General features: G+C 38.8%; 4 protein-coding genes and 3 long non-coding RNA genes across 7 annotated transcripts; 5 read left to right on the top strand and 2 right to left on the bottom strand.

Moving 5' to 3' along the window:
• The first annotated feature begins 3,664 nt into the window (after window positions 1-3,664).
• Window positions 3,665-5,002, top strand: LOC148354353 (uncharacterized). Its single transcript, XR_015852563.1, has 2 exons — window positions 3,665-3,818; window positions 4,536-5,002. It is a non-coding gene; the product is annotated as an uncharacterized LOC148354353 (long non-coding RNA).
• An 83-nt stretch (window positions 5,003-5,085) lies between these two features.
• LOC148354352 (uncharacterized) lies at window positions 5,086-6,238 on the bottom strand. Its single transcript, XR_015852562.1, has 2 exons — window positions 5,858-6,238; window positions 5,086-5,461 (listed from the first exon to the last, which is right to left on the bottom strand). It is a non-coding gene; the product is annotated as an uncharacterized LOC148354352 (long non-coding RNA).
• A 14,981-nt stretch (window positions 6,239-21,219) lies between these two features.
• vax1 (ventral anterior homeobox 1) lies at window positions 21,220-42,584 on the top strand. Its single transcript, XM_088351831.1, has 3 exons — window positions 21,220-22,181; window positions 25,910-26,097; window positions 37,636-42,584. Exons 1-3 carry the CDS (start codon window positions 21,968-21,970, stop codon window positions 38,164-38,166), a joined length of 933 nt encoding a protein of 310 aa, XP_088207957.1. The 5' UTR covers window positions 21,220-21,967; the 3' UTR covers window positions 38,167-42,584.
• Window positions 42,585-51,341: 8,757 nt separating this feature from the next.
• Window positions 51,342-77,777, top strand: atp6v1ba (ATPase, H+ transporting, lysosomal, V1 subunit B, member a). The gene is made up of 14 exons (XM_088351245.1): window positions 51,342-51,576; window positions 58,877-58,932; window positions 59,156-59,254; window positions 60,594-60,687; window positions 61,101-61,178; window positions 62,887-63,026; window positions 66,406-66,507; window positions 67,254-67,351; window positions 68,514-68,637; window positions 70,684-70,834; window positions 73,386-73,468; window positions 73,555-73,659; window positions 74,817-74,946; window positions 76,957-77,777. The coding sequence occupies exons 1-14, from the start codon at window positions 51,471-51,473 to the stop codon at window positions 77,097-77,099; spliced, it is 1,509 nt and encodes a 502-aa protein (XP_088207371.1). The 5' UTR covers window positions 51,342-51,470; the 3' UTR covers window positions 77,100-77,777.
• A 1,443-nt stretch (window positions 77,778-79,220) lies between these two features.
• Window positions 79,221-102,205, top strand: shtn1 (shootin 1). Its single transcript, XM_088351844.1, has 15 exons — window positions 79,221-79,576; window positions 82,690-82,742; window positions 83,802-83,862; window positions 86,993-87,087; window positions 90,334-90,496; window positions 90,677-90,774; window positions 90,983-91,064; window positions 91,743-91,837; window positions 91,935-92,081; window positions 93,488-93,641; window positions 95,892-96,015; window positions 96,378-96,457; window positions 97,541-97,641; window positions 99,196-99,246; window positions 99,424-102,205. The coding sequence occupies exons 1-15, from the start codon at window positions 79,522-79,524 to the stop codon at window positions 99,550-99,552; spliced, it is 1,488 nt and encodes a 495-aa protein (XP_088207970.1). The 5' UTR covers window positions 79,221-79,521; the 3' UTR covers window positions 99,553-102,205.
• A 1,623-nt stretch (window positions 102,206-103,828) lies between these two features.
• On the bottom strand, window positions 103,829-132,652 carry eno4 (enolase 4). Its single transcript, XM_088351719.1, has 15 exons — window positions 132,425-132,652; window positions 129,953-130,081; window positions 129,065-129,252; window positions 128,816-128,949; window positions 126,651-126,817; window positions 125,314-125,358; window positions 124,970-125,098; window positions 123,795-123,863; window positions 123,219-123,383; window positions 123,023-123,148; window positions 115,454-115,628; window positions 111,827-111,888; window positions 105,390-105,507; window positions 104,942-105,015; window positions 103,829-104,870 (listed from the first exon to the last, which is right to left on the bottom strand). The coding sequence occupies exons 1-15, from the start codon at window positions 132,584-132,586 to the stop codon at window positions 104,856-104,858; spliced, it is 1,758 nt and encodes a 585-aa protein (XP_088207845.1). The 5' UTR covers window positions 132,587-132,652; the 3' UTR covers window positions 103,829-104,855.
• Window positions 105,129-131,291, top strand: LOC148354348 (uncharacterized). Its single transcript, XR_015852532.1, has 3 exons — window positions 105,129-105,248; window positions 128,849-129,004; window positions 129,099-131,291. It is a non-coding gene; the product is annotated as an uncharacterized LOC148354348 (long non-coding RNA).
• Window positions 132,653-143,086: the final 10,434 nt, after the last annotated feature.

Genomic DNA, 143,086 nt, shown 5'->3' with positions numbered 1-143,086 from the left:
TAACTCTCTAGCAGACTACTTACATGATGTTGAAAGAATAAGCTTTTTTTTTGTTTGCATGTTTGTTTTTCTTTCCGGGTCATGAAACAATAAGTCAGTCAAAATGGTGTTATTACAGAATATTCTGGGCATAAATGAGATAGAGGCAATGGCTGCAGGATTTCACAAAAGCAAAGACTGCGGTGGGTACAAAATGCCGCAGCGAGGTTTTTAACAAAGTCACGAAAGTTTGAGAAACTTTCCTCTATTTTGGCTAACATGATCTAATGAAATGATCTGCATTTTTTATATGGCGCTTTTCAAGTCAATGAAGACTTCCCGAAGCGCTTTACAATGTGCTTCACATTCCCCAATAGCGGCCGTGCAGCCATGCAAGGCGCTGAACTGTTTATTGGAGGCATTAGGGGTTCAGTGTCTTACCCAAGGACACTTCAACATGTAACACGGAGGAGCCGGGATTCGAACTGCTGCCCCGTGGGCAGTGGCTCAGGAGGTAGAGCGCTCGTCTTGGGATCAAGAGATTGCAGTTCGAATCCCGGCTCCTCCGTGTTACATGTCGAAGTGTCCTTGGGTAAGACACTGAACCCCTAATGCCCCCAATGAGCAGGTTAGCGCCTTACATGGCTGCACGACCGCTATTGGGAAATGTGAAGCACTCTTTAAAGCGCTTTGGGAAGTCTTGACTTGAAAAGCGCTATATAAATGCAGATCATTTCATTTCATAAAATGCATTGGTACCCTGTCAAGTTAGAATGTGATTTTAAGGTTCTGATGGTATTATCAGTGTCTGAAACTCATGACAAAAAGTTAGCCGACACTAGAGCAGACAACTCTGAAAAGTTGCCTGCCCCATTTTTTCAGGACTTAGAACAAAATAAGACGACTAAAAAAAAACATTGTTGCAAAGTATTAAGGATTGATCATCAGAATATATAACAGAACAACACTTTAAAATTAAGTTTATTATAAATCTACATATGACAATTATTGAATGAATATGACATGACTGTTTTCCATCTGCCATCAGTATGTAGCTGTATTGACTCATCTTCATTCATGCAATGTTTGCTACAAGCCACGTGAACTCCTCTTTCCATGATGCTTTTAATGTATGTTTACGTTTTGTATCGTCATAAATTTTGTTAGATTCTTTGGAATATTTCTTCTGGGGCTGAGGTTTTGGCTTGATTCCTAACCACTTATCCATTTTTCTTGTGTTCTCTGTGCGTCTACTTAGGAAAATGATTTGAAAATGCACGATATTATAACGCTCGGGAAAATCCGGAAGCACGAAGTTATTCGATGCAGTCTTCTGATTGGCTGACGAGTATGCAAATTGACAAACGAACCGATATTCCGAAATTTCCAAACCGAACAAAGATTTCGAAATCGGAATAAAGCAAACGTTTGATTTGAAAAAAAATCTTTTCTTTTTTTTCTTTCTTGAAAAAGTTGTTGGCCACCCGGGCGGAGACGTTTTGTAAGTTGTACGCCCGACGTAAAAGATGCACGCCCCGGTCGTCCGGGCAGACGTTGTTTCAGACACTGGTATTACACATGCATGTACTTGCCCCCTCATATCTTTCAGATTTGATTTCCCCCTATGATCCTGCTCGGAGCCATAGCCCGGAAAATGCTGGTCTGCTGGTGATCCCAAAAGCAAAGAAGAGATCCGCTGGTTCCAGAGCGTTTTCCATTTAGGTCCTGGTGCTGTGGAATGCTTTGCAGTCTGAGATTCGATCTGCAACCTCAGTGTAACTTTAAATCTAGGCTTAAAACACACTGGAAGGGGCATTACCTCATGTGCAGTCCCTTCTCAAGGTTTCCTTATTTACCTCATGCGGAGGTGTTAAGTTTTTCCTTGCCCTCATGTAAGTTTTAGATCAGGAGGTGGTGTAATGATACTCTGTAGTCTGCCATAGTCTGTGGTCTCTGCAGCACTTTGAGACTTCTTGCGATTAAGGGCCATACAAATAAACATAACTTGACCTGATTTGACTTCAAAAAGGGCATTCCATTAACTGGTTGTAAATCTATTACAAAGATAAACATTACAGGGGTCACACAGTTGAGTCGAACACTGTTCTGCTGACAAGGCTATCGTCATCCTTGGGGAAATCTTGCTCAAACCACTTTTGCCATTTTCATTTATCTGGAAATTTACGTGTTAGAAATGATAGATTACATATATAGATGAGTGGTTTCACATATCCCGTCTGTCCTGTCCGGTTTCGCGTATGACTGCCCCATTCCCGTAAAATAAAGCTTGTGTGAAAACGTTACGCGTCTGGGTCCTCCGCCTGTTCGCATTCTGACCGTTTTGTTTGATCAAGTTTTCATCTAGTGATTTAATTGTATTTTCAGTTCTTACTCGTTTGGATATATATTTTATAGTTAATTTTTGACTAGAAACCTTAACATCATATCATCAAATCACCCAATTGCGTCGTTAGCCCCACCTCTCTTAGTTTGATTGACAGCATCCAAAACTGGAAAATGCAAATGATAAAACGTCAATCGGAAAAACAAAATTTGCCAAAACAACGTTCGGAAAAGGTCATTAGACAAAATGTCGTCTTGAAATAAAACTTACCTTGTTAAAAAATTATCTAAAAATTAATAATAATAAAGAAATAAAAAGAAAAAAGATCCATGGCAATATTGTAAAATATAATTGTGATAAAATTGTAATTAAAATGTTTTGCGAAAGGTTATTTATTTCACAAGGCCGTTTTAATTACTCAAATTTTCGTTTTAAGGACATTTTTAATTAAATGAATGTTCGTTTAAAGGACGTTTTTATGAATTACATATTTATTTTATGAATTGAATTAGGGCACTCTTTTGGGTTGCCATACTAAAAATACATTCAGTTTTGATGATTTAATTTTGTGTACCTCGTCATGAATATAATATTCCAAAACAATTCTTCCCCTTTGCAAATGGATCGATGAAGACGAGGTACTTTGGCCACACGAGGGCGCTAGAGACTTTTTCATCTTCCTTCAGTCTGCTTCTCTATCCAAGAACCTTGATTGCATTGGAACAGGAATGGTCCTTCAATTCTAATTATATATTAAAAGGGAAATCTTGCTTTTGTGAATAGAAATGTGATTATATTGGAATGCTATAAAACGTGAACATATTACCATGTTGATTACGAGATTTCCTCAACTGTTGTAAATGTCATGTGTTGACTATAAAGCAGAATTTTGGCCACTTTTAAGAGGTGAGTGAGGGGGAAATCAAGCTACGTCTGACATCATTACTGTAAGTAAGTTTAAAGGAAATATTATGTTTGTGTGCAATACAACGTAATCTATGTTTTTTTTGTTGTTGTTTTGTTTTGAAACGAAAAAAAAATGGACCAATTGTGTTCTTGTTTTTAATATATAGCGGAACCCACGTTAGGTGATTTCCTGAATACGGTTTAGAAGCGCCCATTAATCAAAACACATTGCGATTATAATTATATTTTTAGAATATAGACTAAGAAAATCCACTTATTTTCATCCATACCAGGGGGCAGCCATTTTGAGAATGCTGTCACATGAAGATGACACCATAAAGACTAAGGCTGAGTCCCATTCTTCGCACTTTCACTCGCTATGTGCCCTAGTCACTCGGTTTGCGCGTTCACGTGAAAATGGGGTGTGTACCGATACTCTCAAGACCGAGGCAGAAGTGCCCTCAAACCATGTCGTAACCACTTCAAGACCGAGGGGGCTCTCGACCTCACTTGGCAGCGAAGTGACTACCCAGAAGGCTTTGCGAATTCTCAATATCAACAAACATGCCCGGAAAGGAACCGCACAAATGTAAGTAGTTTTCCACAACCGCGCATCTATTTGCAACGAAATGTATTGAGATATCTTAGTTAGACATAAATGCAATAGAAAATCGTATTTTCGCGTTAAAACATGAACATTGCAAAATCGCTACTTTACGAAGTGCACAAGTCTACCGAGGGAGCTGCCCAAAAAAAATCTTCACGCTACAAACTGTAAAGTAGGATAACTGTGCAGAAAACCACGGTTCAGCCCATCCCTGTTTGTATCTTAAACGAGTCGTGCTTTTTACATCTACATGCCCAGTCGCTAAAGGAGCATAGTCACAATTTCGGCTGTCGTGTTTTATTTACAATATGATTATTTCATGTGAGATCAGAATGCATTTGTTTTCATTATGCATTATGAGTAATGTCTCCGAATTTCACGTGGAAATACAGTTGAAACAAATTACTATCACACAGTCCACTGCCTTCTCTGTAAACACATATTAAGTAAACTAATTACCTTCTCAAAATGTTGTCCAAATGTGGAGACAATTCTAAAGCATATGTGATGCTGGCCAATAGAAGGCTCTTACAGCCATAAGAATAACATGTCAATTTTGTGTATCTATTCACTATCAAATAATTATCCAGAACACATCCTATAATTTCTCACATCAACTTGTTGAGCATCCTATACACAGTTGTTTTTGTGCAATACACAAGCATTAAGTAATTCTTGTTTTTTCCACCCAACCTAAAGGCCAATGTAGAACGTCCCGTGGAAGAGCTGGCCACCATCACAGCTACCACGCCATCCACACCAACGGGCACGTCGTTGGCATCTTCTAATCCGGCGCCAAACCCCAAATCACCCAGAAAAAAAAGGAAGCACGATACACTCCTTGACTTTTTGAAAGCGGAGTCTGCCGGAGTGAGGAAAAGGCTCGAGGAAACTGTGGCCAAAACTGAGCGGTTCCCGTCCTTTTTGGGAAGCTCGTGGACAAATTTCCAGAACAGTGACATCCCTGCAATGTTTCCCTTTGTTTTATAAAAGGAAAATATTTTATTTTATTAAGAACTCAATGAACTTCCAGTTTGTGTTTTCCAGCTTTATGGAAGTATTGGTATATTTTTGTTACAATTTGTGACATATTATTTATTTACTATTATGTATTTCGGCCCAATGTGATTTTGTTTTTCTGAAAGTAAACTATTATTTCAACTGGAGTGATTTGTAGTTGTTTTCTGTCCAACAGTCACATAGTTTACACACAGTATCTCACATCATTATGAAATAAACCACCAAGGTGTTACTCAAAATAAAGATGTTTATTGAATAGTAATGCAGAAAAGCACGGAATGCAAATGTGGGTCTGACTTCCAAAGCCTAAAACATGGCTTTTGGGCAATTTATTCCATATTAACTGTGGACAATTCTGTGTATGGTGGACCTGGGAACCCTGAAGACCCGTGACACCACACGGTGGGACAGACCGTGGGCCAGCCAGTACACGTAGATCAGGACCTCCAGCCATGGCCCTGTTCCCTCTTTAGCAGCTCCTGCAGGGCCCACATGACCTTTTTGCTCAACCTTAAGTCCTGAATGAGTTTTGACTTCACATCGAACCATAAGCACAGGATGGGAACATTCCTGTCCAACCTGTCCACGCTTATGGGACAGCCACTCTGGAACACAATAGATAACAAACAATTTAGACATAAATGTGGGCATAGATGATGTAAGCATCATGAAAAAATGTTGAAATTACCTTTTTTATATCCAATGACAACTCTTTTGAATTAAATTCCTTATGAACTAAGGTTTTTGGGTCGTACAGGGAAGTTTGGTGACGATATTATGTCAGCTTAAGGGTCAGGTGGACTGTTCTTGTGTGTGTTTACTTTTCATCATGTCACACACTAAAGACCCCTACTATATGTCATAAAATGGCATTAAGATACTAATAAGTAGATTGCCATTTATGTCTACACAAACATAAGGTATTATGTGAACGTGCATTGTATGTTAACTTTTTACTGTATTTGACCGAACGGGTCATTTTTTTTAATGAGTGTACGTACCTTGTAAAGATGAATCAGCACTACATAGCGCCGAAGCTGTCTTCAGTATAGCACATTTCTCCCCCGTTGATTGGAGACACGGAAAAGATGATGAGCTTTCAGGCAATCGGTAATAACACAGCTGTAGCGGGCATTTTTAACGTTGCACGAACTCTCCAACTGACACACCACAGGTTGAGACTCAAGTTGTTTACATGTGACGTAGACCAATACGTCACTGAGGTCTACAGCCAATTAATATTACCGCCATCTCCTGGACAGGGGTGGAACCTTGCAAGTCTTGTCCAAACCGTCTCCACTTTGCACTCAACTCGCGGAGGGCACTCCTCTATCGAGGGACCTCACTGGAGGGTTCTCAGGGCCGAGTGAGAGAAATGGGATTGGGCCTTTATCTGCGAATAAGGACCAATCACGGTTCGCCTACTTTTTAAAACATAGCCGTGATTGGTCGTTAGCTGAAATTTAAAATTGTGACGTCACACCTCCACAAATACGTCAGCATGGTGTAGCATCCCGCTAGCTTGAGTACGTGGCGGCCATATTGGTCGGGTCATTGTCCTTGTTAAGGCAATGTATGTATATTCAAAATAAACCATAACTTCCCCATTTGACAACTAGTTTTCATGAAGGTAACTTTTTTTATCAACGTCAACACGTGCTTTTCATATGAAAAAATAATTAGAAAGTATAGAAACGGGAAAATGCTTTTAAAAACAAACCAAAGAACGAACAATTTATTAAAACAATAATTTATAGAAAACAATACAAATTACAAACAACGGCAATTAAAATTTGACCCTTTTTATAAAACCTATTGAGAAAATAATTTGCAATTCAAAATCAGTTTTAGGAGGCGATTTTAAGGCAAGACGACTTTGAAGATGTGGTTATAAAGAGGAAGCAGGCAGAATATATTTACATTGGTTGTTTACTTACAGGGCACACAAAACAAAAACAGACTCAGAGATAGTTTCTTCCGCTTCCACAATAAAGCTTGGTATGAAACATTACGCGTTTGGGTCTACCGTCTGTACGGGTTCTGACACAACTGTAATTTGCCTGTATATATATGTAACGAGTGTAATAATAACTTTTGTTTTATTGAAACTCCTGCTAAAATATGTGTATAGTTTTTGGTAAGTGTCCTGCATGATGAGTCCAACAGTGCCACCTGCTGGTATGTGGTAGGGTTTGGTTTTGGCTTCTGACATGTGACCGGGAGGCGGTTTGTTGGCAGTCTACAGAGAGAGCTGCCAACGGTAAGACACATCTTTTGGTTCTCCACAAAAAAAGATAATTTTAAACATTATAACCACAGCTGACAAATCTCTTAACATGCACAGTAATGTGATTGATGTTGTCAAGCTGTTTGGATTTATTTTCGTTTTGTTTCTGTTGTACTAAAATGTTAATTCTCCTTATAGACATCAAAGAGATCAAAGCCAGCAGAGAAGCTAATGTTGTGACTCAAGTAATCTGCAGGTAAATTGTATCAGTTTTTATACTCATTATTGTTCTTATTTCTATTTTCTCATATGTATATATAAAAAGGATGATGTTGGTTAAAATTCAGACTAAAGAAAAATATGTTGAATTCATTGTAAATGTTAAAAAACCACTATACGATCTCTAAAAGTATCTTGTTAAAATGGATGTAAAAATGTATTGTGATATTCTAAAATGTATTTTATGTAAATTGAAAAGAAATCTCTTTGATATGCTTTGGGCAGTCTACAGAGCGAGCTGCCAACGAGATCAAAGAGGTCAAAGCCAGCAGAGAAGCTAATGTTGTGACTCATTTCATCTGCAGAAACTGTAATAAAAACCTCATCATCCAGTCCAGCGTGAATGTGGATCTTTGGTGGGACGGGTACAACGCGGTTACATATACAGTATTCAGCATGTCTTTCTTTTTTTCTTTTTTTTTCATACGCTGTATCTAAAATTTTTGCGGATGTCAGAAACTTAAATTGCAGGAAAGATTTTTCAGCTTAGGCAATTATATTTATATCATCAAAACATCTCCATTAAGAAGCATGACATGAGCTTATAGAAACACGTAAAACCTTTTAAACTGTTATCCTTACACATCAATGAATAGTTGTCAGAAGAAGAATGTGTCAAGAGTTCAGTAATTAAAGGCTCTTAGACCTTATACCTACATTGCTTTATTACATTAGTACTCTTTTCTTCTGTTTCTTTCTTTTTTTGAAAGTCAGATCATAACGGAAGCTCCAAGGACACGTTTCTTACAGAGTCATTTAAAATGATTTTCAAATTAGAAAGAGACGTTGAGATGTTTATGAAATTGAGTACAGATATTGAAGTTTTAGTACTGGCGCTGGGCACACAGACTCTCTGGCCTGATTGAAAAATCCACTTGAGCGTAGTTTAAATACAATTCGTTTTGTCCCAGTGTTTATTGAGTTCACTGTCAGGACCAGAACGGAAACAGAACCCAATTGCATAACATTTACCACAAGTTTTATTGAAAGAAAGAGGAAGGGCTGCGGACGCGGGAAACAAGTCGCTCTCGCACTCGGATTGTGCTCCAAACACGGAAGTGGATCTTCCGTAGCGGTGTCAGGGACGGAAAAACTGGTCGGTAGCCGGGACTGGGAGCACAATGTGTGGTCGGGGTCGGAAACGAGTCGTAAGCCAGGATGGAAGAGTAGACGTAGTAGAGATCAAAAATAGGTCGTAAGCCGAGACGGGAGAGCAGACGTGGTCAGGATCAAAACAGATAGTAACCGGAGACAAACGGGACAGGCGGGAGTCAGGGTCGAAAAAGGCTTTCCTTGTATAAACAGAGGTTCTGACAACAGGAGATTGACAGGACTGCGATGGTGGTGTCGGGGACGGAAAAACTCGTCCGTAGCCGGGATGTGGAGAGCAAAGCGTGGTCGAGGTCGGAAACGAGTCATAAGCCAGTTAAAAGTGTCAATAAAGATTGTTCAAACCACATACACATACATACATACACACATATATATATATATATATATATATATATATATATATATATATATATATATATATATACTGCCTAACCTGCATGACTCCCCATTTCCCGTAAAATCAAATGCTTGCGTAAGAAACGTCACGCATTTGGGTCCTGATCCTGCTCCGTTTCTTGACAAATTAAAAAAGATATATATTTAAAACGTGCAATTTTTTTATTTTGAAGTATAATCTTCAAGAGCTTTATAAAACAAAAAAGTTATTACATATACTGTGCTACCTCATAAAGTGTCACTGCACACTAAGGTCCCCCGGCACACTGGTTGAAAAACGCTGATCTAATATGTATATTTTTATTTTTTAAGAGTAAAAAAATATTGAGAGTAAAACTCTGTTAATTCGAAACCCTACATGTTTTTTTCGTGTTTGTTGTGCTTGCTCTATTTCTTTGTTGTTTACTTCAGATAAGCTTTTAAACTCGAGTAGACGGATAATTACCCTGTAATGCATCATTAGAAGCTTTGGTCCGTGCGCTTAAAATCAGAAAGGAACATAAGAGACAAAAGTAAAGCCGGTCGGATGTTAGAGTAATCTGATAAATAACCCCAAAAATGGAGACGTCAGCTGTGGTTTTAAAAAAAAAATTGCGGGTTGTCAAATGTTGAATAAAGCAAGATAGCAAAGACACAAAAGCTTTATTTACCCAGCTTTTAAAATGTTGCCTTTTGTTGCCGTTGTGCTAGGAAGAATGCTTACCGTAATGTAACTGTTGCAGCGAGAAAAGAAGTGTTCGAATTACACTTGTGACAATGAGTGCCGCGAGGCGCCATCCGTGGGACAAAACAGTGTCACATAAAACTATTCAGTGAGAAATGACTGTTTGGGCTTTTTTTTTTTCTCCAGGCTTTTTGCACTCGACAAAAGCGGATTAGTAGAACAGCATGCAGGTACTTTCAGTGCCCCCACTTACATGTGGTATATCGTAACGGCTTAAGGCTATTCAATGACAAAATTGGTTGGGCCACATTTTTGGATTAAAGAAAGAAAATGTACCTGAGCCACGTTACCATATCTTGGACACCGTAAGGTGTTGGTTGGTTGTTTTGTTGGTTAGTTAGTTTGTTGGTTGGTTGTTTGGTTGGTTGATTGTTTGGTTGGTTGATGGTTGGTTGGTTGGTTGGTAGGTTGGTTGGTTGGTTGGTTGGTTGGTTGGTTGGTTGGCTGGTTGGGTGGTTGGTTGGTTGATGGTTGGTTGGTTGGTTGGTAGGTAGGTGATAGGTTGGTTGGTAGGTAGGTGGTTGGTTGGTTGGTTGGTTGGTTGGTTGGTTGGTTGGTTGGTTGGTTGGTTGAATCTCTTCACAGTAGGGTCGTAGGGACACAATTTCCTGTCTTGTGTTTTGTTGGTTAGTTAGTTAGTTGGTTGGTTGGTTGGTTGGTTGGTAGGTAGGTGATAGGTGGGTTGGCTGGTTGGTTGGTTGGTTGTTTAGTTGGTTGATGGTTGGTTGGTTGGTTGGTTGGTTGGTTGGTTGGTTTGTTGGTTGGTTGGTTGGATCTCTTCACAGTAGGGTCGTAGGGACACAATCTCCAGTCTTGTGTCTTGTTTTGTTGGTTAGTTAGTTAGTTGGTTGGTTGGTTGATTGTTTGGTTGGTTGGTTGATGGCTGGTTGGTTGGTTGGTTGGTTGGTAGGTAGGTAGGTGATAAGTGGGTTGGTTGGTTGGTTGGTTGGTTGGTTGGTTGATGGTTGGTTGGTTGGTTGGTTGGTTGGTTGGTTGGTTGGTTGGTTGGTTGGTTGGTTGGTTGGTTGGTGGTAGGTGATAGGTGGGTTGGTTGGTTGGTTGGTTTGTCGGTTGGTTGGTTGGTTGGTTGGTTGGTTGGTTGGTTGGTTGGTTGGTTGGTTGGTTGGTTGGTTGGTTGGATCTCTTCACACTAGGGTAGTAGGGACACTATTTCCTGTCTTGTGTCTTGGACATGTCATGATTATTGATTTGGATCACCTGTGCCCGCCCATTTGGCGCCAGTCGCTGCGGGCTACCTGATTGGTTCCCTGTCCTTTTTTTAAGCCCAGTCCTGTCACTCTCCGGTTGTCAGTCCGTCAGCGAACTTTTGTTGTGACAAGGCAAGCATTTTGACCCTGTTTCCTGCCTGTTCTGTTTTTGCACCCGTTTTACCACCCGTCTGTTCCTGATCTCCCCGTTTGCCTCGAGCTCCGACCTGTTTTCCCGTCCCAGCTACCGACCTGTTTTTTCCATCCATGACACCGCCATTAGCCAAGGATCTATCTGAAGCTGCGCTCCCTCACGAACTGAGGACAGCACCCATCACAGCGCCCCCGCCGAGGCAGGCAGCAACCCGGACGGACAGCCTGGCCATGCTGCAACCATCAGAACAATAGAGGCGGGGAGGCTGCACCCATGTCGAGCTGTAGGTGACCTTTATTGAAGGATCGACCTAGCATGCAGTGGACATACCATGTTGCAGATGATCTTGAAGGCTGCCGTTGGGATCCTGGCTAATGAAAATCATTATTTCTATTCATTTCTCTATGTCTCTATCCTTCCATCTATCCCTTTAGGTCTCTATCATCTCTTGATGCCTCTATGTCTATATCTCTGTATGTCATATCTATCTCTCAATATCTTTATATACTTTTATGGAGAATGTGTAGAATTTGTTCAAACCTACAAATACCTGGGTGTGCAGCTGGACAATAAACTGGACTGGACTGCCAACACAGAAGCTCTATGTAGGAAAGGACAAAGCCAACTGTACTTCCTCAGAAGGCTGGCGTCCTTCAACATCTGCAAAAAGCTCCTGAAAATATTCTATGAGACTGTTGTGGCAAGCGCCCTCTTCTATGCGGCAGCATGTTGGGGAGACAGCGCTAAGAAGAAGGATGCTTCTCTTCTTAATAAACTGGTGAGGAAGGCGGGCTCTGTTGTGGGCACAGAGCTGGACAGCCTCACAACTGTAGCTGAGAGCACTGAAAAAGCTGCGGTCAATCATGGACAATTCATCACATCCACTGCACGGCATCATCTCCAAACAGAAGAGCAGCTTCAGCGACAGACTGCTGTCACAGTCTTGTTCCACGGACAGACTGAGGAGATCATTTCTTCCTCATGCCATGAGGCTCTTTAACATCACCCAGGGGAGTAAAAGCCCACATTAAACCACACCCCCACATTTGCATATTACCCTATTTTTATTACAGTGTGTATTTTCTGTAGCACTATTTAAATACTCTATAGCAACATGTTATATTGGGTATTTTTGTATTCTATATCTTTTATTTTATTATTTTATTTTTCAACACAAGGATACTGCTGGAAATGTGAATTTCCCTACAATGATGAATAAAGTATCTATCTATCTATCTATCTATCTATCTATCTATCTATCTATCTATCTATCTATCTATCTATCTATCTATCTATCTATCTATCTATCTATCTATCTATCTATCTATCTATCTATCTATCTATCTATCTATCTATCTATCTATCTATCTATCTATCTAGATATCTATCTATCTATCTATCTATCTACAGTATTGATGTCTATATTTTTTGTCTCTATCTGTCTATCATGTATTATTTTTTTAAATCAAAACAGTTTAAAAAATATCTTTTAACCCCCCCTTCATCAAGCAGCAGTATTTGAGCTCAGCTGCCAGCACAGCCTTCTAGCATCGGTGAAAACGGAAAGCTATTTAGAGGGTTCAAGAACAGCTTGCTCTCTTACCGTGGAACACAATCGGCACATTTTTAACCATAAAGAAGGCCGATGAATGTAACCATTCATCTTGAGTTACGGTGTTGTCACTGGGGCATGGGCGCTCTCCAAGGCCTGCACTCTCCACAGAAACCTACCTTGCATTGAAGAACCTAAAAGGGTTTTTCCAACAAAGTACTAAGTAGTTCCCAGTTCTAATAATACAACCAACTTATTCCATTCAAATTGAGAATATTGAAGGTTTAGACTTTTACGTACAGTTCGACGAACGCGAATGGGCTGTGTTGTGAGGTGTTAACGTCCTCTGAGTTCAATAATAAGGCCGTATATGTATTTATACGATTGTACTTAACATCTCTCATCAACCTAAAACATGTCAGCTTTAAAATGATTATTGTTTGTAGTACTCAATATTCAGTCCATTCTAGCAGTCTGTTACGGTTGCCATGGCGCCCAATTGGCCCCGCCTATGTGGCGCCAGCTGCGGCTCATTAACAGATTGGCTTTCCGTCTATGCGCTCTCTCTTACTTTGTCAGCCCGTCAACGAGCCTTTGACCCGCAAGAAGTAGGTTCTGACTCGGTCCTGTTTTTGTGTTAATATTTCCTGTCCTGTATTGTTTCCGGTTATTTTGTCCTGTTTAATATCGATTTCCAGTTTCGTTCCTGTCTATTTTTGTCCTGGTTATTATTCTCTCCAGTTTTCATTCCCGTCTTGTTTGTCCTGTTTATTTTTGATATCCTGTTTCATTATCAATCCTGTCTGTCCGTCCTGTCCGGTAAGGACCCCATCTGTCCGATATCAACTCAGGCAATTGGAATCAATCTCGTCTGTCTCTGGCTTCCTGTCTTTCCACGCCAGACCGCTGCCTAACGTGCATGACTCCCCATTTCCCGTAAAATAAAAGGCTTGTGTGAGAACGTCACGCGTTTGGGTCCTGATCCTGTTCTGGTTCCTGACACAGTAATTTTCTAAACAATGTTGCTTGGTTGGTTGGATCCCTTATCCACTACGGTTATAGGGGCACCATTTCCTGTGGTGTGTCTTGTGCAAGTACATCCTGGTGGCACCCATCCCTCTCCAGGCCAGCAAATGTTTCCACTTGGTCTCGAACCGGCAACCTTTCGCATGTCAGTGCTAACCACTGCATTTTTGTGGGAATATCCAAGCTCGAATCCTAGCTAAATTACGATTAAAATAGCCAGAAGAAATAATCTGTGATGCAGTATGATTAATACATTTGTGAGATCTGCAGCGGTAAGTGTTCGATAAGACGGCTATGACGGCTGCGACCTGGGTTCTGTCAGGACCAGAACGGAAACAGGACCCAATTGCGTGACGTTTCTCAAGTTTTATTGGGAAGAAGGAAAAGGCGTGCACACACGATCCGGTGATCGCTGGTCGCGGGGAGCAGGTCGCTCCGAACGAGGGACTTCCATGGCGAGCGATGGTGGTGTCGGGAACGGAAAAAAACGGGTCAGTAGCCGGGATAGAAGAGCAAAAACGTGGTCGGGATCGGAAACAAGTCGAAAGCCAGGAGAGGAGAGTTTTATTGAAAGAGAGAGGAAGGGCTGTGCCCACGATCCGGTGTTCGCTGGACGCGGGTCGCATGTCGCTCTCGGATTCCGACTGCGATCCGAATATGGAAGTGAATCTTCCATAGTGAGCGATGCCGGTGTCAACGATGGAAAAACAGGGCGGTACCCAGGACTGGGAGAGAAAGGCGTGGTCGGTGTCGGAAATGAGTCGTAAGCCAGAACGGGAGAGTAGACGTAGTCGGGGACAAAGCTGGGACGGGAGAACAGACGTGGTCAGAAGCAAAACAGGTTGTAGCTGGAGACAGACGGGAGCAAAAACGGGACAGGTGGGAGTCAGGGTCGGAAAAGGCTTGCCTAGTTTACACTGAGGTTTGCAGACGGACTGACAACAGGGGACGTACAGGACTGGGTTCAAATAGTGACAGGAAGCCAATCAGAACCCGCGGCGGTTGGTGCCAAATGAGCGGACACAGAAGAGTCACATCAGTAATCATGACAGTATTTACATATTACATTTCGCTGAGATGTCAAAAAGACATCATTAGGCATGCTTTACTTTGTACATATTGCAAAAATGCAAAAAATAAAAAAGGGGGGGGAAAATGGAAATATGTCTATCTTCCTGTTAAGATTCACATTTCACACGCAGAACTTTACTCTGTTGGTTATTTAATGTTTTTTTTATTTTTTTTCTATTGTACAGACATGACAATATAGTGCAATTTCATTGAAAAGCCACCGTGGAAAACGTTTGTCTTAGTAAATGTGAACATTACGCAAACACTTTGTGCAGCCATTTTGTACGCCCATAAAGCATGTAATACAGTGTTAAAAACGGTCATTTCGAATCGTTTGCATTTATAGAAGCTTGTAGGAAGAAAACATTTTTTCCATTCACACTTGCAGTTGCAAAAGTCAAGTCACGTTTATTTTCACCCCGCTTGCTAGTCATACGCCTTTCATCCGAAAGCAAACAGGCAGTTTACGGCGCTCCAATTACATTTCAAGGTTGTTGTTCATTGCGGCCAAAATGTGTTGCCATGAGATACAAGAGCGCCATAAATACCATAATTACTCTTTCAAAGTGTTTTTTTTCATAAATATATTAACGGAATTGTGACTTTACTGCAGCGTTTCTCAAAAAGTGGGGCGCGTTTGACTTCTGGAACATTTTTCCTTTTTACTACGCTAGGATAAACTGCATGGCACTTCCCCTACATCAGTGGTGTCAAACTCATTTTAACTCGGGGGCCACACCACAGAACAAACATTCTCTCAGGGGCCGGACTAATGAGGAAGGAAGAATGAAATGGAGAGATGGACAGAAAGAAAGAAAGAAAGAAAGAGAGAAGGAAATGGAGAAAGAAAAAAAGAAAGAATGAAAGACTAATAGATTGAGGAGAAAGAAAAGAGAGAATGAAATAAGAGAAAAAGAGGGAGAGAAAAAGAGAGAGGGTGGGACAAATAAAAAAGAGAAAGGGAGAAAGAAAGAGAGGGGTAAAAAAGGGAGATAATATGAGAAACAAAAGAGAAAAAAGAAATTGTGAAAGAGGGGGAAAGAAAGAGAGAAAAATAATTCCAAATAGAAAGAGAGAAGGGGAGAAAGAGGGGGATGCAAGAGAGAAAGAAAAAACAGAAAAGGAAATAAAAGGAAAAGAGAGCCAAAGAAAGTAAAAAGACAGAGAAAAAGAGAAGAAGAGGAACAAAGAAAGAAATAGAGAGACAGAGCGAGTGAAAGAGAGAGAGATAGGTGAGAGAAGAACGGAGGATGAGAGAGAGAGTGAAAGAGAGAGAGAAAGAAATACAAGTACAGCGTTTGTAAGAGGCACCTGGCTTTGGCAACATCAAGAGGACATATTTCAACCTACAGCTCGTTTTTCTCTTGCGCTTCCCTCAGCTTTGTCTCGCGGACCTTATCCGGCCCGCGGGCCGGCAGTTTGACACCTGTGCCCTACATTATGTCAGGACCAGAACGGAAACAGGACCCACTCTCGTAACGTTTCTCACAGTTTTATTGGGAAGAAGGAAAAGGAGTGCACACACGATCCGGTGATCGCTGGTCGCGGGGATCAGGTCGCTCTGAACGTGGGACCCCCGTGGCGAGCGATGGCGGTGTCAGGAACGGAAAAAACGCGTCAGAACGGAAATTACACAGCAGAATTTATAAAAAAAAAAAAAAGAAGAATAAAAAAGATTATTTGACAAACAATGCAAATCTTTTTTGTTTACCGCTATTAAATAAAAAAACTGAAGACAAACACCCTTGGTATTCATATATATCAATTTTATATAAAATATATTGTCAAGAGCAAAAACGTGGTCGGGATCGGAAACAAGTCGAAAGCCAGGAGAGGAGAGTAGACGTGGTTGAGATTAAAACAGGTCGTAATTCGGGACGGGAGAGCAGACGTGGTCAAGATCAAAATGGATCGTAGTGGGAGACAAACAGGAGGAAAAAGGTGAAAAAGGGCTTGCCGTGTAAAAACAGAGATTCACAAACGGACCGACAAAAGGGGACTGACAGGACAGAGTTTAAATACTGACAGGGAGTCAACAGGCTGCAGCTGCCACGGGAGGCGCTAATTGGGCGCCATGGCAACCGTGACACACGGGCAGGGCCAATTGGGCGTCGTGACAACCGGGACACATTAGGGGGCGGCAGTGCTCTTACTGACAGAAAGTGCACTTGGTGGTGAAGCATCCGCGCTTTGAAAATATGTAAAGTGAAGAGTGGAAATAAAATGTTGCAAACCCTCGAGTGACCCCATGAAAAACTATTTAACAAGAATGAGAAGAAAGGCGGAGACAGACGGGGATAAAGAGGAAAGTAAAAATCTTCCGAAAGCTAAATCAAGTTTAAAGTTTAACGACGCTTGTAGCAATCAGCTTCACTGCGACCATTTTTAAGTATGAAAATGTTGGCAGCAGACAGCATGAAGCCAAATAAAGTACTGTGTCAATTAGCAAGATTTCAGCAAAATCATGCTGATAAGAAGCTTGAGTGTTTTGGGAGGGAGCGCAAGAGGCGTTCTTCTTCCGGGGGGGGGCGTGACAAAAAAATATTTGTGCAGCACTGTTTTACTGCAAATACCTTTGTGCACAATGGGGTTGGTCTCATATTTACTTGTGTTGAACTTGAAATGTGTATAGCCTACAGTATTATATTGCAGAATTTGTCACAAATTTGAATAATTGCCAAACAATGCACATATTTTTTGTTTACTACTATTAAATAAAATACTACATGCATACTTTTGTTGGAATCTAAACCAATGTGTTTTGATCCATTACTTGTGTTTTGCCCTTAATAGACAGTGTTCCAGGCAAAAGGAAGTCAAATGAAAAATATTTTTTCAAAATAACAAAATTTTCAAAACACCATTTTAACAAGATAACGCAGTTCTTGTGGCCTCATATATTCGCAACTGCCCACAAAAAATCTTATTAGTTACACATCATAATTAGTTAAAACATGTCATGATGACAAACAAGTCATATTTAAGCTCAGTCCTTTCACTCGCCTGTTGTCAGTCCGTCAGCGAACCTCTGTTTTCACAAGGCAAGCATTTTTGACTCTCACTCCTGTCGGTCCTGTTTTTTCACCTGTTTTCCACCCATCCGGTCCTCATTTCCCCGTTTGTCTCCGGCTACGACCCGTTTTTGACCCCGACCACGTTTTGATCTTCCGTCCCGGCTGACGACCTGTTTTTCCGTCTACTACACTATAATCTCCCGCTCTGGAAGATCCACTTCCGCATTCGGAACACGTTCCGATTCTGTGAGCGGCTTGCTTCCCGCGTCCAGCGAGCACCGGATCGCGGGCACTGCCTTTCCTCTATATCTCAATAAACTTGTGATTAACGTTACGCATTTGGGTCCTACTTCCGTTCTGGTCGTGACAAAAACATACATATTACTTCCCAAACATTGCAAATGATTTTTGTTGACTGCTTTTAAATAAAATACTGACACAAATTTGTTTAGCAATTAAAACCAATTTGTTTAAGCTGATTAATAGTTTTCCCCCCTAATACCGTGTAATAGGCAAGAGAAACTCAAAGACAAACATTTTATTAAGAAAATAATCAAAATAGATGTTCTCAAAAAACAACTTTAACAAAAATATACAACAATTGTGCACATTTGGTCTTGGGCTCATATATTTACAAGTGTTCAGAGGGTAAATTACATAGCAGAATTTATTTAACAAAAATAAATAAAAAAAATTTAAATTAAAAAATGAAAAAAAGATTATTTGACAAACAATGCAAATCGTTTTTGTTTACCGCTATTAAATAAATAATTCAAGACAAACACCTTTGGTATTCATATATATCAATTTCATATATAATATATTGTCAAGAACCAGAACAGGATCAGGACCCAAACGCGTGATGTTTCTCACACAAGCCTTTTATTTAACGGGAAATGGGGAGTCATGCATGTTAGGCAGCAGGCTGGCGTGGAATGACAGGAAGCCAGAGGCCGACGGGATCGATACCAATTGTCCGAGCAGATATCGGACGGATGGGGTCGATACCGGACACAAGGGGACAGACAGGATTGATAATGAAACACGATATCGAAATAAAACAGGACAAACCAGAACGAAAACTGGAGAGGATAATGAACAGGACAAAAATAGACGGAAACGAAACTGGAAACCGATATTAAACAGGACAAAAATAAACGGTAACAGTACCGGAAGCAAATGCCAACAGGAAACAGGACCGAGTCAAAACCCACGTCTTGCGGGGCAGAGGTTCGTTGACAGACTGACAAACGAAGAGTATATTTATGTATATATATATATATATATATATATATATATATATATATATATATATATATATATATATATATATATATATATATATACGTATATATATATATATATATACGTATATATATATATATATATATACGTATATATATATATATATATATATATATATATATATATATATATATATATATATATATATTATATATATATATATATATATATATTATATAGGCCTGAGTCATAATAACTGTGCAATGTCCTTTGATAAAAAAGATGAGTGCATCGTAAAAATAGTGCAACGAAAAGAAGTGCAATAATATTGAGCAGCAAAGCAAAACAAAAAAAAAAGCTCACAATGTATATATTTTCACAGTTTCATGCAACAACATACAGCAAAAGAAATAATGAATACATGAGTCACAAGACATGTTTTCACAGTTTTGTGCTCTCATTTAGGCTCTTGATGTCCCTGTCTCTGAGCTTCTTTGTCCTTGTTTTGCGGGACCTGTAGCGCCTGCCAGAGGGCAACAGTTCCAAAAAGCGGTGGCTGGGATGAGAAGTGTTTTTTATATAATGTAGACGGCCCTGGTATCGCATCGAATAGAGTTTAAAAGATTTCATCGAGCAGACCGGGTGTGACATGCATACCTGTCAACCTGTATGTTTTTCCCGTACAAAGTATGTTTATTATGCATTTTAAGACGTGTGCGACGTACAAGAAAATCTGTACGTAAAAACGCAAATTTGTCAATTATGGGTACGGCAAATCAATCAAGTCAGACGAGTTCGAGTTGTGTAGTGAAAGGAAGTCCGTCTCTTTTTAGAGAACCGGCTTTTTCGGCTCAACTCATTAAAGAGAGCTGGCTCTCAAACGGCTCACTTACTTTGATGCATTATATTACGAATTACAGTGGGACCTCGCTATTTCGCGTTTCCACGTTCGCGGGTTCAGAGCTTCGTGGGTCTAAAAAATATTAATAATAAAATAAAATAATAACAATTAAAAAAACAATTTTAAGCATTTTTGAAGGGGCGTCGCTACTTTGCGGATTTTCACTTTTCGCGGGTGGTTTGGGTCCCCTTTAACCGCGATAACCGAGGGATTACTGTATTATGTTGCATAAAGAAGAAAAATGGAAGTATAAAAGGAGAAAATGAAAAAAGACAGGTTTGTGGTTATCCCTTCAATCAGTATATTACCAACAATAATCTAATGAAGAAAATGAATTATAATTTGAATAAGAAAATTCTACTTAATTATATTTGCATGTATTTTTTCCTTCTACAGTGAACGTCCAAGCTACTTAATTTTTGACACATAAATACATTTATTACATAAAATAATAATAATAATAATAATAATAATTTCCTTTGTATTGTCATTCTTTGTAACAATGTACACAGAACGAAATGTCGATACACCTGACCCGTTGTAGCGAGCTGATGCAGCCGCAGCCAACAGAGGGCGCCGTCAATAAACACGTTTGAAAAAAAAATATGGTGTAAGATTATTTTGTAAGGGAAAATCCGACAGTTTGTAAGGGCACGAAGCCCTGGAGCGCGACAGGACATGTCTCTAATCACTCAGTGCACTCACTCAATTCGTGTATATTTGTAATCCCAGTTTCTTTTTGTTCCACGCGGTTAATTAGCGTTCGAATATGTTCACAAGCCGGGCCAAGAGCGTGCGATTTTTCCTTTTACGCCACAGTCGCCGAACACCAGTCTTTAGCCTTCCTCGCTCATTGTGCGTCGTCGAGAGGCCGAGCCGCGACGTCGTCCGTCTATTTCCCAGGCTGCGGCTTTAAGAAGCGGCCTTTTAGCCCCCTTTTCCACCCCGTCCTCCGACAATAGAGCCGAGCAGAAAAAAAAAAACCCCTCCCTCACCCCAAAAATTCAGTGAATAAAAAGTTAGTTCAACACGCAGCCCTTAAAGCCACCCTGAGACTGCTGGCGGGCAGGCACACTCACAGAATTGTCTGTTAATAGTCCAATTAGATAATTGCCATCTTTCACTCCTTTCCCTCTCTGTTTCCCATAAAGGCATGAATGGAAATCGGGGAGGGGGGCAGCCTGAAGGGGGCTTCTGGCCAGCTAAGGTGACAAGAAGGGCCAGAGAATGTTCCTTGCACCAGACCGCCGGATTGAATTGAATCTTTGTAGCCTAATCAATGGTCTTATTGGATTACTGACCACTGCTGTGTTCAGAGATATTGTTGCACCGACAATTAAAATAGCGACCGGTTGGTGTTCGGGTGGGTGGTTAGTGGGCTGGAAGGCGAGCGGTGGAAAAAGGGTAGGGGGGCTGTTCTAGGGCTTTGCATTTGTGAGAGAGTGTAGGAAGCCTAAGCACTAATGACAAGTTTTGTTCCTTGCAAATGTGAGAAGTCGCTTTCTCGGGTTGGGTTATCTTCTTTCAGGAGGACTGGAAAAGAGAGAAAAGTGTCTGAAGTAACATGGATTTTAACCTAAAGCTTTTTCCTGTATCTCGCCTAGTTTTCAAACCCCAATCGCCAGAGGCATTGAACGGCAGCAGAGCCGAAGAAAACCGGACCGAAGTTTCGAAAAGTTGAGATTTCCACGGACGATGTCGGGGCGAGAGTTCGGGAAAACTCGTCGGTGAAGCGAGACCAATCGTCTCTCTCGATTCCCTGGGCTGACGACCGACGGACGGGGGAGCGTCAAGACCTCGGCGATTTCCCCAAACAATTTAGAGTATTCACGAGGTTACGCTAATGCGGAGGCAGCGAAATTACCGCAATCAGTCCAAACTGCTGGCGTTCGTAGTCGCCTCTGATTACTCATCCATCAGCCTGGTGTCTTTGTGACAAGAAAAGGGGGGCTTTGAATTATCATTGAGTTTGGCGGAGACGTCCAAGATCATTGGGCAAGGGAGTTGGTCAGCGATAATAGAGTTTTCCTCGCTCTGGCGACGGACATCTTTCGGCATTAGATAGCCGGCGACGCTTCGACGGAAGGTTCTGAAACTCGATCGGAACTCTTCTGATGATCTGTTACACGGGGTTCTCTTGAATCTTTTGGGAAACGGGACAAAGGGAGAAGGGGAAGAAAAAGCAGGTCCAAAGACGGAGCATGGAGGTCAGGTACAACCAAGAGACGGAAGCAATGATGCTGAAGAATGGTCTGAAGGAGGGCAAAGACACCAAGGGCTCACAGGGTAGTTTGTCCAAGAGCTTTCTCAAGGAGCAACAGGGTACGTATGCGACCTCCGGGACGGGGGAAAACTGCGAGAAAACCAGGGGAAACGCCGCCGACCCGGACTACTGTCGGAGGATACTCGTGCGAGGTAAAACTTGTTACACCGGGATCCGCCATGTATTACTACTATAAAGCTTCACTCTTATTCTTTTCATTTTTTTCCCCGAATCGGAAACTATTGAAAAGGAAGTTGTTTCATTAGGTCCTACAGTAATACTATTAAATCTACTTTCATTTACTAATAAATCACAGTTATTAATAAAAACAAAACAAAAAAACAAGACTTTTACTGTCAAAATAATTTTGAATAACATTACTGTAAATTAGAATATATTTTTTATCTATTTTGTTGATTTTTCTGAATCGGAAACTATTGAAAAGGAAGTTGTTTCATTAGGTCTTATAGTAATAATATTAAATCTACTTTCATTTACTAATAAATCACAGTTATTAATAAAAACAAAAACAAAAAAACAAGACTTCTACTGTCAAAATTATTTTAGATAACATTACTGTAAATTAGAATATATTTTTTTATCTATTTTGTTGCTTTTTCTGAATCGGAAACTATTGAAAAAGAAGTTGTTTCATTAGGTCTTGTAGTAATAATATTAAATCTACTTTCATTTACTAATAATCACAGTTATTAATAAAACAAAAAAAAAACAATCTACTGTTAAAATTATTTTATACAACAGTACTGCAAATTAAAATATTTTTTTAATCTATTTTGTCGGTTTTTGTCCAATTTTATAAGTTGATACTTCTAAGAGAAGAACAATTAAGCACCATTTCATTCATTTCATTCATTTTTTTGCCTCGTCCAATTTTGTTGTCACAATATGTTCAACCCATTTTGTAACAATGATAAAAAAGGTATACTCTATTCTATTCTATTCTATTCTATTTTTGGCAGGAAAATGAGTAATTAAGTCTCCAAATACTGATATTATAAATCACATTTATATGTGTGTATTTAAAATATATTCAATAGAAAAAAGGTACTAAATATGTGAAATGTTTTTACTACTCCAAGTTTATATTTGTACACATGAAACAAAATAGATAAAGATAAATAAATGTAATTACTTTAGTTATATACGCTTTATTTCTAATTAATAATGTCATCAATTGAATTTAGATGTGTGTATTTAATAAAAATACTTTGGTAGAAAAACAATGAGTAGTTAGGTCATAAATATTTTGCTAATTAAGGTTTATAATTGTACACACTAAACAATCATGTTTAGACGATATACATGAATGTGATTATATTAATCAAGTAAGAATTAGTTGTAACTATCAGTGTTATAAATTACATTTTTATATGTGTATTTTGAAAATACTTTTTGGTAGCAAAAAATAACTAGATTTAAAAGCATTGCTAATTCAGGTTAATTTTATATATTGTTATTGCATCATATTGATATATATTATATATTTAAGTAATGTATTATTGTATCGTACCGCTGTTTGTAGGCAAATAATTTATTGTTTCCTTTTGTTAATTGATGCTGTTTTTTTGTTTGTGTCTAGCAAACAAACAGTATTTGTATACATTAAACACTATTATATTTTAAAACAAAATTTATATTTAGACCATAAAAATAAACGTCATACATTATTTATTTTGAATAATCATTTTACTTAATAAAAACAACGATGATTGTTTTATGGTTTGATTTCAGTCGGTTTTATTTCTCGACCTAAGACTTAAATCATTTGGAGTTATTTAACTTCATGATGTTCTTATTTTAAAGACCATTTAATTTGATCGTATCGCTTACATGAATGAATGAATGAAAACTTTATTTCGAACATTATAAAATAAAATTAAAACAGGACAAAAACAATGACTCAATAACAAAATAAAAGGGGTAGTATGAAGCAGACGCTTATTTTCCCTACCCCTTCATCTTCCCTATTAATTACATTCTATAGATAGCTCCTCTTTTGTGTCAAAATACAACACAATCTCAAGGATACACACATTACATAGGTCAGATATCAATTATTATAATAATAACAATAGTCACATATTTTATACACTAATCATCGTAGTACCCATCCCTCAACTAGTCACCAAACATCACTGCGACACCAGTGATAATAACAATAACAATAATATTAATAATAACAGTTATGGTATAATAATAGCAACAATAACAACAAAGTTAACCATAGTTTTAAACGCAGTATTTCCAATCTCCCGTATCACTCATACCCCATTTTCTTCCTCTCTCTATTCCGCCAGTAATGTTTTTTTGTGTTTAAATTTGAACCCGTAAATTGTTGGACATTGTTTGATCTAGGTCTTGTAAATTGTTCCAAAGTTTGACTCCACACACAGACACACACATACTTTTCCTGGTGGTTCTCACCTTTGGGATTTTGAATTTGAATAATTTTTGTTTTTGTTGACCTTAAATAGCAGTTGTGAAGTGAAAAATTTTACATGGAAGTGTGACTAAAAAAACGTTTTATTTTTTCCTCCGGACTAGGTAAAGTAATAACAATTAAAGTTAAAATATAGTCATTGTTTTTTTCCTCCCAGGGTTTTTAAATACACCGTGGCGGGTTGTTTTGACCCGAGGACAACCAAGGAATGAAATTCAAAAAGAGAAAAATAATTTCTTATTGTCACTTATTGAGAAAAATCAGTCCTTCTGTGAATGATTGAGGGATTAAATGAAGTTAGTTTTATTTAAACACTCATGTTCTTTTAATATTCCCAAATGTAATCCATTATAATTATTAAGCACCTTCATTTATTTCCCTACTGTGAACATAATGTGCTGCTTAGCAATTCAATACACTAGGATTTATGTGTTTATTGATTATTAATAGTTTTTAATATGAAATCGTTTCAATTAAGTTATTAAAATTCAGCAGAAGATATTTTAGTACATTTTGGGGAAAAATAATCTCACATTTGGACAGTTTTTGCATTTTCAGATGATCAAGATAATTTCCTGCCTAGCCATTCATTGCACTAGGATTTTTGTACTTATCGGTTCGTACGAGGTTAAATAGGAAATCATTTCCAGTGAGTTATTTAAATTCGGCAGGAAAAAAATAACCTATTTTTATAGTGTATTCAAAAAAATAACTCATTTTGCAGAAGGAAGAAAGTTTAATTTACACAAACTCAAGTTAATGTATTTTATTTTAATGTATTTTCCAAAATGATATTTTCTATCTACCACCATGTCACACTTTTTTTACATTTTTGTACTTATTGATTATTAATTTTTTTGAATGTGGAGTAATTAAATTAAGTTAGGGGAAAGGGGAAAAAATGTATTCCTGTTGGATATTGGGGAAAATCAATTTTAAATTTGGAGGATAATCGCATAATAAATTCATTTATTTAATTTAAACACACTCTTTTCCAAAATTTGCATTCTCTTTTAATCAACATAATTTAGCCATTCATTACGCTGGGATCGTTATACTTATTGACTGTGAAGATATTTGATTATCAAATAATATTTTATATTCTTATACCACAAATATTCAAAAAAATCCCCTTCTTTTTCCCAACCTAACAACTAGGAACACAAAATACACAGAGACACACACAATGGATAAGATAAAATGAAAACAAAATAAACAATAAAACAAATACAATTGTAAAAAAATACACTCATGACAAAACTGAAATGATTGATATGATCTATAATCATTGTATATTGTTGTAACAATATCAATAATCAAACAGTTCGACCAATTACGAATGCCCATTTGCAGATTTTACGATTGAAAAGCCGCGCTTTGGTTCAATCCCGCTAAGCGGCTTTGTTGTCATTGTTGCAGACGCAAAAGGCTCCATCCGAGAGATAATCCTGCCCAAGGGTTTGGATTTGGACCGGCCCAAAAGAACCCGAACCTCCTTCACTGCAGAGCAACTCTACAGGTTAGAGATGGAGTTTCAGAGATGTCAATACGTGGTGGGAAGAGAACGAACTGAACTGGCACGCCAGCTCAATCTATCCGAAACTCAGGTGGGTGCTCATTTCAATGTAATTTTCTTTTCTTTCTGCAAATGAATTCGTTGTGATCGGTGTGTCAGAATAAACGTACGTGCAATAATGACAACGGATAATTCAGTTCTCTAATTTTCAAATTTTGCATACTATTATTGATACTTACTATCTTAACTGTGGAATCTTATCTTGTTAGTGTTCTTGCTAGTTACAATGACAATACTATAACATAGAATTAGCATTTTTGCCGGACATCATGGGAAATATTTTGGAACATTTATGTGAATTTTTTGTATTTTATTGTTTATAATGCTTTATTTTAAAACACATAAGTCAAGTCATGTTTATTTACATAGGCCTTAATCACAAGAAGTCTCAAAGGGCTGTACAGAAAATACACAGACATTTCCAAAATATAGGTAAGAACAGAGTTTCTAGAGATTCCTCGAGCTCACAATCCCTAAGCATTATCTAGTAAGTTGAAACGTTACTACCTTCAAAAAACTCAAGTAAAATAGTAAAATTGTAGACTGCCCATGATATTAATTTTTATTAACCACATATTTTAAGTATCATCAGTGTTTACTAATTACTTTATTATTATTTTTTATTTTTTTATTTTTATATGTGGCTATTTTAAAGCAGTTTTTTGTCAATTTCGCTTTTTGAAAAAGGGCAGAAAATAGTCTAATATCTTTATTTTAAACGGCACAATAATTTCCTTGGATAAATTTGAGAAAGGGACATTTGTTCTTGATTTGGGTCAGAGAAGGCACTCCCTTCTCGCTCTTGCTCAGTGCAGTCCGGGCTAAGGTAAAAACGACGATATCCTTATTGTTTGCAGTATTTTGTGACTATTTTACCAAAGAACTCTGCTTGCACCTTGTTTTGAAAACCATTATTTGGTACGAAAGTTAGTCAAAATGCTCTTCAGTAACTGAGGAAGGGAGGTATATATATATATATATATATATATATATATATATATATATATATATATATATATATATATATATATATATCAATTCTTTATACATTCTCCCAAATAAACTGTGAGTAATGTTACGCGATTGGGTTCTCCTTCCTGTTTCCTGTCTTCGTGAGTAACAGTTAAGATAGTAAGTTTGTATATATATATATATATATATACATATATATATATATATATATATATATATATATATATATATATATATATATATATATATATATATATATATACTGTTACAATTTCCTATTTATTATAAATGCAAAGGTATTAATAATTAATAACAATGCTTACTTTATCATAGTGGGCCTTAGAACCCCACTAATGGAAATGGTTGAAAATTTAAACTGGACATCATAAAAATTTGTTTTCAAAACTACAAGAAAAACCAATCATTTTTCGTCATTCTTATTATGTTGATCAGAATGTAATGTCTATTTATGATTTTTCTATTATTTTGCACCGTTTAAACATTAGCTTTTCTTTGTTTCGATTATTTACACTGACTGCAGAAACATAAGGTTTACCTTGTCCACATGATAGTATTGTTATTATATTAAGATTTGTTTACATATATTGCAGAAAGTTGTTTTATTTGCTCCAGTTTTCAATGTGAACAAAGACGATTAATAGCATTAGCAAGCGAAATAACTTTGACCTGGCTTGATTGTGTCGATTTTTTTTACATAATTAAGCTTGAGGATGTCAGAATGAAAACAAATCTATTTTCTTGCTTCAATACAATACAATCAGTTTGTGTGTAATTAAATTTGTAATAATGTAATGCACATTCAATGTTATTTTCATTGTTTTGCATTGTAACATCTAAAAGCAATTATTAGCTTGTTAAAATGAATTACATTGCTCTAAGAAGCCCAAGGTCAACACATTCTTATATTATAATATGAAGACTTCTTTATATATTTGGCACAAGGTTATTTAATTTGCTCTCTATGTTACATTTAACTATAAAATCGCATCAGCGAAACGACTTTGACCTAGCTTGAATTGTTTTGGAAGCTAGAAATTCAACTTTGTATATAAACACTGTATTAAAAATTCAACATGAGCTTATTTTCTTAATCTCGATTTCGGCTTTAATTGAAATGTTTTTAGTGAAAATTTTTTTGAGTAATATATAGTTGTAAATATGCAATTGAGAGAATTATGTTAATTAGAGCAGTGGGCCTCACAGTCAAACCCAATAAAGCTGCAATTTGTGCAGAAAACATGCATTCAATTAAATTGTCTTTATTGTTTTTGATAACAATGTAGTAAACATTGCATTCCAGGGTAAACACATAATAAAGAGAAATAATAAGATCAAAGAATGTCAGGATAAATAGGCCAACATATTTACAAGGTAATGCTTAGAGACTGGTCTAAGTTGTAATAACAGTGCAATAAAAATAAAGCATTGTGTAATGTGTTTTTTTGTGTTTGTTTTTAAATAAAAATTCATTTTTTGTATAAAAAAACCCTTTCTTATAACCAAATATGCGTAATTCTCATAGAAATATCTGCGGTTCACGGATCCATTAAACACCTGGGTTGTAGTAATACATGCTAGAATACAATAGAATAAAATACAATAGAATAGAATAGTCTTGAGGGTCATTGGTATCAACGTGGAGAAACTCTGGAACTCCATGGTAAACATGTAATAAAGAGAAATATAATATAAGACCGTCAGAGTAAATAGAATAGAATAGAATAGAATAGAATAGAATATGCCTTTATTGTCCATGTTACAACATGGGATATGCTGTGACAACGAAATTGGACGACTCCAGTTCCACATTTACAGTGAGGAAATGCAGTGCTTAGAGCCTGGCCCACGTTATAATAATAGTGCACTAAGAAAACAGTGCATTGTAACCATTGTGCAATGAAAAGTAGTGCAATAACATTAACAGCAATATATATATGTTCACAGTTTGGTGAGCTTGTTTAGGATGGTGATGGCCCAGGGGAAGAAACCGTCTCTGAGCCTGTAGTATACATTTAAAGCATCCCCGATATATAAAGATTACGGTGAGCTTATAATATAATCGAGAATGACTAAAGGCAGCGTTTATGATTGCGGCGGTAAAACCATAGCGCGGACGTCGTCTCTTATATGTGCTAAAGGGGTCAACTAGAGTGCACGCGCAACGGGTGAACTGCATATGCACTCTTGAGTTTGACACCCTATTTCAAAGCAGGTCAACGTGGAACACTTCAAGACCCAGACTTGAAGAGGAATCCTCGTTTTCTGCATTTGTTTGGACAAAATCAGCTGGGTTTTAATCGTCGAACGGCGTCACCGGCGTCATTTTATTCGCAAAATAAACGATGAGCTTGCGACTTTCCGCAGAGGTCCATTTTTTTCACACAAAATCGAGGTCAAAAATGTGTTTTATTCTATATTTTCACGGGAGTGATCATGTTGAAGACCTCGACTCTTTCTCAGTGACAATTTGCAGCCACCAAATGATGCGATTAGGAGAGCATTGAGTCACACGTTACAATAATCAGTTTTTTTTCTCGGCTTCTCCTTGATACGTGACCTCAAACCGGATTGAAATATTCCGGTGCTAATATATTTTGTTATAAGGGAGAATTGTTTTTACGAAAAAGGTCAAAACGATTTGCTCATTACTTGAATTAGAATTGTCATTGATGACGACATAATGAAATATTTTTGCGCTAATATGCCGGGTCTTTTGTGAATAAGAGAGTATTGTTTACGTGAAATGGATCAAATTGATTTGTTCAGAATTTTAAAAAGAATCAACTTTGATGTCATTGACAACGGCGTTGTGAACATTGTTTACAACGAGGTTAGACACTCCACAATGAACTGGGTTAAAAGACTTGATATTTTACTGTATGATATGAAATATATTTTGCTAATTTAAAGTATCTTTGTTAAAAGGAGCATTGTTTACATCAAAAACGTCGAATTTGAACAAGAATTTTCTTATTGTCTTTGATGAAGACGTAACAAAGATTGTTTACAACAAGATCAGAAATGGCCCTTCAGGATAAACACGTACTAAGGCTTAATATTATATCATATAAAATGTTTTTTTGCTAATTTTGTTAAAAAGAAAGTATTGTTTATATCAAATAGGTCAAATAGATTTTCTCAGAATTTGAACTAGAATTTTCTTATTGTCTTTGATAAAGATGTGACGAAGATTGTCAACAACAGAAATGGCACTCCGGGATAAACACATACTAAAGGCTTGATATTATATCATATAACATATTTTTTTGCTAATTTTGTTAAAAAGAGAGTAATGTTTACATCAAATAGATTTTCTCAGAATTTGAACGAGAGTTGTCTTATTGTCGAAGATTGTTTCCTGGCCCTCCAGGATCACCACGTACTAAAAACTTAATATTATATCTAATAAAATATTTTTCTGCTAATTTTCCAGATATTTTATATATTTTTTTGATAGTTAAAAAGAGAGCATTGTTCACATCAAATGCGTCCAATAGATTTGCTAAGAATTTGAATTGTCTTTATTGTCTTTGATAACGACCTAGTGAAGATCGTTTACAACGTGCACTCAAGGATAAACACTTAATACTATATAAAATAAAATATTTATACAACACAGAATCTATGTACATAGAATTTTCCTTTCTTTATATACATATTTGATTTGATATTACTGTATTCTGTTTTAAACGTATTTTATAAACACTTTACACTGGGGTGGCAATGAAATTGAATTGGTATTTTATGTTCAAAATAAATACTATTTTGATTGTGAAATCTGGATTTTTTTTGTGGTAATATGCCGGATTTTTAGTTAAAAAGAGAGCATAGTTTATATGAAATGGCTAAAATTGATCTGCTCGTTGCTTGTAACTAGAATTGTCTTTATTGACATTGATGAAAACATAGTGAATACTGTTTACAAGAAGATTAGACATGGAACTCCATGATAAACACGTATTAAATACTTGATATTATTTAATATGAAATATTAATGTGGTAATATATTTAATGTTTTATTAAAAAGAGAGCATTGTTTACATCAAATTGGTCACATTTATCTGCTCATGGGCAGCACGGCAGCGCAGTGGTTAGCGCGTGTGCGGCACAGTTCTGAGGTCATGAGATCGAACCTTCTGTGTGGAGTTTGCATGTTCTCCCCGTGCTTGCGTGGGTTTCCTCCGGGCACTCCGGTTTCCTCCCACATTCCAAAAACATGCATGTCAGGTGAATTGGCCGGTCTAAATTTTCCCTTGGTGTGAATGAGTGAGTGAGTTGTCTGTCCCTGTGTGCCCTGTGACTGGCTGGCAACCAGTTCAGGGTGTCCCCTGCCCACTGCTCGAAGATATCTGGGATGGGCTCCAGCACCCCCGCGACCCTACTGAGGATAATGGATGGATGGATTTTAAAAGATCATGATATGAAGAACATTCCTTTTTTAATAAAAAATTAAATCTCACTCAGACCAAGAAGCCCCTTTGCGTACCCCTATTTGAACCCATTAAAGGGGCAGTGTGTATTATGTAGCGCTCCTGATGGTACATAAAAAACTTTTGCATAAAAATTTTTACAAATAGAAAAAACATGCATTTTTATGAAAGCAGATAATGGATGGATGGATGGATGGACATTGATACCAACATAGTGAACACTGTTTACATTAGACATGGAAAAACATGTAGTAAAGACTTAATATTATATAGTATAAAATCATTTTGTGGGAATATGTCTAATCTTTGATTAAAAAAGAGAGTATTGTTTACATCAAATGGGTAAACTTGATCTGCTCATTGCTCAGAATTAGAATTGCCTTTATTGTCATTGATAACAACATTGTGAACATTGTTTATAACAAGATTAGACATTGCACTCCAGCATAAAAAAACTCAATAAATGCTTAAAAGAGAAGAATAGGTTTAAAAAAAATGTCAGAATGAATATGCATAAATATTTTCAATGTAGTGCTAGGAGACTGGCCAAAATTGTAAGTGTATAGCGCAATGAAAGTATAGTGCAATAACATTTAGCAGCAATAAAATTCCAAAATAAGGCGATTTTATTGATGGACATATTCGTTGGATTTATGGGAAGATATCATTATGAAAATTTAACATTAGCTCCAGATGAAGGAATTCTGGAAGTCTTTTGAATTGTTTTATGTGTGGTTTTATTTCTCTAACCTTCAAACCAAATCGAAATGTATTAGTCCAGCACTTTTAAGAGATCTAATTGTAACTGAAAGTCAATCCATCCATTTTCTGCACTGCTTATCCTCAGTAGGGTCGCGGGGGCGCCGGAGCCCATCCCAGCTATCTTCGGGCAGTGGGCAGGGGACACAGAGACAGACAACCATTCACACGTTTATTCACACCTAGGGACAATTTGGACCGGCCAATTAACCTGACATGCATGTTTTGGGAAAGTGGGAGGAAACCGGAGTACCCGGAGGAAACCCACGCAGGCACGGGGAGAACATGCAAACTCCACACAGGAAGGTTTAAGTAACTTAAGGTGTTTTTAAAAAACATCTAATGTACAGGACATGAATTTGTTAATGATGTGTATGCCGAAAAACAAATGCACCTAAATAATGTGAAAATAGCTTAAAAATATGTTCAAGCAATTAAAATAAATACATAAATAATCTAAATATAGACCTTGTGTCAATAAAGTAAAATAAATTATTTTGTTCTCCAGGATTATTGGATAAAAGGTATCGGTGAGGCATCACACACTCAGGTTTTGTAAAAAAACATGATTTTTTTTTTTACAATTCATCACGGATCTTATTACGTTATTATACTTGTTATAATTAATATCGATTACAATTCGAAGAAACTTACAATCAACCATTTTCTGATTCTTGTCATTTGCAATAGCATACATTTTGATAAAAATATGCATCGTATTCTAGAAAATCTTTTGAAAATCTTTTAAGATGAAAAGAAATTTGTTTGTCTTTTCTATTTTTTGCAGATGTTTTTCTATATCTTTGATTTGTGGAGCTAGACACCTTGATAAAAATACGATAAAACATGATTTTGCTATATTTTTCTCTTTGTTTGTTTTTTAAAAAAATATATATATAATGCAATATGTCTGCTGAGATAATTAAAGTAATCATTGTGCCAAAAAGTTAATTTTTAATATTAATCCAATATTTTTATTGATCTCTTTCTGTATGTATTACACAGTGAAGGTCATCACAAAAATATACATAATCTGAAATAAAGTAAATCAAGAACAATATTATTTGAAATAAAAAAACGTGATTTCCGAGACAGTTTAAACATGACTTTAGATTTAGCGGGAATGGCCACAAAATCAGAAAAGTCTTATCCATCAGTGGATAAGCCAAATTGCATAACAAAGGTGGCAACAGGGATGAACCCAGACCCTGAATCACCGCCCGGTACGTGGATGGTTCTCAACAATTGCATCACATGAAATGCAATGGGAATCGAACCTGGATAGCGACGGATCCTATCCACTAGACCGGGAGGATGGAACCTTTTGGACTCAAATTATTTTGGATATTATTTGGGGCAGAGGAACTCTGTATATTTTGAGAAATAGCAGACAAGCACAAGAGAGTTTACTCGTATGTAGAAGTACGGCAAGCAAACTCCATAATAGAATTCAGTTTATCGGCATAAACAAGCTAGATTTCTGGATTTAAAAGCGGTCTTAACAAGGATCCACTCAGTCTTTTACCTCTTTTCTCTATATTTCTCTATATCTATGTTTTACCTAGAAGTTCCAAGTCTAATCTTGTTTTCATACAATGATTTACAACATTCATATCAAAAATGTGTTTTGGTCGGATTAAACCGAAATTGATAAGGTTCTCGTGTTTGGAGGAGAAAAAATACTGAATTGCATCCGAAGAACACCATACCCACTGTTAAGCATGGGGGTGGAAACATCACGCATGGGGCTGTTTTTCTGCAAAGGGACCAGGACGACTGATCTGTGTAAAGAAAAGAACGAATGGGGCTATGCACGGAGGCATTTTGAGAGAAAATCTCTTTCCATCAGCAAGGGCATTGAATATTAGATGTGGCTAGGTCTTTCTGTGTATTATTTGCCCTCATGTAGGTTTTAGATCAGGGGATGGTGTCATAATAGTCTGTGGTTTGCAATCATCTGTGGTCTGTGCAGCCCTTTGAGACTCTTTGTGATTAAGGGCTATACAAATAAACATGACTTGACTTAACTTGACTTTAAATTTTTCTTATTTTACTATATGTTTTTGTTAGGGTAGATATTTGTATTATACTGATTAATATAATATATCAATCAATTAAAATGGCAATAAATGCCTAAAAATGTCATAGATGACCCCCAAAAACAGTATTTGGAAGCTATTTTGCATTAAATAATGTTCGCAAATAGACTGCTGGTGCGCACAGATAATAAAATATTGTATACAAATACTCAATCATATAATTAAAAGCTCAAGGCTAATTGCGAGATCTGTTCCTTTTTTAAGGGCTTTTAATGCATGTTTTCTAAGTTGAAACCCTGAACTATGTTGACATAAACGTGAATTAAACTATCAAAATAAAACCAACCTTGAAATACAACTCCTTTGAGTAAAACCTGAGCCCAGGAATTTGCTGATCACTGGCAAAATTGTTCGCCGGCGCATTGAGGAAGGTAGTAATTAGCGACGCTTGAGAAAACACCTTTCATGATCATCCAAACACGAAAGGTTATTTGGTATTTAATCGAAATGGTCGATCAACTGCGAGGATTATGCTTAAATTGAGTGATAGTAACACACCGGTTAGTTAGTAGTTAAGTCTAAACAGTGCTCCATAAAATACTCAACTGTATACTTATTTATAGCTCACAACACATTGCCTTTCCATCAAAGATCCCTAACCACTTCGTTCTTCAGTTATTGCTAGTTCACTCGTTCGCGAGAGGAAAAAAAATAGATTGGATTAAGAAAAAATATTCAATGGATGCTTCCTGTACCAACAAGGAATGTTTTGGGGAGCCAATATTCAAGCCCATTCATTCAATGTTCTTTAAAAGATCGAATAAAGAAATCCAACTAAGTCCTTCCACAGCACAGAGAAATGTTTCAGAGAGCCAAGATTCAAGCCGATTGGCCAGCACCCATTTACTTGAGATTTCTTATGCCTATTGGCCAATTCTTAACAAAAGCATCTTTCATACTGAATGGACACCTGCTCTGCGTTCTCCTGCATCTCACTGAGTTGTTATCCCGTGTCCTTCGTCATGCAGCCTCTCTCTCTCTCTCTCTCTCTCTCTCTCTCTCTCTCTCTCTCTCTCTCTCTCTCTCTCTCTCTCTCTCTCTCTCTCCCCCTCTCTTTCTCTCTCTCTTTCTTTCTCTCTCTCTTATAAAAAAAGGTGCGATACAACTTCGATTTTAATTTTTTGCAGCTGGTACTAGTACCCATATACTGCAAAAACTGGGGGATCTCTGCATTCCACTGAAATTTTGTTCCCTCATATTATATTAATGCAATCATTTCAATAGATCACCTAAAGAATCTTTCAAAGTAAAACAACAATGTTAGAGTATTTCATGAAGAAATGGATGACAATTGTTGAAGCGTCCTTGACCAAGACCCTGAAAAAAAATCCTTAGATGCGTTTCTTTTTGTAACTTGAAACCAAAATGGAGAAATAATCATGGAATTCAAATAAAGAATTTTGCTTTTCAACTTTTAAAACAGGGACATGATGATGATGATGCTTACTGGAAGATACATTTTCCATTAATAACATTTAGTTTTAGCGTGTGAGTTGAAGGAACGTTTTGTATTATTTAGCGTCTCTGAGTAGGAAGAAAATGTCATCCATAAAAAATTAAAAAATATTGATTTGAATAAAGAGCCAAAATACAATAACTCTAAAATGAAGGGAACTTACATGATTTTCCACCATCTTGCTGCTACAGTACCTAAAACCTTGTGAAAGACCGGGCATAAAAAGTAGATTAAAAACAGTGCAGTTTGACACTTTGAGTGTCCGTAGTTTGCATTTTTCCTTTTACTTTGCAGCACTCGATATTGGTTATTATACACAATACAGCGACATCTAGTGGTCACAAAACATATTTATTGCAGGAACAAGGTGTGGGAGAGCTTGAGTAATCATTGCAGCCTCTGTAGCTCCTCATGTTGCGTGTGCAAGTACCTGCATTTCTTGTATGTACTGTCTTTTAAGTTAGATAGGAATATATTCATTTAAAATGAGCAAAACTAGCTTTGCTTTTTTTCTGCAACCATCATTTTGGTTTAAAAAATTTGAAGGCTCTTAGTTAACTCTCTACCAAAGTCCCTGTGTTTTCTTTCTCTGAGAAGGACTTCATGTTTTAGGGGTCATCAACTCAGGTATTCAACATGTTTTCCTCATCTGATCAAGGTGATTCAAATAATCAGCACTTTTGGAAGGATGCATCCAAAATATAATAGATATCTGGTATTACAGTACAGCAATGTTCGCCTATTGCACAAGATGCTAGTTTGGTTCGCGGGTGTTAGCCATTCGGCCGTAGGTGCTGTGGAATGCCCGGCCCCCTGAGATTCGATCTGCAACCTCAGTGGAACTGTTTAAATCTAGGCTTAAAACACACTTCTATTCTATATCCTATGAATGACCTGTACTTCCTGTTGACAATATCTGTGTATTATTTGTTATTGCAACATCTGTTGCAGCCTGGTCATCCTGGAAGGCGGATTACCTTTGAGCGGTCCCTTCTCAAGGTTTCTTCATTTTCCTCATTATGAGGTTTTTGACTTTTTCCTTGCCCTCATTTTGGTTTTAGATCAGGGGATGGTGTAATAATAGTCTATGGTTTGCAATAATCTGTGGTCTGTGCAGCCCTTTGAGACTCCTTGTGATTAAGGGCATCACAAATAAACATGGCTTGACTTTCATCATGCTTAAGGTTTTGAGTTTTTCCTTGCCCTCATTTTGGTTTTAGATTAGGGGATGGTGTAATAATAGTCTATGGTTTGCAATAATCTGTGGTCTGTGCAGCCCTTTGAGACTCCTTGTGATTAAGGGCATCACAAATAAACATGACTTGACTTTCATCATGCTTAAGGTTTTGAGTTTTTCCTTGCCCTCATTTTGGTTTTAGATCAGGGGATGGTGTAATAATAGACTATGGTTTGCAATAATCTGTGGTCTGTGCAGCCCTTTTGAGACTCCTTGTGATTAAGGGCATCACAAATAAACATGACTTGACTTTCATCATGCTTAAGGTTTTGAGTTTTTCCTTGCCCTCATTTTGGTTTTAGATCAGGGGATGGTGTAATAATAGTCTGTGGTTTGCAATAATCTGTGGTCTGTGCAGCCCTTTGAGACTCCTTGTGATTAAGGGCATCACAAATAAACATGACTTGACTTTCATCATGCTTAAGGTTTTGAGTTTTTCCTTGCCCTCATTTTGGTTTTAGATCAGGGGATGGTGTCATAATAGTCTGTAATCTGCAATAATCTGTGGTCTGTGCAGCCCTTTGAGACTCCTTGTGATTAAGGCCGTCACAAATGAACATGACTTGACTTGAAAACATACTTTTTCTTTTAACAGGTAAAAGTTTGGTTTCAAAACCGCCGCACAAAACAGAAGAAGGACCAAGGGAAAGACTCTGAGCTGCGATCCGTGGTTTCCGAGACAGCGGCGACCTGCAGCGTCCTCCGACTGCTGGAACAGGGTCGGTTGCTCACACCTTCGAGCCTGCCGGGTATCTTACCGCACTGCGGTAGTAGCGCTTTGGGCTCGGCCCTGCGGCCCCCTACCGTCGGAATGGGTAACACAAGCGGCAGCATCGGGGCCAATGGCGGAGCCGCCAGCAGCAGCCCGACCCTACCCGCCGTCACCACTTCGGGAACTATGCCCGGCCTCCAGAACTCTGCGGCAGCTCACGGTCTATTCACCTTCCCCATGCCCACCTTGCTCGGCGGTGTGGCCGGGCGTATGACGTCGAACCCGCTCACCATGGCTAGCTCGCTAGCCGGTAACCTGCAAGAACTATCGGCCCGCTATCTGAGCTCTTCTGCTTTTGAGCCTTACTCAAGGACCAACGGCAAAGAATCCATGGACAAGAAGATTCTGGACTGATATTTTTCACCTGTACGTACACTTGTTTCCTGTGGAACTATTTGGTTATTTGTTTGGCTTAACCTGTGATTGTTTTAGTCCCTGTCTGTGTTATCATGTTTTGTGAATGTCTAGTAGCCTAGTTTCATGTCAAAAACCCATCACATCAGAGGTAAGATCTTAAGTCCGGGCCCAAGTCCAACCTGACCCGAATTTTCCGCCCAGGTCTGGCCTGAAATGTCAATCATTACGTTCGGGTGAGGCCAACCTTCTCTCTTGCTTACTTTTTAAAAAATACATATATGTTTTTATTATATATGCTAAAAGAATGTGCAGGATCGGAGGGGTTACCTACCAATGTGATCCGACAGTTACCTGTTGAAAAATAATATTGCAGTTATGTGATTTTGTTACTTTCAATAACTTTGATTACTCCATTACCAAACATGCTCGTAAAAGAAAAAAAAATAACATAATATAAATAAAATTACTCAGTTTTGTTTGGGCTGAATGAACAATGTAACTTTGAAAAAGAATATGAGAAAACTAAGGTCAGGTATTTTAGTTGCTTGTAGTTCCACAAAAAAATACTCAGATTTTAACCACGTAGTATAGTTTAATAAACAAAAATAAAACTTTCTCTTTCACATAGCAGACAAGATATGCTCTGTTTTTGTATACATTAAGAACACATTTAGAACCCAAACCAAGTGTTCACTTTCTAATTTCACCAACAAACCCTGGGATGTCTTGTGTTTAAGTTCAGGTATGACTTGTTTGAATTACTTCTTGGCAATATTCAGATTTTTTGGCATTCATGCTGGAACATAGGCTGGAACGGGCGTCCCATGATCCCATGGTCTCATATGCCGTGAAATGAATCTGTAGCCACGAAATATGTCCATGCTGCAATATGCACTAGCTGATACTGTTGGGTCTAAATCGACCACTGAAGTGTGGGAGAGCTAAAAATAAATATTGGCTAACCGTGGAAGAAAATGCACTAGGCAAAGACTTAAGTTTTTTAGCCAGTTGCAACCGGGGAGATGAGATCTTTCCATACTTTCTCGCTCAAATCTTAATATCAATCTCAGTCATCCCCCCGTCTGCTTCTGTGTTTTATTGAGATCACAAGACATGGAAAAGTACTGGTATGTTGAGACAAAGACAAAAGACAGAAGACAAAAGACCACCCCCCAACACCTTTAAACAAAGACAGGAAGACTAAGAAACGCCAAAAGGACATCAAACTGATTAAAAATACACACCTTGAGTAAATACCTTTAAGCCTACTTTACAATTACTGAATTATCAAAGAAACAAGCCGGGAAGGGAGAGCAGACGTGGTCGGGATCAAAAACAAGTCGTAAGTTGGGAAGGGAGAGCAGACGTGGTCAAGATCAAACGGGTCGTAGCCGGAGACAGACAGGATCAAAAACGGGACTGGTGGGAGTCAGGGTAAAAAAAAGGCTTGCCTAGTACTGTATACACTGAGGTTCGCAGACGGACTAACGACAGGGGATTGACAGGACTGAGTTCAAATAGTGACAGGGAGCCAATCAGAACCCGCGGCGGGTGGCACAAATGAGAGGGCACAGCTGAGTCACATCAGTAATCATGACATCATGTTGCATAGATAGAGAAAAGTGTCGAAACTTGTACGTAAATATCTGGATCGGTGCATAATGCCCTGTCATTGTCAAAGCTAGTAGCGTGGGCCATGATGTGCAAGAAACACAGTGATTGAATCAGTATCTTGTCACAACTCACTGTGATGTTGCCACGCTTAGACATTGTTGCTACGCTAACTTCTCAAGGCCGTGAGTAGTTTTCGCCACGAGAAACCGTGGTCCGCAAAAAAATAGAAATCACTGTTCTATCGAGACGTCCTACCCGTGTTGAGACCCCCCTCTCGTAAACTGACCTGGCAGTAGAAATTTTGCTTTCCGGGTAATCAAGTAAAACCAGCAACACTGAAACTCAGAATCATTGAAAACAGAAATTTACTGATGATATTAAAGAAACCTGCGTGATTACTATAGTCAACAAACACCATGCTAGAAAGCTACCACAGAAAAACACGCCAGGCTTAAAAGCTACGTCAGGAAACAGTATTTTGAAGCAGTGAAAGAGTCAATTAAGACTGTATAAAAATGAAAATCGTAAGTAATCCCCACTTTTAAAGGAACTGGGCATTGATAGGACGTCTAAATGGGTAGCATAGGATTTCAGAACACAACTCATCACAACACATACAGTACTAAACACTGTCAACTCAAGAACTCCTTTCTGTTTCTGTCCATTATCAACCCCTTATTGTTCTTCTTTGTCTCGCTGCCTCTCTCTTAAAGTGCTACGCTAGGTTCTCAAGAACATACTGCTGTGGCTTACGGACCAATTTTCAATCCGTCAAAATGTCTTCGAATTTTCCCGTCAACAGCTAAAAAAAAATCTTTCGATGATGGAAAACTGGGCAGTTCTGAGGTCAGGAGATCGAATATTCTGTGTGGAGTTTGAATGTTCTCCCCGTGCTTGCTTGGGTTTCCTCCGGGCACTCCGGTTTCCTCCTATATTCCTAAAACATTCATGTGAGGTTAATTGGCCAGTACGACTTATCCCTAAGTGTGGATGAGCGAGTGAATTGTCCCCCCCTGTGTGCCCTACGACTGGCTGGCAACCAGTTCAGGGTGTCCCCTGCCCACTGCCCGAAGATAACTGGGATGGGCTCCAGCACCCCCGCAACCCTACTGAGGATAAGCGGTGCAGATAATATGGAGGGATGACGGAAAACTGTTGGCTAATGTAACATCCGCAAACATCATAGTGTGGTCTTGTGTTTAGAGGCTGTGAGTAGTTTTGGCCTTGAGAAACCGTAGTCCCCAAATAAAAAACAGGAGTCTCCTCAACACAAAACGTACCGTACTAACCTCTTGCAATGTCAATTCAAAGAACTCCTTTCTGTCTCCCTATGATCCACTTGTCATTGTTCTACTTTGTCCCTCTGCCTATCTCTCTCTTAGAGTGCTGCACTAGATTCCTAAGAACATACTGCTTTATGGCTTAGTTTTCAATGATGGACAGCCTTAACATTTTCTGTCAACTCTTAACAAAATCCATCAATGATGAAAAATTGTCGGGTAATGTAACTTCTGCAGACAAAAAAATATAAGAAATGTAAATGTTTATACAGCCTTGTTTAACTAAGATTTTTTTAACAAAAGACAGACTTTAATTTGGTATAATAAGTCACCTATTCTTACAAAAAAAATGTGAAATTTCGGGTATGCTTCGGGCTCAGTCCTGCAAATCAAATTAATCCGTAGGGCTCGGGTTGGGTTGGGCTTTAATACCTGTGGTCTTAGTTCGGGTCGGGATGTTTTTTCGATCTTACCTCTGCAACACACTCATCTTCTAATAACACAGAAGTAACCTAAGAAAAACGATTGATGGAAAGAAACTTCCTAAAGGAATTATTTTAATGTTTTCTATTCAGAACACTCAACAGTAATCAACTTGAACTATTCATTTAAAAAGGTGGAAAAAAAATACCAATGGAGTGCGTAAGGTCCCGTGCGACAAAAGGGGCTAGTACAAAGACATTTCTTCAGCGTGTAATTGTATTGGATGGGTCAAACGACACTACATGTGAGTAGCTGTAGAGAAAGAAGCCATTTTGTGTAGCAAAATGTCAGACGAAGCTAATCACAAAGTTACCTGCCTTGGTTGTAGCCGTCGTTTGTATTTGTGTGTCAGAACTTCGACAAAATCATTGCAAATGCGGTTTTTACTCAACGGAAACGCTCATTGTCTCCTCAATGGTTGACGCAAGACTGGAACTCTTTCTTCAACACGTCCGTGGCGTTTTTGTCCTCAAGTTGCAGTACCTAACCTTTACTTTTGATCTTTTTCCGCGTCTGTGATTTCTCTGCCATTGTGCGTTTTGCTGAATAGTCTTTGAAGAAAGCGTCGGGTTTTTGTTGCCAGTAATGTGCTGCTTGCTGTGATGATCACCAAAACGGGGAAAAGGTTTATCAGCCTGGAAGACATCCCTCCAGCTCCTTTGTGAAATCAACGGCTATTAAGGCAGGATGAATGATTGTACCATGAGAGTAGTGCACAAGAGAGATGTTTAAAAGTTATTTGATTGTAAATTATTGAATTTTTGTAATTATGACATGAGTAGTATTTCTAGTATATCGACGATGAGCGAATGTATTGAAAGGAAGGAGTATAATCAGCTAAAAGCTATTTGGTGCTGTGTTGTGAGATTTGTCAAATGTGCATTCCAAATGTGGATATACTGTATATCATGTAAACTCTTTGGAGACAGCTTTCTCTTTCTTGTTTTTTTTTTTTACTCGTCTTCTTACGAATCAAGTTAATTGATCAATTCCATGGCTGTTGTATATTCAATATATGATGGTTTGATATGATACAGATTTGGGATTTGTTTTCTCGGTCTTTCAGCGTTTTCAAGTCAAGTCAAGTCATGTTTATTTGTATAGCCCTTAACAAAAAAGAGTCTCAAAGGGCTGCACAGATCAAAGACTATTGCAAACTATTATGACACCATCCCCTGATCTAAAACCTACATAAGGGCAAGTAATACACAGATATTGTCAACATAAAATATAGGTTATTCATATGCTATAGAATAGAAGTGTGTTTTAAGCTTAGATTTAAACATTTCAACTGAGGTTGCAGATCGAATCTCAGGGGGAAGAGCATTCCACAGCACCGGGGCCCGAATGCAGAATGCTCTCAAACCTGCGGATCTCTTCTTGGCTCTTGGGATCACTAGTAGACCAGCGTTTTCAGAGCGAAGACTCCGGACTGGAACATAGGGGGAAATTAAATCTTGTCAATATCCTCCTGCACAAAGTCAGCATGCATATCCGAGATGCCGAAAAGTCAAATATTTAGAGAAGAACTCACCTCAGAAATAATTAAGGTTATATGAATCTGTTCTCTTTTCAATTTTAACTACAGTTCGAGGCTGAATTAGTGTAACACGGAATCCAAATAATATTCACATTTAAATGTGTTCATTTTAAGTATAATTAAAAAAAAAAAAAAATAATAATAATATATATATATATATATATATATATATATATATATATATATATATATATATATATATATATATATATATAGTAAAATAAGAACATTTCAAAATGTATTTTCTTATTTTTCTGAATAATTCAATAGTTTGCTGTCAGGACCAGAACCGAAACAAGATCCATTTGCGTTATGTTTCTCACAAGTTTTATTGGAGGAAAGAAAAGGGCTGCGCCCATGACCCGGTGTTCACTGGACGCGGGAAGCAAGTCGCTCTTGTACTCAGATGGTGCTCCGAACACGTAATTTAGCGCCTCTTAGTGATAAAAAAATAAAATATCAAATGGTTTACATATATTATTACCGTTGTTTAAATGAACACGTGGCTCACTCAGAGGAATCTGACATGATTGTCGGCCATCTTGTTCTTACGGGTAACCCCAAAAAAATTCATGAAGGCTAGGGAAAATAATGTGAAAAAAAATTGTGTGGTTTAATCACTTCTATCTTCAAGAGTTTGACTTCTTCCCTGTGATTTGTAGCACTCAATTTTGGTTGCTCTGCACAATATGGCAACCTTTCAAGGTCGAATATTACACCGTGTCCTTTTACTGGTCTCAATTTACTAGTGGACGGTTGACAACTAGCGAAGAGCTCGATCGGACGTGATTATGGGGCCGAAAAAAATAATGCATCGGAGGACATTAAAAAAAAATCACTGGACCTTATAGCAAGCAAAGTAAATGACATTAAAAACCAACAAGGTATGATACTTGATCTGTTGACGGCAGTGATAGAGCTGAGAATGCGTGTTGTGAAGAGAGAGGCAGCAAATTGCTGAACTGGAAAGAAAAGTTAAAGACCTTAAGGAACACTCAAGAATCAATGATGTTATCGTGGTCGGGCTGAAGATCAAACCCCGCTCGTATCCAAGGGGAGCAGCCGGCACCGGCAACAAGGTAAAACCTAGCGAGTAGGCTAACTCTGCAGAAAAACAAAAAGTCTCAAGGGCTGCACAGACCACAGATTATTGCAAACTACAGACTATTATTACACCATACACTGTTCTAAAACCTACATGAGGGCAAGGAAAAACTCAAAAACCTCATCATGAGGTAAGTCAGTTTATTTTTATAGCCCTTAATCAAAAGAAGTCTCAAAGAGCTACACAGACCACAGATTATACAAACTACAGACTATTATTACACCATACCCTGATCCAAAACTCAAAAACCTCAACATGAGGTAAGTCAGTTTATTTTTATAGCCCTTAATCAAAAGAAGTCTCAAAGGGCTAGACAGACCACAGATAATGCAAACTACAGACTATTACTACACCATACCCTGATCTAAACCTACACGAGGGCAAGGAAAAACATAAAAACCTCATCATAAGGTAAGTCAGTTTATTTTTATAGCCCTCAATCACAAAAAGTCTCAAAGGGCTACACAGACCACAGATTATTGACAACTACGGACTATTATTACACCATACCCTGATCTAAACCTACATGAGGGCAAGGAAAAACTCAAAAACCTCAGCATGAGGTAAGTCATGTTTATTTTTATAGCCCTTAATCACAAGAAGTTTCAAAGGCCTACACAGACCACAGATAATGCAAACTACAGACTATTACTACACCATACCCTGATCTAAACCTACATGAGGGCAATGAAAAACTCAAAAACCTCATCATGATGTAAGTCAGTTTATTTTTATAGCCCTTAATCACAAGAAGTCTCCAAGGGCTACACAGACCACAGATTATTGCAAACTACAGACTATTATTACACCATACCCTGATCTAAAACCTAAATGAGGGCAAGGAAAAACTCAAAAACCTCATCATGAGGTAAGTCAGTTTATTTTTATAGCCCTTAATCACAAGAAGTCTCAAAGGGCTACACAGACCACAGATTATTGACAACTAAGGACTATTATTACACCATACCCTGAGCTAAAACCTACACGAGGGCAAGGAAAAACTCAAAAACCTCATCATGATGTAACTCAGTTTATTTTTATAGCCCTTAATCACAAGAAGTCTCCAAGGGCTACACAGACCACAGATTATTGCAAACTACTGACTATTATTACACCATACCCTGATCTAAAACCTACATGAGGGCAAGGAAAAATTTAAACCTCAACATGAGGAAAATGAACAGAATAGAACAGAATAGTAAAGAACGGAACGGAACGGAACGGAACGGAACGGAACGGAACAGAACAGAACAGAACAGAACAGAACAGAACAGAACAGAACAGAACAGAACAGAACAGAACAGAACAGAACAGAACAGAATAGAATAGACTTTATTGTTATTGATAACAACTTGGTGAACTTTTAAGAGAAGGGAAATATTGAGTCTGACACTTAAGGATTTAAAATAAAACACACAGTGTGTTTCTTCAGCATCTGTCTTGGGAATTTGCCCCTAGAGGAGGGGGAAGTGGATTTCGCATTGATGCTTCCTTAACACCCGTCCGACAGCTCTGCAGGCCCCCCCACCTATTCTCTTCCTTCACCCTAAGTCCAATTAGGATGAAGATATGTGTTTTCTGTGTGTGCGAATGTGTGTTGGCGGGTACTCTAGTCTGTTGTAGGAGCAGACCACCAACACATTTTCGTCACATGGTCCTCGGAGTATTCAAGCTCAGGTTTGAGGAAAGAGAGGTCACATCCTGTCTTTTTCTTTTTTTTTGCAGCGCCAAGCGTTTCAGTGCTAATGAACTAACACTCCTCTTGCGACTAATCCTGAGGTCATTCCACTGCAGAATATTCCAAAATGCTCCCTTTATACGTTTGTGTATAAGGAAAAACCATGCTGTTCAGCTTTATTGACAGTTTTGTGTCTTTTTGTCTGCAACAATGAATCCAAATAAGTGAAACACTTTGAGATTAAACATCGGGGTTTAAAAATCAGACAGCCAATGTAAGGTATCACTTTGAAAACACAATGAATCTCAATTAATGTCAGAACTAGAATGGCTGAGCGTTACGAAGCGAAACCATTTTTGGATGGCATTTTCCCTCTTTTGACTGTGTCATTGTCATATGACATTAGAAAACCCCAAAATTAAGCCTAAAACCAAATGGAGACGAAAATCTAGAAATAGGGGTAGGAACAGCCAAAATATGTAATTGTCAACATACATATTGTTTTGGGGAAAAAAACATCAAGATGCAAAGAAGCCAAGGTGAAAACTAAAGAAAACTGGAAACTGAAAAATAAAAGGCACCTGTTCAGTCATCATCTTGCTCTTTTATTGATGAGAAAATGCTGGGTCAATTAAATCAAAAGAGCTGAGTCAGCTTTTTTGGCATTTTTCACATCTAGGATAACCTACTGCCTGCCTAACTACCTGCCTATGAGTTTCCATACCTCAACTCTTTCTGTGGACCGACACACAGAGAAAAGAAACAAAGATATGTATATCTACCCGGGTCATAACACTCGAGAGGGGTGACCGACAGCAAGACAAACACACACACACAAAAACAAAGAAAAGAAAAAAGGAAAAAGTAGAAAAAAAACACCAAAAAAATGACAATGGCCAATCCAAATTCCCAAACACCCAAACAAGTTAAGCACCTCGCACACAAGTTGGTCATGTCTTCGTCCCTCTAGATGAAACGGGACACAAGAAAGCGGCCATGCCACTCGGGCAGGGTGACACAACACACTCTTCTGTTCAACAGCAGGGCCCGACGGCTTTCACTGGTTTACCCCTGCCGCATCATACAGGTGCCCTGCCCATCCCTTAGAACGCGTCCAAACATCCCACTATCCTTTTACAACACCTCTCCACTCATTCCTATCACCAACAAGAGCTCTAGCTATATTTAGACCTTTTTCCTGCAGTGCACTCATAACACCATCCATCCTCTTGGTCTCCTTCCATTGACTTCTGCTCTGTAGATCCTCTTCAACCTTTGCTCCTGATCCATCCTCTCCATGTATCCAAACCAACCGAGTACTCTCTTATCCACACGCTTGCTCAGTTCTACTACTACTCCAGTTCTGTCTATCACAATTTCATTTCGCAATCTATCCTATCTTGTCACTCCTAACATACTCCTCAAACACTTCAACTCAAAAACATTTAATTACCTTCTCAAATCTGCATCCAGGCTCCAGGTCTCTGCACCAAGTTAACTATAAACACAAATCCAAAGTAAAATGTATAATCTATTTATATTGTTGGTAATAGGAAGGAGTGGAGAGGTCTTGTAAAAGGATAGTGAGATGTTTGGACGCGTTCTAAGGGATGGGCAGGGCACCTGTATGATGCAGCAGGGGTAAACCAGTGAAAGCTGTCGGGCCCTGCTGTTGAACATGAGTGTGTTGTGTCACCTTGACCTGAGTGAATTGACCGACTTAGGTGCCGGGGTGCCTAACTTGTTTGGGTGTTTGGCCATTTGGGTTGGACATGGTCCCAAAATTTTTGTGAGTGTTTTTTGCTACTTTTCCCTTTATTTATTTTCTTTGTTTTTGTGTATGTGTTTGTCTTGCTGTCCGTCACCCCTCTTGAGGGATATGACCAAGCTAGATAGATGGATAGATAGATAGATCGATAGATAGATAGATAGATGGATAGAATTTATATAATGTCCTTCAAATTCCCATTCAACATCAGATACACCAGAGAGTAGTTTCCCTCATCATACTTTTTTGCGTTTATTTATGTCTATCGATTGACTTTCTGTTTTCTCCATTCTCTGACATTGGTCTCTGGCACCATGATTAAAAATAGTGTGATATTAAGATATGCTCTAATGTAATCTGATATAAATTGGTGATTGTATCACTGGATTTGAAAATTAGAAACCCCCTTTTTGTTTGTTACTGTATCTATATCACTGATGGTCTAGTGGTTAGGTTGCGGCACTCTCACTGCCCCAACCCGGGTCCGATCCCCAATGCATCCATTAATTTGCAATTGTAGTCAGCATAATTTTTGACAGGTGAATACCGTAAATTCCGGACTATAGAGCGCACCTGATTTTAAGCCGCACCCACCACATTTTAAGAGGATAACCGCTTTTGTACTTACACAAGCCGCACCTGTATATAAGCCGCATATGCCCACATTGAAACATGTAACACAATCACAAAATTAACCCAAACCCTACTTTGAGTCCTGTGATTTTAACTGAACATAGAGTATTTAGTTCAACAACCACAGCCGGCAAATTAGGGGAAAATGATACCGGTAATTAACATTTGATGCAGACCTGCAGAGTCCGCGTCCCGTTAAAAGTAATCCAAGGAAAAAAAGTGTATATTTCCAAAGGTAAGGGTGGGAAAAAATTATATCCACTATTGTCTGCCGTGTCCACAAACACTCACCTTTACCGGTCCCCACTTCCCGTCATCCCCCGCGTCTGTTACGCCCCTTCTTTTTAATTGGTCAGTCCAAAACTTATCAGAATAAGTGTCCAAAATAAATACAAATAAATACATTACAAAAATATACAGTTGCAAATACATATTATACATGGTTACACATATTTACAAAGAAAGACGGTACACCGAGAGAGTTTTCAAAGCTTTAATAATAATATGATAACTTTCATCCCAAACCGTGCCTGTGAAGGGTAGCAAAACGCTACTAACAACACGCTCGCAATATAGTTAGCGGGTCTGTTAAAAAAATCATACCGCACATGTAGAAATCACGGTAAACCGTTCTCATCCTCCTCCCTATAATTGACGTCATCAAAGTTGTCTTCCTTTAGTATGGGAGAGAGACTTGATCATATAGACTTCGTCCCACGCTCCCTTATTCAAAAACACGCTAGCAACACGCTCGCAAGGTACAGTTTGCGTGCAGTAGCTCTGTTTCCTTCTTTGTCGGACTGCTCGATTGCGTTTAGCTTGTAAACTGCGTCATGTGCCTTGTTAGAAAAAGTACATAAATTGGCCCTATCACTGAATAAGCCGCAGGGTTGAAAGTTTGGGAAAAAAGTAGCGGCTTATAGTCCGGAATTTACGGTAATTGCATAAATATAATAATATCCTACCGCAAAACATAGTGAATAAGGTGTACCCAAATTTTGAGTTGATTTTTGGGGTAAAATAACGCACATTACACACGGTGAAGTACGAAAAAAAATGTAATAGATTGACAGCTTTAATTGAAGCAATTTTGAAGCATGACAGTTGCTGTATTGTTAAGTGTTATTGTAGAATACAAATTACACACGAGGAGTGATACTTCCCGTTGAACTCTTCAAAAAAGGAGCGTAGACGGCAGGTATTTATAAAATGAGGGCACCGCTTGTGTAGGCAGGAGTCCTTCAGTGGCATTAATTTTCTATTTTTTGCGTGCTACCTGAAATGTTTGGATAAGCACTCAAGGGACTAATGTCAACTTCAACCTGGGAGTCCTCACCGCTTCAGTTCTATGGTGCTTTTTGCCCACGGGCATCAAATCAATCTCTGTATGTGATTCAAATACGCAATTACAAGCTGTTGTGCAGGTGGGGAATAAAAAGTGTGCCTAAATTGTGTGAAGTAACCAGTCCCGTTTACAAAATTGAGATGGATACTTTAAAACAAGCGCAATTAAAAATGTTTAACAAATCCATCAGTGTGTAAAACAAAATGTCATAACATGATACACAGTGAAGAAGATAAGTATTTGAACTCCCTGCTATTTTGATTTTTCTTCCACTTGGAAATCATGGAGGGGTCTGAAATTTTCATCGTAGGTGCATGTCCAAAGTGAGAGAGATAAACTAAAAAGAAAAATCCAGAAATCACAATGCATGATTTTTTTTAATGATTTATTTGTGTAATATAGCTGCAAATAAATATTTGAACACCTGAGAAAATGAATGTTAATGTTTGGTACTGTTAGCTATTACAGAGGTCAAACGTTTCCTGGAGTCTTTCACTACGTTTGCACACACTGCAGGAGGGATCTTGGCCCACTCTTCCTAACAGATCTTGTCTAGATCAGTCAGGTATCTGGGCTGTGGCCGAGAATCACGGAGTTTGAGCTCCCTCCAAAGATTTTCTATTGGGTTCTGTTCTGGAGACTGGCGGGGCCATGCAAGAACCTCGATATGCTTCTTACGGAGCAACTCCTTGGTTTTCCTGGCTGTGTGCATCGGGTCGTTGTCGTGTTGGAAGACCCAGCCACCAACCCTCTTCAATTCTCTGACTGAGGGGAGGAGGTTGTTCCCCAAAATCTCACAATACACGGCCCAAGTCATCTATATAATGCAGTGCACTCGTCCTGTCCCATGTGCAGAAAACACCCCCAAAGCATGATGCTACCACCCCCATGCTTCACAGTAGGGATGGTGTTCTTCGGATTCTACTTTTCATTATTCTTCCTCCAAACACGCTTAGTGGAATTATGACCAAAAGGTTCTATGTTGGCCTCATCTGCCCACAAAACATTCTCTCATGACTCCTCTTTATCATCCAAATGGTCATATGCAAACTTAAGACGGGCCTTGTAGGCTGGTAAGTAGGCTGGTAGGAAGGTAAGTTGGTAGGTAGGTAAGTTGGTAGGTAGGTAGGTAGGTAGGTAGGTAGGCAGGTAGGTAGGTAGGCTGGTGAGTAGGCTGGTATGAAGGTAGGTAGGTAGGCAGGCTGGTAGGAGGGTAAGTTAGTAGATAGGTAGGTAGGTAGGCAGGTAGGTAGGTAGGAAGGTAGGTAGATAGGCAGGTAAGTAGGCTGGTAGGAAGGAAAGTTGGTAGGTAGGTAGGTAGGCAGGTAGGTAGGCTGGTAAGTAGCCTGGTAGGAAGGTAAGTTGGTAGGTAGGTAGGTAGGTAGGTAGGTAGGTAGGTAGGTAGGTAGGAAGGCTGGTCAGATGGTAGATAGGTAAGTAGGAATGTAGGTAGGTAGGTAGGTGGGTAGGTAGGTAGGTAGATAGGTAGGTAGGTAGGTAGGTAGTAAGGTAGTGGCAAATGACTGCAAAGTCATTTCTACTGAAAGTTAGATTTGTGTTAAAACTCACTATACAATTTTAAGTATACAGTAGTGACATTGTTCATTTCGATGCGTTCTTTTTTTCTTTTTTTAAGTATATTGTTAAACACGCTTAGAAACGAAACCAAATCCTTCTGTCGAGTGACGCACAAAAAAAAGAGTAGCTTCTCACTCGGGTTCCGAGTCCAGTCATCCGCTCCGCTGATCATATGACCAGCCCTCCTCTCTCATCCGTGTTGTGCTGCAGTTAGCATTTTGCTCGAGCTCTCTTGGTTCCTTTCTCAACGGTTTTTACGTTTCCTTCCTTTCCAACAATGGCAACGTTGGTGGCAAACAGGGCAATGGACAACGGCTTGGCAGGAGCGGCGAGGACGCACACTCAAGCTGTCACCAGAAATTACATCTCTCAGCCGAGGCTAAGTACGTGCGATGACTTATTTTTAAGCTAGCGCTTAGCTACTATGCTATCGGAGCTAATGGCTATCACATTTGTCAGGCAACATATGCAAAGGAAAGTCAGATTTTTTTAATGCACCCAGATGAATTGGTCATCATTTAAACATGAAATAAATTGCAAGTTGGTTTATTTGTCTAAAATATACATACCTGCAGCATCCCTATGTGGAGCTTTTGAAATAATCGAACGAATTAAAAACTACAGTTATTGCGTCTTTTATAAAACACACATTTAAACGATAAGCTATTTCAATGGCAATGTTTTTGTGTCGATATTTAGTAACTGGTAAAAATGTAATCCGTGTCACTATTAGCAAGGGAGCATATCGGCTTAGCTGCAAGCTATTGCTAACAGTGGCTAACGTGATTTAGTTGTCGTTTTAGCATTAAGCGAATGTAATAATGATTGCGATTGACAAACAAGGACATTTTAAAATCAATATTGTTCTATTTTTGTGTCATTATATCAGCTTCGTGATAGTGGCAACGATGATACAGTCTTTGGCCTGCAAACAAGCTTCAGCCTTAGGTCTTCGGTGTTGCGGTTAAGCTATTTTAAATATTTAACTATATACTCATCGACATGCCAATAACGGTGATACATTTATGTGAATGGCTTAGGTATTAAAATTTTGTAACCATAAAACGTGTATCGTTATTTTGATGAGGACGGTATGATGACGATGAGTTGTCATGTGACAAGATCACGAGAATTGCAACATAAGGTCATGTGACTGTAGTCTATTTAAGAGTTTAAACAGTAATACAATGCATATGTGATGTTTTTATGTGGATTAGTTTAAAAATACACATCTTAGGAAACTGTCAACATGTTGCTTTATCTTGGATGTTTTTTAGGGATCATGGTTTTGTCTTAACTGCAGTGGTTAGCGCGTGTGCGGCACAGTTCTGAGGTCATGAGATCGAACTTCCTGTGTGGAATTTGCATGTTCTTCCCGTGCTTGCGTGGGGTTTCTTCCAGGCACTCCGGTTTCCTCCCACATTCCAAAAACATGTATGTCAGGTTAATTGGTGGGTCCAAATTGTCCCGAGGTGTGATTGGGCGAGCGAATTGTCAGTCCCTGTGTGGCCTGCGACTGGCTGGCAACCACTTCAGGGTATCCCCTGCCCACTGCCTGAAGTTAGCTGGGATGGGCTCCAGCACCCCCGCGACCCTACTGAGGATAAGCGGTGCAGATAATGGATGGAAGGATGGATGATTTTCATGCAGAGGTTGTAACACATTTGGGATGACAACTGGTGTCGATACTGGCTCCGTACTCATAACAGTATCCAAAAATTGGAGCATTGTATCCAAAAATTGGAGCAATCTACAATGATGTTGTCGTCTGCCTTCAGTGATCGAGACGATTTAGAGCCGAAATGGGCAAGACGGGATCGATCTATCAAAAGAAACAAGTTTAAAAAAAGATATCCTGTATTAATAATTTTTTTCATGTAAAAATTGTTATGATGTGTACACAATTTGAAATGATCCAAAAACTTAGTAAACGCGGGGAAATCATATAAGTTTACAGGTTGGACGTTTAACGCGTGGTATGTATAATGTGTGAGAAATTGAGCAAATATCGAATTTTTAATCCATGAAATCAACGCTTCAATAAACATGGGAATCTTTTAAATGCTAAAGAAAATAAGGAAACGTTAGGCAAGTACTGACTAAAAGCCTCGTTGTGTGCAAGGAATTACTTAATAGACTGAAATACAGCAATCACTAATGCAGAGGTTTCCCACAAGTTGTAGCTCCAGATCATCCTTTTTAATAATAATAATTTCCTTGTATTGTCATTCTGTGTAACAATGTACACAGAACGAAATGTCGATTGCACCTGACCCGTTGTAGCGAGCCGATGCAGCCGCAGCCAACAGAGGGCGCCGCCGACCACTTTTTAAGTCTTAGGAATGACTCGGCCGGGGCGCGAACCCATCCGGCATCAGTGAGAAAGAGGCTTGGCAGGGGTGGCTTGTGAGAGTTGTTGCGAAGCAGCAGCAGTAGGCTGGAACTATGGCTCCACTTTTGCTTCATCTACCGCTGCTGACTCAGTTTCTTCCCGGATCAGATAACAATCCACGGAACACCCGTTAGTGATCAGCATTTCTTTGCGCTCTTCTGACTTTCCACAAAGTCTGATTTAATTATATAATTTTTTTTCAATGGAACAAGCCACTAAAATACTAAGTGTCGCCGCACTTTATTATTGGTGGACACGTTGACTTGGGCGCTCACTCAGCTGTTCGACTGACCGCATACACCTATCATAGTCACACACACAGTGACGCCAACCGCCCTCCGGGACCTGCCCCATGATAGAGTTTGCTGTATTTTGTCTGGTGCAGACTACAATGCACGATGAAAATCCGCAAAGTAGCGAAACCGCAAAAAGTAAACATCAAGGGATCACTGTAATACATTTTTTGGGGGGATCCTGAAGCCTTTTTTTTCCCACAATTTGGTATAGAAATCACAATCGTAATCTACGGTAAATGTGGGGATGGGATAGTAAAAAGTCCTGACACTGACTTAGTGTGGTAGTGGTATTTAAAAATTCTGAAAAATGTGGACAAGCAATAAACTATTCATAAGATCAATGTTGAACTGTTTTTAAGTGACATTTTTTTTGACCTGTCATGGGTCTGAGATGGATGCTAAGGTTTGAAAGTCTTTCCGAATTAGCACAACAAAATAAACAAATTAGACATTTTCCTCATACACGTCTTTTATTTCTGGAGGCCTTTGTCTCACTCGTGTCAAATTGGACAAAAGCTATTAGTCCATGAAATAGTTTTCTTTGTTTTAGTGGCACATTCTGACATGAAGTGCCATGAAAAGACGTAGAGCAAGGCACAGTAGGCCTTTTGTGAAGATTTAATTAGTGGTAATCATGTCGTTGTGATAATTTTTAAAGCCTCATCTGTCACTTCTATAAAATCTGTAATTCTATAAAAGTTACCTAATTTGTAGTCTTATTAGCCCAAGGCTTTTCAGTAATGTGGAAAAAAACTACTCGTCTGTCTTATTTCTGTCAGTAAGAAGAGGAAGACAACTTGTTACTTGAGTCCTAAAATCCCCTATTATTCCATTAGTCAACTTCCCTATAGGCTTTTTTAGTCATGTTACTAACTGCCGTTGTAGTTAATTTTGCTGAAACATCAGATAAAATGTTAGCAAAACTATGTGGTACTACGGGCATTGGCTTGAACAAAACAAGGTATCCCTTATTGGCTGCACAAAACCCTGATTCGGAACATCATTTATATTGATCCGGGTTTGTACAGGTGCTTGAAATCCTCAAATGCTTGAATTTTATTGTTGTGTTTATATGGATTGAAAAGTGCAAAGGATAACGTGCTTTTAAATGATTGAAGTTGTTGACATCTAACCCAAAAAGTTTGCTTAAAAATGACACAGACAGTGCTCTCTGGTGTCTTTGCTTTCACATTGCATTACTTCTTTAGCTGTGATTAATGGCAGCTGCTATTAGTTTGTATGGTATTGTCCTTTGAAGTGTCAATGACCCCTACATGTCGCGCCTAAGAGGACAGGTCCATGCTAAATAAGGCACTGTGAAATGTGTATTCGTGCAGGGATTACTCATCAATTACGGCCATTTATTATTAGCTATGCAAAAAAATTAAGGTAGAATTTTCCAATGGTAAATATTTAGTAGGAGGAACTTTCAGTTTAACTTACTTTTGGAAGAAGGGAATCAAGAGTTAGGTGACTTCCTCCTCCGCGGTAGAAAGTGGCCGAAAAAAGCGATTCAACCATTTTCTCAACCGCATAAAGCTTTCTTTTATTCCACTTTCATTTCAAAAGAAACAGCTCGCCCCTTCTTTACTCTTTACACCAACCATATCGAATGGATGTACAAGATATTAAACAATAAAAATGTCAAAGATACAGTGAAGAATGTTTACACACGAACTAGGAAGTAGAAGCCGGATTTCGTCTTCGGGGTGGATGCTGGGTGACCTCTCACAGCGCCTCACGGTGGAAGCATTACAGTACTGTCCACTACTCGTAAAAATGTGCACACAATATAAAATCTAACTTGCAGCAATGTCCGGATATTTCTACATCCCCAAAAAATTATCGTATCTATCGTTTTTTGTAAGTCGACTGGTCGTAAGGGAGCATCTGTACCCACTATTGCATGCTGCTCAGCCTTTAAAAGCGTAAAACAATGGACAATTCTATAATTTGTCAACATATAAATGACTCAGACGATGCAAACTGAAATCCATAATATTAGTGGTTGTGTGTCGGAGATGAGGTGCGGGTGAGTGCAGTTTTTTTGGTAATTAGCATTCACAATTTCAATGGACTGTGGGAATTCCATCTAGGTGAGTCTAGGATGTGAATTTGAAGCTGCACATCCCAGCAGCTACTGCTTTGTTGCGGTGGTTTATTGTTAGAACAGCGGCGCCCCACGTCCCTTGCAGTTCCGACCCCCATCCTCTCTTTTTAGCTGGAAAATTGAATTGTGTTGGAATGCTATGTGCCTCTTTCTCTGGCACCTCAATGGCCTCTTCAGTATTTCACACCAAGGTGTCCTTCGGGGTGCGAGGTCAGGCTACCAAAACAGCCTCTAGTGGCAGATTAGGACCAATTAACATCTTTGTTCACAAAGGGCTTGGCAGTTGAGCAGGCTGCAGGGTGACCCACACTGCGGTTGCATGCCAAGCCAAGAGACCGCTGCACTTGAGCTCAAGTAGAAAAGAAGGGTGAAGAAAGTTTTCCAAACCTAATGGGAATTGTTGCTACTTCAAATCTCAAGAACATAAAATAGATTGAGTCATGGTGATTGTTCTCAAGTGGGCGCATACTGCATTCACTTTTCATTTTTCATTTTTTACCGCTGTTGCACTAAATAGCCTATAGTGAAGAGTCTTGCTTATGTTTATATCTTAATGGTGACATGCAAAAAATATGAATACAAGTTATGCATCCTAGCAAACTGTCTCCATGCCACCAGCCAAAAACAAGAATCTTTAACACTTGAACAAGCTCCGATGTACTTCCCTTTACAAGGAAAAGAAGCTATTTAGTATTCTTGGCATACTACAGTAGTTGCATCTGTCTTTGCGCCACTTCCAGCGATGTCAATCAATTTTGTTTACTGGAGTCAACCAATGTGTTTTTATCTTCAAGTCAAAATGTATTTTACATTACATTCAGCATCTAAAAATGCAACACAAATTAGAGTGTAAAATCAAAACATTCATTGTACAACAACAAGAAAAAAACGGCACAATCTTCAGGTTCTTTCTAATGGTTGCACTGGCTACAGCCGATATTTATTGATTTTTTTTTTCACACCTTCTTTCAGCTCCACAATTACTTTCGCTCAATGACTATTATAATTTTATTTCGGCTACACTCGAGAAGAAAATCTCCCGAACCTTTTTACTGCGTTTACTGTGTAATGTCAAGCTTTAAGAAGTCCACAAACATAGAAGGCGTTTTCCTTAAGATGATTCTGGAAGGGAATGTAGTGTATTCAATGTGAAAATGTTTTCAAAAGATGAAAATGTCTTTAAATGTAATTCCCTTCTTTGGCATGGTGTTACTGGATCTGCCATTAGGATGCTGTAGATGTACAGATGGCCAAGACTTATTTTTCTATATAATTATGTCGACCAATTTGCCCAGCGTCATCAACATCATCATTATCGTCATCATCACCCGTCAGTAAATGCTCTAGGTGCAAGCATCTCATTTTACATATTCTGGCAATTTGTAGGATAAGTGTGGTTATTATTTATTTTTAAAGAAAAAAAACCAACAACCTCCAAACATGGGCAACATAGCACTGGTATACAGGAAAGGGTCTGCAATTGAATATCCAACCTTCCGTTTTCTGTCCCGCTCATCAAATTAAATAACAATGCTTACATTTCTGAAGGGGATTTCAATGAAAGTATTCTTTTGTTGCAAACGTCATTTGTGGATAAAGGGTTGAGTATGAGGTTCAAAAAGATATCCCGGGACAGTTCTGATTGCGTGGTCTAATGCTGTATAGAATGCCCACTGTCGTGCCAAAAAATTAAAAGACTAAGACGGAGACCCAGTATTTCGGTATCTGCAGTTATTAATGTATATTGGCATTTGAGTTGCTACTTATTTTTGATCTTCTGATCTTGCCAATCATTCAACTTATTAGCGTTTTATTGCTGAAATATATCTAGTCAAGTCACATTTATTTGTACAGCCCTTAATCACTGCACAGGTTACAATTACGCCATTCCCTGTTCTTAAACTAACATGTGGGCAAGGAAAAACTCAAAACCACAGCACGAGGAAAATGAAAAACCTTGAGGAGGGGCTCACAAGTGGTCATCCCCCCTCCAGTCTGGTTTCTTCACCTAGTGCACTATATCAGTAGACAGAAACTGGCAAAAGGAAATCTATGTTGCTCGTCCAATTGATTACAAAACACCATCATCACATGCTTTAGTAAGGTTAATGACTTTGAGGTGAGAGATTATTCGTACCATACTATTTTTTCCTGTTTAATAGCCATAAGCAAAGAAAATTATATAAAGGCCAAGTAAAGCCACTTACACCCAGCTTTGCAACATCCCAAGTACAAATCCAGTACTCAAGTTCTTTCTTTGGTAAACCCCATTAGTGTACATCACAATCTATTGCATGGATTCGGAGTTTCTGACCTTTTACTGGTCTAAAATTGTTGTCAAAGGTAGAAAAATTGTGATGGACATGATGTGCAGAGTAGATTTGAGAATGTTCACTTTCCAGTAGTGCAGGAGCTTTTTTTCTGACGAATGAAATGCATTAACTGAAACAAGCTAAAGAAAGATGGGCACATCTTTCTTTTTCAGTTTTACATGTGTATTTATTTTCTGTTAGCTCTTCTTTATCGTTGTCATTTTCTCTGACCTTCTCTCCTGATGACCTGTTATTTAGAGTTATTTTATTAAGATGACCTGAGCTTGCTCTGCATCAATGTTATTACCATGGCCCTTCTTGGGCAAGTGAAATGTATACATTTTTTCTGACATTTGGACTAAGAGCACTTATTGCAAAAAAGCGGTCAGAATATTTCCGCGAAAGGTCGACTCGTGATTATTCGCCACTCGCTTGTTTCACGGGTGATTGGTAGCTCTCAACTGGGAGAGAAAATTGGAATACAATACTAATTATATTACCTCTGTTTGACTGCCCTATAGACTCTTGAACTAAATCGGAAAAATAACTATTTTGAAACTGTCTGTCTTTCAGCTTATTCTACAGTGTCGGGTGTGAATGGACCCTTAGTGATTCTGGATAATGTCAAGGTGAGGCATGTATTTTGATCCATATGAATTTGGATTCGATAAGACGCAAATGTGTCTCTTTTTTACCCTTTTTCTCTCGTACCTTCTTTCTCGATTTGCAAAACCTATTTCACCCATCTGTATATTTATTAGAATTTATCCCCTTTTTTGATTGTTTAAGGTTTTTACTAGAATTAACTATTTATTTTAAATGATAACTTGTTTTCAAATTTGTTTTTATTAGTTCCCTAGATATGCTGAGATTGTTCATCTGACTTTGCCTGATGGCACCAAAAGAAGTGGTCAAGTCCTGGAGGTGATTGGTAGCAAGGCAGTTGTTCAGGTGAGACGCAACCTGTTATACTTGGCCAGATCTGATTGACCTTCCATATCATGAGACTGTTCATGTTGTATTTTTCATGGGTTTTGGTTCATTAACATGATTTCACATTCTATCAGATGTAAAAGCTAAAAAACCATAACTGACCTCAGAAACTAGAGGCTCATAACACCACATTGTTATCATGGACTACCCTGCACAGCATCAAGAGATTAAAAAATAACGTATTTTACGCATTATAAGGCGCACCGGATTATAAACCCCCCACACAAAAACTAGTCTTTTGTAGTATATTTTTCCTAAGGCTCACCGGACTATAGGGTGCATGAAATTGAGATTACAATGAGAAGTAGAGGGACTGTTTATCAATTAGAATGCACAATGCAAATCAGGGTTTCAGGGAACATGAGTAAAAATACTGTGATAATGAGAACACCTTTTTGTATGTCATCTGTACCACTGGTGTTGTAGTGGTAAAGTTTTCAGAGGTTCCCGTTGTATACAATATTTTGCGAGTTGGTTCGACGATGTTTATCGATTGATCAATCGTTTCGCTAACATTGTTCAACCGCCAAACTTTGTATGGTAACACACACTTATTTATTGTATGCATTTGTAATGTTAGCCACTGTAATATTTGGTATATAAGGAAAACCAGGTCGAAATTCCGTCCAAATGACGTTTTTAGGTGCTGCTTATAGTTCAGAAAATATGGTGATTTATTGTGTTGAATTTTATCTTGTAATGTTCTCAAGAACATTTGCTTCTTTCCAGCTTTTTTATCATAAAATCTCAAGGTAATTTCGGTTTTCAACGAAAGGTCAACCGGTATGCTTTTTTCGCATATATCGATCAAAATCTGAAATATGGGCCATCCCAAGGATTTTGGAGGCCAATTCTTAGAAACACATTTTTCCTGTAATTGCAATGTTTGACTATTTGTGCTACGTGTGCTAACACCATCAATTGCTTTGGAAATCAAAATTTTTCCTAATTTTTTATCAGCTGTAAGGTTTTTTTTACAATTGAGTGAAAAGACCCATATTTTAATCAGGACTGTTCTCCAAGGACATTTCTCACATAGCTTAGTTGATGAAAAGTACTGTACGATTTCACCCTCCCGCCCCTACTCGTTTCCACCTCTACACACTTCCAATTGATTTTCTTTTAAACTGTTCGCTAATCTACTTCAGTCGACACTAAAAAAACGGACACAAGGGCAAGATGTATGAAATACATCAGGAACCCTCTTTGAAAGACATGACATAGCTTTATTTATTATGTATTTTGCAACCAATACATTGCAAAAATATCTTAACATATTTATGTTTTATCTGTTCAGGTGTTTGAGGGAACATCAGGCATTGATGCCAAGAAGACCGCCTGCGAGTTTACCGGCGATATTCTGCGTACGCCGGTGTCAGAAGATATGCTCGGTACGAGGAATGTGACATTTAGCCAAGACTTTTTATCAATTGAAAGTCTGGCGAACAGTTGCTGATAGTAATTTGTATTTCTTACTCTTTGCATCTTTCATCTGCTTGTAAATCTGTTGCAAATAACATTCGAACTTTTAAGCCCTTTGCTCCAATTATAGACTGTGCTCTAGGCCCAATAAATGTCATTATCTCACCATCACAAGGTAATATTTGTATTGTAGTTAAAAGAAAAAAATGCAGCTTTTGTTTTTCTAGTATCATTAATCATGTCCATGAAGTCATTTTTTTTTCTTGTTACTTGTAGGCTGAATAAGAACATTCAACAGTGTCTAACAGGAAATTAAAATTATGTTTATTTGTCATGTGTGAACTCAATTTAGCATTGGCTTAACAGAAATGTTATCTTTCAGGGCGGGTGTTCAACGGCTCAGGGAAACCAATTGACCGTGGACCAAGTGTTCTGGCTGAAGACTATTTGGATATTATGGGTACTTTCTTGGTTTTTTTTTTTTTTTTTTTTTTTTGAATCGATTGACTCACTTGTTGATATGTCATAGATTCAGTGTTCTCCCAGTCTATCTACACAAAAACATTGAATGAGAAACGTATGCAAAGCCTTGCTGTTGTAATTTTGTCTCGTAATTACTGTATTTAACGCAATATATGGTGCCCCAGATTATAAGGCGCCGTATGTTCAAATTAATCCTATAGTATATTTTTCATATATGACTCACTGGACTACAACACCCATGGAATTAAAACTACAATACAAGCTAAGGTTGCATAAAAAATACATTGGATAAAAAAAAAAAAAAAAAAAAGAATAATTCATAGAATTTAAATTAGATAGATACTTTATTCATCCCTATAGGGCTATTCACACTTCCAGCAGTATCCTTGTGTTAAAAAATAAAATAATTAAATAAAAGATATAGAATACAAAAATACCCATTATAACATGTTGATAAAGAGCATTTAAATAGTGTTAAGGAAAATAAGCACTGTAATAAAAATATGGTTATGTGCAAATGTGGTAGTGGGGTTTAATGTGGGCTTTTACTTCCCCGGGTGGAGTTAAGAGCCTCATGGCATGAGGAAGAAATGACCTCCTCAGTCTGTCCGTGGAACAAGACTGACAGCAGTCTGTCGCTGAAGCTGCTCTTCTGGTTGGAGAAGATGCTGTGTAGTAGATGTAATGAATCATAGAAGTTTCTGCGTTGGCCGGAAATCGAACCCGCGTCAACTGTTTGGAAGGCAGCTATGCTCACTACTATACCACCAACGCACCAAATTAACATTGTCATCTGGTTTCAACTCTAAAATTAACAACAAAAGGGAACTCCAAGACTACTTTATATGGTTCTCAAAGGCAAAACAGTTGCTGTATGCGGTATCATTTAACAGCAATTTACACAAGAGTACATCATTTTGTACAAAACGTTACCATAAACAAAAATCTTTATTTTACTGATCACAATACATTTCATACTAATAGACAGTCATTGTCTAAAGCAACAATAAGCGGATTTGCAATGATCATTTAAAAATTGGCGTCTCAGCTACTGTCAAAGTTCTGCGTTTCTCTGTTTCCTTTTATCAACAAACAATTAATATGTTAACCACAAGAGGGCACTCCATCAACACTGTATGTTTCTCAAAGGGAGAACAGTTACTCCATGCAGTACCATTTAATTGTAACTATGCATCCCAAATTTTCCCACCGCATTTTCAGGTATATGAGGCGCACCAGATTATGAGGAAACCTTTCAGATTTCCAGCCAATTTGGGTTCTTTAGGTGCGCGTTTTTCTGCACTCAAGAAGTACAATCACAAATGAAACCATTTTCTAAGCAATTTTATCAGATACATGATTTTTCCTTATTGGAAAACACATCTTTATTTGGGGGAGCCAAGTGTGCTCAAACTTGCACATGTCACCTTTGCTAACAGTTAGCTAGCAGCATGGCTATAAGGCAGACCTGAATGCGACAAGACCTGCTAACGTTGCTAATTGCTAGCACTAACAACACATTCTTGTCCTTTTTTTCCACCTCGATTGCAGACATATTCTGCTGACTTACTAAGGCCCTGTCTAACAATCACTAGAAATGTACACAATAAGAACACTGCCTCAGAAAACAGAACTATGACCAACCTTGTAGCATCATACCGCAAAACTTTTTGTTTTTCTTTCAGGTCAGCCCATTAACCCTCAGTGCCGCATCTACCCAGAGGAAATGATCCAGACTGGCATCTCTGCTATTGACGCCATGAACAGTATTGCTAGAGGACAGAAGATCCCTATTTTTTCTGCTGCTGGATTGCCCCACAACGAGGTGAAAATGTAATACACACGTAGGATGTCTTTCGTGGATGTTTGGTGTGAGAATTGTTGCCTATTTACTAGCAAAAACAAAAGGCATTTGTCAAGCGGTTATAATCAGATGAAGGGAAGTCACTTCAAATTTTCTCTTGAGAATATTTTTGGGGGATATGAGCACACTACTCAAAATGCGGCACTCACATTGTTTTTTTTTTTTTAATTAATTATTAGATAAACCAGGGGGCTTTTTAAGGCTAAGAGCTACTTTTTGTTACTGATAATGTGCATGTCTTAAATAAGATGTTATCACTATATTGTTACTATGTTATTCATGGTTCATGGAGCCAATAACCGTCAGGGTTGTCGCTGTTCCACTTCCTGTGGTGTTTCTCGGGCAAGTACAGCCTTCCCCAATTGAAACCGATAGTATAATTTCCATTAGAGATTAAAAGCAGTAAGCCTCCTGATCTGGATCTTATACAGAACCTTCATCATCTGGTCGCCGTTATTTTTGGGTGTAAATCGTCATCATGCTCTTTAGAGATTAGCCGGACCTTGGCATTGATGGGCAGCAGTGTATGACAATACTGATACTAAATCCTAAATAACTGGGGGAAAACTAATTTGTTTCGAGAGTTAGAGTAGGCATGTTCATATTCACATTGTACAATACAGGTTGTAATTATTATAGGTTAAAATAGGCTCTGTCACCACTTAACAGCATGCCAGTTAAAAATCAAATATCCTAGGTAATCACAATGACCCTTGATAAATTTCAAAAACAGTTTGCGAGCTACGCAAATAGTCTCAGGGGGCTACCTGGTGCCTGTGGGCACCACATTGGAGACCCCTGAGATAAACAAAGAAGATGATGGATTGAATCAGTTTGATCCATTATCTCTTGCTGTTTACTGCGAATGACATTGAAGGTGCTCAGGGGCAAAAAATGTAGACCAGTGCCTGAGGACCTGTATTTCAATCATGACTGTGTGGCTTGTTTTGGCAAGTGCACATGTAGTTGTTATCCCCCCATTATATCAAATACATTACTGCTATTCTCTCAAACAAAAGACCAGAGAAAACTGAAGTATAGCAGCTCAAAATAACAGCAAATGTCGCTAAAGATAACAGAATAGCATTGGTTTCTTTAACAATTTGAATGTTATAAGCACAAAGGCGTCTGTCATCTTTCATCTCATCCACACTTAATTGCCTGATCAAACGGGTCTTACTGTAGAATCGGTCAAACAAACACGGCTCGTGTAGCCCTGCTAATGATGACCCACTTGTCGTGCCATCTGGATGGTGTGAAAACCTGGTTGGTTATTTAATTAAGTACATGTCACATAGGTCACTCATGTGGGGGCTTGCTCCATGGACCAGGTGCTCACTCCCAGGGTGCACGGAGGGGTCAGACGGGATCAACACATATTAGGGGAAAAGCATGACATTCCTCTTCACTCATGCAACACCCCTTCTACAAAGGAGTTGCTGGCCGCATGCTCTTGACTTACTACTCCAGTGGTCTGAAAAACCACACCTGGTTCTTCAGATAGTTACATACAGGGTTTCTATTAGGAATGCGAATTCAGCAATTTACAGGTCTGGATAGTTATGCGAAGGATTCCATTGCATTTAAGAGCTTAATTTTGTACAACAGAGATCATCTGTATTCAAAAGAGATGTTTTCTTTTTTTTTTACGAGCATATAATATATAGTGTTATAATCTCTTAGCAGTAATACCTGAATAAGTACTCTTACTGGTGTGGCGACTCGATGCTTTGATGGTGGACCCAATATATTTTTTCTTTGTAGTATCTCCATGTTGCAGACAAAACAGGAGCTTCGCCAAACTCTGTGAGTTTCGGTCGCTTTGAGTGGCCGTAGCAGCGAGACAAACATGGCGGCGACTTCTAGCTATGAATTCGAAAAAGTAAAAGAAATACAAATTCCTTGATTTGTGATTTTTTTTTTTTTAAACAAAAATTAACATTGGTATGATAGTTTATTTATTTTTCCTTAGTATTCATATGAGTGTTGTTTTTTTAATTTATGGTACACTCCTCTGCTGTGAAATCTAGTGTAGTGTAACCCAGTTTTATCTTTGCAACGAAGCATGCTATTGTTCAGTATTTTTGCTCTCTTCCAGTGATCACTGGAGTAAGTGTAACATTCATCCATATCTGTAGGTGGCAGTAGATTACAATTTTTATTTACTAAATACCTTATATATATGAGGTAGTGTAGGAAGGTATATTTAATAACGCATTTGTTTGATAAGGCTGTTTCAGATTGAAGTAAATAACAACAATACAAAAAACAATACAAGTGCAATTAAGAATTGTGTATCATAACAACGAAAGCTAGTAGGCATAGAGTTAAAAGCAAGTCACCAAAGCTATGCAGCTAGCACCTGCGTTAGCGGAAATATGAGCTAAATCCAGGCCAGGGACTACCTAAACAGAATATAATAGACCCTAGAGATGATTTAAAGTTTTTTCAAAATTTTGAGATCATGATCTTGTCAAGGTCTTTCATTATATAATAATGTCCTATTGTCCACCCCTAACGTGGCATCTTTTAGGTCGGGCGTACAACTTACAAAACGTCTCCGCCCGGGTGATTGACAACTTTTTCAAGAAAAAAAGAAAGACGAAAGATTTTTTTCAAATCAAACGTTTGCTTTATTCTGATTTCGAAATTGTCATTTGGTCTGGAAATTTTGGAATTTCGGTATGTTTGGCAATTTGCATACTCTGCAGCCAATCAGAAGCCTGCATTGAATAACTTCCTGTCCCCGGACTTTCCCGAGCCTTATAAGGTCGTAGATTTGCATATCCTTTTCCAAAATTGACGCACGGAGAACTCAAGAAAACTGGATAAGTGGTCAGGAATCAAGCCAAAACCTCAGCCCCAGAAGGAAGATTCAAAAGAAGCTAACAACATTTATGACGCTACAAAATGTAAACATACATTAAAAGCATCTTTGAAAGAGGAGTTCACGTGGCTTGTAGCAGACGACACAACGCAAACATTGCATGAATGAAGATGAGTAAATACAGGTACATACTGAAGGCAGATGGAAAACAGCGATGTCATATACATGCAATCAATGTTATAGATTTATAATAAACTTAAATTTAAAGTGTTGTTCCGTTATATATTCTGATTATCAATCCTTAATACTTTGCAACAACAGTTTTTTTTTGCGATTAGTCTTTGTGTTTCAAGTTGTGAAAAATGGGGCAGGCAACTTTATGGCTGGTGTCCGGTAACTTTTGGTCATGAGTTTCAGACACTGGTTATTCAGGGTTGTTAGTTCTTATTTTTTAGGAATGTGTAGTACTGTTTTACTAATAGTGTTTTTTCCACATTTACTGTAATTCTTAAGATCGCAGCCCAGATCTGTCGGCAAGCTGGCCTGGTGCAGAAGTCCAAAGACGTGATGGACTACAGCTCCGACAACTTTGCCATTGTGTTTGCAGCCATGGGGGTAAGCATCCGGCCAAAATGTTTTCTATCATGCACATCTGTGGCGCTAATCCACCTCTTAACCCTGACACCCAAGCAACCTCCTTTCTCCCACCGTGCTTTCACTCTTTTATTCATGAGGTGATTTAACCTTTAAGTCGTTCTTGTTACTTCTGCACCTCTGAGCATATCCTCCTGCCATGTACTAATTCAAGAGACTCTTAACACTGTCATCCTGGTAGTATCAAATTCTCTCCCCTTCAGCTGCCCCTCCTGCCTGCCTTTTGTGACAGGTTGACCTTTACCGAACTCCCAATTTGCTTCACTTCCTGAATACCTCCAACACCTAGTTTACAAAATCCCATCCTGGTGGAATGGTTCCGCCAGCTGTGTTTACAAATATTAGTGTTTTATTTCAATATGTTTTTTCTTGATGTGTGTTTTGAAAAAAAGCTCTTCTTTGTGAAGGTGAAAGGCAATACTTATTGTCATTGATTGGAGTTTTCCTTGTTTCTCAAACTGTGACAAGTTACATTTTCCTGGCGTGTAATGCATTAGAGAGTGGAATTACGCTTCAGTGTTTTTCCCGCTTCAGTTTTTATAAAGACGAGAGAAAATTAATTAACATCAGTGCACACATGCGTGGTGAATGTTTTTTTGGGTGTTGAAATATGCTAGGTCAGCTTGACAATGCAATTTTGATATAATGACTAATCCATATCATATATGAATGTGGAATTAATATTATGTTCTTCCATTTCTCCACAGGTCAACATGGAAACTGCCCGTTTCTTCAAGTCTGATTTTGAAGAAAATGGCTCCATGGATAATGTCTGCCTCTTCTTGAACCTGGCCAATGATCCCACGTAAGCTTTAGTCAAACATTTTTAATTTTATATTCAGGAAACTCCTGGAATACGACATTAATCGTTCTGAGGTGGAGATCGCAATGTGAAACTGCTGTCTAGCAAGGGATAGAAAGCAATGGTATTGTTTAAGTAATTTGTACAGAATCCCCATCACCTCAGATAAAAACATTACAGTAAGAAAATAGTGTTTAGTAAAAACTGTGCAATAGAAATGTATATTAAATACTACTATAAATAGACTTTTGAAGGAATAATGAAATGTTATTTACCTTTGGTGCAGTGTGACTTTTGCTGGTACAGTGGAGTTAGTGGGTAGATGCAGTGTGGTCAGGCTACATTGGATTAAAAACCGTTTTTAAAACTACCACTTGCAAGGATTTCCTTGCTTTAATCACCTAATTATTTTCAATTATTGCTTACGGCCATGGAACTGTGCGAAGTTAGCGGTCCTTGTGCCTTCTTCGTATTTTTTTATAAATGCAAGCCCAACTCCCAAAGTTATCATGTTGTATTCACCCTTTAACATCACTGCAAGCATAGCAAATAAATACAAAACAAAAAATACAGCATTGCATCGCTGATTCGCAAAGTCTTACGACGCACACAAGGTTGTGAACTACATGAAGAGAAAGGCATTGTGGAAGTTCGTTCAGGTGATAGCATATCTGCATTTTAATGATGCCATCACGTTGATGTTATTGTATAGTTGGGGAAAAAACTATTAAGAGGGACCGAAAAAAATCATCATCTTCCACGTTCCAAAGTGGGAACATTCTGGGCTTTAGTGTCCTACCTTCTTACAACGGCTGAAGTGTATCCTAAGTTTATACAATGAAACAACATAAAATCAAGTCATGTTTATTTGTATAGTCCTTAATCACAAAGAGTCTCAGAGGGCTGCACAGACCACAGATTATTGCAAACCACAGACAATTATTACACCATCCCCTGATCTAAAACCTACATGAGGGCAATGAAAAACTCAAAAACCTCGACATGAGGAAAATGAAGAAACTTTTAGAAGGGATTGCACATGAGGTAATCCCCCTTCCAGGATGACCAGGCTGCAATAGATGTTGCAATAACAAATAATACACAGATATTGTCACTAAATGACTGAATAATTCTTCATTTATTCTTTTTTTCTGTTGCCAAACAGCATTGAACGCATCATTACTCCTCGCCTGGCATTGACTACAGCAGAATATCTGGCCTACCAGTGTGAAAAACACGTCTTGGTGATCCTGACCGATATGAGTTCCTATGCTGAGGCTCTGAGAGAGGTAATACATTATGATAATAGACATACTGTTTTTGTTTCCAACGTCGTTTTTAGTCTGTCCTCTCAAATGATTCGTTAGTGTCATGTTAGACACTGAAAAGCCAAAAAAAAAGTATAATTTGACGCATCATCAGTGACAAGCTTGCAGCATTTTAAAGCATCACTAGACAATTCCCGAGGCAATTGTGAGAGTTGTGATGGCTCTGGAAGATGTTACCGGTGTATATATAACCCCGGTTGTTTGCATGTAACTGTTGGCACAAAGTTTTTAACTTGGAGAAATTTATCTGTAAATTAAGGAGATGCATTGCGGATAGTCTTAAAAATCACATTCATGGTAATAACATAGTGATAAGTTATCACACTGTAATAACATTTTGAATGGACCTATCCGGAATGCATGTGGCCCATTCATTTTGATGAGTCACCATGACCAGGGAAGTTTCCAAGGGTGGCCCAAGTGTGTCAATTGCCCACATGAAATTTAGCATCTGGATGCTCGCATGACTCGTTAGCATAAATCCCTTAACATGTTGATGTTAGCATAACTTGTAAGCCTAATTTGTTAATATGAAGCAGCTAATATTTAGCTGTTAGCCCAATATGTTACCATGTTGCCGTTAGCATGTAGCTGTTAGCATAACTCGTTAGCATAATTTGTAAGCATGCGGCTTTTAGCATGTAGCCGTTAGCATAACTTGTTAGCATGTAGCCGCTGTGATTACACCACTAGTGGCAGTGGGTTGTGCTGTCAAAGCCATCACAACTAATTACAAATGTAAAATGGGGCATGACCAGCTCGGTGGCCTTGGGCGCCTGTCCGGAGACTGGGAGGTTGCTGGTTAAAGCCTCGGCCGGGTCATACCTAAGACTTACAACATTGGTACTCATTGCCTCCCTGCTTGGCATTAGGGGTTGGGATTGGGGTGTTTGGTCACCTAATGACTCCCAACACATCAATTGAGTTGAGTGAGGGGGCTGGGAATCCCCTCCTCTGTATCAATATCCCAGAAAGAGTCAGAAAAGACTCTAGCCACCTCCCACTAGGGGGATAGGGCTCCGATATATATATATATATATATATATAAAATGGGGCATGTAAGTCATTAAAATAGCCATTGTTTCTATGATGATCATTTAGATTTAGAGGTAATTTGAAGACAGGCAAGGGTCTGACAAGACAAAATCACAGAGACTGGAGTATGAATTTTTTTAGGTACCAAAAAATGTCCCCTTTGAGTTGGGAACATCTGACCTTATCAGCAGCTAAAGTTCACTGGGAAAAGTGCTTCTTACTGCCTTCCCTGTTGTCCCGCCTCCCTCTGCTTTTCTCGTTCTTGTAAGTCATATCCTAGCTACACACCCTTTTGTATGCCAGTCGTGATACTTCTATGTTGTGCAGTTTGCCTTTCAATACACGAGCAGCACAATTGCGGTTTTTAATGGCGCGTTTGTGATTATCTCGACCTTGATCCCCCTGGCCTGTACTCGGCTACGAGTTGAATCGCTCTATGTGTCATTCTGACCATACAAAGAGCCTTGAGGAAAGAAACATAACATAGTCCCCATTCAGACATGTAAAGGTCGAGTCTTCAATTGACACAAGTATTTAGCACTCATCCCCAACATCAACCTGTGACTCCAAGGATGAATAGCTTAGATTTTCTTTCCCCTTAGCTTCAAAGTCACTTGACTTTGGCACAAAACAAGTTTCGAATCATTTTTTTTGGTCTTTTACTCCAAGGTCTTGAATAAAGAATAGACAATTTTGCCCTTGTGTGTATTGCTTTTTGACACATTTGACATCACTTGACTCTGCAAGTGTCATGTTGATCTTTAGTTTTAATTCAAGATAATCGGGCTAGGAAAATATCCACAGACTTACATGTGATATTTTATAAATATTTCAATAATTATTTGTTTTACTCCACTTTTCATCATCTGTCTAATCACTTAAATTGTTCTGAGATTGTCAATGTCCTTTGATCGTTGTCAAATGTTGATTTTATTTGTTTTTGATCGCATGATCATCGCCCTTCTACTTTAGGTATCTGCTGCCAGAGAAGAGGTGCCTGGCCGTCGAGGTTTCCCCGGTTACATGTACACTGACTTGGCCACAATATATGAGCGTGCTGGACGAGTAGAGGGCAGGAATGGCTCCATCACACAAATCCCTATCCTCACTATGCCAAATGACGGTAAGTGTTGCATGCTCCCTTTAAAAAAGGTCCTAAGCACCAACTACAAAATTGAATGTCTCTTTTGTTTGAGTTCATGGGCTAGCTTGCAGAGCCTGTTAAGATAAGTATTGGGGCTTTAAATCTGCTGCTTGGTGCTACATGTGCTTAATTTATTTATTTGATTTATACTATTGTAATGTTGACTAAAGCCAGTGTCTGAAAAAACATCTGCCCAGATGCCCGGGGCATGCATCTTTTACATCGGGTGTACAACTTACACAACGTCTTCGCCCGGGTGGCCGACAACTTTTTCAAGGGAAAAAAAAAATCTTTCATTTTTAATATTTTTTTTTTTCAAATCAAACGTTTGCTTTATTCCGATTTTGAATCTTCGTTCGGTTTGGCAATTTGCATACACGGCAGCCAATCAGAAGCCTGCATCGAATAACTTCCTGCTTCCGGACTTTCCGGGGCGTTATAAGGTCGTGCATTTTAATATCATTTTCCAAAGTAGACGCACAGAGAACACAAGAAAAAAGGAGAAGTGGTTAGCAATCAAGCCAAAACCTCAGCCGCTGAAGAAATATTCAAAAGAAGCTAACAAAATTGATGATGCTACAAAACGTAAACGTACATTAAAAGCATCGTGGAAAGAGGTGTTCACGTGGCTTGTAGCAGACGACGCAACGCAAGCATTGCAGGACTGAAGATGAGTAGATACAGGTACATACTGATGGTAGATGGAAAACGGCAATGTCATCTCCATGCAATAAATGTTATAAGTAGAATTATAATAAACTTAATTTTAAAGTGTTGTTTTGCTATAGATACTGATTATCCGTCCTTAATACTTTGCAACGATGGTTTTTTTTTGCTATTAGTTGTCTTGTGTTTCAAGTTGTGAAAAATGGGGCAGGCAACTTTATGGCGGGGCAGGCAAGTTCTCAGAGTTGTCTGCCCTGGTGTCCGGTAACTTTTTGTCACGAGTTCCAGACACTTTACATGTGCTTAATTTCTTTATTTGATTTATACTATTTTATTGTAATGTTGACTAAAGCACTTTGAATTTAAGTTTATTATTTGGATGACTACTTACTTGAGTAATATTTTACTGAAGTAACAGTACTTTTACTTGAGTAAAAATTTTGGCTACTCTACCCACTTATGCTGATAATAAAGTTTCTGGATCCAAGCATGTCAGGAAATTGGTTTTCGAGTAAGAATAAAAGAGAAAATATATTACATCTCCCTTTTTAATCACAAAATTTGATTAAATCTGTTGAACTAAGGAGTAAAGGGTAAGAAAGTGTCCCCCCTCCCCTGCCGCTTAACATTAGATTTTTGTAGCAAAACACACTGCGTGTAGTTAAAATTATACATTATAAATACATTTAAAAACTGAACAAAAATGTAACCATTATGTTTACCACATTTTAATGTAGCCTTGTGTGCAGTACACTTTAACATGTAACTAAGATGATTAAATAAAGAATCGCAAGGGAACCCTGGGCAACAAGAGTGTCACCGAGGTTGCTAATAGGCTTGTGCTTGCTAAAAATTCAACACAGTGACTTATTTTACCAACAAATAGGCACAACTTTATTATGAGCTTGAAAAACTCCACCAACAGAGACTATGCTCACGTCATCAAATAATATGCACTCGTTTAAAACTTGATTGAAGCTACTTGGCCTCGTAGTTGCTTATTGCAGTCATGAGCGTTCGGTCACCTCTCCAATCTTGTCTGTGCACTGTCCATTTTTCATGTTCTTTTACCAACCGTTTTATTAATAAAGGACTTAAATGTGAACTTAAATAAAACTAAGAAGTTTGACGGTACAATCTGTTTCATGCGCGGAATCCTTACTGTAATTATGGTCACCAATTGTGCATCTGGGAACTAATAGTTTGAGTGTGCCATCTTTTGGGGAAATGTGGGCATTGCAGCAGAATAAAATATTAGTATTTTTTTTAACATTTCTAACATTTTACCTGAATTAAAGCACTTGAATATCTTTGCCCGTTTCCTGTGTCTTTTATCCGATTGGTTTCTAATTAATGTCCCTAATTAAGTGTTTGCCTCGAATGTTTATGTTTATGTCGTTATCAATGACAATAAAGACAATTCTATTTTTGTTCCGCGGGCCGGATTTAAAAGCCCGAAAGCAGCCCGCAAGCCATATTTTGCCGATGGTTATTTGGGATTGAGGCATTTTTGCCCATTTTTTCATAGAATAACCTTTTTAAGTCATAACAATTTGAAACTAAAATGGGCTTACAAGACATTTCTGTTTCCTGACGTAACCATAGCAATGGCAGTATGTAGTGCACACTCATACCTAGTTGAAGAGCAGTTCCCCCATTACAGGTGGGTGAGTGTGTTAACCTTTCCTGAACACTGCCGGTTTCCAAGCAGTTCTCATGCGCGTGATTTAGAGCAAAGGTTTTCCGAATGGGCACTAGAAAAGCTGAATCGTGCACTTTGAGGTTCTATATTTGGCACTTTTAAAATGATGGCGGGGAACTAATTATAGAACTAATTTTAATGTTGAAATTTGTTTTTTGAAAGACATCACCCATCCAATTCCTGATCTGACGGGCTACATTACTGAGGGTCAAGTGTACGTGGACAGGCAGCTGCACAACCGTCAGGTAGGGTAAACATAGGCTCTAAAACGTTTGTGTGATGTCTGTTTTTAAACAAAAATGAAAAACTCTTAAATATAATTGTTTTGCAGATATACCCACCCATCAACGTTCTGCCCTCTTTGTCCCGTCTGATGAAATCGGCTATTGGAGAGGGAATGACTAGAAAGGACCACGCTGATGTTTCAAATCAACTGGTGACCTTTTGTTTTTAAAGTCAATATATTTTAACCCCTTACCATTCCTGTAAAATTCACCTAAAATTCCAATCCAAGACGTACACAAAGTAAATTGAAATATTTTTGAACCATTTGAAGAATGTGGCGGTTTGGTCCCTTTTAAAAGGTAACTTTCTGAAAAAAATCTCTGCAAGTGCTACTAACATTTCATAATCTAAGTTGAAACACACAGAAATAGAAGAATTAGTTCTCGCCTGAAATGCTTGCAAATTAGTGTAGAATAGGCATCTTAGCTGAAAAACAAGTGAGACAATAGTTTGAAGCAAATTTGATCACACTCTTAAAATTTAAACATTATATTTTTCTAATGGTAGGTCTAGGCGTTTCCAAAAGTGACAATTTTAAGACGACCAGTTTACAGCCCTTAAACTTTGCATTTACGTATTTTACTTTGGCAATTTTTAGACATTGTGAAAGAGTTGTAAATGTTTGACTTCTCCTTTCAGAAATCAATCACTGTTTGTGCTCACTTGTGTGTAATACTGCGTAAAAATGGACCCCTGGTTGCATTTATGCATGTTTATTTTCGGTTCTGATTTCAACACAGCTTGGAAATTTAATTGGCCATTTAATGTGTCAATCCAAGTTTGAATTGGTCACTATTGGCTAAATACTTTTGAAGCTAAATAGGTAATTTCGTTTTTTTTCTCAATACAAGCCCTAAAAGGTTGTCACACTGGATTCTCAAGAATGTTACCAAACCATTTTTGCGTAAAATTATTTCATGAGTTGAATTTCTTAATAGTTTTTGGGTATCTTGTTTCAGACTGATCGTGATGAGTATATATTGAAATGGTCACTATAATCTTTAATCCCTTTCCAATGTGTGGCAAGACATATTCCAGTGACTGGTGACATTGTGAAAACACAACTTTGTTTGTCAGCAGTCTGACTGCCTGCTGGTGTGCCGCTTGGAACGTTAAGGGGTTAATTTTTGTGCAAACTCTTACTAACACCTATGCCATTTTGTTGCTTTTTCACCTTTGGTTCTCGCTAATCACTAAAAATGTTTGCATGATAAAGATTTGAACAAAAGCGCAAGTTGTTGGTCTCAGCAACACTGGGTTTTGTTTCCCAATTCCCTCATTGATTTTTCTCTTTTTGAACCATTTCAGTATGCCTGCTATGCTATTGGCAAGGATGTGCAGGCCATGAAGGCTGTTGTGGGAGAAGAAGCTCTCACATCTGATGATCTTCTGTACCTTGAGTTTCTTCAGAAATTTGAAAAGAACTTCATTGCCCAGGGTGAGTGATTGGAAACTCCTTGTTTTGCTATCATTATTGGCAGAGTGGTCATGTGACCACAGTTGCTTTACATAGTTGGTTTTCAAATCGTCTGCAAAAACAGGTTTTGTGTGTAGTTTTCATTTGTGCCTTCCTTATTGATAAAATACTTCTTTGATTACCTGGATGATCACACACTTTCCATCCCAGAATAAATATGTTCATGAACGTTAAGGATAGCAATACTGTAAAATCACAAAATAACATTGCCTCAATATACTGTCATCATGTCACAACTACAAAATATCATTTGTAACAGAGGAAATTTCTAATTTTGAGTTCCAGCACTGTCTGGTGGACAGCTTATTAGTGCAATTTAACTTTATGTAGGAAAGTTTTCCCACTGCTGCACTTAAAACTTCCAAAATTTGGTTAAAGCAGCAGGCATTTTTCTAATAATGTTATAGAAAAGCGTTTGCTAAACACACCATTGTCAGTTGCGGAAGCCATAACATTATGCACATCTAAATTGATAGGAGCTCTCGACGACATTAGACGGGATTTGACATGTCCCAACCTATTTATTTCCCAGCTTTTATCTACAAAAATACTTGACTCCATGTTTTTTTACAACAACCTACTGTTAACATCTGACCTACAACATGCTCGACAGCAGATACCCATTTTTCCCTAGCAAATGCTCATTTTTCTTAATTTAAATGTCTGGTAGCAGCCTCGCAACATGTACTACAATTTTGGCAGCCAGTTGGTACAGCAGTCTACCAATAAAGTTATGAACTAGTTACCATCTTGGCAAAGTGGCACGCGAGGGGTTAACTAGTGGCACGAGAGCGCACGGCAAAATAATAATCAATCTTTATTTTGAAAAAAAAAAGTGCATTTTTACCTGAAATTTAGACATTTTCAGTTGCGCGCAGTGTCGTTTTGAGGCTTTACGGTAGCGCCCCTCCTCCTCTGGCTCTGTGTGTGAGTGCGTGTCTGCGCAGTGCTGAGTAGAGGAGGAGAGATCCGTGTTATGCCCCAGCCAACGAAACACAGGCGCGCGGTAAATGAATGAATCACGACAGCTCCTCCAGCGAAGAAATCTCTCTCTTTCCAGCCAGCGTGGACAAATGACTGGGGCTTTGTGCAATACATGACCGAGCTGTTTGCGCATTATGCATCGCGAGCGTTGTACCTTGCGCATCAAGTGTTAAATGTCATTACGAGACGGAACATGAACATAAATTCAAGGCGGAGACAATAAAATGCGCTGTCAAACAAACAGACCCTGAAAACCTTTGTCACTGCTAAAAACACCACCACTGAAGCGAGCTATGACATTGCTCACTGCATAGCAAAGCATGGAAAACCATTTACTGATGGCGAATATATTAAAGAAGTATCTGTGCGTGTTTCAAGTTTTGATATTTTCTGCAATAAAATTTCATTGTTGAATAATAGTATGGTAGCTGTCCATATCACTTGTTTTTTGATTGTAGTTCATTGTTGATGAAAAATGGTTGATTCTGTTAGATTCTTGTGGGGAAAAAGATGAAGTCATTAATGTCTACAGGCCTTTCCACATGTTGCTCACGTTCATTTTTTAGTTGATTGATGAACAAGAATATTGGAAGATAAATTGGTCAGCTATACGATTTCAATGTCTATCCATGTTGTATATTTGGACTGGTGAAAAATGACAGCTCTGTTGGATATAAAAAAAAGGTTGTGCGAGTCATTAATCTTGGTGTGGCACACGCAAGCACATTTGAAAGTGGCACGTCACACCGAAAAGGTTGCTGACCCCTGGTCTGGACTGATCCCGATCGAAAGTCAGAAGTTACCTGTACTTGGGATGTAGTGATAATAATCACATCATGATCATATCGCAATATTGTTGACATCACAACTGCCTGCCCTCACTTTTTGTTCATTTTTAAGCTTTTAGGGAGATGAACATAGGGGGTACCTATTGTAACATATACTTTAAAGTTTGGCTCTAATCAAATGCATTTTTGTTCCCCTCAGGTCCATACGACAATAGGACGGTGTATGAAACCCTGGACATCGGCTGGCAGTTGCTGCGAATCTTTCCCAAGGAGATGCTGAAGAGGATCCCCCAGAGCACATTGGCCGAGTTCTACCCCAGGGAGTCTGCTGCTCGCCACTGAGCCACCAGGCGCTATTTTGTGGTTCTTTGTCATCTCATCGTCGTACAACCCGCATCCTCTTCCCTCTACCACGCCAACAATCGTCTGCTCTACCTAGTGGCGTGGAGATGAATGTTGTTGATCACCTCTGGTTTCAAAGCTTACTTCCTTGCTCCAGTGTCACCTCTCATGATGGCCATGTACCTAAACTGTCATCGCAAGATAGTAATAGTAATGATGTTTGTGTATTGATGTCTAAAGTAGTTGGTGTATGCAAAGTATTTGTGGTTGTCTTGCTCTTTTTCGCAAAGAAATGTGATCATATCTAGTGTGTTACACGTTACTGCTGGATTTTCTTTTATCATGTCTATTTTTTAAATCCCGTACTGTCAAATGGCTTAAAGCATTTCTCAATGAAGAATGATCCCCGTGTGATGGAAGCATACATAATATCCATGCAAAGAAAAGAACACTTAAAGACCCTCAGTGTCTATGATGGCTGTCATGCTGTACTAAACGCTTAAGCCCCCTGACCAACAATATCATGGATGTTTACATTATTAGTGCATTGTTCTTTGGTTTGTATTATAAAAAATAGAGTATATTGTACATTCCCATGAGACGGCAAAAAAATATTATTTGATGTGCAATCATATATGTTTGAGTTTGTGAATTGAATAAATTATGAGTACAATTTTTGACCACTCATGTGATTCTTGGCTCTTACAGCAAAACCTTGAACTTATCCAGTGAAGAGAAAAGGATAACAGTCAGCATTTTCTCAGATCTTTTCTGTTCGAACCAAACTTCTGGATACATTTTGGATACATATGTCATGTGGAAAGCACTTATTTCTATAATGGATATTTTAAAAATAATAGTTCATTAGATTAAAACCGTACATGAAAAATATCGATCCATCCATCCACTGCTTATCCACAGTAGGGTTAAGGGGATGCTGGAGCCCATTCTAGCTTTCTTTGGGCAATACGCAGGGGACACCCTGAACTGGTTTCCAGCCAGTTGCAGGGCACACAGAGACAGACAACTCACTCGCTCATTCACACCTAGGGACAATTTGGAGTGGCCAATTAACCTGACATACATGTTTTTAGAAAGTAGGAGGAAACCGGAGTGCCCGGAGGAAACCCACGCAGGCATGGGGAGAACATGCAAACTCCACACAGGGAGGTTTGATCTCATGACCTCAGAACTGTGCCGCACACGCGCTAACCACTGCCAATTGCCGTGTTGCCCAAATATTTAGATATATAATAGTTTGTATAATTTGAATTCTTAAAACGAGGGCTAACATACTAGGCATCTTCCCCAGACCCATCACCACCCTCAACAAGCTAACACAACTTTGAAAAATATATATTTATTCATTTACATTTATTTTTTTTCCACTTTTCAACCAGAATTCCTGACAAGTTAAATACAATTGGGGGAAAGGTGCTAAAGAGGAAAATGCTGGAACTTATCTTGGTCCTGTCACCTTAAGTGTTTACCCAATGTTTTTATTCTTAATTTTTAATTTGTATTCTCTGTTTATTATGCAATAGAAAAATAATCAAAGATTATACGGTAGGGAGAATATCTCCATGAGGAAAAATTTAGCATTCTTGTACTCTGTGCTTGAGGAGGCGCCACCATAGATGTATTAAGTTGTACTTTTTAAGAAAGTACAAATACACCAATTATGACGGAGTAAGGGTTTAATGTGACAAAATGAGTGATAATGACAATTATCCAGTCAGTTAATCGCATTAATAAAAAAGTAGAACTCCGTGACATACCAGGGCGGCAGTAGCTCAGGAGTTAGAGCGATCGTTTTAGCATTAAGGGATCCCAGTTCGAATCCCGGCTTGTCCGTGTTACATGTCGAAGTGTCCTTGGGTAAGACATTGAACCCCCAATTACCCCCAATAAGCAGGTTAGCGCCTTACATGGCTGCACAGATCACGGCCGCTATTGGGAAATGTGAAGCACAATGTAAAGCGCTTTGGGAAGTCATTGACTTGAAAAGCGCTATATAAATGCAGATAATTTCATCATTTCATGTAATAATGACAAGGAAATGTTTATAACGCGTTACCGCACTCGTTAACGGGAAAAGCAATGCGTTCCAGGAACGCGTTAGTCCCAACTGTCAAACAGCGATAGACAACTCTAACTCTTTGCGAAATATTTAGGTGAACTCCCCCTTTAAATTTACATATCTTTATCAAAATAGTTAGGAAGTACCTTAGTCTGGTTGTCAGCCACTTTGAAGGTGTGTTTTACGGCCTTTCGTCATGTTTCCGACCAACTGACAGTGCTAAAGAGGGAGAGACGGACTTTGAATTGTGGCGCTCGTGTGTAGCCTATGTTAAGCTAGCATGATTGTAGGTGTACACTACAGGTGTGTCATTTCATATTCCGAATCCTTTACAAACGAATTATGGCGTCTGAAGAGGTTGCTAGAAAGAACACAATTGCTACATTGACAGACAAAGGTAAGCCTGCTTTACTGCATTACGTGTGAAATAATATATGTAAACTTTGATTTTAAAAAAAAATGGAGGGAGGGAAATACGTTTCTGAAGGGAAGAAGACGGAGAGAGTACTCATACTGCTACATTTGAACTCGCTATATTCTTATCACATGTATTTGAGAATTGGCATTTAGGGTTGTTTTGTTGCTATACGAATACATAATATTCGTTTTACATTCCTTAAACCGGCTTAAAGAGTTTGTCTACAACTGTACGTTGGAATGAGCCCACTGACATTCGTTTTTAGAAGCATTATCAAGCACCTTGCAAAAGTAAAAGACACCTGAACGACACTAAATCAAATACATAAACAGGGTTGGATAAGGTTACTTTAACTGGATTACTTTCAATTACTTTTGGATTACTCCAATACCAAATATGCTTATAAAAGACAAAAGAAACTAAATATGAATAAAATGATGACTCACAACACGTGGTAAGCTTTCTCTCCTGGCTTTGATCTCTTTGATCTCCGGCAAAACTAACATAAAATGCGACAGAAACAAAATGAAAATAAATCCAAACAGCTTGCCAACATCATTTTTGCCGTTACACGTATTCCGTTACTCCCCAAGCCTGCACAAAATTTAGTCATTTTATTCATATTTAGTTTCTTTTGTCTTTTATTAGCACATTTGGTATTGGAGCAATCCAAAAGTAATTGAAAGTAATCCAGTTAAAGTAACCCTACCCAACCCTGTATATAAACGGGATCATACTAATATTTTATTCCTGCAGTCCAAATTATTAAAATTGGATGATTTAGTCAAAACTTTCCCTTTACAACTGCTCTTTAAGGTCAACAAAAACTCAGTGCCAGAAAACATCCAAAAATTATTCACTCGGAAAGAGGGAAGTTATAACTGTTCTCAATTCAAAATCCCAAAGGTGAGAACCACCAGGAAAAGGATGTGTGTGTCTGTGTGTGGAGTCAAAATTTGGAACAATTTACAAGATGAGATCAAACTATGTCCAACTATTCACGTGTTCAAATATGAATGCAAAAAAAAACATTACTGGCAGACGACAGAGATGAAGGAAATGGTGTATGAGTGATACTAGAGATTGAAAAGACTGCGTTTACAACTATATTTAACCTTGTTATTATTGTTACTACAGTATTATTGTATCGTAACTGTTATTATTGCTACTTTTGTTATTATCATTGGTGTCACAAAAATATTTAGTGACAAGTAGCATTATAACGTTAATAGATAGGTACTACGATGATTAGTGTATAAAATATGTGACTATTGTTATTATTGTAATTATTGATATCTGACTTATGTATTATGTATATCTGTGAGATTTTGTTGTATTAGACACAAGAGGAGCTATCTGTAAAATGTATTTAATAGGGAAGATGAAGGGGTAGGGAAAATAAGCATCTGCCTCTTACTACCCCTTTTCAAACATGTTATGTTAATATTATTGTTGTTGTTGAGTCATTCTTTTTGTCCTGTTTTTATTTTAGAATGTTCGAAATAAAGGTCTCATTTATTCATTCATACATCAATATTTTAAAAGTATATGTTTTTATTTTAATGGTTTATTAGCTTTGCTTGGTTATAGGCTTTTTGGCCAAAAATAGTGTATTGCAATTGCACATGCGTGGAAATACATACAAATTTAATTTAAATCTACAGTTTTTTGTATACTGCACACTATTCAGAAGACGAATTGCAACTCAAGGTAATGTATAATAAGATTCACACCTTTTGGACAATTTTACAGAATCAAAGCGTTGTTGCTGTCATGGACTTTTTGGACGATTTTACATATTACCTGTTTTTATTTTATTGAAGTTTCACTATGTTGTATGTATTGTTACCCAATGCAAAATTGATTGCAGCTTGGTCATCCTGAAAGGTGGATGACCACTTATGAGGCCCCTTCTCAAGGTTTCTTATTTTCCTCCTGTCTTTTCATGCCTGCATGTTGGATTCAGATCAGGTGTAAATGTGACCTGTGCAGTCCTTTGAGACGTTTTGTGATTAAGGGCTGTACAAAAAAATTTGACTTGACTTGAGTGTTCACGGTTCACGGATTCCCAATGCCAATGAAGACGCGACTCTGGACAGCTTTCTCCGCTGTTGACAGTTCCCAACCCAGAATAATATGTACACAAACACACACAAAATGATTAAAATGATAAGATAAAATAATATTAAATGAATATTTCATTCATTTCCTGAACCACTTACTCTGACCAGGATTGCAGGGGTTCTGCTGTCCATCAGGCAGAGAGACACTAGACTGATTGGCAGCCAATCAATGGGCACACATAGAAATACCATAAAACCATATCTATACCAAGGAACAATTTGGAATCACAAAAGCTTTGGGGATGTGGGAGGAAACCAGAGTGCCTGGGAAAAGATGCTCAGGCACAGGGAGAACATGCAAACTCTACACAGGGAGGTGTGGAGCTAGAATTGAACTTAGGATCTCTGAACTATGAGTTGGACACGCTAACTAGTAATCCACTGCACTGCATTAAAAAATAAATAAAATGATGTCAAGGTACAAACTAACAAGGTGGCACACATTAATCAAACATCCAATTTCTGTTAAGCAACATTTTAAACAGTCACGTGCAACACTTAAACTGTAATATTGATTAAATGTCCAGATACAGTATGTTCATTAATCAATATATTGGGTGTACAGATACAATTGCATTGTCAAAGAGCATGTGTCATTTAAACACAATGAAAAAAGTACTGTAGACTGATCAATATCATAAAAAATCAACCAGTACAATACTGTATACAAAATTGTGATATAGTAGCGCTTTGTGTCCTCCGAATCAGGAACACTGACACCCCTAAATCTGTTTTATATAATTGGGGAAGTGTCTTTCCTGACAGTTCTTTGTTTCCAGCAATACTGTAGCACTCAGCTGACAGAAAAAGGAAATACTCCATGGATGAGAGGGCATCACATGTTTGAGTAGTTTCCGCTGAATGTATCTGAGACTGTACTATATGTTAACGAAAAAGTGGGGGAGTTCGTGGTCGTTTTGTGTGGATTTGTTTTGACAATGGCTAAATGGCATCCTTTGCTTCCCACAGCAATTGAAGAATATGAAGGCCTGCAACGGAAACATGAAGCAGCAACTAAGGAGGTAAATACATCTTGAAAGTTAGAATATTTTTCATTAAGGCAATTTCATTTTCATTTAATCAACCCTTTATGTTTGTTTTGTTGGAATTAAGTGACTAAACTTATATAGTTAGTGTAAATTGTTTTTCTCCTAAAAGTAAATTCAAATGCAATGTTTCTGGAAAACCAGCATGGAGTATTAGCGCGAACCAGGGAATCGACAGAATAAGTAAAACAAAGCATTGGGATTTCTGCCAAATGCTCTGAATGTCAAAATGAAAAAATTCCAGAGCCTAAAAGACTAAGTGAGGAGAAAGTTATTGTTGAATTGCTTAAAGGTAAACAACTACAATTTTGCACTCAAATTAATTTCCCTGTGCTTTGCTGTATTTTATCTGGTCGTGACAATAAATGCTTTAATATACATATGATTTGAAATGAAATCTATTTACCATGACTTTCTGTGGATTATGTCAGTCATTTAGAATCGTGCTGAAAATCAAAAAATTTTTCATTATTATCTTTTCACATACACAGTCCGCTTCATTGTTCAAAAAGCAGGCTGATAACCCAAGGAATGAATTCAGTAAATGATCAAACAAAGTGTACAATAAGGAATTATCTATAAATGGAAACGATGGACGGATAACTATATTGTACCAAGTATTGATAATGGGCAAATATGGAGCAGTACTGTATTTCAAAGTTATGAGTACACATAGTGTCATTTTCTACTGCCCTCTTGTGGCCTTTTTATATTCAGAACAAGAAAAAAATTGACAATTTTTATTAATTTGATTCAATTGATGGAAAAAAATCACTACTGGGATAAATATATTTCTTTTTCTTTTTGGGAAATGTATTTTATAACATTTCCGGTTGCATTTATTGGTGATAAGTGCTACAAAAGAAAAGGATATTCATCCTGGGATGTCTTGCATAAAAGTGCTTTTTAACATTCCAAGTAGTTACTTATCATTATTATTACTTTTTCAAAGACACTGATATAGCTAATATGACAATAGCAGTTCATATTTATAGCGCAAAACGACTCATTCAAAATGTTTTCCTTCTTCCCCAGTGTAAGATTCTGGCGGAAGAACGAGATAAGGCAATTAGGACGCTCAATAAGGTTCAAGAAGGTAAGTTCCTTGGTGTAGAAAACTGTATTGCCATCACAACACAAGTTATCTTTCTGCTATTGACTGCAACTTTTTGCTTCCAAAACGATAGATTGGATCATTGCCAAACAAATAGTCTGGCATTATGGCAACTTGGCTTGGTGTTTTCACTCATTGTGGAGATATAAGTATCATCCCATTGCCAAATGCGATAAAAACAACACCACTCCTACTTAAAAACCATCTTACTCATTACAGCCCATTTCTTTGACGTCTTCGGCCGTCAACAGCAGCGAATTATGTCATCTTCTTATGACAACAAATAAGAAAACCTTCGTGTCAAAATCTTTTTGACTGAGGCTCCAAATCGGATACATTTTTAAAACCGTAAATTCTGCACCACAGGCTGTTACTTTATCCAACATTTTAAGCACTGCAGGTTCATAGTGCGGCTTGTTTTGTTTTTCCCGAGAGGCAAATGGTCGCTGGCTGCTTCAGACGCGCCACAGGCCTTTTCTGCGTATCATCCGAACTGTGGTGCCCGCCGGGCCGCCGCGTTGACGGCAGCACGTCCCTGGCAATTCCCCCCGCCCTGCGATGAGCAGCTGGTTTAGATCTGGCGTGTACTAGGGAATACAACATTACTAAGTACAATAAAGCTTTGTGATTTCTGCCAAGAGCTTTGAATGTCAAAATGAAAAAAGTTCAATGAAGCGGGGGTAAACAGGATAAGTAACTATGACTTCCTTCCGTAGCCAAAACCCAGCAGTCAATATTCATTAAATTGCCATTGCATATAAGCAGGAGTGCAGCAACATACATAAATGCCTGGAATCTTTCTTACAAGTAATTTGTTGTCTGATTGAATAGTTTTAGTGTGGAAGCAGGTGATTAATTATCGAATATATTTTTCCTATCGTGACGAAAACTGTGATGTCATATTAAATGTAAAAAAATGGACGTGAACGAGTTCATTTTTATGGCTGTTTGAGGCTGCGGATAAAAGTCCAGTGCAGTCTTTTCAAAAACAAAGTTGCTTATATTTGCGCATGTGGCTTTTAATAAGGTGCACTCTGTACTGTGGAATTTACGATCATCAGAATGATGGTTTCCACAATCTCACCTACTGTGGCCCCTCCCACATAACTAATTACAAATTGTGGACGAAGCTTTAGTTCGCTGACGACAGTCAATTCCTTCCCCTCAGTCACACCTAATTAAGACCTTGATGAACACAGGGATGAGGCGATACCCGCGTACTCCCAGCACTCTTCACATCAGCCATTCAATAGCACTTAGCTGCCAGTTTTCCTTTGCTTTCTCACTTCCGTCGCAGTAATGCGGCGGCCACTCTAATAAATCATCCCATGGACGCCTTGCACCTAATGACACGTTAATTATGATTACTGGTAGCCGGCGGTAAACAAACAGCAATGTCGGAGCGCTGAAAGTCAACGGCCCCTCTCCGACACATCAAATATGGCAGTCTTAATTGTGAGTTTTGGCATCCCCATTATCCTCATCATCACTCCATCTGCTTTCTTCTTTCTTTTTTGCGTCTGTCTTTATTCATCCTCCTCTCAGGAAAGACAGTGATTACCCCTATGCCGATGCGTGGCATAATGGTATCAGCGCCGCCAACAGAGCAGTGAATTAAATTGTATCTGCAGCCACTGTGAAGCCTTGATGAGGGGGGCAGATGCCTTTGTGGTGTTATCATTATAACACAATGGTCATGTTGTCATCAACCTTGCCATCACCAATTGAAAAGGCATGATTGTGTGTTAGGGGCTTTTTGTCCTGTCCTCCGACTACCCCTCGCCGAGCCTGCCACCCCACCTCCAGCCGTTTTGTTGTGAATAGGAGCAATTTTCTAAGAGCTATGAAATCACGTAATAGCTCCTAATATGCAGCTGCTTGGCACACGGAGGCAGCCTCGATTAATGTGGAAGTCAAACATAATATGTGTTTTGGCTGGAGAACGGCTGAATACACGGGTTCGATTTATTCAAATGAAAATCGACCACGTCTCGAACTGTCATCGTCACAAACACAAACTATTTGCTCTGCTTTTTTTATTTTGACACCCCATCCTGTATTTCAAAACGTCTTTTCTGTTAAGTGGTCTCAGAGCGTTTTGCCATTGCGGGAGATCCTTTGTAGAAAATGAGTGAAGGGTCAAAACATTTTGAAACATGTTGTTGAGCTTTTTACATTCCTTTCCCATGTAATGGATTTTAAAATCAATTCATTGGGAGCTTTTTTTCTGATTACTGTGTTCCCTTGATTATAAGCTACACTCACGTTGTTTTACAAAACAAAACAGAAAATATACATTTAAAGGTCACGTTGGACTATCAGCCCAAGAAATCTGTGTTGATAGTATTTAATCGTGTATAACGCGTTTTCTCCATTCCCTAACATTTATCACTCGTACTGCGATTAAAAATAGTGGGACAATGGTATATTATCTAATGCCTTTTCATCTGTCATCTATATCACTGATGGTCTAGTGGTTAGAATTCGATGCTCTCACCACCGTGACCAATCTCTGATCAATCATTACACAAATTTGGTAATATCCTCCCGTAAAACCTTGTATACAACGTGCAGCCAAACTTTTGACTTCTTTTTTAGGTAAAAGAAAATGTGTGACACATGAATAAATATGGTTAGTAGTTACTGCATTTACGGAACCATTCTGAGATGTAAACAAATAACATGTTAACCCATAGAGGGCCCTCGCAGTCAGCTCTATATGTTTCCCAAAGGCAGAACAGATACCGTATGCAGTTTCACTTAATGTAACTGTGCATTACCGACACATTTTCCGGTAATGTAAGGCTCACCACATTATAAGGCTCACTTTGAAGTTTCTGAGCTATTTGGAGCTTTAAACTGTGCCCTATAGTTTGGAAAATGCAGTAGTTAGAGCACCAACAGATGTGGAACAGAAATCCATACAATAGCTGAATCTTTGGATAAGGTGCATGGTTCAAAACCTGGAGAGAAAATAGTAGCAGCTTATGGGCCAAAAATCTTTTTATGGTTTTTGAAAGTATACTGGTGTCATTCTTCAATCCGATGTAGACATTGACACATCACAAAATAATCTTAATTAACGGTTAGTTAATTGTTCTCTTTTCTTTAGTCTCTACAATGGTCATTGAAGAGGTCAACGCAATTCAGGAGAAACTGGAAATTGAGCGCACGTGCAGAGAAAGTGCTGAAGCCCTGGCCGTCAAGGTTACTTTTTAACATTTCAGTTCTTCGCAATGACTATGCGACACCTGTTCCTTTGTTTGTTGTTTTTTTTCCAAGCTTCCCATACAAATAAATAAGGAGGAAAATGGATCTTTTTGTGTACATTTTGTAAAGTAAATGCAGCAGCAGATCCCAGACATAACAATCCAATGAGAGTAATTCAAAGATTTTGACAAAAGCAAAAGTACTTTGTGCCCCGCCAGTTCTTCTGTCCCTTCAGTGTAAAATTGCATTCGATTCTTTTGATCTACAGCACAATTTTGGAGTCCTCACTTAACCGTGAATTGTTATTTTGAGAGTGATGGAGCCCAGAGTGTTTTGTAGCTTTTTATTGTTTGACTATATTACTGTAATCGTTTCTCATTCAATTCTGGGACAAAAGCTCTACTCCTCGGTTTTTCGACAAAATTTCCAATGTTTGGATTGTTAGCAGTGCACATTCTTACTGTTTCGCATTTTTGGGGCACAGTACTGCCACGACTACTACAAGGTACACTTTTATTTATAAAAAAGTTCTGTGGCACACGGTCATTGATGGTATTCTGCATAGCAAAATTACAAAAAAACTTTCGATAAAGCTTTCCCCCAACTATGACTCTGTGTATGATAGCAATGTTTATTCTTGCATATGTGTTATTGTACTTTTATTTACGGCTGTACCTTTCCATCGTCTCTTTTTCTTTGTACAGTTGAGACCTTTTTCACGTTATAAATAATGCAACATGAACAAAATCTGCTGTTGGCCACAGTTTTGTTTTTCTTAAAGAATCAGAGTTGGATTTGATTTTTATGATTGAAAGTGTTGAATACGGCAGCACAAAAAGACTGCCTCATTTTGAATGATCAAACCGAAAATAAGCCAGAGAAATGTTGTGAAATGCTCGATTTAAATACGAATAACTTCAAAACAAATTATTATGCTAAAAGGAGAGTTTTTGCTTCGTTTCTTCATCTGCGTCAGCCTTTAATGGTTTATGCTTTCCCGCACTTGATCGTTGCTTTTGCATGTGTCCTGCCATTATGACTGATTGCAGGGAAAAGCGGCTCATCTGCCCTGTCACTTGTGCAGGCACCTTATTTTGTTGCTTGATTTGCCTGATTGTAATACAAACTCACCACTATGAAAACGCTGATAATTTGAATATGGTTCCCGTGAAATGTAAGGAGTGTTTTCATAGTGTTTCGGTTTTGCACAGGGTAACACGTGGTATCATGAGTTCGTTTTGCATTAAATGAAATAATGCGTCAATTTTTGGAATTTGTGGCCAGACATGTATTTGGTATAACTGTACTGCACATAAATTGCAGAACGATAAAAAATGAAATTCATTTAATTTAATTCATTATATAAATAATGAATACACTTTACATTTTTATTAAGTTTTTCTTTTTATATCTCTCCCTTTATCTTTTGTTATCGTATTTTTTTGTTTCTTTTTCTCTCCATTTTTCTGTATTTTCTCCCCTATTTTTAAGTCATTTCGTGCATAATTTTACATATGAATTAGTAATATAGGCATTAAAATAACAAAAACAACCTGTAGAGCCGTTTGGGTCCCGAGAAAGCTGGCTCTTCTTAGTGAGCCAAGACGAAAAAGCCCATTCTCTAAAAATCGTCGTAATTCCCATCTCTACAAGTAACGCAGTGTTTTTTAATTGATCATAAGATTTTAAATTATTTCACGCATAAAAACGTATTTTTAATGTAATTGAAATAGTTATTTTCTCTGGTAACTATTTACTTTTACTAGGGAGTAAATCAGTAACTAACTCAGTTACTTTATGAAAAAATGAGTGAGTTACTATAACTAAAAACACTTTTAAAGTAACATGCCCAACACTGGTCAAGTAATACATTTGTGGTACCAATTATGAACCTATAAGAAAAAATTCTATAAAATTCACTAATGATATTATTTGGCAGCACACTATTTTAGAGTTTCGGCCGAATGCCTGCCAGAATTAATAATGTTATTATCAGGCTTTGTACGGGTACTTGAAATGCTTTAAAATGCTTGAATTTTAATGTTGTGTTTTCAAAGTTTGAAAAGGGCTTAAATTTGGGGTGGAGTGCTTAAAAAATGCTTGAAATTGTTGCCAATTTCACAGCAGTCTGGCTCAATAGACTTCACATTAAGTGAAGAAAAATAAAACTTTAGAAAATATGACTTTTTTTGGCGTGCACCTATCTTTAATACATTTTTAGTGTCGGTTGGATCAGTATTAATCATGACAACAACAATCAGTCAATAATGATGATTATTAATAATATAGTAAAGCATTATTTTTTCTTGGAATGGTACTGTAGAAATCAGAAAATTGGCTTTGAAAGTGTTTAAAAAAGTGCTTAAATTTGGCCATCAAAAGGGTGAACAGACCCTGTAATATGATGATAATGATGCTAACATTAGTATTATTACCCAGGGGTCATCAACTTAGTGCTCGCGGGCACCAGATATCTCTCCAAGAGCAGCTGTGTAGCCCGCCAACTGGTTCTGAAAATAGCTTACCAGTAATGGGTCATTGTGATTTCCTAGGAAATGTAATTACCAACTGGCATAAAAAAATCATTAACATGATCAGTGGCTTTAAATGTATGATGAATTTTTCCAAATTTGTATTGAAATTGTACCTAAAATTTAGATATGTCAATTAATCAAGGCCCTTGAAAAATTGACAGACTGAGCCAATCATAGACCTTTTTCTAACAATTACAACCAGGCAATTATAGGAGTAACAAAATTGTAAATACATTGTATAGAGCTATTTGTTATTTTTAGAAACATATACAAGACTTGAATATCTTTAGGCTAATTGGTAACAAAAATTAGTGTTTAGCTTCAAAACGTGCAAGCTTTGTAAAAAAGCAAAGATGGTCCTTAAGATGTGGACAACAAAAGGATTGAACTGTTATGCATTCTTATTATTATAGTTACTGTATTCCATATATTATGATGATTGTTATGATTACAGTTTTCAGGCTTCATCTAATGACCAATAAGTGCTTTGCCTAAGAAAGCAGGCGAACTGTGATTTGTATTGCTGAGCCCTTATAGCTTCATAGTCATCTTCACCCGACAGCATTCTCATACCGAGAGGGATGAATGAAATCAGGAGGATTTTGGTTCCTATAGTTATTATTAAATATTTCAATTAAATAAGCAAACGTTCAACCACATACTTTGATGTTTGTAAGCTGTCATTTGTTTTTCTATACCTCATCTGTAGTTAAATCGTCAGAACCGCTCTCTGAAACGAAAGAGCATGATGTTGCTGTCTCAACTCAGCCCGGGGACCATCAAAGACATAAACCTCGAGGATGAAGACGGAGAAAGTGACGAGCTAAACGCTGCCAATTGCCTGTCAACTTTCTGCCAAACTAAAATCTCAGGTGCAAAAGGAATTGTCGAGTACTTGACGGTGACCACATAGTTTACAGTGGACATCACTTTTTTCTTTTAAAACTGATAAATGTATTTTGCTTCAGTATGTTATTTTTTACTCCTCATTTTTGTGCTTTTCAGGCAACCTGTATTTAAAAATCATAATTAAGATGTGTTTCTTTTTTCAGAGCTGCAAAGTAGATTGCAATTAACATTGAAGGACAAGGATCACCTCTCTAATAATCTTGCGGTGCTGAAAGAACAACTTGAGAAAACCAGAGAAGAAGTGAGTGCCATTATTATTACTATTATGCTATTAAAGTTATTCTTTGCGTTCGTATTGCGTGCCACACTCCCTTTCCTTTTCCCTGAAATTGACTGACGGACGTCAAAGGGACTAATGCCGCAGTGCTAACCACTGATTGACTGCTCTATCCTTGACCTTTAATTGTTTATTGTCAAACCTCTTTTCATTCTTTCTTTTCTGTTTGCAGCTGCTGAAAGAAAAACAGGTGAACACAACTTTAATGGCAGAGACGGCACAGCAAAACAAACTACTAAGAAAATATAACAGAGGTTAGAGTTAAAAGACGCGCATTCAATTAAAAGAAAAACCATTTAAAGAGAGTTTTGTAGCTACTTCCCAGTTCAATTATGTGCTGCAAAAAGATAAATTCTTAACCCATGGGGTCATTTTATGTTTACATTATTTGGTTTAAGATATTTTATGGTGGTTCTTGAAGAAACTAAATAAATGGCATCCTTATAATAAGCACTTTTGTATTATTTAACAGATGGTATAGTGTTTGCTTATTTTAAGAAATATTTCATAGCAAGATTTGAAAATATTTTAATGTGACAAGGACAGGAAACAACTTGGGGCTTAAATAGCTCAATAGCGCACACACACATAGTCAGTCTCTACTTCAACGGCAAAACAGAACTACTGTATAAATTATGTAAAACGTGCACTCGTGAATAAAGCGCATCCCTAAATTTTAATTAAAATTTGGTATAAAATTTTGTTTCCCTATTTTTCACCATAAACTAAGCATTGTTAATGATTACCTTTGTTGAATATGTGTGCCCACGATTGAAATAATTTATTGAAAACGTAAACTATCAACACAATATATTAATTTAATGTCATTCAAAGTCCGATTCGTCATCAGATACAGTACGGTATATTATTCGATGAATTTGAATAAAGATCACGAAAGAGTATTAGCGTTGACGGTAGATTTTTCTTTCCAGTGTCAAAATTTGCTGTGGAGGAATATGAAGCTTTACAAGAGACCCTAAACATGGAACGGGACTTACGAGAAGGGGCAGAAAACTTTGCCAAAGCTGTGAGTTGCATTACCGTTTCTATGATATTGTAAGCTAGTCACCGAATGTCCTTTGTAAACTTGTTTTACTAAAGATCTTAAATGGTGTATGTGTCAGATGGTTGTTGAGCAAAAAATGCTTAATCGACAAAGTCAGATCCTCATGCAGAGCACGGCGCCGGGCCACGCCCTTCAGGAGTCGCTGCTGCAGGTTACATCTCTGACCAAGGATTTGGAAACCTTGAGGCAGGAGAAAGATAGCCAGGTAAACCTGAGAGTGAAAATGTATTTGTGTATAATGCACATGTTTTAACTAAAAAAGAACTCTAATATTTGGGTGCGCGTTATTCACAAGGTTTTACTGAATTTGTATTTTTACAATTGATAAGCCGATAAATATAGCATACCACAATCGCAAAACATTGGCTATAATTGGATTCAAACCCCGGGTTATGGCGGCAAGGATGCCGAATCCTAACCACTGGACCACCGTTGATATAGATGACCTATGGTAAGACCTTAGATTTCATCTCATATCATCACAATAATTTTACTCACGGTCCCAGAGATGGACGGACGTTAGAGAATGGAGAATAGAGAAAGTCATCTTGAAAGAAATAAAAAAAGCACAATGAGGAAAACAAAATTTCTGGTTTATCTGAAGATGAATCAGACATTGGATAAATACATAGTGAATCGTGTTCATAGTTTACGTTGTCAATAAATGATTTTAACCATGGCCACACGTATTCAACAACATTTGTCACTTACAATGCTAAGAACAGAATGATAAAAAATAATTAATTGTCATTGTAACATGTGAAATGCACAGCGAAATTAACATTTGTTTTTGGTACCGTGAATAATAATAGTGTGATGATGACATAAAATCAAATGCATTTTCCTACGTCATCCGATGGTCCGGTCGTTAGGATTTGGAGCTTGCTACCGTGACCCGTGTTCATCTCCCATTGGATCCAACTGCAATGTTTAATCTGAGAAAAAGTGAAATAAAATTTTATAATGATTTCAAATTTAGAAATAATAGATAATATAAATAATATACACAAATAAATACAGTGCTTTGTATTCATAGAGGATCAAGATATTGCAGTCACATGTGTGTGTGTGACAAAACGTGTCAAAACGCTATTATTTCAATACAAAGGGGTGACTTGCTTTGGAATTTATTGTCTGTCGGTCGATAGTCAATAAAAAACGCGGCATAAGTAAAACACAACCTCAGTATTAACAAAATGTTCCGCTTAAAGGAGAGCCTTTGAAAACACGCTCTGTAATGAACGGCAGGAGCTTGACCTTCAACCAGCTTCCACCTCCGCTGGCTCCGATTTAAAACAATAAAAGCTGAGTGGGATCACTGATCTCCGTCAGTGCCGTACACAAAGTAACCATAGCCCTCATTTGAGAAACAATTGCAACATTGAAAAGGTGAAACAAAAGAGGTTGCAGAGCAGGCAAAAGAATGTCAGCTGGCATCTACCCCGTGCTACTTACCAACAATTACTACTGCGTGAGCTGCAACCACAAGAAATATTTAAGCGTTTCAATTGTGCCAACTGAAGTGGTTTAAAAAGTGCGTGTTCCAATGCCAGTGGGAAATCATACAATTGGGAAAATAAAATCACAAAATATTTATGTTTGTGCACCCAGATAAAGAAACTTGAAGATAAATTGAGTAGCAGTGAGGCACTAAAGGAGCTGACAGCCTTGAGGTATAAACTGGAGCTTGTGGAGGAGGAGAAGAGGGAGTGTGTTGAGGAGTGCTCCAAAGCTCATGTGGAGGTCAAGGATCTGAGGTTTACAGGTAACATTGTATGAACTATCTACGAAAAAAAACACATGTCTGGCAACAACCATGACCATATTGTGTGTGGTTTAGTTGCTAACACAACCAGAAGTAAAAGTGTCTATTCCAAGGGGGCCCCAATCTGACAAGTTATACCAGATATTTAAAAAAAACAACAATGAATTTTAATCGGAATTCATGCAAAATCTCCAATTTTAGCTTGAATATTGACACACTTTTTAAGCACCTCATTCTATTTTTCGCTCTTCTATGCAAAATAGAGACAAAGCTGAGAGAGGCACATGAGAAAAATAAGCCAAACAATGATGTGCAGTTTTAAATATGTCCACTGGGTGTCAACAAAGCTAGGTGCCATACGCGAAGCACCCACTGTAGCTGTATTTGCTGAATACCATTTGTCAACCAGAGAACATTGAGGAAACCCATCCCAATGTTATTTCTTTTAAAATAAAAATCACGGAGCAGCTGTTTAAAGTAATACGAAAAAATAGCACCTGTGTGTCTTTGCAGAAGTTCAAAGAAGCGTTAGCTCCTTCCTGTAACAGATATGAAATCGAAGCAAAGTTCCCGTTTTTAACTAAGGATTTTCATTAAAAATAAAAAGCAGTCTTTTAAATCATTTAACAAATCATTTGAATGAGCTTTTTTGTCACCAGGTTGCCTTAATTTCCTCGAGTTAAGTGTATGGTTAAGGAAATTAATTGTTGTTTTGCTTTTTTTTCAAATAAAAAATAAACAGTTGATAAACACTATATTAAATCTTAGTGAAAGAAAAATAAATCAGAAAACAAAACTTAGACTGTTTTGTAATCAAGACTTACATAAATAAGTAATTTTATTCGGAAAAGGCCCCCAACACTCGAACTAAGACACATTTTTTATGCCATTCGTTTACTAGTTGGGCCCCCATAAGAGCTCTTTTTCTACCATGTGGCCCCCGAGCTAAACTTAGTTTGACACCCCTGATATAAAATAATACACTTTTAGCATTAGCTGTGGTGAACCTGAATTTTAGAGAAGCATGACTAAAATCAAGATTGATTGTCTTAACCTTTATTGACTCAAGGAAACAGAATCATCCAATTGCATTGTGCCGAATTCTGACTAAACAACAGTACTTAGATCAGCGTGTATAATTTCTGCTAATATCAGTTTGGATAATATCATTATCTCACAATAGTCTGGACTGCAAGATTGTATGGCAGGCATTTCCAAAGCCCGGCCCGTGGGTCAGTTGGGGCGTGTGATCGAAATTTTACTTGCCTGTGGCCCCTGTCGCAAAGTTAATAATATTATACTGACCGCAGCATAAGATATTTTTGTACAAAAAAAAAAAATCACCAGATGATGACAGTAGCCCTTTGGCCAGCTTGCCATTGGCTTTCTGTCAGCCCATTTCAGATTTGGCGACAGTAAATAAAAAAGGAAAGTTGAGTGTGAGGGCCAGTGCTTCCGGGATGAGTGGAAATTGGATTATTTTTCAACCAAGTCCTAAACAACTGTGTCTGCCTAGTTTGCCTAAAGACTGTGACTGTTTTCAAACAATACAATATCAAGAGGCATATTTCATTTCCAACAAAGCAACAAGCTAACTGGAAACAAACACTATTAAAAGGTGAAACAACTGGTTTAATGGCACAGCAGCTCTTTTTCACGAGACCCTGTCAAATGAAAAGGTTTTAAGGCAAGATACGAGGTAGCGATGTTGATCACCAAGTACCGTAAACCTTTGACGGAGGGGAATTTATTAAAGACTTTTGAAAGAATGCCAGGCTGAATAGTAGGCCCTCACACATTTTCAGCTTACTAAATACGGCCCGCTTTATAAAAAGTTTGCAGCCCCCTGTTGAATGGTATCAGACGTGAAGTATCTGTATCAGGACACTCATGGTATAAACTAGAGTTAGGTTGATTTACTATTTACATACCTGGTTTGTACCTCTGATATAGTTGACTAGCCTGTTGATGTTGTTAACGATTTGTCCTTTTGTGTGCATCATTGTCATCATCATCGTCATCATGGATACAATATTAGAAGGAAATCAGTGAGGAGATGTTGTGAGGCTATACCTTCTCAAGATTTCTCATTTTCCTTGAGTTTTGAGTTTTTCCTTGCCCGCATGTTGGTTTAAGATCAGGGAATGGTGTAAATGCAACCTGTACAGTCCTTTGAAGTTCTTGTGAGTATGGGCTTTACAAATGAATGTGACTTGACTTGTTAAATCCTTCTATCATTAATTTGGTCAGTTGAAGAACTTCAAAAGAGATTGGATACAGCTATCAATCCACCTCATTCCGCAGTGCCTCCTTGTCCTCCTCCTCCACCACCACCACCACCAGTTCCCACCTTTGTAACTTTGAACCCACTCAGGTAACATTTTCATCTTTTGACTGTTGTAAATCTGCATTTTATTATTAATGTCAGCAGAGTGATGCATTTCTATTATACAGTATTCATGGTTAGCAATTTGAAATTATACAAATCTTCACTTGCTGTATGAAGCGATTAAGAAATGACAACTTATTTTTCAGTTGACCCATTCAGTCTTTAGGTCACATTGTAGCTAGCACAAGTTTTAGAAAAATGCATCTTGTATTTTAAGAGGGAATCGTTGATTTTTTCTCCCATTCATTGTTTAGTTTCAATTAATGTGGAAACAAAAATGAGCATCTGCTGCAGCTTTTGAAGAATGATTCCCCAAAATTTGATAATGATTTGTGCTCACCCCATAGCTCGCTACTGTCGTTGATCAGGAAGAGACAAGATAACGGCGACATTCCACTTGTGGTCCACAATTCTGACAAGGAAGCAGGTACAAAAATTACAAATGGGTTATTGATTATGTAATAACCTTTCCTTTGTCTGGGGTAAGCACCCGCAAGATTTGCTTTTAGAAAAGACAGTCAAAATACAAAAAAAGTAAATACAAGAAAAACTGAGAAATATTTTATTCTTTTGAAGAGTGCATATGGAGTTCTTTTATTTACTGAAAAACAAGTTAAAATGTAGTCAAAATAAAAAGTACTTCATATGATAATTATAAAAGCATGTTAAAATATAGTATAATAAAAGGTAAACCATTGACGATATGATAAAAATGTCAATGCAACCGAAAAAATGGGAAGAATAATAGTTTAAATAAGACTAAAAAAACTGCCAAATATCTGTGTCTGAAACTCTGGAGAAAAAGTTAGCGACACCAGGGCAGACAACTCTGAAAGGGTATTTTTTTTCTTCTTGAAAAAGTTGTCGGAGACGTTTTGTAAGTTGTGCGCCCGACGTAAAAAATGCACGCCCTGGGCACTGCAAATAGTTAAGAATTTTAGTGTATATATATATATATATATATATATATATATATATATATATATATATATATATATATATATATATATATATATATATATGTATATTATTATTTTTATATATTTTTTTATTATTTTTATTTTATTTTTTATTATTTTTCTTCTTTTTTAAGCAAAAATTGTTTAACGGGAGGCAGGTGGGGAATGAATTACCTGTAAAAACTGAGGGCGCACGCGATACCATTTGTATTTGATGATTTTACATCAATTCACAAACTTCACAAATATCAGTTACGAGCTTAATTGAAAAGAGTTGAACCCCCTCAAAAGTAAGATAGCAATCGTTTTAAAATGCGTCCTTACCTTGTGCCAAAAGACCTTCAGGTCGGCTTAATAATGTAAAATAAATCAATTGCAAATATATACACAAGATTGTGTAATTAATTAGATGAAGCACAAATTGCAAAGGATACCCAGTAATTGGTGTTCTTTGCCTCTTATCTAAATTATAAACTGAGGGTCTAGATTTCTAGCGCAAGGGTTCATGTGTTAAAAAAATTCTTCCTTTGGCTCATTTGTGTGTCTGACAGGAGTGGACGTCAAACAGCAAGCCGTCGAGGAAATGATGGACAGGATCAAGAAAGGCGTTCAACTACGGCCTGTCAGCCAGAGACCTTGTAACAAGAGAAAGGTTATTTATTTGGTTTCATATTCAAATACAACTATTTTATTTTGATGGTGAATTATTGAAATACTTTTTGCTAAGGTTTTGCTGTTTCAGTCTATTGCAGGCAAATATGAATATTTTTGATGCTAAAAAAAACTTAGCATAGCATGAGTTGTTTATTGAACTCATCACAACCACAAAACATTCCTTACTAAAATTTGACTGTATTAAATTAGCCACCAGAAGGTGCTAAAATACATGTTTTTTTTTTTTTTTTTGCAGAAGTGCCTGTTTTTGTGACAATGACAACAATATATAAATCTTAATACCTACCGAGTATTGGGATTGATTTAATATATTTTAGCCAACCTTCATGAATGTGTAACGTTTCAAGCTTGTATTGTAATCCCTAGTCCATCGTAGTTAATGGACACCAAATAAAAAAAACAAAAACCCTATGCCCGGCAAAAGTGTTATCTAACCCCCGTGCTTGTGTCATGGTTGCCATGGCGCCCAATTGGTTGCGCCTGTGTGTGTCACGGTTGACATGGTGCCCAATTCGCCCCGCCCGTGGGGCGCCAGCTGCGGCTCGTTGAGATTGGCTTTCTTTCTATATAAAGCTCAGCACTCTCTTGCGTCGGTTGTCAGCCCGTCAAACAAACTTCTGCCTAACAAGATGTGGGTTCTGACTTGGTCCTGTTTTCCTGTTGATATCTTCAGTCCAGTATTGTTCCCGTTTAATTTTGTCCCGTTTAATTTCGGGTCCCAGTTTTGTTTCCGTCTATTTTGGTCCTTTTTATTATTTTCTCCAGTTTTCGTTCCCGTCTAGTTTCTCCTGTTAGTGTTTGATATCCTGATTTGTTATCAATCCTGTCTGTCCTTTCCTGTCCAGTATCGACCCCATCTGTCCGATATCAACTCGGGCAATTGGAATCGGTCTCGTCAGTCTCTGGCTTCCTGTCCTTCCACGCCAGACCGTCTTCCTCATGTGCATGACTCCCCATTTCCCGTAAAATAAAAGGCTTGTGTGAGAACGTCACGCGATTGGGTCCTGTTTCTGTTCTGGTTCTGACATATTGCAGCAATATGGGGATAATGGATCTTGGAATACTTTCTAACTGGTGATGCACTGACACCGCAAAGCGCGAAGGAGCATGGGATTACAGTACTGTTACACATAAAACTTATCATGCGTTGTTCTCAACACTATACATGCTCATTGGCATTGTACATCTGAAAAAAAAAATTAAGATGTTAATTTTTTCTCCAGGAACTGTAATGTTTGCTTGTTTAGAGTTCTTACATCCATTAGGAGTTTGGATGTGATTGACAAGGAGATGGTAGCTTTTAAGGTATCTTACAATGTGTTCTTGTGCCACAGTAATTGGGATTTCCTATATGAAGTAATGGTCTTGAAAATGGGAAATGGTGCATTGATGTTCCGTCTTACTAATGTTTGCTCATCATCGTCATCATGTAGCTGAAATAGGGGCTATATTCAGGACACAATCCACTTACATTTGGAATAATAAGTACCAGTATAATGTTTGTTGTCTTTTGTTATCCTGCTTTTCTCAGGTGGAGAAGAAGCCCTCCAATTCTGCCTTCCAGGAGCTTAAAGTAATCATGGTAATTGACTTTGTCAAAGAGCTCGTACCTGCACTTAGGAGTTTGCCTGTGTTTGCCAACAAATTTGTGACGTAACATACCAAAGTTCCAGCATAAATTCTTGCCGAAATGGAAAGTTCATGTAAACGCCATAACATGCCTGTTTAATTTTTGACATTTCTGTCTTAATACTCCCAGGTGAATTTGGACAAAACGGTTTCACAACCAAAAACACCCTCTTCACCAACATCCTCATCCCAAGATGACGAACTGAAGAGAGTCTTACTGAGGCGCCGTGGTGTACTAGAGGCTACACACACATCTTAAGGAATTGCTGGATTTCAGGGCTGCATTTTTTTCTTTATAAAAGAGCTCAATTAATGTTTTGATTTTGATGAGGGATTAAATCATCTGATTTTCTCTATAAAGAAAGTTTACATTCGCATCCCTTTATTTAAAAACACTAGGTCTTAGGGCCCGGTCACACAGCCGTTTGCGGCTGAATCACGGCCAGAAATTTCTGCCTGTGAGGCGGACGCTATTGGACGCTTTGAGATCGCCATACAGACGAGATACAGCTGTGCTTAACACGCGGTTGGAAATTCGCGCGCGGGTGGCAGCGCGAAAAAGTTTTGCGCTGCTCAATTCTTTAGAGCCCGGGTACACACCCTTTCACGGGCGTATCGAGGCTGAACCACGGCCAGAAATTTCTGGCCGTGAAGCAGACGCTATTGGGCGCTGTTGGACGCTTTGAGACCGCCATATAGACGAGATACAGCAGTGCTTTACTCGCGGTCGGAAATTCACACGCGGTTGGCCGCGCGAAAAAGTTTTGAGCTGCTCAAAACTTTGAGCACGTGTTAACCGCGGGTGGCACACGAGGTAATGACGCGGAAATGACGCGGAACGACGTGCTCTGGCCGCGGCCAGGGCGTGGTTACACATGGGTAGGACAGGAAATTTCAGCGGGTAATCGTGGGTGGAGCATGGTAATAGCATGTTCTGCGCCTGTATCGCGGTGTTATTACGTGAAATTAGCGTGTTACGCGTGTGACGGTCAAACGCCTTTCTCCGCGTTTATACAGCGCCATTTGCCGAGCACACATCAGTTGTGCTCGAGACGTCAAGGGGTGGAAATGGATCCCCGTCACCGTAGTGACCTCGTCTTAATCCATTTTTCTTTCTTGACATTTATTTTCATTTCATAACAAGATAATAAAATCAAAATGAAAAACTATTATAATAATAACATATTGGCTTCTTCGGTGCCATAGCTTGAAATCTTGATCTTCACGGGACTGTGTCTTGAGCGGTTATGATTTCTACAGCCCGGTGTTCTGCCAAGAAATGCATCCCTGCCGAGATTTGCATCCCCTCGCTACTACAACCACTTTTACCTCGTTTTATCTCACTTTTATATCACTTTTAGGGAATGTAGTGGCGAACATATAACCAAAACCACTTCGTCTTGCATTTGTTGGGAATGTAATACAACATAAACCATTCCGTTTTTGTTGTGAACGTAATCGAACGGTAATGCACACCGTATATAAAATCCTCCCCCCCTCGCGTGAACGCACATTCTGCTGCGCTTCCAACAAAAGCGATCGTATTCTATATAAAACGCTTATTAAAACAATAAAGCGAGCTAATTATAACAATTGGGAGATCCTTGTCTATATAACGCGTTTATTTAAACAATAAAGTGCGATCGTATTCTACAAAATGCGTTTGTTAACGCGGATGAAAAAGTCACCAACGTCAATGCACGCTTCCAACAAAAGCGATCGCAGCAGAATGCGCGTTCACGCGAGGGGGGGTTGGGGGTTCCGTCGGTGTTGGATTTGGGTACAACACCGGCTCGGGAGCTTTTATACCCGTGGTCCACACGAGAAAATGACGCGAAAATGACGCGATGAGGAAGCGGAACAGTCGCCGGCGTCTGTTTTGCGGGCATACCACCGATGAACAGCGGGTTGGCCAATTTTGCGCATTTTCCATCGCGGGCAACCACGGGCAAAAAAAAAAACGCAAAATTTTAGCCGTGATTCAGCCGCAAACGGCTGTGTGACCGGCCCCTTAACTGGATCCCCCTTCAAAATTAGCCCTGACATTTTGGACAATAGAATAGCCCAACTGTCTGGCCTGACCACCGGTCACCAATTACTATTGTACTAATACTAGTACCGTTTTTATCCGTGTAAATGCACGCTTGTAACGTGCACCTCACTTTTGATTGAAAATCCCTTTCAAATTTTCTCTGACTTTTTCTCAACACAAACTAAGCATTACAAGTGGCACACGTTGTTGAAAACGTGCGTTCGTGAATATAAACTATGAACACAATATCAATATAAAATTGACAATGTGTTAAGAGAATGCCCTTAAAAGTCTGATTCATGAATTAATACGCCAAAGAGTTGTTTCCCTTGTTGTGTTTTTTTGTTTATTTATATCTTTCAGGATGACTTTGTTTTTTTCATTTGCTAATATTGTTCTCCGGTAATGTGAAAAATAGTGTCATATTGGGATAAAATCTAATGCCTTTTTGTATGCCATCTACATAACTGTCACGGTTGCCATGGCGCCCAATTGGCCCCGCCCGTGTGGCGCCAGCTGCGGCTTGTTGACAGATTGGCTTTCCGTCTATTTAAGCTCAGTGCTCTCACTCTTCCTTTGTCAGTCCGTCAACGAACCTCTGGCCCGCAGGACGGGGGTTTCGTCTCGTTCCTGTTTCCTGTTAGTATTTCCTGTCCGGTATTGTTCCCGTTTATTTTGTCCAGTTTAATATCGGTTTCCAGTTTCGTTTCTGTCTAGTTTGTCCTGTTTATTTTCAACATCCTGTTTTGATGTCTGTCCCGTCCTGTCCGGTATTGATCTTGTCGGCCTCTGGCTTCCTATCATTCCACACCAGACTGCTGCCTAACGTGCAAAGACTACCCATTTCCCGTAAAATAAAAGGCTTGTGAGAGAAACGTCACGCATTTGGGTCCTGATCCTGGTCCGGTTCTTGATACATAACTAGTAATCAGACTTGTTGCATGTTATGCAATTGTGGTCATATATATATATATATATATATATATATATATATATATTATATCCATCGATTATCTGCTGCACCATAGTAGGGTCGCGGGGTGCAGGACTTCATCCCAGCTATCGTCGAGCAGTGGACAGTGTATATATGCATGTGTGTGTGTACACACACACATATCATATATATATATATATATATATATATATATATATATATATATATATATATGATATGTGTGTGTGTATTACACTGTAAAACCTGACGTATAACGTCCGTAATACACGAAAAATGCAGTGTTATATTCACTCTAATGTTACTACTGTTGAATATTTAGTCTAAAGTGCTTAATATCAGTCTAATTATTTTCCTTTCACTTTTGGTCATAATTTTTTCCAACTCCAGAAATACTCAGATCCAACCTTTTTTTCGTTTTTTTTTTCTTAGTGTTGAAATGAAACTTATGAGAAGCTGGGCTAGCGATGTTTCTTCTGCCGACACCTGTGCGGATTTCCCTTCAACCCCCGTGTTAGCACCTAAAACACGAGAAGTGTGAACTGCGCGCCCCGTCAAGCATCGCACTGACGACTTTTACCGATTAAGGGTTTAAGCTTCGTTTAGCACCGAGGTGTAATTTCAAGCTTGCGAACCCCTTAACATGGTGTGGGGTTAACGCCATTTTAAGCCTTATCTTTTGCAAAGCAGATTCGCTGACACAAGTCTTCAAAGATACGGTTTTGCCATTTTCAATGAACAAAATACTGCAGAGGGGGTCTCACTTCAAATTGATTTAACAACAAAATTAGAGCCTCTATAGTTATGAATAGAAACTACAGTAATATCTATTAAGAAACAAGTTTACAACATATAACTTTATTTGAATATGAAGGAAGACCAAAAACGGTTTACTTCTTTATTCTATACTTGGTAGCACCACGGGACCACTACCTCAGGACTATGTATTTTCAAGTAACATGATGCCCAGAATAGCTGTTTAGGTAAAAAATCTGTTAATTCGTGTCTTGTTGGATCTTTTTCTTCTAAGTATATTTGGAAGAGCCGCAATGTCACTCGGCACCCCAAAAATAAAAACTAAATCTAGCAAGGTCAGAAAAAATATTTAGTTTTTCAAAAGAAAAAAATCTAAGAAAAGTATATTTATCTTCTCTTAACATGTAAATAAATAAGCCCTACAACAAATTGATTAATTTATGAGTGCATTTATCTGACAAACAATACAGTTAATTCTTGTGTAGTGTAAATCAATACCTGTGTATATTCAGTACACCCTAATTATTTTTGAAAAACATTTTTTTATTCATGTGACCACAAGCAACCAATTAAGGCAAAGCAGTGCATATAATTTGAATTAGAAGAGGAACCTAAGTGTGCTCAAAATAATGTTTCACTGTAAACATGTTAATCATGCTTGTTTGTAAATAAGTTAGCCTGGTGACCCATTTGACTAATATATTTTTAATGTACAATATAAAGCAAAGATTGAGTTAGGCAAGTTGCTAATGTAGTTTCCCTGTTAGCTCCCAGAATATAGAAATACAACTAAGACAACAGGCATGAAATCCTTTATCACAAATAATGTTTGAAACATCCATATCACAATAACAACAGTTCTTTCCATGATGAAAAATATATATTAGTATCAATGGTGTTGATTTGGTCTTGCCCTTGGTAGGGGCATAGCACATTTTTTAGGTGATCACATAATATTGGTGGGGACTAGATCTTGGGCACGGAACTAGGGTTGGGGATAAAATGTGAATCATTAAGTTGGGCTGGGCAGGATTCTCTTTTGTTTTTTTCTTTTCCTAATTTTTTTTTTGTGGAGGATCTGCACAACATACACTTACTTTTTACTTCTAAATGTAAATAGTCTGCATTTATATAGCGCCTTTCAAGTCAATGAACACCTCCCAAAGCGCTTTACAATGTGCTTCACACCTATCCTTCACACACACCGATAGCAGTGTCAGCCATGCAAGGCAACTACCTGCTATGAGGGGCATTAGGGATTCAGTGTCTTGCCCAAGGACACTTAGACAGGAGCCAGGAATCGAACCTCTTGATCCCAAGATGAGCGCTCTACCTCCTGAGCTAATGCCTTGATTGATACCATTCTGAAGTAACTGTACTTTTACTTGAGCCGCACACTTTGGCGCCAAAGCGCACACCTGATTCGAGGGACTGAGCCCAGGATAAACCTGAAGCTGCACCTCGGTGCTGCATTTTGGCGCTCCGCGTACCTCAGCCAAAGAAGGCACTTCGGTCCCGAAGCGCACACTTCGGCGCTGAAGTACCTAACACAGAAATGCAGCTTCAATTTTGCTTCACGACAGTCGTCAGATCAAGTTCATCAATCGGGTTCGGGCTGGTTTGGGCTTTTATACCCGCAGGTACGGTAGGGCTGGATGTTTTTTAGGCCTGATCTTACCAATAGTGGGGACAAAATGATTGCACAATATTGGTGGGGACATGTCTCTTCCGTCCATACCAAAACCATGCCCTTGAATTGTATCTATTTACATGTTCAATCCTGAGAAGCAGACAAAATCAGGTCAGTGGATCTTCTTTCCTCTCAACTGGGTTGCGGCTGTGAAGTGAAATGGACAGTAAAATGAATAAAGCAAGTAAAATAAAGACATTTTTCTTGGTCATACAAACCGAAGTCTGCTCCTCTATGACGTCCTCGTTCTCTCTTACAGGGAACAAAGGCGGACCGTGTTGCTCCTTTGAAACTGCGAACGACACCAGTACAAAAAAATGACCGTCTGACTGGATGATCTCTTGGACTTTGCCTTGTAAGATCAAACCACCACATGTTGCATAAGCTTAATTCCCCGGGAATGATCTCACAAATGCATCCTCATTTTATGTCCTTTCCCCTCACCCTTTTTTTATTTTTTGTCCGGACAGACAAGGAAACCGTTTGTCCTTGCATGTCATTACACAGCCAATTAACAGATCCAAGGTAAGAGATTTCATCTTTGCACACACACTTCCGCACACACTGCTTTCTTTCACACCGACGAGAAAAGAAAGAGAGAGGGAACGACTTTCCCTCTCGCTTTGGGCTTTTGTCCGGCCTCCTTTTTTTTTCAAAGAAACCTACCCAGGATCCCCAGTTGAGACAGCTCTTCCTCTATTGAAACCAGCCTGTTGTATTTAGTCATCCTCTCGGCACTGGTCAGACCTCCCAGTTTGACATAGTCCAGGCCCAGACCCACAGCCTTAAAATAAAGACACCAAGAATAAGAAAAAAAAATCAGTCTGACGGCACCAAAGAGAGTGAACAAAATGAATAACACGGTGTTTGTGTGTCATCCTTTTCACACTGCATTCGGCATCAAAGGTGTAACACATTGGGGCCATTCACCAGAGCGGGACATTTCTGTGCCTGCAGTTTGCATTCACATAAACAGATAATTGCATGCAAGGCCACATCAGTGCCGGCATCTGGACTAAAAGCACATTGTTCCTTTGAGTGGGGTGATTTTTCAGGTAGTACCTGACAAACTCAAATAGGACTATTATTTTTTTAGTTTGGTATTTTTTAATCCAGGAAATGATTGAGAATTTCCAATCACCGGGGATAAAAAGCATAGTTTAGTAGGAAATTAGACAGCCATTCACCACACGTGACTGCAATGGTACTTCCTCAAACATTCTTAAATTAGGGACTTTTAATTTAAGAAGAATAACTTCGGGATGGGTGTTTCCTCAAAGGTTCTTTGGTTGATAAATAGCTAATAAAGCGACAGTGGGCGCTTTGCTTCGGGAGTTGTGCCTTGATTTGGCGCTATCTAGTGGACATATTTTAAATTGCAGGTCATTTTTTTTTGGGCAATGCCAGATTATTTGTAAATAAGTGATGTTTATTTGTGACAACCTTAATCACAATGTCTCTTAGGGCTGCAGACTCTTATGACACCATCCCCTGATCTAAAACCTACATGAGGGCAAGGAAAAACTAAAATACCTCAACATGAGGAAAATGGGGCAGCGCGGCGGCGCAGTGGTTAGCGCGTGTGCGGCACAGTTCTAAGGTCTTGGGAACACCCTGAGTGGGTTCAAATCCAGCTACCGGACTTACTTTGCGGAGTTTGTATGTTCTCCCCATGCTTGCGTGGGTTTCCTCCGGGCACTCCGGTTTCCTCCCACATTCCAAAGACATGCATTTCAGGTGGATTGGCCAGTCCAAATTGTCCCTAAGTGCGAATGAGCGAGTGAGTTGTCTGTCCCTGTGTGCCCTGCGATTGGCTGGCAACCAGTTCAGGGTGTCCTCTGCCCACTGCCCGAAGATAGCTGGGATGGACTCCAGCACCCCTGCGACCCTACTGAGGATAAGCAGTGCAGCTAATGAGATGAGATGAGGAAAATGAAGAAATCTCGAGAACGGACCGCACATGAAGTAATGCCCCGTTCCAGGATAACCGGGCTGCAATGGATGTAGCATTAACAAACGATAAAAATGAAATATAAAATAATAAAGTATAATGTAAGATAAAAAAATAAATAAAAAAGGGCTGTTGATGATTACAAAGTTATGGTATGGGATGGTCAAATAGTTGTTCAACATAACCACTGTAAAACATATATGATATAATATTTAAAAGAAAAAAAATTGTCTTTCCATTTAGAAGCCCCCAAACTTGTTTGAATTGTATAAAAAAAAACTAAGAATATTGATTTTAAATACCTCAAACATTTGAAACTTGCTTAAAACTATATATCTATCTACCTACCCTGGTCATATCTCTTGAGAGGGGTGACCAACAGCAAGACAAACACATAAAACAAACCCAAATATTGGATTGTTTTGTACAAAGGACATGGTACCTGCAAGCACCAGGTAGCCTTATAAGAACATCTGAGTAGCTCAGGGAATGTTTCTGAAAATATTTCACGGGTCATTGTGATACCCAAGAAAATTAACCTTTAATAAGTACAACTTGGTAATAACATGATAATAACATAGTTATAACATCTTATTTTAGAAAACCATCTTAAACTGGTAGCCTTTTGCATTATTTGTGAGCTTGATCCGGCCTAGGGGCTGTATACTAGACACAGCTTCCTTAGTACTTAAAACGTTGTACCTTTTGCAAAAAAACAACAATATATTGTTAAAAAGGTACTTTTGAATCCCAGTATAATATCTGTCGGTAATATTGTATTCATTTAGGCTCTTTTTAATGTATCTTTTGATCAGAAACGTAAACATTCTTTTTGACTATTGATTCATTTTGGTGAATTTGATACAAATCGAATTATTCCTGCCCGTTTTGTCAGAACCAGAACAGAGACAGAACCCACTCGCGTTGCGTTTCTCACAAGTTTTATTGGAAAAAAGAGAAATGGTTGTCTCCACGATCCGGTGATTGCTGGGCGCGGGAAGCAGGTCGCTCTGAACGCGGAAGTGGGACTTCTGTGGCGAGCGATGGCGGTGTCGGGAACGGAAAACGGGTCAGTAGATAGAACAGGAAAGCAAAAACGTGGTCGGGGTCGGAAACGAGTCGTAAGCCAGGAAAGGAGAGTAGACGTGGTCGGGGACAAAAAGAGGTCGAAAGCCGGGACGGGAGAGTAGACCTGGTCAGGATCAAAAATGGGTCGAAGCCAAGGGACAGACAGGAGCAAAAATAGGTGGGAGTCAGGGTCGAAAAAGGCTTGCCTGGTATTAACTGAGGTTCGCAGACGAACTGACAACAGGGGACAGATAGGAGTGGGATTAAATAGGGACAGAGAGCCAATCAGAGTCTGAGGCAGTTGGCGCCAAAGGAGCGGGCACAGGTGATGCATATCGGTAAGCATGACACGTTTGGCAGTTCGAGCCCCCTTCTCCCCATTTAGAAACGTGTTAAAGACTCTTTTTACAAAACGTCAAATTGCATTTAAAATGTCGAAATCCACAAATGCGCAAAAGGGCCTTTTTTTCATCTCCTCCTCCCTTTTATCCAAAGGTCAAAATGATCCAAAAAAGAAAAATGATATATCAGTAGGTACGCGCAATCAGGATGTGTGTAAAAGTCGTGTACCTTCAAGTGGACATACCAGTGCAGCAATCAGCTGAGCAGCTGGTTGCTGCTTCTTTTATGGAAGCCATATGTAAAAAATGTCTACAGTGATTACAATTTGTTGTCCCGATAGCTGTGGATGTTTTTTTCCTTGCATGGTTATTTTTCAACAGTGTACCAAAACTAATTCATATTCCTGACACAAGTCCTCTTATACCTGTATTCATATTTGTAAAACCAGATTAAAAACAGCTAAAATCCAATTCACGACACAAATCACTTCCGACAAACTGGTCGTAAGTTGAAAAGGCGCCATCTGCTGCCGAAATAGCATCTAGTTAGTGAGTATAGTGGGAGATCGCTGTGCTGGCTGGCTACCAAAATTGTCATGCATGTTACCGGGCTCCCACGCGCTGCAGTACTATTTAATTTTAAAAAAGAGTCCGCTTGAAAATACGAGTATCCACCGGAAATAATTAACATCTGCTCACCGTGGTCGTAAGTATGGGTGGACGTAAGTTGAGTAGGTGTCATGATTACTGATGTGAACCACCTGTGGCCACTCCTTTAGCGCCAACTGCCTTGGACTCTGATTGGCTCACTGCCCCTATTTAAACCCACTCCTTTCTGTCACCTGTTGTCGGTCCGTCTGCGAACCTCAGTTAACACTAGGCGAGCCTCTTTTTGACCCTAACTCCCACCTGTTTTTTCTCCCGTCTGTTCCCCGCCTTCGACCCGTTATTGATCTTGACCATGTCTACTCTCCCGTCCCGGCTTTCGAGCTGTTTTTGTCCCCAACCACGTCCACTCTCCTTTCATGGGTTACGACTCGCTTCCGACCCCGACCACGTTTTTGCTCTCCTGTCCAGGCTACTGACCCGTTTTTCCGTCCCCGACACCGCCATCGCTCGCCTTTCTCTTTCTTTCAATAAAACTTGTGAGAAACGCAACGCAAGTGGGTCCTGTCTCCGTTTTGGTCCTGACAGTAGGTCGTAGTTGTTTTAGGTCCCTTTTTGCATTAAAATATATGTTAATTTGTATTAATTGAGTTCAGTGTCCACCACACGTCGTGGAACATAGCCTGAAAAAAGTCCAGCCCCGACAAGGGCTGCTAATGTTTCTAATGCTAACACATCAGCGAATTCTCTTGCCTACCTGTTTTCTCCAACTGATTCAAATGATCTCATCTCATCTCATCTCATTAGCCGTACCGCTTATCCTCATTAAGGTCGCGGGGGGGCTGGAGCCCATCCCAGCCATCTCCAGGCAGTGGGCAGGGGACACCCTGAACTGGTTGCCAGCCAATCGCAGGGCACGGGGGGACAGACAACTCACTCGCTCGCTCATTCACACATAGGGACAATTTAGACCGGCCAATCCACCTGAAATGCATGTTTTTGGAATGTGGGAGGAAACCGGAGTGCCCGGAGGAAACCCACGCAAGCACGGGGAGAACATACAAACTCCGCACAGGAAGTCTGGAGCTGGCTTTGAACCCACGACAGGTTCCCATGACATGAACTGTGCCGCACAAGCGCTAACCACTGCGTCGCCGTGCTGCCCCGATTCAAATGATCTCATTTCTAAATAGCCACAGAAACCACATGCTTTATTTTTCGTTTATTTGTCTTATGTGTTTTTGCTGCTAGTGTGCTATTTTGTTACCCAACTTCACAGAGAAAAAACAAAGGTACAAGATTTCTTTCCTGTCCATGCTGTGCAATACAAAGCAGTAATATATATTGGACTTAGACTAGAGTGGAAAAACTGGGTAACTGATAGTTTTAGGATTTCCGGGGCCTGGATCACAGAACATTGATCATCCTTGAAATCTTCCAGAGCAGGGATTCCAAACCATTATAAAGCTGATAGCTACTTTTTGTTGCTGATTGGTGTGAAGGCTACCATATTGATATTTCTATCCATCTCTCTGTCTACCCTGGTCATTTCCCCCGTGAGGGGTGACCGACAGCAAGACAAAACAAAAAAACAGACTAAAATCTTTTGGGACCATGGCCAACCCAAATGCCCAAACACCCAAACAAGTTAAGCACCTCGGCACCCAAGTTGGTCATGCTTTCGTCCCTCCAGATAAAACGGGACACAAGAAAGCGGCCATGTCACTCGGGTCAGGGTGACACAATACACTCATCTGTTCAACAGCAGGGCTTGACAGCTTTCACTGGTTTACCGCTGCCGCATCATATGGGTGCCCTGCCCATCCCTTAGAACACGTCTAAACATCCCACTATCCTTCCACCAGATTTAGACCTCTTTCCTGCAGTGCACTCATAACACTCATAACATAACACTACCATATTAATGTACATTTCTGAAATACCAACTTATGTAATTACTATGATGTTACTATGTCATTACCAGGTTGTAATAATTATAATTTAAGTCACCCACTAAAAGATCCATCCATCCATCCATCCATCAGCTGCACCGCTTATCCTCAGTAGGGTTGCGGGGGTACTGGAGCCCATCCCAGCTATCTTCAGGCAGTGGGCAGGGGACACCCTGAACTGGTTGCCAGCCAGTCGCAGGGCACACAGAGACACTCGCTCATTCATAGGGACAATTTGGACCGGCCAATTAACCTGACATGCATGTTTTTGGAATGTGGGAGGAAACCGGAATGCCGGGAGGAAACCCACGCAAGCACGGGGAGAACATGCAAACTCCACACAGGAGGTTCGATCTTTTGACCTCAGAACTGTGCCAGACACGCGCTAAACACTGCGTCGCCGTGCTACCCGCTAATAGATGTCAGTTAGAAATCAAATCTACTACAAAATCGCAATGAGCCCAGTAACCTTGTTTTAGTTGCTCTCAAGTGGACTGCTTGCATGTCCGTAAACAGTCCCTAAAGTGATAAAGCAGTCGCATGGCACAAAATTGTCACACACACGTTGTCATGGTTGCCATGGCGCCCAATTGGCCCTGCCCGTGTGGCGCCAGCTGCGGCTCGTTGACAGATTGGCTTCCCTTCTATTTAGGCACAGTGCTCTCACTCTCCCTTTGTGAGTCCGTCCACGAACCTCTGCCTCGCAAGACGTGGGTTTTGACTTGGTCCTATTTCCTGCTGGTATTTCCTGTCTGGTATTGTTCCCGTTTATTTTGTCCTGTTTAATATCGGATTCCAGTTTCCTTACCGTCTAGTTTGTCCTGTTTAATTTCAATATCATGTTTTGATATCAATCCTGTCTGTCCCGTCCTGTCCGATATCGATCCCATCTGTCCGATATTTGCTCGGGCAACCGGTATCGATCTCGTCGGACCCTGGCTTCCTGTCATTCCACGCCAGACTGCAGCCTGACGTGCATGACTCCCCATTTTCCGTAAAATAAAAGGCTTGTGTGAGAAACGTCACGCGTTTGGGTCCTCATCCTGTTCCGGTTCATGACACACATGATAAACTGTTGATTTCAGTAAATTAATCCAACTTGTGTAACCCAAGAAGATAGATATAACTTAGCTAAAGCTCTCCTATTTCATTGAGGCCGAATACACAAACAAGTGCGACGCTCACCAAGTCTGACAGAGTGTCGTCATCGCAAGGCTCGTTGATTGCCGTTCCAAATATCAGGGAACCTGCAAGAGACACATGCACCCATTATTTGTGAATTGTGAATTAAATAGCGAGGGGTCTTGAGATTGAATGCTTTGGAAGCATTATACAAATAAATTCATGTTTTTACTCATAAAAAAAGAATGCTAGGATTAGTGTCAAATCACATTTTTGTCATGGTCGCCTTGGCGACCGGTCTGCCCCGCCCCCTGGGCACCAGCTGAAGCAGTTCAACTAATCACGTGTCTGCTATTTATGGCTGGATTGTGGGCTTTGTGGGTGCTGGCTCATTATATACACATTGTCCGTTCTGTTATGCCTTGTCCTGTTTTGTTGAGTTGGAAGAAGCCTGTGTTTGCACGTTTTGTTAAAACCTGTTTGTTCTGTCTTGTCCCTGAGTTATGGACAACTTTTATTTTGGTAAATAAAAGTTTTGGATCGTCACGCAATTGAGTTCTCCCTTCCTGCCTCCTGCCTCCGTTCTGGTCCGGTCACCCCTTCCATCTCGTGACAATTTTTGGTCATTCCATATTGGAGTCGCGTGAACGGGTTGAATTAATGTCTTCGTAAATAGCATTCATAAAAATCCTTGGCTGTTAAAATGACGTATTTGTTTAAAATAATTCTTTTAAAATTAGGTCATAAAATATAATAATAATGTAAAAATGTGGGTGATATTGCAGAAAACACGGCCCACGGGTCATTTAATTTTTAAAAAATGCCTCATGTCCTTAAAAAAGTTAACTTAATACTTTGTATTTTTTTTAATTTATTCAGCCAGTATAAACCATAAACATGATATATACAAGAAATAATTTGACACGCGAACACTCAATGATGATAAATAATATATTTAAAAGAATAGAGTAAAAAAGATATTGTAGTGTATAATACAAGGTAATTATATAGAATAGTTTAAAAAGAAAGAATATGTAAATAACAATACTAGAGTAGAATAGGTCGGAGGAACGCTATAACACTATACATAATAACCTAAATCAAAAATAAATAAATCAAAATATTCAATGCAAAAATGCATTTTTTTTATGTACAGTCAGAACTTATGTTATTTTATTAAGAACAAAACAAAACGTTTTCCAAATCATTCCAGGACTTGGTCATTCTGTTTACTGGACTGTCTCAGAAAATTAGAATATTGTGATAAAGTTCTTTATTTTCTGTAATGCAATTAAAAAAACAAAAACGTCATACATTCTGGATTCATTACACATCAACTGAACTATTTCAAGCCTTTTGTTATTTGAATATTGCTGATTTTGGCTTACAGCTGAAAAAAACTCAAAAATCCTATCTCAAAATATTAGAATACTTCCTCAGACCAAGTAAAAAAATAATTTTATAACAGCAAAACTAAATCAAACATTTGAAAATGTCCATTGATGCACTCAGTACTTGGTTGGGAATCCTTTTGCAGGGATTACTGCATCAATCCGGCGTGGCATGGAGGCAATCAGCCTGTGGCATTGCTGAGGTGTTATTGATGCCCAGGATGCTTCGATAGCGGCCTTCAGCTCATTTGCATTTGTAGGTCTGGTGTCTTTCATCTTCTTCTTAACTATACCCCACAAATTCTCGATGGGGTTCAGGTCAGGGGAATTAGCAGGCCAATCAAGGACAGTGATGCCATGGTCAGTGCACCAGTTACTGGTGGTTTTGGCACTGTGGGCAGGTGCCAGATCATGCTGGAAAATGAAATACTCATCTCCATAGAGCTTTTCAGCAGATGGAAGCATGTAGTGCTCTAAAATCTCTTGGTACACAGTTGCATTTACTCTGGACTTGATGAAACACAGTGGACCAACACCAGCAGCTGACATGGCTCCCCAAACCATTGCTGACTGTGGGAACTTCACACTGGATTTCAAGCAACTTGGATTTTGCTCTTCTCCAGCCTTTCTCCAGACTCTGGCACCTTGACTTCCAAATGAAATGCAAAACTTGCTTTCGTCTGAAAAGAGGACTTTGGACCACTCTGCAACTGTCCAGTGCTTCTTCTCCATAGCCCAAGTCAGACGCTTCTTCCGTTGTCTTGAGTTCAGAAGTGGCTTGACCATGGGAATACGGCTATTGTAGCCCATTTCCCGGACACGTCTGTGAACTGTGGCTTTTGATACCTGGACTCCAGCTTCAGCCCACTGTCTTTGAAGCTCCCCCAAATTCTGGAAGCGGCTCTTCTTCACAATTTTGTTAAGGCTGCGGTCATCTCTCTTGGTTGTGCAGCGTTTCCGGCCACATTTTTCCCTTCCAACAGACTTTTTGTGGATATGCTTTGAGACTGCACACTGTGAACAGCCTGCTCTTTGAGAAATTTCTTTTTGTGTCTTACCCTCCTGATGGAGGGTATCAATGATGGTCCTCTGGACAGCAGTCAGATCAGCAGTCTTCCCCATACTTGTGATTTAGTTTACTGAACCAAGCTGAGTGTTTTTAAGGCTCAGGAAACCCTCGCAAGGTGTTTCGAGTTCATTTGATGATTCAGGTGATTAGTTGAATAGCCTACTTGTATACTTTTTCATGATATTCTAATATTTTGAGATAGGATTTTTGAGTTTTCTTAAGCTGTAAGCCAAATTCAGCAATATTAAAATAATAAAAGGCTTGAAATAGTTCAGTTAATGTGTGATGAATCCAGAATGTATGACATTTTTGTTTTTTAATTGCATTACAGAAAATAAAGAAGTTTATCACAATATTCTAATTTTCTGAGACAGTCCAGTATACACTACTGTTCAAAAGTTTGGGGTCGTTTAGAAATTCTCTTTAACAGAAGCAGTTTAAAGGATAACTATAATAATTATTTCTAACCTTTGCGATGTCTCAATGTCTTCTATTTATTTTACAACTCATTTAAATATTACCAAAAAAAGTGACATTTAATAGAAAACACCAAATTGAAATGTTTGATAGGTAGCGTGTATATGTCACGGTTGCCCAATGCCCTAAACCTGGCCGTTACCTGATTGGCTCCTTTCCATCTTAAACTCTCATTCACTCCTTGTCAGTCTGTCAACGAACTTCTGCACTTGCAAGACTTTATATATATATATATATATATATATATATATATATATATACACCAGCTCGGTGGCCTAGGGGGTAAGGCGTTGGAATTGGAGGGTTTGGTCACCTAATGACTTCCGACACATCAGTTGGGTTGAGCGTGGGGGGCTGGGAACCCCCTCCTCTAAATCAAACTCCCAGAAAGAGTCAGCCTTCTAAGAACACTTGAGTAGCTCAGGTATTGTTTCTGAAAATATTTCATGGGTCATTGTGATACCCAAGGAAAGTTTTATTTCTAACTGGCAAGATGTTTTGTGGTTGAGCCTATTTTAACCTTTAATAAGTACAACATGGTAATAACATAGTTATAACATCTTCTTTTAGAAAACCATCTCTAACTGGTAGCCTTTTGCATTAACTAGTAACAAACGAAGTAGCTCTCAATTTCCAAAAAGGTTGGCAACACCTCGTTTGAAGAAACAAAAAAAATTCAGGCAGTTCATTTAAAGAAAAAAAAAAAATCTTAATAGTATCATTGTGCAGTATGCAGACAGAAGACTTGATGACCTTGTTGTTGCGAAGTGATCGCAATCAAGTCGCTGACGGTCATCTCGTTGACGTGTTTGAGGATGTGGCCCGAGACTCCGGGAAGGGGCGGAGCTTGTGGCTTGTGGGTGGCGTCCGAAAGCAAAACGCAGGTTTCACCAATCAGGGTGCTCAGCTTCTCCCACTGTTCTCTGTCCTTTCAAAGGACACAAAAACACATACATTTTCAGATGTATTATGTTTAACAATACATTTGTGTTAATTTAAAATATTTTTTAGGTCTTTAAAGGTACATTATGTAGTATTTGACCACTAGGCATAAGCCTATCGCAGGGTTGGGTAGGGTTACTTTAACTTGATTACTTTCAATTAATGTTGGATTACTCCAATACCAAATATGCTAATAAAAGACAAAAGAAACTAAATATGAATAAAATGATGACTCACAACACGTGGTAAGCTTTCTCTCCTGGCTTTGATCTCTTTGATCTCTGGCAAAATTAACATAAAATGCGACAGAAACAAAATGAAAATAAATCCAAACAGCTTGCCAACATCATTTTTGCCGTTCCATGTATTCCGTTACTCCCCAAACCTGCACGAAATTTAGTCATTTTATTCATATTTCGTTTTTTTTGTCTTTTATTAGCATATTTGGTATTGGAGTAATCCAAAAGTAATTGAAAGTAATCAAGTTAAAGTAACCCTACCCAACCCTGGCCCTATCGTACAATAAGATGGAAACGAGTCCTACAAAACAGAAGGAAGACGAACTAACTATGGGTTCTACAGTGACAGAACGGTAGCCTTTTTCTTTAATTTAGCAGACAAGCCTTGTTAGCCTCGTCGGAATCTCCTCCAGCATGCTAGCCTAATGTCATCGCACACGACTTTCAGTATTCCCTCAAGTATTGAAGTAAGTTTATCATATTTGTTACACATTCAGTACTTATCTATCCCTAGAGAAAGTGAGTAATACAGTATTTGTTTATCTCAGTTTTTTAAGAAAAATGCTATTGTTGTTAGTTCTCACTCCAGAAAATTGTGTTTTTGGCGACTATTACATTAGAAAACCCTTACTTTTTGAAACTATTAACTAAAAATATTGTGTCAAGACCAGAACGGAATTAGGACCCAGATGCGTAACGGCAACCACAAATTTATTGAGATAAAGAGGAAAGGCAGCACCCGCGATTCGGTGCTCGCTGGATGCAGTGCTCGCTGGATGCGGGAAGCAAGCCGCTCACAGAATCGGAACTTGTCCCGAATGCGTAAGTGGATCTTCCGGAGCGGGAGATCGTGGTGTCGAGGACGGAAAAAATAGGTGGATAGCTGGGACAGGATAGCAAAACATGGTTGGGATCAAAAACGGTTCGTAAGCCGGGACGGGAGAGCAAAACGTGGTCGGGGTCAAAAAACAGGTCGTAGCCGGAGACAAACGGGGAAATCAGGAACGGACGGGTGGAAAACGGGTGCAAAAAGCGGGACCGACGGGAGTCAGAATCAAAGTGCTTGCCTTGTAGAAACAGAGATTCGCTGACGGACTGACAACAGGCGAGTGAAAGGACTGAGCTTAAGTAGGACGGGAACCAATCAGGAAGTCCTTGATTTTTGAGGAAAGACAAATAGATTTTATAGGAAGTACTGTCACAAGACAAATGTAGTCAATATACTGTGTCATCACAATTTCTAGCAAAAAAATGTTTTACTTAAAAATGCACCAATGGAATGGCTTGGTTATGTGGCTCTTCAAGAGCGATTATTATTGTCCATCAAAGGCTTGGAAAGGATGGTGATGACTACATGATTTCAGGCACCCGTTCTGCTGATCCTGTGAACAAGTAGTATCTGTTCGTGTAAACATTCTGCATTGACTACGATCCCCACATAATTTTGATCAATATCCAAAAATACATAAAAAAATAGTTCACAAAAGTTCATAGAAAAGATCTACATTCTTATTGATGTCTTTTTCTTGCGTTTAATTTACCTTATTTAAATGCATACCGTGTATATCATATCTAAAATTAAGGACACAGTCCATGTCTTCGCATGCGACACTATCACACACGCAACCGATATTCATGCGGAATGTTAGAAAGATTACATTGAATGAATGAATGAATGATTTATTTCGCACATTAACATTAAAACAGAACAAAAACAATAACTGAACAACAAAATAATGTTACATAATATATTCGAAAAGGGGTAGTAAGAAGCAGATGCTTATTTTCCCTACCCCTTCATCTTCCCTATTAAATACACCAATGATAATAACAACAATAGTTATAATATTAATAAGAACAGTTATGATATAACAATAGCAACAATAACAACAAAGTTAACCATAGCTGTAGATGCACTATTCCCAATCTCTTGTATCACTCATACCCCATTTTCTTCAACTCTGTATTCCGCCAGTAATGTTTTTTGTATTTAAATTCCAACACGTGAATAGTTGGAAATTGTTTGATCTCGTCTTTTAAATTGTTCCAAAGTTTAACTCCACACACAGACACACACATACTTTTCCAGGTGGTTCTCACCCTTCGGATCATGAATTCACTACCGCCCCTTAAGTTATAATTTCCCTCTTTCCGAATGAATAATTCTTGGATGTTTTCTGGCACTATGTTTTTATTGACCTCAAATAGCACTTGTGCAGTGGAAAATTTTACTAAATCATCCAATTTTAACAATTTGGACTGCAATTTGTCCAAGGTATCGTGTTCATGTAACACAACCGTCATATCCAGATGTCACAAAAGTAAGGACACCCCTTAAATTATGTTGGTGTCATGCATAAAGTCAAGCATTGTGTTAGGAATGTCATGGTTTGGTCCTCCATGAGTGTAACTAGAATTGGGGAGTTGCACACAAACTCAAGTATGTGCTGTAAAAAACTGGAGCAGTCAATGATCCCCTCCCTCCTGAAACTGGGTCACAGGGCAATGTTCTAACCTGACAATGACCCTTGATACACTTCTAAGATGACTGAGGCTTATCTAAAGGAGCTAAGGGTAAAGGGGATGGACTGGCCAAGCATGTCTCCAAATCTAAATCCAATACAACATCTTAGGAGCATCCTCAAGCGGAAGGGGGAGAAGCACAAGATCTCGAATATCCCCCAGCTCTCTCATGTTGTTATGGAGGAGTGGAAGAGCTTTCCAGTGGCAATTTGTGAGTCTCTGGTGAAATCCATGGTCAGGGGGATTAAAGTGCTTCTGCAAAATGATGGTGGCCACACAAAATATTGAACTTCCGGAACTTTTACTTAAGGATGTACTCAATCTAGTTTTCTGGGGTTTAGCTACGAATGGCTATATTTTGAGATTTTGGAGGGAAAAAATACATTTACACTGCTATGAATGTCAGAAACCAGGACAGAAACAGGGCCCAATTGTGGTACGTTTCTCACAACTTTTATTAAAGGAAAGAGGAAGGGCTGCGACCACGATCCGGAGTACGCTAGGCGCGGGAAGCAGGTCGCTCTGAACGCGGTAGTGGATCTTCCGTGGCGAGCGATAGCGGTGTCGGGAAGGGGATAACAGGTCAGTAGCCGGGACAGGAGAGCAAAAACCTGGTCGGGGTAGAAAAAAACTAGTTGTAAGCTAGGAAAGGGGAGTAGACGTGGTCAGGGACAAAAAGAGGTCGAAAGCTGGGACGGGAGAGTAGAAGTGGTCAGGATCAAAAACGTGTCGAAGCCGGGGGACAGACTGGAGCAAAAAACAGCTGGAGTCAGGGTCGAAAAAGGCTTGCTAGTGTTAACTGAGGTTTGCAGATGGACTGACAAAAGGGGACAGATAGGAGTGGGTTTAAATAGTGACAGGGAGCCAATCAGAGTCCAAGGCAGTTGGCGGCAAAGAAGCGGGCACAGGTGATTCACATAGGTAATCATGACAGAGAAGGCTTTTACACAGATTAACTTTCATTGTATCAAGTAATGTATCTTCAGTGATGTTCTATTAAACATTATAATGAAATCTCTGCAGAAATGTGAGCGGTACACACTTTTGTGACGTGTTGTAACAATTAGCTCGGACAGTTCAGCCTCGCGAACAACTACTACGAAGAAAGAAAAAAATCGAGTCCGAATAAAGTTGTATAAAACATTCTTCCAAAACACAAGCGAGTAAAAATAGGTCAGCTGTGAGTTCCATTTATCTGGAAACACGGAACTAAAAACACGGCTAGCAGTAGCACCCGGAAAACAATGCTAAAAACACGAGTTGAATCGAAAAAAAGCGTTTTCTTTTCATCAAAACACAAACACGCAATACTGTTGCCTGTGCAGCGACCTGATGCTTTGAGTGAGGACCCAAAATATTTTTATGGTAGTATCTCCATGTTGCAGACGAAACGGGACACATGATTTGCAGCGAGAACCGAGACAAACATGGCGGCGACTTTTAGTTATGGATTTCACCAAGTAAAAGAAATACAAATTTTTTACAGTATGATATATTTTTTTCTAATTAAAATTGGTATGATAGTTTATGTATTATTCTTAGTATTCAAATAAACGTTTTTTATTCCTTTAGGGGGCACTCAATATTATATACAGTCCCTTTTAAGTTGAATGTTTTGTTCAGTATTACCTCATGCGCGGTCCCTTCTCAAGGTTTCCTCATTTTCCATATGTTGAGGTTTTTGAGTTTTTCCTTGCCCTCGTGTAGGTTTTAGATCAGGGGGTGGTGTCATAGTCTGTGGTTTGCAATAATCTGTGGTCTGTACAGCCCTTTGAGACTCTTTGTGATTAAGGGCTATACAACATGACTTGACTTGACTTGTTCCTAGCCATTGTTGGGTTTAGATGTTTTTGAGATGGCCTTCTACAACCCTCTTTCTTTTTTCCATAATTAAATGAACTAACATGTTGAGGTATATCCATACTTAGTTAAATCCCCAAAAAGACATCAAACATAATGAAAAGCTTGCTGAGAGCATGTCTGGGTTCATTCATCCAGAAGACCATTTGCCAGGTCAGGGGCTACTGATGTTGGCCCACAACTCCCTTCTACTTCATTAAATGTGCTGGATGGGGTTGTGACCGGAGCGCGCAAGTTCTTCCAAAACAAACTTGTCCAACCGTGCAATTTTTAACTTGTTTGGCGCATTTAAACCCATTCAAGTGGAAACACCAGATTGTGTATTATTTAGTGCCTCCTAGTGGTTGAAAACATTATTCATGAAAACAAAAACAAAAATGTTAATTAAGAAATTAAGCAATAATACATGAACTTTCATACAAATCTGTCTTTTTTAAAATACTCATAGGACTCCAATAGCAATACCAAATACTCGTTTGGTACCAGCCGTTGCGGGCTACCTGATTGGTTCCCTGTACTATTTTAAGCCAGGTCCTGTCATTCTCTGGTTGTCAGTCCATCTGCGAACCTCTGTTGTTACAAGGCAAGCCTTTTTGACCCTGACTCCCACCTGTTCTGTTTTTGAATCCGTTATTCCACATGTGCGTTCCTAAACTCCCCATTTGTCTCCGGCTACAACCCGTTTTAATCCCGACCACATCTTCTCTCCCATCCCGACTTACGACCCGTTTTTGATCCCGACCACAACTGCTCTCCCGTCCCGGCTTACGACCCGTTTCTGACCCCAACCACGTTTTTGCTCTTCTGTCCCGGCTTTTGACCTGTTTTTCCATCCCTGACACCTCCATCGCCCGCTACAGAAGATCCACTTCCGTATTCGGATCACAATCCGATTGCGAGAGCAACTTGTTTCCTGCGTCCAGCGAGCATCGGATCGCAGGCGCTGCCCTTCCTCTTTCTATATCTCAATAAAAACGTTACGCGATTGGGTCCACCCTGTGTGCTGGTTGTGACAAAATTAGCTTTTATTTTTTTTACATAAAACGAGCCTCACCTAAAGGGAGCAGACATCATTGTCCGACATCTTGCTGCTACAGGCACTGAAATGCCTCAAAAAGCTAGGCACCAAAATAAGATGTAAAGTGGTTCTTTGAATATATGATTTTTTGATTCTTCTTTGTGCTTTTCAGCTGTACAGCAACTTCCAGTGCTCAAATAATACACACTGTCCCTTTAAGATTAGTTGTCAAAAATAAAGACTCACTGTAAGTGAATCAGTCGACTAAAGTTTCAATTTAATTGATCGAACAGGAGGATGTAACATTTTAAAGTAAACGTAAAAAGTTAGAATGTTAAAATATTTTAAACAAAATTGTAAAATCCAAAAAGGAAAATAAACCTGAAATGAATGTGTAATCTGAAAGGTAAATTATTTTTAAACATAATTTTTTTTTTCATAGATAAAAAGAAATAGAGGGTTGACGTCTAAACATATCAAGATGGATCTTGGACTTCTGTCGTCGTGATTCGCAATGAATGAGTTAAATATTATTTTTCTCATTTACTATACTTTTAACTGATGTTTACACTGAAATAAGAATAAATATTTTTAGGAAGTGCAAAGTTATTTTTTTAAAATAGGTATTATTTATACTTAACACTGTATTTTATTTTAAGATATCAAATGTATAGCTTTGTTTTTAACATGGATAATACACTAATCTTACTCCCAAAAATGTATTGCACATATAAATAATATGATCAGTGACATTTCTTTTTTATACTACAAAACATGGACCACTAGCAAACAGTTTTGATCATTTCAAAGTGTTATTTTCTTCATTTTAACTCGTTTTATCACAAAATAACACATTCTAATCAAAATGATTATTATGCTTTCAATAGGCAAGGAACATTTGTATTTTCCTATTAAACTCTTATCTACAGCATCTATGAGCACAATGAACTGTACAAATTCCACAGTGAATATGCACATATTTTTTTGTTATACTTCGGTTCGTTTGGCAATTTGCATACTCGGCAGCCGATCAGAAGCCTGCGTCGAATAACTTCGCACTTCTGGACTTTCCAGAGCGTTATGAGGTCGTGCATTTGCATATCATTTTCCAAAGTAGACGCGCAGAGAACACAAGAAGAATCGATAAGTGGTTAGGAATCAAGCCAAAACCTCAGCTACAGAAGAAAATTGAAAAGAAGCTAACAAAATTGATGACGCTACAAAACGTAAACGTACATTAAAAGCATCATGGAAAGAGGAGTTCACGTAGCTTGTAGCAGACGACGCAACGCAAAGATTGCATGAATGAAGATGAGTAAATACAGGTACATACTGATGGCAGATCCAAAACAGCCAGGTCATATACATGCAATGAATGTTATAAATAGATTTGTAATGAACTTAATTTTAAAGTGCTGTTCCGTTATATATTCTGATTTATCAATTTTTAAAATGTTGTCGGCCACCCGGGCGGAGACGTTTTGTAAATTGTACGCCCGACGTAAAAGATGCACGCCCGGGCAGACGTTATTTCAGACACTGGTGTTCAGTTTTTGTTTGCTTTTTACACTATAAGAACGAAACCCCGAACTTAAATATATCAAATTAATAAAATGAATAGATTTTTTAATATGTCCAACCAAAAAAACTACTTGGCTGAAATATTTATAAATAATAAATACAAAGCTTAAAACTCAATGTAATAGACCAACTTTGTGTTTTCATGACATTTGTTCATACCTCCCTCCTGAGTGGGTCAATCAAAGCCACAATTGCCGTATATTTGCCAATAAGAGTCTGATACGTGGTCACAAGCTCATCTGCCGACTTAAAAGATCCTGTTGCGATCTCATACTTTTCCTTGTTCTAGAAAAAAACAGAAAAAACTCGTGAGTTGTACTCTTCGCATATTTCCGTAGGACCTTCGTTTTCTTACATAGTCCATGAGATCATGGCCCGCACAGTTCAGGGCCAGGTGGATCTCCGTTCCGAGTTCTATAGCAAGGTTATTGCAGGCTTCGGTGATCAGATCCAGAACTTGTTCGGGACGATCGTAGGCCATGGGCAGCACGCCTTTGTCGCTCAGGAGAAACTGGATGACCTTGGAGCAAACACAAAGCCCATTTTATCCATTTTATATAATATGCGTGAAATAAATGAACTCCACTCGCAATTGTGTATGCTTACAAAGGTTTCTCTGTATGGTAGACTAGAACTATATTGTGGTTATTTGCAAGGTGGAATGAGACCCTTACATTTGTATTGTTAACATTCTTCTCAGCAGTTTGAATGATCGAATATTGTTTGAGTAAACTCCCGACCTGATTTCATTTGAGGATTACTTATGAAAGCATAATGCATATTGTCTTTTTTATGAATGCTCAACCACAAAATCTTTTCACCTACTGTTTTCTCATAAAGCATGCCAGACAATTGTCTTGATGCTTGGAAAACGTGTCAAAATACTCTAGCAATCCTGTTCTGTCTGCCAATAGATGAAAATGTCCCTCACCCCAGGTTTGGATGAGGCGCTTATCATTCTCATCATTTCCTTGTGTAACTGGCTTGTCATTGTGATGATCTGTGAAAAGAGGTCATCGTTTAGCAAGTAAGTGCCTGAATGATTGTGTAAGCACCAAAAATCAATTGACACAAAATGCAGGTTAGGTGCATTCTGTTGGAAAAAGACAGAAGAATACACATCTGTTGTGTACGTGGAGATTGTTGGTCATCCAAGTCATGGGTATGCCTCTGTAACTTGTTCTGGTTTGGTCAGAAAAGGGAGGAAAATATTGACTGCAATCATGGCGTTTGGTTGGTTGGTTGGTTGGATCCCTTAAACACTTGTGTCACAGTGGCACCATTTCCCATGTTGTGTCTATAAATTCTATCTATCTATGCTACTCTTTCTATTACCATCGCCAGCAGATGCTCATTTCTTTCAAGTCAATGTTTAGCATTGCCGATTGTAGCAACCCGGCAACACATATAACAATTTTGGCAGACAGCCGGCACAGCAAACTACCTCTACACCCAGTAACAGGGTTGGGTAGGGTTACTTTAACTTGATTACTTTCAATTACTTTTGGATTACTCCAATACCAAATATGCTAATAAAAGACAAAAGAAAGTAAATATGAATAAAGTTATGACTCACAACATGTGGTAAGCTTTCTCTCCTGGCTTTGATCTCTTTGGTCTCCGGCAAAACTAACGTAAAATGCAGGGTTGGGTGGGGTTACTTTAACTTGATTACTTTCGATTACTTTTGGATTACTCCAATACCAAATATGCTAATAAAAGACAAAAGAAACTAAATATGAATAAAGTTATGACTCACAACACGTGGTAAGCTTTCTCTCCTGGCTTTGATCTCTTTGATCTCCGGCAAAACTAACAAAAAATGCGACAGAAACAAAATGAAAATAAATCCAAACAGCTTGCCAACATCATTTTTGCCGTTCCATGTATTCCGTTACTCCAAGCCTGCACAAAATGTAGTCATTTTATTCATATTTAGTTTCTTTTGTCTTTTATTAGCATATTTGGTATTGGAGTAATCCAAAAGTCATTGAAAGTAATCCAGTTAAAGTAAACCTACCCAACCCTGCCCAGTAACTAAATACCTCCTCAGCAACAGACAGAAAGACACTTGACAATTAAGCAAGAGGTAAGTGAGTCGAGTACTTCTCTGATTTTTAGTCCTGCGTTGGGGATCAGTATGACCTCTTCCAGCAGGTTGAGTTTTCCAGGACAATTCTTCCCACAGCTTAATAAAGTTACCAAGCAGACGGGAATGTGGAAGCCAGCTTGATCCTGCACAAATTTAAAGCATTTTTATATGCCGCACAAATTCTTGCTAACTAGTGTTGATGAATCTATATGCTGTCAAGAGGTTGGCTACGAAATTAACGTTACTATTTTCCATTTTCCACTTATTAGAGCAGCATTTTCATCTTTGTAGGAAAACATTCTAGAAGTTTTGGCATATTAGAGGCAACTGTAATTGGAAATAATGTTAAAATCAGTACCGTTTCAGTTGTAACTTCCAACTCAGAACTTGGGCTCTCCGACTTCTGAACACAAATGTAAGAAAGTTCTGTTATTTATTGGCAGTTCTTTTAGTGTATCTGGCAAAATTTCATGTCGTGGGTGGGTGTATGTATCCCATAACCACTAGGGTTGTAGGGGCATTATTTTCTGTGGTTGTCATGATTACCGATTGGAATCACCTATGCCCGCTCATTTGGCGCCAGTTGCTGCGGGCTATCTGATTGGCTTCCTGTCCCTATTTAAACCCTGTCCTGTCACTCTCCTGTTGTCAGTCCGTCTGCGAACCTCTGTTGTTACAAGGCAAGCCTTTTTGACCCTTACTCCCACCTGTCCCGTTTTTGCACCCGTTTTTCTACCTGTCCGTTCCTGATCTCCCCATTTGTCTCCGGCTACGACACGTCTGCTCTCTCGTCCCGGCTTACGACTTGTTTTTGATCCCGACCACGTTTTTGCTCTCCTGTCCCGGCTATCGACCTGTTTTTCCGTCCCTGACACCGCCATCTCCTGCTACGGAAGGTCCACTTCGGATCATGATCCGATTGTGTCATGATTACTGATTCGGGGCACCTGCGGCTGCCCCGTTGGCGCCAACAGCCACAGGACCTGATTGGCTGTTGGACTATTTTCAAACTCCCGTCTTCCGAAAGGAAGCCGTCAGACCGTCTGCGAACCTATGCTTTCAGCTAGGCAAGCTTTTGTACTCTCCGACATTATCTTGCCCTGTTTTCCTGCCTGATACCTGTTGCCGATATTTTTCTGGACCCGTTTTTGCTTTTGCTCCTCCGTCCCGGCCATCGACCTGTTTTGCCCTGTTTCCTGCCCGATACCGGTTGCCGACCTCTTTTCTGGACCCGTTTCTGTTTTGCTTCCCCGTCCTGGCCATCGACCTGTTTTCTCGCTGTCCACGACTACCCTCGCTCGACATGGAAGTGCCACTTCCGCGTTCCTGCCATCAGCTACCCGTGACCGACAATCATGGGATCGTGGATGCGAGCACTGCTCTCTTTCTTAATAGAAACTGAGTAAAATGAACGCTATTGGGTCCTGTCTCCGTTCCTGGTTTGTGACAGATTGCGAGAGCGACTTGCTTCCCGCGTCCAGCGAGCCCTGGATCGCAGGCGCTGCCTTTCCTCTATCTCAATAAACTTGTGAGAAACGTTATGCGATTGGGTCTACCCTTTGTTCTGAACGTGACAGTGGTATGTCTTGGGAAAGTACATGTTCCTTCATCAACTCTCTTTCACACTTTCATTTTTGATTTTATATAATACAAATAGTTTAGAAAAGTCGCATTTAATGCAAAGTTGTCTCTCACCTGTTGGTCTTTTAAGGCTCGGATGTACTTGTAAAGTGGAATCTCCTTGATCTGAGCACCAGTCTTGGCTACTGCAAGAGACACTGAGCCAATGGCCAAGCAACCTGGCAACACTGGCTCTGGCGGCTCTGCCGGAGGGAAAGGCTTGTCGGATGCACCTTTTTTTTCTGTGGATGTCAGAATGAAGATGTTGATAGTTAAAGAACGCTGTAAAAATAAGTTTACTTTTCACCAAGCTATACTGTTTATCTCCTTTTGGCAATTTTTGGGGATATTGTCGGGTATAAAGCGACCACTTTACGTGCGGGAAAGTTAAAAAAGTAATGACTAATCGTAGAAGGAAATTCAGGCAAAGACTTTTTGAGTTTTCTGGGAAGCTGCCCTTTCTAAAACCCTTCCCCCACTGTGCTATACTTTATTCAAGTCACAACGGGGTGGACAAAGAAACAGGAAATATAAATTCCCTCTGTCCCTCCCCCCTGGGATGGTACCAATATTTTTAAACAAAGGAACAGGATACAATCTGATTAGAAATACACACTTTTGAGCAAATACGTTTAAGCCTACTTTACGGATATCATGAGGTTTATTTCCTGAGTCAAAACCAGGTTTGGGTAAAGTACACCCTGCAGGCCACATAAAGCCTGTTAGGCTTTTCAATCCGGCCCACTGAACAAAAATAGTAATGGTATGCCTTGTAGAAACAGAGGTTTGCTGACGGACTGACAACATGCGAGTGAAACGACTGAGCTAAAGTAGGACGGGGAACCAATCAGGAAGCAAGCAGCGGCTGGCGCCAAACGAGCGGGCACAGGTGAAGTTAATCAGTCGTCATGACACTAACGCATGTTAAGTTTTTCACTGCATTTTAAATGTAGTGCTTAAAAAAAGGACATGTATTAGATTGTATTGGCAAAAAATAATAATTAATTTTTCTTCTAAACCTGGGCATTCTATCAAATTTTACCAACAAGTACATGCATTCACACACATCAAATCTTGTATCACAAAGATGTATAAACATTAGTTTATTATTAGTGTCATGGTTGCCATGGCGCCCAATTGGCCCCGCCCGTGTGGCGCCAGCTGCGGCTCGTTGAAAGATTGGCTTTCCTTCTATTTAGATAGATAGATAGATAGATAGATACTTTATTCATCCCCGAAGGGAAATTCACATTTCCAGCAGCATCCCTGAGCTGAGAACAGTACAATAATAAAGCCAAAAGAATACAATATACAAATACCCAGTGTGACGTGCAAATGCCCACTGTAGCGTGTTATATAGAGTAACTAAATAGTGCTTCACAGAATACATATTGCAGTAAGATTCGGTAATATCCAATGTAGGTGGTGTGGTTTAATGTGGGCCTTTACTCTGCTGGGTGGAGTTAAAGAGCCTCATGGCATGAGGAAGAAAAGATCTCTTCAGTCTGTCCGTAGTACAAGACAGTGACAGCAGTCTGTCGCTGAAACTGCTCTTCTGTGTGGAGATAATGCTGTGTAGTGGATGCGATGGATTGTCCATGATTGACCTCAGCTTTTTCAGTGCTCGTCTCTCAGCTACTGTTGTTAGGCTGTCCAGCTCTTTGCCCACAACAGAGCTCGCTTTCCTAGCCAGTTTATTATTATTATTATTTATTTAAGCTCAGTGCTCTCACTCTTCCTTTGTCAGTCCGTCAACGAACCTCTGCCCCGCAAGACGTGGGTTTTGACTTTATCCTGTTTCCTGATGGTATATCCTGTCCGTTTATTTTTTGTCCGGTTTAATATCGTTTTCCAGTTTCATTCCCGTCTATTTTTGTCCTGTTTATTATTCTCTCCAGTTTTTGTTCCCGTCTGCTTTGTCCTGTTTAATTTCGATATCCTGTCTGTCCCGTCCTGTCCGGTATCGACCCCATCTGTCCGATATCTACTCGGGCAATTGGTATCGATCTCGTCGGCCTCAGGCATCCTATCATTCCACGCCAGACTGCTGCCTAACGTGCATGACTCCCCATTTCCCGTAAAATAAAAGGCTTGTGTAAAAAACATCACGCGTTTGGGTCCTGATCCTGTTTCGGTGCTGACAATTAGAAAGCAATAAATTGTTTGCATTGAAGGGACCTTGATTCAGCTAAAATATGTTTTGTGTCTTGTGTTGACCAGAAGGGGTAAATTATTTGTACTTTTATCAGCTTTTTTATCTTTTTTCTTGTCAGGAGCCACAGTTTGAACTTCCACCTCCGGTTCAGGAGCAGCCTGACTCTCCTCCATTTCCTTGAGTTCTTTATCCTCCTGGACACGGGCACTGAAGAAGTCACTGTACAAAAACCCGAGATGAAAATCATAATGGAAGAGTTTTTACAAAACACAAGGTTTGTTTTACCATTTAGAAAACTCGGGTGTAACTCCAGAGCTGACAAGTTGAACTCTACCTTAATTTATGGTCAATTTCTTTTTGGTCACAAGGGTTCTGTCCCTTCAGCATGAGGTTGAGATGTTCAAGGATCCAGCTGACAGCAGTCGTCGTATGCTGCGCTCTCTCCTCACTTTTGGCTTGCCAGTTGAGTAAAGATTCCTTTTGCCCACCAAGGTCGCTGGAGATGGCAGCACAGGACATCCCCTAAAAGAAGAAAATAAGATCAGTTCTTTCAAGTGAAAAACTAGTCACCTCATTGCTGCAATCGTTAAGAAGTGCTTGTGACCTCCATATTGTTTTCATGAAGGATTTTATGTTCTAGCTTTCGTGATACGATAAAAATTGAAGGTTCTAATCACAGACTATTATGACACCATCCCCTGATCTAAAACCTACATGAGGGCAAGGAAAAACTAAAAAACTTTAGCATGAGGAACGTCAAGTCAAGTCATGTTTATTTGTGAGCCCTTAATCACAAAGAGTCTCAAAGGGCTGCACAGACTACTGCAAACAACAGACTATTATTACACCATCCTCTGATCTATAACCTACATGAGGGCAAGGAAAAACTCAAAAACCTCAACATGAGGAAATCGAAGAAACCTTGAGAAGGGACCGCACATGACGTAATCCCCCTTTCAGGATGACCAGGCTACAATTTTCAAGACCAGAACGGAAACAGGACCCACTCGCGTAACGTTTACCACAAGTTTTATTGAAGGAACGAAGAAGGAGTGCGGCCACAATCCGGTGTTCGGTCTCGATCTCGGCTTGTGATCAGAGCACGGAAGTGGATCTTCCGTGGCGAGAGATGTCGGGGACGGAAAAAACGGGTCGGTAGCCGGGACAGGAGAGCAAAAACGTGGTCGGAAGCGAATCTGTTGAGGCTGTAGATTGGCTTTACCGTTTCTTTATTGCAGATGATGCAAAAGACTTTGGCCTCAGCAGATAGTTGCCCTCTTGAATCGTAGACCTCTTTTCCATTCAGTCTGCTGATTATTGCTTGCGATGAGAGCTTTGTGAAATGGTTGGCCTGGACAGACATGATTTTTTTTAATAGTGATTAGAAAGACAAACATAAGTCATGAGGACAAACAAATGAGATCTGCCGATTGGATTGCAGTGTCATGCTGACTAAATATTAAGTCCAGGGGGGTTTGGAAAAAGGTAGCCCCCTCTAAACACGAGTCACCCGTGGGCTGGTTCTGAAAATAGCTCACCAGTGATGGGTCATTACAATTTTCTGGGAAATTTTGATTTCTTAACTAGCATGTTTTAGTGGTTGCCTGAGCCTATTCGAACTCTATATCTAATACCAGTACTTACAACCTGGTAATGGCATAAGAATTACATAATAACTACATGGTAATGAAATGATGCGTTGTTTTTTTAGTAATGCATATCAAACCGGTAATTCTTAGCGCAGTAAGAAAAAGTAGCTCTCAGCTTCATAATGATTGGTGGCATCTGATTTTGAGTGTTGTGATTTCCTCCAAATGTAAAATTTGAAATTGCGCATTTTACCCTTAAATGTGGTAACGCTACCTTAGTGTCTGAAATAACGTCTGCCCGGACGCCCGGGGCGTGCATCTTTTACGTCGGGCGTACAACATACAAAATGTCTCTGCCCGGGTGGCCGACAACCTTTTCAAGAAAAAAAAATCTTTTTTTTTTTCCCAAATCAAACGCTTGCTTTATTCAAATTCCGAAATCTTCGTTCGGTTAGATAATTTTGGTTCGTTTGGCAATTTGCATACTCGGCAGCCAATCAGAAGCCTGCATCCAAAAACTTCGTACTTACGGACTTTCCCGAGCATTATAAGGTTGTGCATTTGCATATAATTTTCCAAAGTAGATGTACAGAGAACACAAGAAAAATGGACAAGTGGTTAAGAATCAATCCAAAACCTCAGCCCCAGAGGAAAGATTCAAAAGAAGCTAACAAAATTGATGACGCCACTAAACGTAAACGTACATTAAAAGCATCGTGGAAAGAGGAGTTCACGTGGCTTGTAGCAGACGACGCAACACAAACATTGCATGAATGAAGATGAATACATACAGGTACATACTGATGGTAGATGGAAAACAGCCATGTCATATACATGCAATGAATGTTATAAATAGATTTATAATAAACCTAATTTTGAAGTGTTGTTCTGTTATATATTGTGATTATCAATCCTCAATACTTTGCAACAATGTTTTTTTGGGGGATTAGTCGTCCTATTGAGTTTCAGACACTGCGCCACCCCCTTGTTAAATGAGTAGAAATGCAAAAATGTGTGTAACTCATTCAAAAGTCGACATCATTTATTGCTTGAGACAAAAACGAATTCTCCAGGAAAAAGTAAAATAAAAAAAAAAATGTCACAAATTAATAGAAAGCTGCATTCTGCTTTTATATTTGTTTCCTCATTCCACAAGATGTACAATATTGTAAATAGTGTACATTGAAAATATATATTTTAGGTGAGGGATCACTATCAGGAAGTAACATTGACAAATTAAAAAAAAAAACCGAGAGAAATCATTTATCCCATTTCTATTATGTATTCTTTTTACGCAGGACTGTAGAATATTTAATTGGCCTCTACAAAATGTAATAGCGAAAAGAAAACAAGTATTTCAATGAATTAACGTGGAAAAATTATTGAAATAGAGTGGGACTTCGCGCATCGACGTTCGCGGATTTAGAGCTTCGCGGGCCTAAAAAATAATAATAATAAAATAATTTTTTTTTTTTTTTTTTTTAATTTTTATTATTTATTTATTTATTTATATTTTAAGCATTTTTAACGGGCGTCGCTACTTCGTGGTTCCATGTTTGTGGGTTCAGAGCTTCGCAGGTCTAATAAATAATAATAATAAAATAAAATAACTTTAAAAAAAAGGTTGGTTTTTTTGTTAAGAATTTTTGGAGGGGCGTCGCTACTTCGCAGATTTTCACTTTTCGTGGGTGGTTTTGGTCCCCATTGACTGGGTCTAAAAAACAATAATAAAATAAAATAAAATAAAAAATTATTTATTTTTTTAAGCATTTTAAAGGTGCTCCGCTACTTCGCGGGTTTTCACTTATCGCGGGTGGTTTTGGTCCCCATTAACCGCGATAACCGAAGTCCCACTGCAAAATAAAATATTGTACATGAAAATAAAAAAAAAAACGTTTTAGGGCGCTCGGGATAAGCTGCAACACGATATATTTTTGTAATTACACATAATATTTAAGAATATTAAAAATGTTATACCAAACAGCTTTTTTTCATGAACAGTTTCAAATGTAAAAGTTTATATAGTAGCTTACACAACGTCTTCGCTTTTTTTAGGCACGGAATAAGTTGCTAGGCTAACTATCAGGAAGTAACGTTTTCTTCACCAGGTATCCGTGGACGTCCAACGGGTTGTGGAAGAAAAGATCCCCCAGTGCTCTCTCGAGCTCCTCAGGTACTCTATTCGCCCGGTAAAACTCAGCAGCCGCTGTTTTGATGGCGTGAAATTCTAAATCCTCTTCCGAGACGGAGTTCGACAAACTCGACATTGTTACGCCGTCGTGCTGTCTTCGCTCCGGCTGCTGTTGTCGTTACCATGGCGATGACACGTTCGCGTGACAGTGGGGGACTCGTCAATTGAAACGTCCCGCGCTGCTCTTTCCCCTTGCTGGTTTTTTTCGGGGACTTTCCTACCGAACGACATTAAAAACAAACACATTTGTGCTCACTGCGCTCCATCAAGATTTGGAATTGTGTTACTGCGGCATTGATTTAATTACAACACTTCACGTTTAGCGTCAGGGACGGATGTACTAAAATGTCCTACGGACCTTCGATGCTGTAAAGGCATCCAAAAAAGAAGATGTAGGCAGGACGCCTATTCGTATTTTGATTTTAGAATAAAATTCAACAATCTTTATTGTGATTGATTACAATGTAGTGTACATTGTTTACAAAGAGATTAGACGTGGCACTCCAGGATAAACATGTAATAAAAATCTAAAAATATTAAAACAACGTTACTTACATATATTTTCAATCTTCATCACTCTTGCTGCTGACTTTGACACTGTGGACCATAATATCTCACTAGAACGGTTGGAAAAATTGATTGGTCTCTCAGGAACTGTCCTCTTATGGTTCAGATCCTGCCTCTCAGATAGGACGCACTGTGTTAAATATGTTGAAATAACATCTGAGCCCATTAATGTTACCTATGGTGTTCCGCAGGGTTCAGTACTTGGCCCCCTTCTTTTCAGCATAAACATGACTTGACTTAACTTCACAGTTTACAACGCGTACAAAACACAGATTATAATATAATCTACAGACAAGTTAAATAATTCCTTTATAATTCATTATATGCCGGGATTGTGTGAGTGAATAAATATCAATGTAAATTCTTTTGAGTGTTGAGCAATGTGTAATATGAATTTAATGCTTCTTTTTATTATTTTTATTCAATGCAGTATTTTAAACCTCTGGAGTGACACACTCACAAAAAATATTCCCCAGGCATTTAGACGTTAATTTAGTAACTAACACGTATTTATCGATATTTTTCTTTCTGGGAGCACAGTGACCCCTATCTGTGATCATTTCTCATAACATAATATCTCGCTTTTATATTTGTTTTATTTTTGTACATGTATCTGTCTTTAGTATAAATCTTCATGGGCCTTGGCCATTCCAGTGTATGTTTGAATTCTAGCTGACTCAAGTAGTCAGAAGACGAGCAGAGGTGAAAGGCAGAGTTCACGGTGTTACACTTACTAACTGTCACAACCCAATTGCGTAACGTTTGCTCACAATTTTATTGAAAGGAAGAGGAAGGGCAGCGCCCGCGATCCCATGCTCGCTAGATGCGGGAAGCAAGTCGCTCTCGCACTCGGATTGTGATCCGAATACGGAAGTGGGTCTTCCGTAGCGGGCGATGGCGGTGTCAGGGACGAAAAAACAGGTCGATAGCCGGGGCAGGAGAGCAAAAACGTGGTCGGGTCAGAAATGGGCCGTAAGAAGGGACGGGAGAGCAGACGTGGTCGGGATCAAAACAGGTCGTAGCCGGCAACAAACGGGAGCAAAAAGGAGACAGACGTGAGTCAGGGTCGAAAAAGGCTTGCCTTGTATAAACAGAGGTTCACAAACGGACTGACAACAGGGGATTGACAGGATTCGGTTTAAAGAGGGACAGGGAGCCAATCAGAGCCCGCAGCAGTTGGTTGGCGCCAAATGAATGGGCACAGGTAATTAACATCGGTAACCATGACAACTGACTGCATCACCATCATGTCAGAAATGAAAAACAAAACAAAGCCAAAAAAAAGTATGTCATGTTGTGTTAATTTTTTTTTTACCTATGAGTATCATTTTTAAAAAATGCAAATTTAAATGATATATCATATATTTTTGCATTTTATTTGAGTCAAGTGTTTCTTAAATTGTGTTTTTTCACCATGAGGAGGCGCTAAATAATAAACACTGCCCCTCAAATTAAAATACAGTGGTACCTCTAATTACAAATGTCCCTTCATACAAAAGGTTCAGGTTACAAAGTACCTGAACGGGGAAATATTACCTCTAGTTACAAAGGCGTTTCAGGATACAAATTCAAAAAATCTGTACTGTATGAGCTGCCATTTGCAGTTCCCAGACTTCTACCTGAGAAGTCTGGGAACTGCATTTGCGTGAATCACAGCATGCTCTTCGTGTCCCCTGCCTGCTCTGAAAACACCTGGCGAACCGGTGCGACAGCATGAAGAATCCCAGCCTGCTCTACGTGCCCCCAGTTGAAATTAAAAGGTAAATAAATATTCTTATTATTTCCCTTATTGTTATTTTTTTTAATTATGTGCCTCTCCATTTGGGTTTATTGTGCAGTAATTTAATTTTTGGCTTGGAGAGGGAATGGGCGCCACTTGGCTGTACTTGCCCAAGACACACCACAGTAAACGTCCCCCTAGCTGTCAGGGAGGACCAGAACAGAGCAGGAGACCCCAGAGCGTTCGTACAGTTCTTTATTTGGGGAAGCGTAAGGGTTAGCGGGAGACGTGATCAATCGTAGCGTGGGACGAAGGCAGGTCGAGTTTACCAGGACTGAAGAGAAGATCGTAGCGTGGGACGAAAGCAGGTCGGATCGGAGGCAGGCAGGCAGAATCAGGTAAACAAGAAGGCACATGTAATCGGGAGAGTCTTACGGGGTACAGAAGTATCCTCCGACCAAGAGTTCTCCGCGTAACGCGTTTAAAAAGGGAGCATTAACCAATCAGGAAGCACATTCCAGCGCGCCACATGATTACCCCAGGTGGCTCCACTTGGGTAATCATGACACTAGCGGTTAAGGGATCCAACACACCAACCAATTTAATTTCAACATATATTTGTTTGTGTCTGGGGCAGCATGGCGGTGCAGTGGTTAGCGCGCGTGAGGCACAGTTCTGAGGTTATGAGATCGAACCTCCTGTGTGGAATTTGCATGTTCTCCCCGTGCTTGCGTGGATTTCCATGGGGCACTCCGGTTTCCTCCCACATTCCAAAAACATGCATTTCAGGTTAATTGGCCGGTCCGAATTGTCCCTAGGTGTGAATGAGCGAGAGAATTGTCTGTCCCTGTGTGCCCTACGACTGACTGGCAACCACTTCAAGGTGTCCCCTGCCCACTTCCCGAAAATAGCTGGGATGGGCTCCAGCACCCCCGCGACCTTACTAAGGATAAGCGGTGCAGATAATGGATGGATATTTGTGTTCCGATGCTCTTTTTTTATCTCATTAAAAAAAAATCAGACTTTTGCGGGGCTTGGAACGGATTAGCGCATTTACATTCAAAAGGTGTCTCTACTTACAACATTTTCAGGTTAGGAAGCTCCTTCCCAGGAAAAAATAATTGACAATTATTTGTTTCTTTATAACCATTGTTGTCCTCTTTCCTGTTATGTGCCTAATTATCGCCACAGTTCTATTTTATTTATTATATATATTTATTATAGTTTATTTCTTTATTTTTCACACCATTATTATTCTGTACATGCATTTCATGAGAAAAAAAAACGTGTGCCATACTCTAATGATACAAGAGCCGAATGATCCCAACTGGGGCAATAGTTAAAGCAAGACCTTTACAAAATAAAAATTAAAAAACCACACAAAATCGGCTTTAGTTTGAAAGTGACAATATCGGTAAACCTAAGTCTCCTTGGGGAGAGTCTCCTGTCATATAGGAGTCCAAAATCGGGCCATTAAAGTGTGTTTTTTCTTTTGTCCTCCAGTTGACAGAAGGTTGCAACAGCGGGGTGTCCTCACACTTTAAACAAAATGCTGCAGCAACTGAAAATGTAACCGTGGCCACTCTGCTCTAATTGACATAAATGGCGCATGAAATTGGGCTGGATGAAAAGCGTTGCTCGCTAATTTCTCACTGAAGAGTAACACCCGATGTCTGTTTAAAGCACTGCTTTACATGGTGTCTCCGGGGGGGATGATGGGTTTTCGATAGCGTATTTTATTTCTCGCCATGTATATCGAATTCTTTACGAGTATTTACTACATCTCTAAGCAGAAACGTGGTGCGTCTTAGCAAAATCCATTCATAGGTAGAATTGCCTAAGTACAATCTTCTCACTTCATTGTACAGCTTTCCAGCCATATTGCTTAAAGCGGGGGTGTCAAACTCATTTTAGCTGGAGGGCCACATCATAGAGAAAGCACACTCGCACGCAGGGGTCGGACCAGTGAATTAAAGACAAAGAAAGAAAAAAAGAAAGAAAAAAAAGAAAGAGAGAAAGAAAGAAGCAAGATGTATAAAAGGGGAGATAGAGAGATAGACGGAAGTGGGAGGATAAAAGGGAGTAAGAGAGAAGGAAACAGATAAATAAAGACAGAAAGAAAGAGAAAGAAAGTGAGAAAGAGAGGAAGAAACCGATAAAGAAAGAAAGACTACACAGTACGGCGACATCTAGTGGTCAAATAACACACACTGTGCCTTTAACAAAAAGATAAAACCTAAGATAAAAAAAGATATTAGGATAGATTGGCAATAGACTGGCATGAATATGCATATTTCTATACATAGTCAAGATTATATATATTCTAATCTAATCTAATATATTCTAATATGATCTAATCTTTTCTATTCTATTTTCTAATCCTTCTAATCTAATCTATTATATTCTAATCGCTTCTATTCTGTCACGAAACGGAGCAGGAAGTCGGAACTCATATGCGTAGACGATCCGTCACTTTAATTAGAAAAGAAAAGTTGTCCAACACACGAACGAACCAAAAACAAAACAAAATAGGTTCATAGGCAATCAAAATTACAAACTAGGCACTACTCTGATCAAACAGGCATGAACTGGTCTACAACAAGGTAAAGCAATGGTCTGGAGACGGGCAGTCCCAAAAGGAGCGTTTAAGTACTCCACAAGCAATCAGTCCAATTCGGTGTCAATGGGCGGGGCCAGTTGGCCGCCATGACAACCGTGCAGGACATGACATATTCTATTCTAATCTCTTCTAATCCCTTTTCTTCTAATCTCTTCTATTATATTCTATTATATTTTAATCTCTTCTATTCTATCAAAATATATTTCATTCTATACTATTCTAATCTATTTTTTTCTCTTCTAATCACTTCTATTCTATTCTAATATCTTCTAATTTATTTTATTGTAATATCTTCTCATATATTCTGTTCTATTCTAATCTCTTCTAATTTCTTCTATTATATTCTATTATATGCTAATCTCTTTTGTTCTCTTCGAATCCCTTCTATTCTATTCAACTATATTCTATTCTAATATCTTTTAATCCTTCTATTCTATTCTTATATCTTTTAATCCTTCTATTCTAATCTATTCTATTCCAATATCTTCTAATCCTTCTATTCTATTCTAATATATTCTAATCTGATCCAATCTCTTCTATTCTATTATCTTCTAATCTTTCTATTATATTATATTCTAACCTCTTCTATTCAATTCTATCAAAATATATTTTATTCAATACTATTGTAATCTATTTTATTCCAATATCTTCTAATCTATTCTATTCGATTCTGTTCTGTTATTTTCTATTCTATTCTAATATATTTTTAATCTTTCTATTCTATTCTAATGTATTCTATTCTAATATATTCTAATATTTCTATTCTATTCTAATCTAATCTAATATAATCTAATCTATTCTAATATCTTGTATTCTATTCTCTTCTAATCCCCTTCTATTCTATTCTAATCTAATATACTCTAATCTGATCTAATCTCCTCCATTCTCATCTCATCTCTCATCAGCCGTACCGGTTATCCTCATTAGGGTCGCGGGGGGGCTGGAGCCCATCCCAGCCATCTCCGGGCAGTGGGCAGGGGACACCCTGAACTGGTTGCCAGCCAATCGCAGGGCACACAGGGACAGACAACGCATTCGCTCATTCACACCTAGGGACAATTTGGACCGACCAATTCACCTGAAATGCATGTTTTTGGAACGTGGGAGGAAACCGGAGTGCCCGGAGGAAACCCACGCAAGCACGGGGAGAACATACAAACTCCGCACAGGAAGTCTGGAGCTGGATTTGAACCCACGACAGGTTCCCATGACATGAACTGTGCCGCACAAGCGCTAACCACTGCGCCGCCGTGCTGCCCCTCCTCCATTCTAATTAGTTTAAATGTATTTGTAGAAATATAATTCTACGCAATTTGATACGTCACACCTACATTATTCACAAAAACTGCATTTTTGGTCAGTCCACACATTTTTCGTTAGAAATTCTCAATCAAGTTCAAAGAAATAGCTTGCTCCCTACGCTAATTCAATGTTAATTCTGGTTGAAATAAAATGCTGTTCGGGGGGGATTAGACGACTATTTTGGAGGTGCTCTGTTTTTCTGCCCGTGCGCCGGTGTTATGCCGAGAAATGCATCGAGAAATGCCGAATACTGCATCCCCTAGCTACTATCACCACTTTTACCTCCTTTTATCTCACTTTTATATCACTTTTTGGGAATATAATGGCGAACAAATAACCAAACTTTTGAGAACTGTTATGGTCTACCATAAAGTTTATTATGCTGAAATAAGCTTTATGGTAAAGTGCATAACAGTTTCAATACGAGCGATTCGAGTCGAAAAAGGCAAAATAAACATAGTACCTGCGCAAAAGTGATTTATATACGGTGTGCATTACCGTTCGATTACATTCACAACAAATACAAAGACAGAATGGTTTGAATTGTATTATATTCCCAACAAATGCAAGACGAAGTGGTTTTTGATATATGTTCGCCATTACATTCCCGAAAAGTGATATAAAAGTGAGATAAAACGAGGTAAAAGTGGTGATAGTAGCTAGGGGATGCAAATCTCGGCAGGGATGCATTTCTCGGCATAACACCGGCAGTACAGCGGAACCTCGGTTCTCGACCATAATCCGTTCCAGAACCCTGTTCGAAAACCGATTTGGTCGATCACCGAAAATCGTTTTTCCCATTAAAAGTAATGTAAAATCGTTTTAATCCGTTCCAACACCCTGGATGTTTACCACGAACGTAAACATGAAGCTAACCCAGGCTAATCGTACGTTCGCGTTAGCGTAATCTTCCGTACGAAAGATTACGCTAACATGAACGTGTAAAAATAAAAAAAAGGATTATGAATAGGATTTCTTACCTTTGTGGTGGACGGTGGGGAGAGAAAAATCATCAAAAGTTTTTCAACCTCTTCCAAAACTTGCGGCAGTTGCTTGCTTATAGCGCTAACTTCCTTAGACGCATCACTCGATTTCACAGCCTCCTTATTCTTTACTATCGTACTGATAGTAGATTTAGCCATGCTGTATTCACTAGCAAGATCGGAAATTCGCACACCTCTTTCATATTTAGCTATTATGTCTTTCTTAAAGGCAATAGTTGTACGAACAACTTGTCTTTTTTCACCTGTCCTGCTTGCACCGACCTTCTTCGGAGGCATAATTAGGGGCTAAAACACCCGTACGCCGCTCAGCATCGCACCCTAGCGTACCGGCGTTGGAACTCCGATTTTTTGACCGAACAGCGAAGCGAGAATTTCTCGAAATTTCTGGTCGAACACCGATTCGTCCGAACTGAGAGGCGTTCGAAAACCGAGGTTCCACTGTATATCATAATCTTATGGCTTCATTTTCCCGCACGCCATCTTGCAGACAAAAGCAGATTCACATGGGAGCCCAGGCAATAGTGTTCTTTCTGACGAGCACTTAATATTAACGCCTAAATGACATCCATAACACGCAGTCACTCGATGGGTACCTAAAAGCGCCTCTTTCATTCTGCGCCGGGTCTTGAGAAGGCTGTGTTTGCTTTTATCCAATCAAGGCTAGATTATTAAAACGCGTCGAATTTCGTTTCAAGGCAAAACAAATCCATCTCGCGGCCTGACGCTAATGCTCCGGCTTGTGTGTTAAGACCGTAAGAACAAAATGGTGTCTATTCGCTCGGTCTGGGTTGTGATTTTAGGGTATTAGATAAAAATACATTTTCATGCGAGAGGATATGGACGACACCCATAACATGGCCATTTGTTGAATCCCTTCCCAAATGTTATATATTGACATACAAAATCAATATCATTCGTCTTTTCTGCATACTCGAGGGTTTCGTGAAAACAAACAAAATTGAGGTTTTGTATAATTAATTGTGTCAAGTTTATCAAACACATAAAAAACAGCAAATAAATCATGATATTATAGCTAATTAGCATGATAAACTACCTCCGTAAGTGGCTTTTGAGCAGGGCATGTAGCTGTTTAGCAAGCCTGCTAGCTGAATTAGGTTGCAAACAAGCTTGATAGAAAGATCTAGATAGATCAATTGTGAGATTGAAAGATGTATAGATGTAGTTGATCTATGTATCTAGATACATAGATAGATTGATCTTTATAGATCAATTAAGGTCTAAGTATTTAAACGGTCTAAATAGATAGATCTAAATAGATTGATCGATCTAGATACATAGATGGTTAGATCTAGCTAGACAGGTCTAGATAGATGCATCTAGACAGATGGATCTAGACAGATGGATCTATGTAGATCCATCTAGAATCTAGATTCTAGATAGATGGATGGATCTAGATGGATAGATCTAGACAGATAGTTCTAGATGGATCTAGATGGATGGATGGATCTATATGGACAGATCTAGATAGATAGTTCTAGATGGATCTATATAGATGGATCTACATAGATCCACTAGATGGATGGATGGATCTGGATGGACAGATCTAGATAGATAGATAGATAGATAGATAGATAGATAGATAGATAGATAGATAGATAGATAGATAGATAGATAGATAGATAGATAGATAGATAGATAGATAGATAGATAGATAGATAGATAGATAGATACATCCAGATTGTTAGATGTATGGATCTAGATAGATAGACGGACCTAGATACATCTAGATAGATGGATAGATAGCTAGATAGATAGATCCAGATTGTTAGATGTATGGATCTAGATAGATAGACAGATCTAGATACATCTAGATGGATAGATCGATTGATCTAGATATAAAGATCGACCTAGATTAATCGATCAATCAGGATCAATGTAGATCAATCTAAATAGATCGATCTAGATTGACCGATCAGTTTAAATGTATCTGGATAAATCTAGATGGATTGATAGATAGATGGATAGATATTTGAATTTATATCTATGCTTGCCGTGAGCAATCCATCTATTTATCCATCTGTCCATCCATCCACCCATCTATCCGTCTATCCTTCTATCTCTATCTAGAGAGAGCAGGGCATATTTGTTCTTCAAGCATGCGTTCACTATAGGTTTCAGTCCTTGGATCCGCCCACCCGGTATAAAAGGGATTTTCAGCCATCTGGACCGCACACTCATTGCTCATTTGTGCCCGGGATATTCTGTAATAAAACTTTGAAGAAACTGCTCTTCTCGGGACCACCCATTACAACCCAGATGAAAACAGACTCAGGGAGAAAAATACCTTCCTTCTTCATTATGGATATATAATATTATTCAAGAACATTAAGCATTCTTTCGAAGTGATTCTTCGTTTAATACCAGTCTGGGACACCTGGCAAAGTCTAGGATGTTTGAATTAGGTGCAGTTAAAGATGGTGACCGTAGAAAGACCCCCCACCCTGCTCTTTAGTCAGAAGAGAGGAAAAAAGATGCACTAATTAGGCCGAAGGCTACTTTATTCATGTGACCTGCAGAGACCCCACGCAATCTGTTTACCCTTATAAAGGACACACACAGAAAACTCATTTGAATGACTGCGCGCCGATACGTTTCAAATTAAAATGAGACAAAAACATGCAGCAGGTGAATGTCCTTTAAAGGGACAGTGTGTATTTTCAAACTCAAATAAGTGGGGCGGCTGCTGAAGCTAGGGTCCGGGTGAGGTGAACCACATAAACAGCCCTAATAAAAACACTCTCCGCTGTTCTTAAAGAGACAGTGTTTGATAGTTGCCCATTAGATGTTTCTGCATGGTGTAGGAATAAAATATAGGAGAAAAGAACAAGAAAAAGAAAGAAAAGTAGGGCTGAGGAAAACAGGAATAAAAAGAAAAAGTAGGTATGAAGAAATATAACAAAAGGAGAGAAAGAAGAAAAAAGGAAAGAAAGAGTAGAGAAAAAATACAAAAATGCAAAAAAAAGAAGAGAATATTATATATTATTCATATTGTTTTCATTCTTGTGTGCTTGTTTAAGGTGTCAGTGCCATACAAATAAACAGAAATATAATATGATAAAACTAGCACTAAAAACAAATAAAAATGCCTCCAAGTTAAAATTTTAGTTTGGAAATTGGGTTTTTTGGGAGGGGGTGCTTACATTGGCTTCGTCATTTATTTAAAATGTAAAAAAAAACACTCTAAATCATCTATTGGAGTTTAAGGTTGAATTCATTTTTATTTGTTATAAAATTATTTAAAAAAAACAAAACGATTTCATTAAAACGATTTTGAAAGTGAAATGAATCAAATGCGCTTCAAAACAAGAGCACATTTCGTTTATATTGCTTCCTAACTAATAC

The sequence above is a fragment of the Urocampus carinirostris genome, chromosome 13 (assembly GCF_059441175.1).
Source record: "Urocampus carinirostris isolate Australia breed hairy pipefish chromosome 13, RoL_Ucar_1.0, whole genome shotgun sequence".
In the NCBI taxonomy this organism is placed as follows: domain Eukaryota; kingdom Metazoa; phylum Chordata; class Actinopteri; order Syngnathiformes; family Syngnathidae; genus Urocampus; species Urocampus carinirostris.
Note: the sequence above shows the minus strand (reverse complement) of the source record. Positions and strands in the feature narration are given on the sequence as shown.

Bases quoted from the DNA above. Each gene is read 5' to 3' on its own strand.
- vax1 (XM_088351831.1), top strand. From the start codon at position 21,968: ATGGAGGTCAGGTACAACCAAGAGACGGAAGCAATGATGCTGAAGAAT. The intron at 22,182-25,909 runs GTAAAACTTGTT...TCATTGTTGCAG, and splicing joins TCGGAGGATACTCGTGCGAG to ACGCAAAAGGCTCCATCCGA. The intron at 26,098-37,635 runs GTGGGTGCTCAT...TTCTTTTAACAG, and splicing joins TCAATCTATCCGAAACTCAG to GTAAAAGTTTGGTTTCAAAA.
- shtn1 (XM_088351844.1), top strand. From the start codon at position 79,522: ATGGCGTCTGAAGAGGTTGCTAGAAAGAACACAATTGCTACATTGACA. The intron at 91,838-91,934 runs GTGAGTTGCATT...TGTATGTGTCAG, and splicing joins CAGAAAACTTTGCCAAAGCT to ATGGTTGTTGAGCAAAAAAT. The intron at 97,642-99,195 runs GTTATTTATTTG...TGCTTTTCTCAG, and splicing joins GACCTTGTAACAAGAGAAAG to GTGGAGAAGAAGCCCTCCAA.
- eno4 (XM_088351719.1), bottom strand. From the start codon at position 132,586: ATGTCGAGTTTGTCGAACTCCGTCTCGGAAGAGGATTTAGAATTTCAC. The intron at 128,950-129,064 runs GTAGAGTTCAAC...GTTTTTGTACAG, and splicing joins GAAATTGACCATAAATTAAG to TGACTTCTTCAGTGCCCGTG. The intron at 105,016-105,389 runs GTAGGTTTCTTT...TGTCGTTCGCAG, and splicing joins GTCTCAACTGGGGATCCTGG to TTTCAAAGGAGCAACACGGT.
- atp6v1ba (XM_088351245.1), top strand. From the start codon at position 51,471: ATGGCAACGTTGGTGGCAAACAGGGCAATGGACAACGGCTTGGCAGGA. The intron at 67,352-68,513 runs GTAAGCTTTAGT...GTTGCCAAACAG, and splicing joins AACCTGGCCAATGATCCCAC to CATTGAACGCATCATTACTC. The intron at 74,947-76,956 runs GTGAGTGATTGG...TGTTCCCCTCAG, and splicing joins AAAGAACTTCATTGCCCAGG to GTCCATACGACAATAGGACG.